Here is a 116,308-nt window from a genome sequence, read left to right on the forward strand (position 1 = left end):
CTGTTAAGAATGAAGTATCTGACATATAACACACTGCAATTTCCAAAACCAAACTCTTACGGGTTCCTACAAGGGTAAGTCATTAATCCCTGACACCTAAGAGATGGTATCTGCAGCCAAGTGGACAAAGGCTACCTGACAGCTGGGGAGCTGCGCGCTGGGGAGGCAAGTGGGGTCAGTCAAGTCATGCGCTGTGCAGCACCCTGAGGAGAGATATAAACTGACTATCACTAGAACAAAGTGGAAGCCTTTTGGGAAACCGGACCTTGGTGCACAAACAAGTGAGTCCTTGATAAACAAAACAGCTAAGTCAGTAAGTACTGAAGCCTGTAGCCCAACACAGTGACAATGGCCATAGACCATGGCTGTCTGACATATTAAAGAGAATACGGCAACTTGGGAATATCATTTATTTGTGGATGTTCTGTCCCACCCCATAGAGAAGCCAATCTCCACAGCATGGTGATCTTGACACAGAGCTCAGTAACAGACTTCACAGAAAGGAGGGGTCTTGAGGATAAGGAACGAAGAACAAGAAAGAAAACAAGGAGGAGGAGAAGCGAGGGTCAGAGGGGAGAAGTGTGGATTGCAGCTCCCTTCTCTGCTGGTCAGCTGGAGGCCGGAGTGCCTGCTGCCTCCAGACTTCTAGGCTCCCGATGCTGCAGCCACGGTTCTCTGCTCTTCTCCTGAGGAGGAAACGGAAAAGAGCTATCACAACTCCATTGGGGATGTGGGAGGGTGACGTGAGATGTGGCAGAGCAGGATTCTAACAAATTTGTTGCTTGCTTGTTTTAATATTTATTTTTATTTTATGTGTATGGGTGTTTTGCTTGCATATATGTGTGGGTACCATTTAAATGTCTGGTGTCAATGGAGGCCCGAAGAGGGCACTGGATCCCCTAGAAGTGGAGTTACAGATGGTTGTAAGTCTCTATGTGGGTACTGGTAATCTGGAAGTGGGTGTCATGTGCTCTAGAAGAACAGCCAGTGCTCTTAATCACTGGTCCAGGACTCCAATTCCTACGGGTTTGTGTTGTTGTTGCTGCTCTGCTACTGCTGCTGTTGCGGGGAGGGGGGCTTGGTCTCAAATATCCCAGACAGGCCCTGAACTCTACGTAGCCAAGGATGACTTTGAACTTCTGATCCTCCTCCTCCCAAGTGCTGAGACTACAGGCATGGGCCACTACACACTGATATATATGGTGCTGGCACCTAACCCACAGTTTTGTGAAAGCTAGCCAAGCACTCTACCAGCTGACGTATATCTCCAGCACCCCAAAATAATATTTTTAGAAATTAATTTTAGGATGAAAATAAAGGAATCAAGGAACACAAATGTAATCATAACTGCTACTAAAGTCTCTGACTAGTGAGGGAATGAAGCGGGGTGTGGAAGGGACGTCTGTGCACCCAGGTCTGAACCAGCTCCATCCACAGTAGCCAAGATGTGGAAGCAACCTAAGGGTCAGCTGTGGATGGATGGGTAAACAAAATGCGGTACGCATACAATGGAATATTGTTCATCCTTAAAAAGGAAGGCAGAACTGTCACAAGATATGACACGGTGAATTCTGAGGACGTTATGCTAGGACAAACACTGTGTGCTTCTACTTACATGAGGTATTCAGCTATCACAATCATGGACAGAAAGTTAAACGGTTGCCAGGGGTTGGAGGGAACAAATGAGGAAACCACTTAAAGGTACAGTTACAAGTTTTAGAAAATGAAAAGTTATGGATGATGGTAACGACAGTACAATGTCACATATGTATTTAATAAACCAAATCTTATACTTAAGATGGCCAAGATAATAAATTTTACATTGTTTATAGTTTTTCCTAACATACAAAATAGAACAAGTCAAAGGTTTAATGGCTCAAGCTCTCCTTGTACCCACAAGCATCTTGGCAGACATGGCACGACTGTGGACAACCATCAAAGGCAACATGGAGTTGGGAATTTGGAGGGGGCCACTCAGGACAATCAGCATCTGCCTCACTCTTGTTTTCTATTGCTGAGATGAAGACCATGACCAAAACTAACTTGGGTAGGAAAGGCTTGGCTTACTGGCTTGTTCCTCATGGCTTACTTGCCCTGCTTTCTTAAACACCCTTGGACCACCTGCCCACTTGCAGTGGGCCGGACCCTCCCACATCAATCATTAATCAAGAAAATGCCCCACAGGCCTGCCACAGACCAATCTCATAGATGCATTCCCGGCACTGAAGTTCCCTCTTCCCAGATAACTAAAGCTTGTACCGAGCTGACAAAACATGTACCAGCAGATCCTCCAAACTCCCACCCCACTCCCCACCCCCCACCCCCCAGGGACTGAGATGAAGCCCTTCTTTACCAACTTAGGAAGACATTCCATTTCTAGAGTTTTCCATACCCAGTTCAGGAGAAGTCAACCTGTCCGCAGGAGGCATAGTTCCCAAAGCTGTCCACTGTGAACCTCTGGGAGATGTGAATAGAATTGAGCTTCAGGGAACCAAAGTAGAAGTTCTCGAATGTCTGCAAAGGAAGAATTCAGAGGAGCTGGAAATGCGAATGCTCACTATCCCATCTGCCTTCAAACACGGCAATTCCAACCTTTCCCTGCATGTTTCTCTCCTCAGTGTTTATTCTGAATAATGATCCTAGAGAGGAGGGATGGGGGTGGAGTGAGAAGGAACAGCCGGCTCTTCTTCTCATTAATCCTGAAGTCTCCCCTGAGAAAATACACTAGAAAGGAGAGCTGCAAAGTCAGAGCCGAGATGGGTCTACTGAGCAGAGATGACCAAGAATTTGTAAAAAACATGCTGGGGATGCAATCAGACTCACAGGGCTTGGCAAAATGCTTTTGACTCAGTGACTAACCAAGACCCGTTAGTACTGAATTTTCTTAGGGCAACATAAAAGTCCACAGAGCACATTCCTCTACCTTGTCAACAGCTTTTACTAGGAGCACTGACAGCACAAGCAGAAGATGAAGCTCAGTGCTGCACACATGATGGGGACAACTCAGTAAGAGGCACTCAATACTCAAGCGCGCACTACCACCAGAGGAAGCTGGATGCTTATGAAGGCCCTTTAATTAGATGGGGATTCAGGCCAGCATCCTCCAGGAAATGTTCCATACTGCACTCTTCCATTCTGAGTGCTTTCAAGAGCATCAGGGGGAGGGAAGGACCTGACCTTGTGAAGATACATTCAGAAGGCGGAACCTGAAATGCCACTGGAATTCATCCCAGGGAACCGAGGAAGGGCAGCCAAAGAGGAGTCTGTGGCTGTACCACCCTGAACACACCCAATCTAATCTCAGAAGCTGAGCAAGGTCAGGCCTGGAAAGTCCTGGGATGTGAGGAGTATCTGACCTTCTGCCAGGAAGCAAGAATTGCTCTGTTTACAGTCAGAAATAACCCAAGAAATCCTCCCTTTCTCCCTATTTTTTTTTTTTTTTTTGGTTCTGGGGTTTGTAATCAGGATTTCTCTCTGCCTGTGCTCCACCTCCAAGCAACCTTTCAATGCAAGCACCTAAAAATGCTGAAAAGAATCTAAGGGTGGAAGGATGCTTGGCACTCTGGCAACTATCTCTTCACTGACTTTAAATCAGCTCCCACACCCATGAACTCCAGACATTGCCACCTTTCTTCTTCCTGCAATTAGTGACCTAGAAAGATGTTTGAGGTTCATTAAAAGCTAACTTTACATAGTCCAGTAAATATTGATTCTTCAACACGACATCAGTTTGACCCCAAAGATCTCTGTGGAGGCTGTAAGCTGCACTGTCTTGTCTTTCTGAAATGAGACCAGCTCTCTCCAGTGCTGACTACACAATTAACTCTGCTTCCTAGCTCAGGCAGCCTGTGCAAACCATATCCACTCTCCTTGAACAGAAATTCAGGCTGAAATAGTTATCTGCTAATCCCTTTGTCGAACATTAATTTGAAGTGAAAACCACATAAACAAGACTGACAGATTTACAGCTTTGCAAACTGAAGCACTCTGGGCACAGAAAATACATAATAACCAAGAGGCAAGAGGAGGGACAAAACAAAGCCAACAAGGGTGCTTACATCCTTACTGTGGAAGGACTGGTGGTCTTTGTGTCCTCTACCTCATCTGTGTCCACAGTCCCAAGTAAAGAAGGCATCGCAGCATGAAGCTGGAAGTGACCCACCTACGACTGTGCTTTTCCTCGTGCAGAACCCCCCAGAGACATGATCTGCCCAGGAGAATCCTCACTATATTCAGGTTGATGAATGCAAACAGTGAACATGGTGGTAATGAAGTCAGCTAGATGCGATTTCAGTGAAGTACTTAAGAAGATCAGGAGAAGAAGGAGCGGAAAGTCTTACACTTTATTAGGCCAGAGCAGGCTGGGAAGAAAAGGTTGCATTAACACCACTCATTGCACCAACCCATATGGGATAAATGATCACAACGGGCAGAGATTCAGTAAGACATACAAGCAAAAATGCCTTCTAAATTGCAAACTGTTACTGAGAATCAGGAGTCTCTTATGACGCTTCTAAAATCTCTCTACTCTGCATTTTACACTCATTTTTCTTTCTTAAGTTTCTGCCTTCTCTCACGCTTTTTGGTAACATCCCCTCAAAAGGATTTCCAACATAGAAATCTCTAGCTCAGGCTAACCTGTATAGCCTTTCCTACCTCCATGTTCCTGTTCTTTCTGAATGCTTGTAAGGACTTCGGAACAGATGACTCTGCAGCAATTTCTCAGTTATTTTACTCTTAGTCACTGTTATATTTTTAGCGAGAAGCCTTGCTGTTAGTCTATCAATTATTTCTAGTGACTCATCAGAATATAAGCCTTGTGGAAGGAGGAAATGAGCCACATTATATTCTGTAACAGTGTCTAGTAGTCTATAGGGGACCAACAAATATTTGATGGGCAAAATGACAACAAAAATTCAGGCTATAGATCTCTCCCTGTGCCTACAAGTTCACGGAGGGAGAAAAAGATGACATGTCATGTGTAGGCTGGAATTAATTTATATGTTACCATCAAGAAATCCCTGAAGAGGACTTAACAAAAATTGTATTACCTCTAATTAAGCTGGAAGTGGGAAGCATATCTCAATTCTAATTGGCTGTCAAGAAAGAACCTAGTTGGTAACGGAAACTTACAGACTGTCGGCTTTTGCTCTGTTTCTTGTCTACTGGAACTGGATTCTGCTCTTGGCTCAGTTCCTGACGTGGGGTATCACTCAGCACTGATGATGGACATTCTTATGCAGACACACATGGCAGGGCTCTGTCTCCCAAGTCTTAGGAGCCAGGAAGCAGATCAGAAGAAAGGAATGTGGAGGCTGTGGCTGTGATCTTACGCAAAGTCCCTGTCTTCTTTCCTCCAGATCTGAACATGTTTTCATGTGCATGTAGATATACATTCTCTACTTCAATGAAAACATCTACCTGAAGTCAGGATGCGGGGAATGCCTGTAATCCTAGTACTCAGGAGTCTGGGTCTGGAGGATTGAAAATTTGAGGCTAGCCTAGGCAACAGGGTGAGTTCCTGTCTGAACAACACAAATACAAAAATAATATATATAAAAGCAAAAACAAACAAACAAAAAACTCTACAGCAAATGTTAAATGTATGAGAGAACACACATTGTTATCTCTGAATCTACAACACACAACTCCAAAAGCATGTTTTTGAATAATGCTTCCCAGCTGGTGGCACATTCTGGAAGACCTGCTGCCAACAGGAGCCAGGGTCTGGCTGGCAGAACTGCTGAGCAGAGTGGGCCTTTGAAGGCTGCAGCCTAGCTTCTAGTTTTGGTCACTCAGCTTTCTGGTCTGTGATATGAAGACGCTCCACCCCACATTCCTACAGCCATAAATACCACCATGCTTGCACCAATATGGTGACTGTCACTCTCTGAAACTGCAGCCAACAAAAACCTTTCTGACCTTAAATGACCCTGTCAGATATTCTGGCCTCAGAAATGCAATGGTGCCTGAGGAAACACTGGGCTGTCAGTCTCAATGGAGGCAAAGTCACCTGGTGGAGACCAGAACATGTACAAGACAGGGTATGGGGCTCAGAGGCAGAAATCAGCATGGTGAGCAGGGCCAGGCAGTTAGATGATGGTAGGGGTCCTGAAAGTTACAGCAAGAAAATTAGGAGGGAAGACTAGGTTACAGAGGCCCTGGGGTCAGGTTCACAAGTTAGACTTCCTGCTAGCCAGAGGAAAGCACTGAGGAGGCTGTCAAAGTACTTCTCGGGGATATCAGCCCGGGAGCAGAAGGTCATCTCAGCTGAAACAGCAGCCATGGGAAGGCTGAAGCAGATGGGACGCAGCAGGGGGAGGGACAGAGAGACACTCTGGGTGTGGAGAAGATGCACGCGGAAATCAGAGCAGGCAGGCACAGGAGGGTGTCAGAGCATTGCTGAGAGGGAGCCACTTCTACCTGGCCTCCTCAGGCACCTGCACACTGCACACAGGCATACACGGGCATATTCTACACAGCCGTCTGTAACCGTGGCTATACCTCCAGCTATGTCGTGTCAGGTCCTTCTCAGTCTCCTGACGGTTGTGATTATGCATGAGACACCACACTGAAGCACAAGCATGTCACAATAAAAGGCCTCACAGTCATCCACTCTTTACCGAACTGTGAAGTCTTCACACATCAGGGAAACGACCCTTTGTCATGAATTACAAGTATGCCTTCGTAATTTGTTTATAAGAAGTTGTCACTTTTTTCTTTTGACTTTATGATGGTGCTCACTTATCAATTTAAATTTTTATGAGCTCACACTTATCATAACAAGAGACTTTTAAAAGAGTATCCTGACACCAATACGCTAAAAGATGAAGGTGAACATAACCTGCATTAGTAGTGACAACAATACCAACAAAGATGGCAAAAGCCAACACTTACTGAGCAGGTACTGTGACTGGATGATGCATCCTCACAACCCCAAGAAGTAGAAGCTACACTGAGCCCTCATCTTACTGTGAAGATGGAGGGAGGCTGTGGTCACTGGCACACTGAAGGTGGGGCTCAGGACAGGCCACCCCACAAACGGCACTAGACCATTACATTAAAGAAAGATGGGAACAGGACCATTTCTCTTGCCTTCTATGGCCCCTTTCCCCTGAAGTAGGCTCTAAGATACTCCCTGGAAGAGACTCTCTTCCTATGTCAGAGACAAAGAATATTCTTTGTGAAGATATGACACACATTGCAACTGCCCATGTTCAGAAGACCATGACTGCAGAAAGGAGAGGAAGCCCTGAGTGAATGTGTTGACATAGGCACAGCCATGTTAAGAACCCCACAGCCTCAGCTCAGAAGAAGGCAGAGTCTTCCTGGGGATTGTGAGTATTGACAGTGCACGCAGAAAATGTCTACTATGCCTTTCTCCCCCAACCCTTCCAATCCCAGATATTTATAGCCTAAAGACTACTCCCCTCCAAAGATCCCCTTAATCAAGCTACAACCATAAGCCCTGCCTCCTGTTTATCTGTATATGAACTCCTGTTCAGCTCTATATAATCAACATGCTGAGCTTCCTACATGTTGAGGCTTCTTCATCTGAGAGCGCAGCCCGTCCAGCCCCAGCTTTCTGTGTGTCTGCCTTTCTGTCTTTTGTTTCTTGTTTTTGAGACAGGGTCTCATGGTATAGCCCTAGCTGTCCTTCACTCTTTATGTAGAGCAGGCTGGCCTTGGACTCGCAGAGCCCCACCTGCCCCTGTCTCCCCAGAGCTGAGATTAAAGACATACCCCACTATCTATCTTTTCTTCATCCCTTGCCTTCAGTCAGAATCAAGTCCCACGGATTCACATCATGCTGCAATCACATCCTATTGCCAAGAGGAAGAGACTAAAAGTCCTCACTGTGCCCAGACAGACTTTATCATGTTCTGAGGGCAACTAGGGGACTGGTGGCCTGCTGGACTTGACCTGCACTTAACTGAGGACAGAGTTCTTGCCGTCTCTTTTCCCTTCGCCTGGCCCTGAGGATTTTGTACCAGTTACTGTTGTTATTCAGCCCTCTGGGTGTGCAAGCTCTTCGAGTTTCATATTTTCTGGGACTCCCATGATGTGTGCATGTAATAGACCTATGTGCTCTTTCCCCAGTAACCCAACTAATGTTAAGCATAATGATTAAACTCTTGAGAGGGGGGAAATTCTCTTTGTCCTCCATTATGTCTTTCCAGTTCACTGCTATCCCATCAAATTCTTTTTTTCTTTTCTTTTTCTTTTTTAGACAGAGTCTCTCTGTGTAGCTTTGTCCTGGAATTTACTCTGTAGACCAGGTTGACCTCAAACTCACAGAGATCCACCTGCCTCTGCTTCCCGAGTGCTGGGATTAAAGGTGTGCATCACCACTGTCCAGTCCTATCATACTCTTTTATACTCCAATTACATCTCTCCATGACCTTCTACTCTTTATCAAGCTTAAGAATATACTTCAAGCTGGGCGATGGTGGCGCACGCCTTTAATCCCAGCACTCGGGAGGCAGAGGCAGGCGGATCTCTGTGAGTTCGAGACCAGCCTGGTCTACAGAGCTAGTTCCAGGACAGGCTCCAAAGCCACAGAGAAACCCTGTCTCGAAAAAACCAAAAAAAAAAAAAAGAATATACTTCATTCTGGAGGCTCATGTGTTACATACGACTTAAATGGATGTGTGTGCTTCCCTCATTAATCTGCCTTTTGTTGAAGGCGTATCTACTCCCTCACATCTGTAACCTCCTGGTCCATAAGGGGTGTGTGTGTGGGGGGGGTGGATTTGTAAGTTGATCCTCCAATTCTCCCATTTTTGGTCAACAATCTGTCTCCCTCATTGCTGGATACAGTCCTTTTACTGGTTCTGAAATTCCCAGTCGAAATGGGTTCCAGTTTTGTAAGAGAACCTAGTGAGAGAGAAGAAATCTTTTCCTATCATGTGAGGGATAAAACTGAGATTCCCCTCAGGAAGGCTGACTCTAGAATTTGAGCCATTTAACCCCTCACTGTGGGCAGCTCCCTGAAGAAGAGGTCTCTTGAAGGCCGAGTCTAGCCGACAAAAGTCAATACATGGCTTGCACAGAAATCTCTTTCCCTGAACCTGGTTTATAGGTCAGGTGACTGGAGCTCAGCTGAAAAATTTAATTAGATTTTGGGTGAAAATAAGTACAAATCAATTAAATTGCTCTATTGAATTAGCTACCTAAGTGAAAAGGGGAGACAGAAGAAAAGCTTAAACTACAAGTTCAAAAACAGCAGAAAAAAAACAAAAACCAAAACCTCAATTTCTCTTTTGAATTTAAGGTAGAAGAGTATTTTGTTGTTTAGAAAATAATAGATCTCATGGGAAAATTTAAATCTAGTCAAAGAATGTCCTCCTCCTGTTTCCTAACAACTGCCCCTGGGACTCGGAAGCTCGGCATCTCTGTGCACTTTTCTGACACACACAGCCCTGCGCCTGTGAATCCGGAGTTTAAAAACTTACTGTAGAGGAACATAACAGACAGCTACGCAAAACTACTGATTATGTAGTAAGAACTGAAAATGGGATTTAAGACTGTCAGTGTTTGTGCTCTCCCTGGCCAACAAGAAGGAAGAACGAGGTAGTCTAAGGGGAGGATCTAACTCCTAAGTCTGAGGCATATGAAAACCGGGATGTACATTCTGCTATCCTGCACTGTGCACTCAAAGAAACTGAATTCTTGCAGGGCAACATGGCACGTGTGTCTAATCCCAGCACTTGGGAGACAGGCAGGTGAACATGTGTGAGTCTGAGGCCAGACTGGTCTATCTAGGGAGCTCTGGGTCAGCCAAGGCTAAGACCCTATCTAAAACGACACAAAAAAGGAAGGAAGGAGGGAAGGAAGGAAGGAAGGAAGGAAGGAAGGAAGGAAGGAAGGAAGGAAGGAAGGAAGGAAGGAAGGAAGAATCCTTTAATGTGTATTCATGTGCATGGGGACGCAGGTGTGTGAGTACATGTGCACATATATGTGCGTGAATATGCAGGCCAGAAGACAGTCTCTGCTTTGTTCCTCAGACAGCATCAGTTTTTCATTTTTTGAAACTGGTCTCACTAGGACCTTTGATTTGAAGACTAGGCTAGAATGACTGGCCAGAATGCCCCAGGGATCTACCTGTTGCTGCCTCCCCAGTACTGGGGTTGCAAGCACACTTTCTCATGCTTGGCGTTTTCGATGGGACTACACCCAGGACCTCATATATGCTAGATAAGCCACTCTACTACCGCACTAGACCACAATTCAATCATCTATTTTAAATTTCCATTACAAATGTAATGAAAGTAACCCAGAAAATTGAACTTTTCTGTTACCAAGTAAAGACGGAATTGAGAGCAACTGGAATGAAATGGTTTAAGATCAAAGCCAAGGACTCATGATGGGTATGGTAGCACATGCCTTTAATCCTAGCACTTGGGAGGAAGAAGCAAATGGATCTCTGTGAGGTCAAGACCAGCCTGGTCTACAGACTGAAGTCCAGGACAGTCAGGACTACGAAGCGAGACCCTATCTCAACACCCCCCCTCCAAAAAAAAAGTAAAGTGGAGTAGTGTTGGTACACACCTTTAATCCTAGCACTTGGGAGGCAGAGGCACATGGATCTCTGAATCCAATGCTAGCCTGGTCTACAGAGTGAGTTCCAGAACAGTCAGGGATACTACAGAGAAATCCTGTCTTGATAAAACGAAAATCAAACAAAACAAAAAGGGTTCCCCAAAAGAGAATTAAAAGTTAAAATTGAATCCAGTATCCCCTGATAGCCAGCATTCTCTCTCTCTCTCTCTCTCTCTCTCTCTCTCTCTCTCTCTCTCTCTCTCTCTCTCTCTCTCTCTCTCTCTCACACACACACACACACACACACACACACACACACACACACACACACACTTGTATTCCAGCACTAGGGAGAAGATGTAAGAGACTACATGTTTGAAATGAGTCTGGGCTACATATAGCCCTGTCTCAGAAAACAAACAAGCCCAACCAAGCATCCTGCTGCGCCCCCCCCCCCCCCCCCCCCGCCGCCGCCGCGCGCTCACATGGTCTGTGGAGTCCACCATGTTTAGTTGGTACATGTTTGTTTCCTCTGGAGAGCACAGAGGGAGTTATTGATTTCTGGTAACGTAGTGCTATACACTGAAGAAAAACAAATGGCAGGATTGAAGCGCTAACTGTGGTCATTTTTCCTGGCATTCATTCGTCTTGGACCTTCAACTCTTTCCTCTCAGCCTTGTGGCATACCCATCAAACACCAGAAAGAACTCCAGATGCAAAGAGCATGCAAAATGAGAGTGGAAATCTCAGAGTGGAGGAAGATGGAGAGGGAGCCTCTCACTTCTGTGACCTCAAGGTACAGAACTAAAGAAGGCCAGACCCCAGCAGAGAACAACAAACCTGCCAGGCTTCCTGTCTTCTTTGTCTCAGACAAAGCAGTGCTCATAGTCCTCAAAGATCCCTCTTTTGAAAACCAAGTTTATTTATGGGAGAGTGCGCTGGCTCAGCTGGTAGTGGCACCTGATGCTTAGAATCGACCACCTTGGTTCAATCCCTAGAACACAGAAAAGGGGAGGAGAGAATTGACTCCCCAGGAATGTCTCTGACCTCCACATGATCTATACACACACACATACAATGATAAATAAAAGGGTTTAATTTATTTACTATTAGTGTTGTGTGGGTGTGTGCTGGGCGGGTGAGAGGGCATGCTTGTACCAAAGCCATGTGTGGGTCAGTGGATAAGGATAACTCATGGGAGCCAGCTCTCTCCCATTGTGGGTTTCAGGGACTGAACATCAGGCTTTTGTGGCAAGTGCTTTTACTGGCTGGCCCAAAAATCCCTCTTCTAAGAAAACATACCTCTCATGCTGGACAGACTTAGATAACTTGACTTCAATAAGAGAAAATTCAGTTTTAAGTTCATAATGGAAATTTAAAGTGTGTGATGGGATTGAGGTTGTAACTTAGTGGTTGAACAGCTTACCTAGAATATGTGAGACTCTGGTTCAATCCCCAGCACCAAGGAAGGAAGAAAGGAAGAAGGAAGGAAGGAAAGGGAAGGGAAGGGAAGGGAAGGGAAGGGAAGGGAAGGGAAGGGAAGGGAAGGGAAGGAAAGGAAAGGGAGGAAGGAAGCAAAGAACGAAGGAACAAAAGAAGGAAGAAAGAAAGAGAGAAAGGCAGGCAGGCGGGCAGGCAACACACACCATATAAGGCCTACACAATTTAAGTAGTTCTTGGTACCCATACGTTAAGTTAACCTTTATGTTATACTTGGTGCAACTAGATGGTTGACAGTTAGATTGAGTGGGCAGTTAAGATTGTGCTGATCTCTCCCTAACAAAGGGTGCTGTCTCATCTTCACACGTGTTTAGACTTTGGAAGCCCATGGTGAAGGGGACATGCTAAGGAATACCAATGCATGCTAGTCTGAAGTTGCCCCAGTGTTTGTCTTTCATACTGTTTTACCAACTTCTATTTTTACACAATCGCCTTGTTTACAGATAAAAGTAACAGTAATGGTACTGTCTGATACTTAATGACAGCGCTTACCCACCCACCTCCCTACATGGGATGGCAGGTAAAAGGGCAACTGAAGACAGCCTGACCAGCACGGTGAGCTCCTTGGGAGGGTACTTCCAGGACAAAGCTTTGCTGTGGTTAAATAACACTGTTCATCTAAGGATCTAGAAGTCTTACAAATCCCAGCTCATTAACCCTTTAAACACTTGTTGTGATGAGAAACAGAGCTGAACTTAATTATTCTTACTTAAAAGATAAGAAACAGAGACGGGCTAGGACCACTAACTCTGAGATCAACTAACAGCTCCTAGTACCAGGCCTAGCATACTGGCCAGCAGAAGGCTGTGACCCTGAGGCAGTGTGCACGCTGTGGAGTAGATTAACAAATCTGTATCCAAGAATGCCAACCTGGGAGAAAATCCCACCTTTCGGCTATATGCATATGCTCACAGGCAAGCGTTCACTCATTTTGGGGCTGCTAGGGCTTGACTACAGAATGCCCTACAATACTTAGTCCTGAGCTGGTGGTGTCATTTTGGCAGGTCCTGGAAGCATCAGGAATATAGGGCCTAACAGGAAGACATTATTCGTGGTCCCTGGCCTCTTGCTTCATTCTGGTTCCTGCTCACCATGAAGTGAACATCTCAGTGACACGCCTCTGCTGCCATGATGCCTCACCATGGCCCAGAGTACAAAGCCAAGTACTGAACTGGGAACCAATGACATCACCATCAGAGTAATCATAAATTCCTCCCACAAGTTGTTTCTGTCAGGTACTGAACCGAAGTGATAATTAAAAAGCAAAAATCCCAACACCAAAAGTTGACATCGGAGAAGTGAAAGTCCTCTTCTGGAACTCACACTGTGGTTTGGAAACCTTTGGGACTGTTTGGGAGCCAAGTGGATTTGGAAGTGTTTGAAGAAGCAGGTACAAAAAGCTCAGAATGCTAGAAGCCCAGTATTATGGCTAATTCTGGTAGAAAAGTCAGCAGCCAAGGTTGAACTCAGGAGGTGTCAGACAGGAAGACCTTCAATAGGAACTGGAAGCCATTTGTGCTACATTCTGGCAAAGAACAACAACCTATGTCCTACAAGTTCATCAAAGGCTGAGTTTAAAAGCGGCAGGCTAACAAACCCAGCAGACATTTCAAGACAGTCTTGCATCCAGGTATGGCTGCTGGGTGCTTCTGACCAAGTTCATAGCCAGAATCAGAAGCGGAAAGAAGGGTCATTCATCACAGGGCAAGCCATATTCCCACACAGACACTCCTCTTCACCAAAAAAGAGAACATGGAAACTTCTTCAGGGTGGCGCTCAGTGATACAGAGTGCCTGGAGTGTTGGAGGCTGAGTGAGATCCCTTGCATGGAAAAATTCCTCGGAAGAGGACCTAGAAGGTTCTTAGGCAAACAAGGTCTTAATGCTTCCCCACCAATGAGCATAGGGCTAGTCTCTGTCACACATAACTACTTTTAAACAGAAAGGTATTTTATAAAGACACCCTATAGCTACGATAGGAAAAAAATGTTAAGTTACAGCTCCGAGTGCTGTGTGACTCAGTTTTCTGTTGCTGCGACACAAATCAACTTAAAGGCTGAAAGGCTTACTTGGCTCTTGGTCTCAGAGGTCTCGCAGCCTCAATGCGCTGAGCCTGTGGCAGCACACTGCACCTCATCTGATTGTGTGGCAGAGAAAATTTTACTCCATGGCATCCAGGAAGTGAAGGAAGTCAAGAAGGGACCAGGATCCCCAAATCCTTCTCTAAGCGTGCACCCCAATGACCCACTTCCTCTAAGTAGCCCCACCTCCTGAAGGCTCTATTTCCTCAATAGCACCACAGCTGAAAGACCAAGAATTTAACATATAGGAATGTGGGGGACATTCCAGACCCAAACTACAGGACACTCTGACTTACTATTACTCCCGGACAACAATCTCCATTAGATCGTTCCAGAAACAAATGAACGAGAGAACGAACAAACCCAGTTTCCTTGAAAGGGGAAAAAGAAAGTTTACTAGGAATCTTTACAGCTACTATCTGTCCACACGGAGCCACAATACTTCTCAAGACTGGAGCAGTAACATCTTCAGAATAAAAGGTCTTACTGTTGGCAAGGTTCTGTCATCTTTGAGTCATCTTCAAATACAGCCCTAACTCTGGGCATCCAGGCTACTTTTAATCTGAAACCCGACTGCAGTGATCAGCGGTGAGAGTCGATAACAACAGCTAATAATAGCCGATAAAAACAGGACGTGATGCTCTCACAGAAAGCCTGGGCACCTCAGCGCCAAGGAGCAAGGCCAAGGACATGGAAGAAGTGAATCCTAGCAGCAGGAGCCTCCATGAGCAAGTGCAAAAGGCTGTGTGCATGTTAGGGACGACCACACCCCTTCACCCTGTCAACATGCCCCTCCTGCTTTCTGTTCACCCAGGCAAACTACACCAAGGTGCTTCATGCCACTGACAGAATCCCCATCTCTACTGACAAGAAAGGCTTTCCTTGCAACAAGAGAAGAGGGACTTCCCTGTCATTCTGTTCCCCAGCCACCTGCAGGGCTCTGCTGGAATGTGCAAGAGGTTTGTTTATATATAGCCTGGCCCAGCCTAGGGAGGTGGCAAACAAGAGCGAGGGAGTGGAGACCATAAAACCTGCGAGTAATCGCTCAGGGTTGCACTTTTGGACGTCTGGCCTGCACCTCACTGCTGATGCAAGTATTATCAAGTTTAAGACTGCTGGTAAAGCCAAATGACCTATTAGAGAGTGAATTAAAACTGCTATATACAAACAGGATGCCAGACAGTTCTGCTGAGTACCTCAATATGCAAAATGCTAAGGGACTTCCCCTCCCTGAAGAGTGGGGGAGGAGGCAGAGACAGGAGGCTGTGCTGACAGGGCTGGAAAGCTGTGCTTGACTTCAGTGCAGGCCGCACATGGTGCCATTCGAGAACCAGCATCTGAGTGGGCCGATGGCAGCTCGATCTGTTGCCAAGTTTCCTTCCCAGAAAGCCCTGCCTTTAGGCATGGGTATTACTGCTTTACCACAGTAACCTGTCTGGTGGCTGCTGGCTGAGAGACTTCTCAGGCCTTAAGTCTACATACAACGTGCCAATCCCGAGGGTGGCTGCTCCCTCAGAGCCGACCCAGGTGATGTTCTGCAGATAGCTGCCCTGGGAAGAACTAGTGCTCCTTAAATTGTCACCACTCTCATTTTTTACTTCCTGTGTGGTCACCTTCCCGCAAACAGTACCTGTAGCTCACCGGTGCAGCAAGAGAAGGCCGACAGAAGGGAAGAGAGGTCAGCAGAAGAGAAGCCCTAGCTCTTGTCTCACAGGAGTTGGCAGCCTCAGTCATTTCTTAGTCTGGGGCTTTAGGGAGGTTAGGTATTCAAGCACTGACTGTTGGCTGTGTCAAACTGAGAAAAAGGAGATGAGAGAGGGGGAAAGAACTCAGACCCAGCCTACCTCCACTCCAACTTCTCCAACGAGGGGATAGTGTCCAAAAGTTAAAAGCAAATCAGATATCCTCAGGCAACAGAGCGTCTACATATGCACGAACAATAGCTGTCCAAATAATAGCTAGGCTAGGAACAGCTCCTCGCAAGATAGAAGGCAGACTGCCACATGCTATCAACTACGTTATTTTCACCTCGTTAGACAAGACAGAAGCCTCAGCCAGAGCCGCAGGAAACATGCCTTCAGTAGCATCACCCCTGCCTCACACATTGTGACACGCACTCATGTCTCCACGGTCCAGCTCAGACGGCCGCCTTCCCTCTGTGAAGGCGTGGCTGGATATCAGACAAGCAAAAGGCTTTTTGGAAGAAAGAACATTATCATGCCCAAGCATGCCTTGAGAGTTGAAAGCCATGACAATCTAAAAAACAGAGTAATTGGACTTCTGCTGGATTCCTAACCAGACTCTTTCTCCCTAGCTTTGAATTTCTGACAATAATGCTCAGCCCTGATTCTATATAGTTCGTGGCTGGGAGTCTGTCCTTTTTAAAGCCGTCACAGCCTCACAGTGCTACCCACTTCACCTGTTTTACTGTCAGCTCTCTAACATTTGGAACGATAATCAGATACCATCACCACAAGGCACCTACCCACCATTGCTTTCCTTCAGTCGAGAGTAGCGTGTGTGTGTGTGTGTGTGTGTGTGTGTGTGCGCGCGCGTGCGTGCGAGAGAGAGAGAGAGAGAGAGAGAGAGAGAGAGAGAGAGAGAGAGAGAGAAGGAGAGAGAGAAAGAGAGAGAGAGAGAGGGGTGTGTGATGGGATGTGTGTCTGTGTATGTGGTGATGTGGTATGCATGTGCATGTGTGTGCAGTGGGTGTGCATTTTAGGCTTGCAGGCCATGCCCAGGTGGAGTCCAGAGGTCAAAACTGGTTGTCATCTTTATCATTCTGTTTTCTCATTCCCCAGCACTATGAGTACAGGCACACACTACCATGCCCAGGTTTTATATGGGTGTTGAGAAATTGAACCCAGAGTCCTCCTACTAACACAGTGTGGTGGTTTGAAGAAAAAAATGTCCCCTAGTGGCTCATATATTTGAACACTTGGTACCCAGCTGAGGCACTATTCTGGTTAGGGAACTCTTAGGACATCTGGAACCTTGGTGTAAGAAGCACATCACTAGGCTTTGACAACTAGTAGTCTTGCCTCACTTCCAGCTTGCTCACTGTTTCCTGTGTGCACATGAAGTGTGACCAGCCGGCTTCCTACATGTATCCTCCACCACTATGGACTCCAGTCCTCCAGAACTGTGAGCCAAATAGACGTTCTTTTTTAAGTCTCTTCTGGACATGGCATTTCATCACAGCAGCAGGAGAGAACTAATAAACACAGCTAGCATCCAACCCACTGGGCCATCTCCCCAGTCTGTGCCCACATAGTAGTCTACTTCAAAGAGGATGTGTCCCACCATCGTCTCTGTGTCCGGATTTACATTCTGCTACAATGTCTCTCTCACATTGTAATTAAAACCACACAACTAATAACATTCAGTCATATAATAAGGAATGAAATTCTGGTACACGTCACATAGTGGATGAACCCCAAAACACACTCAATGAAATGAGCCACACAAAAGGACAAACCTGTAATTCCATCTATGAGGTACCTAGAATGGCCAGAATCATGCGAAAGGGAAGAAAGCAGGTTACCTGCAACTGCAAGGATGGGAATACATGGCTGCTGTCTACACAGTTTCAGCTTCTGGAAACAGTGGTCGGTTTCACAAACATGCCAGTTACACATATGCTGTTTATATTTTACAATGACTACAAAAACTACAGTGGAAGCTGAAGAGATGGCTCAGTGGGCAATGCTGTTTATGCTTGAGGACTGAGTTTGGATCCCCAGAACTTACATAAAGAAGCCAGATATGATAGGACACATCTGTAACCCCAGTGGTAGAGGAGGAAACAGGAGGATCCCTGTGGCTCATTGGCCAGCCAGTCTAGCAATTTGGTGAACTCTCAGTTTGGTAAAAGACCCTGTCTCAAAAAATGTTCTGCTCTTGCAGTGAACCAAGTTTTGGTTCCCAGCACCCACATGGTAGCTCATAACCATCTGTAACTCCAGTTCCAGGGAATCTGATGCCCTCTTCTGACCTCCACGGGTGTAGTGAGGAGGCGAGCAGGCCTGCTTTTTGAAGGAACAGCAGGCTGCGTTCCTGCCGCCCAGCTCCCAGCCTCCTGGCTAGCTTATGCCCAGAAATAACAACACACAAACTGTATTCATTTAAACACTGCCTGGCCCATTAGTTCTAGCCTCTTATTGGCTAACTCTCACATCTTTTTTTTTTACAGTTCTTACTTAGTTTTTATTCATAATCATAAACTTAACTCTGCAATCCAGCTAGACTTGAAGGGGAATGAGGAAAATATGGAACCCAAAGAACTTCAGTGACAGCAGAGATTACAGGGTACTCCAAGCAGATGGGGCTGGGGTGCTCTCCTAAGTTATAAAAGGAATGGTCTGGTGGGTAAGAAGCCCGCAAGTCAAAAGAATTAGAGTTGTCCACAGTCGGAAATGGTGATCTTCTTGCTGGTCTTGTCATTCCTGGACCCAAAACGCTCCATGGCTTCCACAATGTTCATGCCTTCTTTCACCTTCCCAAAGACCACATGTTTGCCATCCAGCCACTCAGTCTTGGTGGTGCAGATAAAAAACTGGGAACCGTTTGTGTTTGGTCCAGCATTTGCCATAGACAAGATGCCAGGACCTGTATGCTTCAGGATGAAGTTCTCATCCTCAAATTTTTCTCCGTAGATGGATCTGCCGCCAGTGCCATTATGGCATGTGAAGTCACCACCCTGGCACATGAATCCTGGAATAATCCTGTGAAAGGAAGAACCCTTATATCCAAATCCTTTCTCTCCAGTGCTCAGAGCATGAAAATTTTCTGCTGTCTTTGGAACTTTGCCTGCAAACAGCTCGAAGGAGATGCGGCCCAAGGGCTCGCCATCAGCCTCGATGTTGAAGAACACGGTGGGGTTGACCATGGCTGCAGCAAGCGGTGAGAGGGGACAGCGGCGTCTGCAAAGCCTAACTCTCACATCTTGATTAACCCATTTTTAATAATCTGTGTAGCACCACGAGATAGTGGCTTACCGGGAAAATTCTAACCTGCATCCATCTCAGAGAGGAGAGTTATGGCGTCTGACTCACTTCCTTTCTTCCCAGCATTCTGTCCTGTCTATTCCACCCACCTATGTTCTGACCTATCAGGCCAAGCAGTTTTCTTTATTAATTAACCAATGAAAGCAACAGATAGATAGAAGACACTCCTACATCACACGGGCATCAGGCACTTAGCGGGTACACATATGTATAGGTTTGCCATCCTCTGCCTCCTGAGTGCTAGGATTAAAGGCGTGCGCCACCACTGCCCAGCAAAATCTTTTTAAAAATAAATGAGGTGTAGCAGCTATCAAGTAAGATATTCAACATGAAATCTGACCTCCATATGCACATGTATCTACCCACCCACACAAGAATAAGTATGTATGTATACACAAACACTAACTACAATGATCTAAAGAGAGCCAAAACCAGACTCATTTCTTCAGCAAATAACACACAAAGGAAAATGAACAGATCCCTAGGCATGAATGCAGATGAGCATTTCCTCAGTAAGAACAGGTGCCCATTCAAAGAGCTCATGGGAATAAGCTCAGAGGACTGAATATTCATCCCCTTTCCTGGAATGCACCAAATAGGGACCCTGCTTAGCGCTGTACGCTTAGAAGACGTTCATGAAACATTACCACAGCAATGAGTCCAGGGACAGCAATGCCTACCTCTTGGTTTTGGTTTTGCACTTGCTGCCTTTGCCAAACTGTGGCCTATGTCCTGTTATTGTGGTAGCTAGACCCTACAAAACCTTGTCATCATCCCCCCGGGCCAAGAAAACACGGGGAAGGATTCCAACACCATTGCAAAGAGAAGTCACCAGTGACTGTGGAAAAGAGCCAAGGCAGGAGCAGCATCATGTGAGGAAAGACAGCCACAGAACAGTGAGGAGTATCTTTCCATCAAAAATCAGCTGCTGCTTGAATTTAGTTTCATTTCAATAACGGCTTCCCTCACTGACAGCTGCAGCTTCCGGCACCCTCATTAGTGTCTTCAGACTTCACTTTCCAGGCAACAGAACACACAGATTTAGAGTTTTTTTTGTTTTTTTTTTTTTTTGTGAAATGCTGTTGGATTTGGATGTTCCTCCTGTAAACAGCACACAGTAAGAGACCACACTGGAGTGCTTCAAGCTGCTATCCAGTTCTCCCTCAAGCACCTGTCAGGAGCCCTCAGACCCTCTAACATGAAGTGTACTTTTCGAGCATTGGGAAAAAGGCAACCCCCACCAATCATCCCCCACAGTCCTATTTTAATCATCAAGAATCGAGGTAGAGGGCCAGCAAGATGGCTCAGTGGGTAGACGCTTGCTGCCAAGCCCATGACCACGTTTATCATTAGCACAGCAAAGTAACCCCACCCGTAGCTTGACAAGTCACCCTGTCACAATCTCCTCCCCACACTCCACATTTTTCTGCTGTTTGTGCTAACGGTAAACGTGGCAGCCACTTGTAATTCCAGCACTCAGGAGGAAAGAAGGTGGGTTCAATCGCCAGTTTCCCAGTACCCTCCAAACAAACATGCTTACTAGAAATGAATCAAGTAAATGGAAATTCAATAGTACTCATTCACTGAATGTTTTTTATTAAATATTTATTAATTCATTACTATATCTTGAGGATCTGTTAAATATTCACATCAATAGCACTAATGAGGCAGAGGAAGTTCTCGCAAGTTTGAGGCCAGCAAACTGCAAGGTAAGATTCTGTTTTGTTTTTTAAAAAAGTGTGATATATCTAATAAATCAGAGTTGTACTGGGTGAGATGAAATATAATTAAACTAGGGGCTGCGAAGATAAGTTCATAAATTGCTTACCACACAAGCAGCGTCTGACTTCAGATCCCCAACACACACTCACACACGTGTACACACTAACAAATTTTTTAAAACCCAAAACCAGTTGTACAAAAGTTTTAACATACATTGTGAAGAACGACTGAGAAAGAGACCTGATATTGACCTCTGGCCTCCACACAAGCACACACACATACTTATGTACACACACACACACACACACACACACACACACACACACAGAGAGAGATAATTAACTAAACTCTAAATCCTAAGTCGGGATCAACAAACTTCTGTGAACGGCCAGATGGCCGCACACCCTTGGTCACAACAGTGCTACTGGTACACGTGACCGTGCTGTACTCCAGGACAGCTCTGCGAGGCCCACAGAAAGAGGCTCTGCTTTACAGTGCTGGAGACTGAGTCAAGGGCTCCCATATACAGCCGAGGGCTCTATCGCTGTGCCACACCCCTGCCCTCACAGGTTTGAGTTCCACATGATTTCCTCACATCCTTCAAGTCTTCCAATGTGTTCCACTTCCTGTTCTACACTGAAAACCACAGAGTCCATTCTTGGTCCAAGGACCCAACAACAGGTGGTGGGTCACACAGGGTCCTCAGACTCACTGCTGACTGCTGTCCCAAGTTCATGGCCCTAAGCACTTTTCAAAAGATGCACACGCTTGCAGACTTGCCCAAGCATAGAAAATTATTTTTCTTTCCATTTTTGGTTATTGAGGTAAGGTCTTCTTATGTAGCCCTAGTCAGCCTCTGGAGTGCTGAGATTACACACATATGTTTGCACGTGTACCTGAGCCATGATACATGTACGACATGGTGGCTAGAGGTCAACTGTGGAGCACGGTCTCCTCCCACCTTCTCTTGGGTTCTGGGGATTAAACTCAGGTCACCAGGCCTATACTACAAACGCTTTTCCTAAGGAGCCATATGCTGGCCCTGCTTCCATTTCTTAAAAGAAAATGAAATATATGAATGAAAGGTAGTGCTATCTTCTTGATAGCTCACTCTAATATGAGACACTTTGTTGCACAATTTGTTCATTGTTTTGTTGATATATAGTCTTGCTGTGTAGCTCAGGCTGGCTAAGAACTTTCAGTTGTCTTGCCTTGCCTCCCAAATGCTGGGATTGCGGACATGTTCTACCATACCTGGCCCTGGTTAATTTCTTCTGGCAATTCCTTTATTATTTTTTTTTAATTTCGGATTTTTGAGACAGGGTCTCACTATATAGCTTTGGCTGGCCTGGAGCTCACTATGTATCACTATGTAGACCAGGCTGGCCTTGAACTCACAGAGATCCAGCTACATCTGGGACTAAAGGTGAGCATCCCCATGCCGGAAGTACTTGTTTATTAAAGGTTCCCAGCTCCTGGATACATTCTAAGCTTTCCTTTTGCTTTTGTTTCTTTGAGTACAATCCAAAGTTGCCACTCTGCTGTGTCATGTCTTCATGAGTTGCTAGACATCTGGTTATTAGGAGTGGTTCCTTAATGCCTAGTTTGTATTGACGGCTTACTGGCCATGCTGGGGAGAAAAGTTCATTGAGAGAAGAGACGGTCCATTTTTCCAGACAGGAATTTCATTTGCTATTGCTGTAGATCTGGGGACACTACTGTCCAAAATCCCCTGACATGAGCTGAAGACCTCAAGGTCTCCATGTCTTCTTTTAGAACCAAATAACAAATTCATTACATTTTTTGCTTTGTATTTTAAGATGGTGCCTCACTATATAGCCCAGGCTAGCCTTGACCTCATGATATAGCCCAAGGGGACCTTAAACTGATACAATCTTCCTGCCTTAGTCTCTCAGCTGCTGAGATAGCAAGACCAGCTCAAATAATTTTTGCACTTTCTAAGGATCTTCGTTGCCAATTTTCACTCATTTTTTTTCCCTTTTGCTCCGATTTTCTTGATTTCTCTTCCAACCCCTGATGGAACATAGTGTATACGCTCTCTCTTTCTCTTTTTAATAACATCTTATTTTTATACACAAGAAAATCCTCCAGAGAGTCATTTCTCTCACGCCTAGGTCATGTGACTGTCATGTGGCTGCTTGAGATAGCACAGACAGAAGCTATTCCTAAGCAGGAGTGTGTCCAGTGAGTTGCATTTGGTGTAGAAGCGGGAAGAGCCTGCCGTGTGAGCTCCAAGTCCGACAGACGGGAACTCTGGAACTACTCAACAAAGGTAGGAAAGTTGTGAGTCACAACAGGGGCAACTATGGGGCCTTAGCATCGAAGATAGGAAACAACCACCAGCCAGGGAGAACCTTCAGAACTCATCAACACGTCCACTGCAGTTTCAAAGGGCATTTGCTTTATCACAGTGATCTTCCTTTTCCTAGCAGAATTTAGTCATTATGTGTGAAATCAATAATGACAATTTACAAAAAAAAAAAATAGATGACAGACGTGACATCTGCTTTGAGACTTTACTAAGATAAAAAATGTCACCTCCGAGGGGCTCGAGACACAGCTCAGGTTGTAGAGTTCTAGTCTAACTGGCAAACAGCTGTGCATTCCACCCCAGAACGTTACCAAGGGTAGGGGCGCACACCTGTAATCCCAGCACGTTACCAAGGGTAGGGGTGCACACCTTAATCACAGCACTTGGAAGGTGGAGGCCAGAGGATCTTGGCTACATACTGGAGTTTAAGGCCAGTCTGGTCTAAATCAAACTCTGTTTCGAAACAACAATGAAGTCACAGGCAGCAAAGATGATGCCATATGCAGCATGAATCTGGAGACTGTGACTTAGCCCAAGTGCAGCTGGCAGCTGCTCATCCTCCTCTACTGCAATGGATTTAGTGATTAGTCAAGGGTTAGTCAAGCTTTCAGAAAAGTTTGAGGTTTGAGGGGGAAAAAATTAAAAAGCCAAATAACAAAAAAAAAAAAAAAAACCAAAACAGTTTTCAGGGGCAGTAATACTAGAGCTGAGAATTCAATTGTACAAAACTATATAATAAATACAATTCTTCAAGTAGGAGAATATACTTTCTAGTGCTTTTTTGCAATCAACATTTTATGTATTTATGTTTATTTATGTGAGACAGGGTCTCACAAGCTGGCCTCACACTTGTTCATCCCGTCTCTGCCTCACAAGTGCTAAAATTACAGGCATGCCCCGCCACACCTGGCTCATAGGGTACCAGGGAGCAAATCTAGCAAGGTCAGGCAAGCATCTACCAACTGAGATATAGCTCTAGCCCTCAATAAACAATTTTCCCCCAGACAGGGTTTCTCCATGTGTCCCTGGCTGTCCTGTAGACCAGGCTGACCTCGAACTCACAGAGATCCACCTGTCTCTGCCTCCTGAATGCTGGGATTAAAGGTATATGTCACAGCACAGCAAACTTTTAAAAACAAAAAAAAAAAAAAAAAAAACTTGGAAACTTCTGGGTTTTGGTCCACCACCAAAGAGTTAAGCAGTCAACCTTCCATACTAAAGACAAGTAAGAGCCAGCAAGACAGCTCAGCAGATAATAAAAGTTCTTGCCTTGCGAGCCTGAAAACCCGAGTTCAACAGCTGGCTCCCAGTCAGTGAAGGAAACCAATTCTGGAAAGATGTCCATGGACTGCCACATGCACACCATGACTCATGTTACCTATACTCACCTTTCTCTCTCTGTCTCTCTCTCTCTCTGTCTCTCTCTCTCTGTCTCTCTCTCTCTCTCTGTCTGTCTGTCTCTCTCTGTCTCTGTCTGTCTGTCTCTCTCTCACACACACACAAATACACAAATAAGTAAAATTAACTAAAAACAAGTAGAACTCTCAATAGACCCAAAAGTCAGTAACTCTCCTTAGACCTACTATGGATGTGCGGTTGCAAAGAATTACAAACAATATCAAGGAGGAAAAGCTCAGGAAAATGAGCTGTAACTGACAGCCTGTTGGAGGTGCTGTGTGGAGTCTGAGAGCTGAAGAACAGGGGCAAACAATGCTGTGTGTGGTGGCTGGGGCACGATCAAGAGTTCAAGGTCAGCCTGAGCTACTTAGGGAGCTACTATCTCATAAAACACTGAAGCCCAGAACAAATGGACTTTACAGCTACCATACTTAATAGTGAGAAACGTGACGTTCTCCTGCTAAGTCAGGAACAAGGCAAAGATGTCCCTGTCACCCCTGCTTCTCAGACCCATACACAAAGTCTCAGCTAAGAAATAAGAGAGAAAATAAAAGAAATACATATTTGGAAGGAAGCAATATAACTGTCTTTTGTCACAGACGACATGATGGTCTAGGACCTAGACTCTAGGTAAAAAATCCAAAAGCTGGACATGGTAGTGCATGCCTCAACCCCAGCATTCAGGAGGCAGGTGAGTCCAACCTGGTCTACATAGCAAGCACAGTGGTGCCACACACCTTTAACCCTAGGACTCGGGAGACAGAGGCAGGCAGATTTCTGAATTCGAGGTCAGCCTGGTCTATACAATGAGATGTAGGACAGCTACATAGATCAGGTCTCAAAAAGAAAAAAAAAACCAAAACCTCTCTTAGACTTAGTAATAATCTATCAAGATAGAAGAGTAATAAACAAAACTCATTTTTATCAATGAACAATCAGAATTTGACATTAAAAATAGAGGCTGGAAACTGGGTGGCAGTGGTGGAAGTCTTTAATCCCAGCAGTTGGGAGGCAGAGGCAAGGGGATCTCTAGTTCCAGGCTAGCCAGGGCTACACAGAGAAACCCTGCCTTGAAAAAACAAAAAGGGGAGAAGTAGGGAAATGCGGCTGGAGAGATGGCTCATCAGTTAAGAGCTTGGCTATTCTTCCAGAAGACCGGGTTTCAATTCCCAGCAACTACATGGCACCTCGCAACCACCCATAATTCCAGTTCTGTGGGATTCAACACCCTCTTCTGGCTTCCCAGGGCACCAGGAATGCATGTAGTACACAGGCATACATGCTGAAAAAATATTCACAAAAATAAAATAAATATAAGTAAGTCTTTTTAAAGTTAAAAAATTAAAAGTGTAGCATCATCTATACTCATACCCTAAAAGGAAAGATATAAAACTAACAATGAAGTAATATCTTCCTGAGGAGAACCACAAAACTCTATTTAAAAAAAAATAAAACAACTAAAGAATTCATGAATACATCCAACTTAATCTATTGATTTAAAACAACCTCAATCAAACCCCCAGGATGGTGTGGGAGGTCATTCTATATATGTGTTGCTTTTATTGGTTAATAAATAAAGAACACTGCCTTGGCCTGTGATAGGGTGTTGGGGGTGGACAGGGATGGGAGACTATACTGAATGCTGGGAAAATGAAGGCACAGTCAGGAAGATGCCATGGAGCCGCCAGAGGAGAAAGACGCAAGCCACCAGCCAGAACCTTGCTGGTAGGCCACGAGCCTTGTGGAAAAATATAAAATAATGGAAATGGGTAAACTAAATATATAAGAGCTAGCTAGCAATACGCGTAAGCTATTAGCCAAGGAGTGATTTAATTAATATAGTTTATGTATGATTATTCAGGAGTTTGGGTGACCGGGAAATGAACAAGCAGCCTTCTACTACACCAGGAAAAAAAAATGATCCTATGGCTATCAACAGATTTTAAAGTTTATTTAGAAAGAAAAACAAAACAAAATAGCCAAATCAATACCAAAATCACTCAAAGGACTGATACTATCTAACCTTAAAACCTATTATAAAGGTAGAATAATAAGGCAGTGGGGTCTTGGGTGAAAAAAAAAAAGCAGTAAATGGACCAGCACATCTGGCATAGCTTGGTCCTGGAAACCTACCTGGGGCAATGAAGAAACAGAGGAAGGACAACACACAGACGCACCTACAGGAAAGCTGGGATGAGTGGGCTGTGGTTTATTACCTGCAGTGTGAGAAGAAAGGCTAGTCTCTACAGGGGAGTCTCTACAGGGGAGCAGGCTATGTTGTGGTCATCTGGGAAGCGGAAACAGTGGATGCTAGTTTTTTAATATACTGCCAACATCCATACACAGGAGGAAAGGTTTGCTGATTCCCAAGGGTCTGAGGCACTGGTCCTTGTTAATAATATACATTCACACTGGGTGGTGGTGGCGCACGCCTTTAATCCCAGCACTCGGGAAGCAGAGACAAGCAGATCTCTGTGAGCTCGAGACCAGCCTGGTTTACAGAGTGAATTCCAAGACAGACTCCAAAGCTACACAGAGAAACCCTGTCTCAAAAACAAACAACCCAAACAAACAACCAAGCTAACAAAATACACATTCACTCAGGCTTCAGCTCCACACATGGAATAGAACAGAGGACTCAGAAATAAACCCACATAAATACAATCAACTCACCTTTAATAAGGGAGCAACAGCAAAACCCTGTCTTGAAAACAAACAAACAAACAAACAAACAAACAGATAAGGGAATGACAGCCACAATACGGGGCAAAACTCAATTTGAGCAACCAGACATCCATCAGCAAGACAATTCCATCACAAATGAGTCAAAAGAGCTGAACAGAAACCACGAAAGAGGATATGCATGGCCAGGAAGTACCTGAAAAGATGTTCAACACTGTGTGGTGTAGCGAACTGAAAATTAAGATAACTGGGTACTGTTATGTTCCTGTCAGAAGGGCCAAACGCAGGCAGGCAAGAGGGCTTAGTGGGCAAAGGCACGAGCTGGGGAAGCCTGAGGGACACCTGGGTCCCACAGCAAATGAGAACTGACCCCTGGATGTTGCCAATGCCCTCCATATGTGCACTGTGATATATGCTTGCTCACTCGTGCGCTCTCTCTCTCTCTCCTCTCTCAATAAAATTTGAAAAGAAAAATATAAATAAAAAAAAGGAATGGGCTAAGTTCCAAACACTGAAAATACCAAATGTAACAAGGACACAGAATCACAGGAACTCTCAGTCACTGCTGTGGGAAAGCTCAATGGTACAGCCACCATGAAAGACAAATAGGTATTAAAAAAAAAAATTAAGCATACTCTTTCCACATGATCCAGCCACTGTGCTCTTTGCTATTTATCCAAACAAGATAAGAACTTAAATTCCCACCTGAACTAGCACACAGACACTCATAGCTTTATTTATAACTGCCAAAACTTGGAAGCAATCAAGAAGTCCTTCAGCAAGGTGACTGAGAAAAATGGGCACCCAAACAACAGCACCATTTAGTACTAAGAAATGCGCTCTGAGCCACAATGAGGCATGAATGAAGAAGGGCTGAGAGACGGCTGAGTGGTTGAGCACTACTTGCTCTTTCAGAGGAGCCGAATTTGATTTCCAACACCCACACGAGAGCTCACAACTGTCTGTAACTCCAGTTCCAGGCAAGACAATGCTCTTTTCTGACATCTGAGGGCACCAGGCATGCATATAGAACTCAGACATATATGCAGGGAAAATACTCATTCACAAAATTTTAAAAAATATGAAAAAGAAATGGCATGAAGGAAGCACATGAAAGCACCTTGCTGTGCGAAGCAAGCTAATCTGGGAAGGCTGTGATTTCTACTGCAGGATGGTCTGGAGATAGTCGGGGGGCTGGGGGGCCGAGGAATGAAAAGGAAGGACAGTGCCAGTGAAGCCTCTTTCCTGGAAATACTAAAAACTAAATTATGTCTATCCCCTCAAGACACACTAACCAAAGAGCCAGTCAGGGAGTGTGGCATGGTGGCATGTTCCACTTCCTGACTTGTCCAGTAGCTATACTGTTTCTATGATTCTGTCAAATAGTACATATATACTTTGCCCATGTACATTTTCAGGAAAAAAATTAGAACAAACTGTCTTTATGAAAAGCTCTCTAAGTAAAGCTGACTGACTACCTCATTGAAACACTCAGTCTGCAGTATGCACACACGGGTGAGCAGTCAGTCTGTGCCCTCAGTCTCTGAGCGGAGGGCCTTACAGACTGATTCCACTGCACCAGGATCCGTCCCAAGTCCCTCAAGCACAAGGCCATTTGCCTCACTGTCAGGGGCTGGCCACTGATGACCAATCATTTCCCTTAGTGCCTGCTACGTCTTCAGATTGGCCGTGTTTCTCCAGCTACACAGCACTCACAGCCAATGGCTACATGAACGGCATCTTTCCTGCTACCTCTTAGAAGAGGAAACTCTCAGGGAACATCAGCCTACTAATTTGGCCTGGGCCATTTTCACTAATGCATCTCCTTTTGGAGCTGTCAGCCTGCCATAAAAACACCATAATTGACTGTGTTTGCTCCTTTTCTGCTTTGAATAACACAGCAGAATAATCCTTTGTCAATCCCTCCTTCAAAGTCTTTCTTAGGGAAATCTTATTTTAACCATGAAAAACCAGACACTAGTCTATTACAGCTGCTTCAACTCTTACAAGAGCTGTACAAAAGAAAAAAGTGCCTTCTACCTCCAAAAGCCATTAGCGACTTTCTTCTTACTAATAAGACACCCAGAACACATACTATTTCACAGAACCAAAAGGACCAATTTCCTCCTGGAGCGGAGCAGTAATCGTCAGGCACTCATTAAATTACAGCAATGAGAGATGGCTTTTTCCTGATACGTTTCCTGATGAATAGCTGAGCAGCTTGGCTTTTCCCAAGGCTGCCTCCCACAGACACTCCAGATCCTGTCTGCACAGGTAAGCCTGGGCTCCTCAGTATCCAACACGGCAAACCTTTCTGTTTACTCCAGTCAGTGCCTCTTTAACTTTGGAGCCTGTCCTGGAACTAGCTCTTGTAGACCAGGCTGGCCTCGAACTTACAGAGATCCACCTGCCTCTGCCTCCCGAGTGCTGGGATTAAAGGCATTTTTAAAAAATATTAATCTTGAAATCCATGAGATAGCTCATTCCACAAAAGCACCTGCCACCAAGTCTGACTACCTGAGTCTGATCCCTGGGACCTACACGGTAGAAGGAAGGAATCAACTCACACAAGATGTCCTCTGGTCTCCACATGCTTGTGTGCATGTAATATAAAATCCAAAATAAGCCCATGCCTTTAATGCAGTACTTGGGAGGCAGAGGCAGGCTAATCTCCATTAGTTCAAGACCAGCCCGGACTACACATAGAGTTCCAAGCGAGTCAAGTTTACATAATGAGACCCCATCTCAAAAAACAAAAATTAAAAGAATAATTTCATCATTAAAATATAAAATCAACTGATTTTCTAAATATTTTCTTTCATTTCAAGGGCTTCAGAGAACATGGGTTCTCATATTCTAGTTGGCACAGCAGTTCCAAAAGGTAGCCTACCACAGTTACATAGGGTGTATTATGCTGAGGTTGTGACAATTACACCCACAGTTGCCTTGGTTTTAAAAGAGATTTAATTCCCTTGATTGACCCACAGATCAAAGATTCTATTTTCTGTAACTAATGATTAAGGAGAAAATAAGAGAAATTACAGATATTAGCAGATACTCTGCCCCCTGCTCAAAGGCACTTACTTTTCTTCAGCACCTCAGCCTACGATGTCATGTAGGAACTGTCCACTACCCTCTGACCCCTCAGAGGCAGGAGCTCCCAAGGGCAGGGACTGAATGCTACCTGCTGTCTCACCTTCATAGTCAAGAGTGTTTCTCTTAATGCTGGTATACTCAACACGGAAGTCTGATTGTTATTCTTATTCTGGTGCTGGCGCTTGAACACATACAGCATCAGGCTTACACTAAGCATGCATTCTACCACTTGAGCTATACCCCGAGCCCCAAAAATCTGGCTCTTAGTTACAGTTTTAGATCAGCTGGTGAACCTGCTGCCTTGCCATCTGTGAGTTTTACTCAGGCATTACTCTGATTCTGAGCAGATATAACCTCGAATATCTCATGAAGTCCACCTAAATACAGATTTCCCTTGCACAAAACTGCAGAACAATGATAAACCTGAGAGTTCTGAGTGTTCTGTGGATTCTAGTTTATACCATAAACCAAAATTCCTTTTGGCAAGTCTAACCACAGTGAGTCCTGTGTTAGAGATTCAAATGAGGAATGACACTAAATGGCCTCCAATCACTCACTCACTGGCCCCCTCTCTAAAACTGATGAGGCATGAATAAGGGTACTGTGGCAGAGTGGCACAAGTTAACACTAGAGGGCGCTACACTCGTATTAGTACAGGGGGTTCAGGTCAAGAAATCTCAAGAAAAACATCTCTCTCTTCCCAGGTTTAAGGTACTGGAGACAGAACCTGGGGCCGTGAGTGTGCTAGACAAGCATTCTACCACAGGAATGCACCACCACCCCTCACTAGAAGCTTCTCATTCATGATGTAGCTTTGCAGGCGAGAGACAAGCTGATGAATTCAGCTATGATTAGCATTACCATTCTTCTACAGGACTCAAATGTTTCTTTCCTCCATTTCTTTGGTTTGGGAATTTTCCATTCATTGCTCTTATTTGCTTCTTTGGTTTTTTGAGACAGGGTCTATGTAGCCCAGGCAGACCTCAGACTCACTATATGGGAATGGGCATTCTGAGGCCCTGAGGTTTCTCCCTTCATCTCATAAAAGGGGAAATTACAGGCTTAACCCACTTTGTTACTTTGCTTTTTGTTGTTGTTAGCTTGATTTATTTTTATTGTCATTGCTTTTTGAGACAGTTAGCCTTGGCTGTCCTGGAGCTAGCTCTGTAGACCAGGCTGGCCTTGAAATCATAGAGAACGTCCTACTTCTGCCTCCAGAGTACCAGGATTAAAGGCATGTACCACCACTTCCCACTGAAGTTTTTTCTTTTAAAAGAAGAATGGAGGATCCCAGCACTCGGGAGGCAGAGGCAGGCAGATCTCTGTGAGTTCGAGACCAGCCTGGTCTACAAGAGCTAGTTCCAGGACAGGCTCCAAAGCCACAGAGAAACCCTGCCTCGAAAAACCAAAAAAAAAAAAAAAGAAGAAGAAGAAGAAGAATGGAGGGCTGGAGAGATGGCTCAGTGGTTAAGAGCATTGTCTGCTCTTCCAAAGGTCCTGAGTTCAATTCCCAGCAACCACATGGTGGCTCACAACCATCTGTAAAGAGGTCTGGCGCCCTCTTCTGGCCTTCAGGCATACAGACAGAATATTGTATACATAATAAATAAATAAAAATAATAAATATGAAGAATGGAGAGAGCAATCTTTAGGAAAGGCTTAATGCCAACTTGGTATTCTCGGAATTAAAAGGAAACACAAACAGCCTATGATATAAGCCAATGAGAGGAGCATTTTGGGAAGAACCCTTGGGCTGCTCAGTCTGTCCAGGGGTAAGGTAAAGATATTAGAGAAAGGGGAAGAACCAGCACACTGAAGATGAAGCGGCTTTGACCACTGTTACACGCTATGGTGGCTGATCTCAACTACATCTGCAATCAACTAAAACCAAAGCAACCGGGGCACCAGTGAGGGGTTTTTCTTGACTGGCTCATCTGAGATGGGAATACCCACTGTAAATCCAGACCATTTAAAGTGATAAAACCCACCCTAAATCTGGGCCACAACTTCCTGAGTCAGACTATATAAAGAAATGGAGAAGGAAGTGCTGTTCTTTGCCTGCTTGCCCCTCACTCTTGATGGCAAGTTCATCCCTTCTCTACTGTCAGAGCCCACCTCTCTGGGGTTCCAGTGAAGACCAGCTGAGACGTTTGAGCTTTATAGACTTTCCATCAAGTGACAGCAAGCTGGACTAGCTGGACCACAGCCTGTAAGCAATTCTAATAAATGCCCCTTTTAATATACACATTCATTTTATCAATTCTGTTCCTCTAGAGAACCCTGACTAACACTCTAACTCTGGAAAACATTCTTGGCCATGAAATTGTATGAACTAAACCATCCATAACAAAGGAATCATTGAAAGCTGTTTCTCTTTGCCCAGAGGAACAATGGCATGCTAACCTAACAGAGCGACTATACAGATAGCGTGCAGGAGACAGAGAGCTGCAGGACAGAACTCCTTGCATTTCTATTTCCTGGGTTAATGTGATTCAGAAGAGCAGGGCTTAGCAGTTGGACACTGACTCTCTACTTTTAGGACACAGACGCTCCTGAGTAAAAATAGACAGACAGTAACCTTGGAGAGCAACTTTGTGAGTGAAGAGAAAAAATGTACTAGATCAAAACAAATTTTTTCACGTTTAAAAAAAAAATGCAAACTCAAACCTCTAGAGAATAAAGTAAAACTCACTAGCTTCAAATCCAGTATCAAAGTAGCTGGGAAATGTTACTTTCTTAAATCATGAATTTCAAGTACTCTAGAGGCACCAAGAGGAAGCGTGGATGGATGGATGGATGGATGGATGATGTATGGATCTCCCCCTACATCTCTCTCTCTCTCTGACATTAAAACATTTAGTCATCCTTTCAGGAAAAGTAGGAAAAGTGTTAAAAGGTGCATCTTGCTTCCTCCCTCACTTAGGTGTGACCAAAAGACTTCCATGGCACTATGCGCCATACTGACCTTTAAGATGTTTCGGCCATCAAATGATTCTCTTTCCTTGAAGATGTATTTGCCATCTGGTGTGTAGAGATTGTATCTGCCTTCAGCTGTAAATAATCCAAAGACAATATGAGAGGAACATGAGAAGTGTGTTTGTGCCCACCCCCTTGAGTATCCATAGGCCACAGGCCGACTAGGAAACTTCCACCTCCTGCTAGACGGCAGCACGAGGTGGGAGGAAAAGCAGCTAACATTCAAGAAATGAGGCTTCCTGGGCTGCAGACACCAACTCCTTCCCTTTATTTTCATTCATTCGGCATTCTCCAAGCCCTACCTGTATGCACTGGGCAACTAACGAGCTCTTCCTGAATCTCAGTTCTCCACCAATAAAGTCAGAGGTTGAGACGAAGTCACGCCAGACTTCTACAACTCCAAAATAAATGTCATGTGATTTTAATTACGTTAAAATACACAAAAGTTGGCATACAAACTATTCAAAGTTGAACGTGTCCAGGATTTGGGTATACTTAAGGACTATCTCCAAATGGGGTACCAATAAAGATATCCTTACATTCTACATGGGAAGGCAGCAAGCCCATGACCTTGGCCTAAACAAAAATGTGCTCTAGCTGACTAAGTTAATTTAGGCTGCATGTCCCAAAAGATGTCCTTAAAAGACAGCCAGAAGAATATCAAAGGAACAGAGACAGAAAAGAAAAAGTAACATATCTTTTCATGTCCTTTTCAAGTAAAAAATTCAATACAGAGAAGAGCACAAGGAAGAGAAAATTCAAAGGATCCTCAAGAATTATTTAAGTTTCAGATGCTTTCTGGCTGACAACTCATTCCTGCCTTCTCACAGACCTTTACAAGCATTTGGACTTCTACTGTCCAGTGTGCTCTCTCGTTGTCCAGGTCTGCAGAGTCCCAGGTCAGAACTGAAGGACTCATCCAGAGTTCTAATACCATGAATATAACAAATTTTAACTATGTGTGTGGGAACTCCGGACCTAGCTGGAATGAGAAGTGTTCTAAACAAGACTACAGCCTCAGGCAAACTCCACAGCTTAAAAAGCAAGTTCTGAAAGCCAGACTCAGTGGCATACACCTAGAAAGACAACCCCTGGGATATGGAAGCAGGAGATGAAGAGTTTAAGACCACCCCCTCAGGACAACAAGTTCTAGGCCAGCCTGGACCTGTGATCCTATCTCAAAAATACAATCAAAGTAAACACAAACAGCTTCCCTGCTAAGAAAAAAGAACACACACAGTTTGGAAAGAAATAAATCATTACTAAAAACAAAACAAAACAAAAATCTAACTATTAAAAAGTAGAAATTGTGGGTAGGGAAACAGCTCAGTCAGTAAAGTGCTTACCTTGCACCTGAGCTCAATCCCCAGCACCCATGGGGGGGAGGGGGACCGGCATAGTGGCACACTTACAACCTTAGCTAGAAGGAGGCAGAGACAGGAGGACCTCGAGCTCTTTGGACAGCCAGACCCCTTACTTAGTGAATTTCAGGCAAATGAGAGACCCTGTCTCAAGAAATAAGGTGAATGGTGCCGAGAGGTTGAGATTCTCCATTGTTTAAGTTAAATTTTCCTGGGCATCTGAAATCCTTCTTGGGGAGACATGCTAAGGATGCAGGACCTCATGCATACTAGGCACTGCACCCCAACCCTCATGACATATTTATGTTTGCAAAATCTGACAAGCCAATGTGATACAGAACTGAGTGCCATGCTAAGTAAGTATGCCCCTGCCACATCCACTGGGCTCATCAGAGCAAAAAGGCAGATCAGAGATTCAGAACGGCGGCTCATTTAAAGCTCTAGCTGATCTCAGAGACTCACCACTGGGGTCTTTCCTGAGGAGGGTGTTCATGACCGTGGCGTGCAGTTTCACACTGCTCCAATCCTTCACGATCAGTCCCAGTGCCTGGAAGCGCTCCAGCATGCGATCAACTAGTTCCTGCAGCCTGGAGAGATCGAGATACCGAAATCTTAGTGAACTCAATCCAGCCACCAACTGAACACATATACAGCTTGTTTGTTTGTGAGTCAGGTCTCACTGTGTAGCCCTGGCTAGCCTAGAACTCACTATGTGGACCAGACTGGCCTCAGATTCAAGAGATCAGTCTGCCTTTGAACAAAGGAAGAATCAGACAGGGAGGAAGCAAGGCACACCAGTCTCTTAAGGCACTGGGAGGGAAGGAAGGAGAAGGGCTAGTCTTCGGCAGGCCGCAAGAAGCAGGGCAGGCTTCTAAGAAGCCAGGAACTGAGGAACTAAAAGCATGCCACCCAAAACAGATAAATGTGCAGTCTCGGGGTTTAGTTGCTACTACTGGGTGGGAGTGGGGGAAGATGTGCCTCCATAATTGTTCTCTTAAACTCTTTCCTTTTTACAAAAATAACATGCGCATTAAGAAACAAGGAAAATGCAGAAAAGCATAAAAAGAAAAAAAGCCTCACAAACACTTCCGTGTCTATCTGTGGATGGTGAGGTGACACCATCAGACAAAGAAGAGAGACACCCTGGGCTACAGAGTAAGCCGCAAAGGGCCTTGGGTGACTCCCAGGGAGAAGAGGTAAGAGCTGGGACTGAAGTAGGGGACGAGGACAAAAAGCTGAGAGTCCTCAGTGCCTCTGGCTTTCAGCTAAATAAATGACCTACATGAGTATCCGATGTTTAGGGAGCATACACTATAAGCCACAAATTATTCAAGAAAATGCTACATCTAGAAAACTGAGTGGCACATGCTCTCCAGCATCACCTGACCACTTCTTTGACGGAAAGGATGGAGGACAAGAAACACAGACAGACATTTGACACAGACAAGGAATCAAGCTCATGTCCAGGAAAGGTACACAGGATTGCAGGACACAAGGTAGAAGTGTTAACTTGGTGTCAGGATGGAAGAACCTGAATACCAGACTGAGAGTTATTAATTCAAAGATTCGAGATGATAGGCAATTTTACTGCAGAGAGGCCCTATGGCACATAGTATTTCTGAGCATCTGGGCACACTGACATGACAGTGGGGATCTCAGGCCACCATATCAGAAGAGCTGCAGAAAAGGCTCAGTTGGCAGTACGCTGGGTTTAATGCCAACACCAACAAAACAAAACAAACAAACAAAACCACAACTAAATGTGGTAGTTTCTGCCTTTACTCCCAGCACTCAGGAAGTGGAGATAGGTAGGAGGTCAGAAGTTCAAGGCCAGCCCTGGACTATATGAGAACCTGGCTGAAAAAAGAACTGCAGGATAGTGTAATGCAATTCTATTTGTTTAAAATAATAGACACAGACAATGACTCTTGGCAATTTTTACTCTGGGAAGGAAAACAAAGGGTGGCAAGTTAATTTTTACTTAATTCATCTGTTTAAAAAAAAAAGAAAAGTTTGGCTGTGAAAGGAGAGGGCAACTTATACGCAGTGATACCGAGATGCGTAGTTTTAAATTTTAACCTCACAACCATTTGCCAATTCTCAATAACTAGACTATATCCACTTCTTTTTTGTTTTACTTTTATTTTAAAATTGCATTAATTTATTTAATTATAAACATGAACATACACAGGTGTGAGTTCAGAGAATAACTCGAGAAGCTGGTTCTCTTTTTTCCCCACATAGATCTTAGGAATCAAACTCAGGTCCTTCAGTTGGTGGCAGGACCTAGAACCCACAGCGTAGCTGAGAATGACCTTGAATTCCACCTTGGCCTTCCTCCTGCATGCAGTTACTACAGAATGCACCATGGTGCCCAGCAAATCCTTTCAAGCATGTATTTGGACACTGTTTTTAAATCTGACAGGAATATTACAGATTTTCTAGTCTGAGTTCACTGCTGTATTCCGATATAAACTAGCTTAGTCATCTCTCTACCCTCCACTCTAAGAGAAATGCCAAATCAAGCAGATTTTACTTTTTGCATCCAATTATTGATTCCCACTGCCACTGCTCTAATTTGGGCCATCTTGCTTCTCCCAGACTATTTTAATGGCTTCAAACACCCTGCTACTGCTCCTACTGTAACGGCCCTTAAGTATCCTGCTCCTATTCCTATTATAATGGCTCCTGCTCCTGGCTCTCCCTTTCAGTTATGCAGTAAATGACCGACTTGTTTTAAATTCATACAGAACCACATGTGACAATGTGGCATCTATAAAGAATACTGTCTGTACATGACTGATGTGGGATGCCCTTCTGTATGCTGAGAATATATCTTATTACCATTGGTTAATAAAGAAGCTGAATTGGCCAATAGTCAGACAGAATAGAGCCAGGTGGGAAATCCAAGCAGAAAGACAGGGAGAATGGCGGAGTCAGGGAAATGCCAGCAGCCACCAGGGGAACAAGATGTGAGGTAACAAGCCACAAGCCTCATGTAAAATATAGAATAATAGTAATGGATTAATTTAAGTTGTAAGAGCTATTTAATAATAAGCCTGAGCTAATAGGCCAAATAGTTTACAATTAATATTAAACCTCAGAGTGGTTATTTTGGAACTGGAGGGTGGGAGAGAAAGCTCTAGTTACACAAGACCCACACAAGACCCAGTCAGTCCCATTCTAGCTTAAAGGGTAAGGTTTCAGGAGTCCCAACCCTAACTGAGGAGCCTTGGACAGCTGATGGCCACTAGGGAAGGAAGAGTCAGAGTTCTTTAAGAGTATAGCTAACAATAGGTTGACCATGGTTCAGTGGATGGCCCTACACCCAGGAGTCTATGGGCAGCATAAACTGGACTATTGGGTTATTTTTAAGAAAAGGGGTGGCAGAGAGAAGGCTCAGTAGTTAAGAGCACTGGCTGCTTTTTCAGAGGACCCAGGTTCAATTTCCAGCTCCTACATGGAGACATACAACCATCTCTAACTCCAGTTTTATGGGCTCTGACTCTTTCTTCAGGTATCTGAGGGCACCAGGCACACATGTAGTATATAGACAAACATGCAGGCAAAACACCCACATGCATTAGTTATAAAAAAAAAAATTTAAGCATTTAAAAAGTGCACATGAAGTAGAGGGAGGGGAGTACCTGGAAGGAATAAAGGGGAGAAATGGGGGATGGATATGATCCAAATACACTGTACAAAATTCTCAAAGGACTAATAATAAAATTTTTTAAGGTTTATTTATTTATTATCTATACAGTGTTCTTCCTGCATGTATGCCTACAGGCCAGAAGAGGGCACCAGATCTTATTACAGATGGTTGTGAGTCACCATGTGGTTGCTGGGAATTGAACTCAGGACCTTTGGAAGAGCAGCCAGTGCTCTTAACCGATGAGCCATCTCTCCAGCCCCATAATAAAAATGTTTTTAAATGCTATCTGTGGTGGTTTGAATAGGAGTTGCTCCCATAGACTCACAGATTTCAATGTTTGTCATTAGGGAAGGGCACTACTTGATGGAGGAAGTCTGTCACTGGTGGGCTTGAGGTTTCAGAAGTCCACGCCAGGCCCAGCGGCTCTGTCTTCCTGCTGCCATCTGATCTGGATGTTGAACTCTCAGCTACCATGCTCACTGTGTGCTGCCATGCTCCCCATGAGGATAGTGGACTAAACCTCTGAAAATCTAAGCAAACTCCAATTAAATGCTTTCCTTTACGAGAGCTGCTGTGGTCATGGTGTCTCTTCACAGCGACAGAACACGGATTAAGACAATATCTATTATTGAATACACAAGTATTTTACAGTTTACGATTTCCTACAAAAAGCTCTTGGACATGTTTTGTCACATATTCCTAATTATCTTATAATTTGTTGAATAATGAGTACACAGTTTTTTAACTTTTAAATGATGTTTTCTGTTGGCTAACAACTGCAATTATTACATTGACTTTATACAAAAATAAAACAAACAAACAAAAATCTCACTATGTAGCCCTAACCAGCCCAAGGACTCCTTAATATGCTTAAGTTTCAGTGAGAGACCCTGTCTCAAAAGTTAATTAATTAATTAATGAGTAGAGAACAATAGAGAAAGAAACCCTCTGTGCAAGTGCGGACACACACACACACTTTACTTCTGTATCAATTAGATTAGAAACCCTCTGTGCAAGTGAGGACACACACACACACTTTATTTCTGTATCAATTAGATTAGAAACCCTCTGTGCAAGTGCGGACACACACAAACACTTTACTTCTGTATCAATTAGATTAGAAACCCTCTATGCAAGTGCGGACACACACAAACACTTTACTTCTGTATCAATTAGATTAGAAACCCTCTGTGCAAGTGCGGACACACACACACACACACACTTTACTTCTGTATCAATAAGCACAGCCCTCCAAACTTCCTTGCACGAAGGAGACATTCCAGAAAGTTTATAAGTTGACTTAAACAAGAGCTTTAGAATACATATGTCTCTTTAAAAGTGTACATTTGGGAAGGGGGAATTTATAAATCCTGAAATAACACACTCGCTCTTATTGTGATGAGAAATAGACAATGAAAGGTCAATATTGAGCAGTAAAAGAAATGGGAATGACTCAAAAACGTTGTCGATTGATCATGTCAGTGAACTCAATGACAGTTCACCTTCAATTCACAACGCTTTGACAAAGGAAGTGCACCAAACGTGTAAGAACCGGCTTTGTGGGGAAGTTATGATGAACTGGCCTCTGAGACCTGAGCTCTCCATTAGTGAGCGGACAGATCGAATGTGAGAACTGCTTCAAAAGAAATTCAGTTCAATGGGACTTATTTCTTCCATTCTTAAACCTGTTATCCTCTGCGCGTGAAGACCTACAGCACTCAGGGTCTCAGCAGCAGGACAAAGGGCAAACACCAGGGAAAACACTCAAGGCTCTCAGTAACTCCATCATCCTTTCTTAGCTCTTCTCTGCTGCTCTCTGAGCCACCAAGAACACAGTAAACCAAACTGTCTCTGTCACGTGTGCTTAAAACAGAGCTGAAGCACAGATGAGGAAATTTTCATTACTGTGTAGAATCACACATTATAATCTCAAGTAATTCTCCATCTGCCTCCTTGTTACCTGTGTGCCTACCAGTCAGCATAGATTTGTCTCACAGCAGTGAGCTGCAAGTGTGTGTCTGCACACCAGCCTCTACTCCGTACAAATATTGCAAAGAGCACACGAAGGAAATATGAGCATATGTGTGTAGCGCTGGGGACCAAACCCACGCCTCGAGCATATTACGTGTGAGCTGTGCCACAGTTCCACCCTGGCCTGACACATTAATGCTAACCAAAACTTAAATATACTTTCCCCAGAAAGGATGGTCTTGAGTGACAAGTCTGAAGAGATAAGAATCTAGACTACAGATTCTCCCAGTGGGTGTATTCTGTGAAGTCAGTCCTGAGACATTGGGAGGGGGTCATGACATCAAAACTATTTTTTAAATTTAATTTTTTTTAAATCCTTTTTTTTTATTATGTATACAATATTCTGTCTGTGTGTATGTCTGCAGGCCAGAAGAGGACACCAGACCTCATTACAGATGGCTGTGAGCCACCATGTGGTTGCTGGGAATTGAACTCAGGACCTTTGGAAGAGCAGGCAGTGCTCTTAACCACTGAGCCATCTCTCCAGCCCCTAATTTTCTTTTTTATTTATTTTCGAGATAGGGTTTCTCTGTAGCTTTTGGTTCCTGTCCTGGAACTAGCTCTTCTAGACCAGGCTGGTCTCGAACTCACAGAGATCCACTTGCCTCTGCCTCCCGAGTGCTGGGATTAAAGGCGTGTGCCACCACTGCCCGGCTTTAAATTTAATTTTTATCAGTGTGGGGAGTTGTGTGTGGCACACATGTGGCGGTCACCTGACAACTCTCTCTGAAGTCATCCTCCTTCCACCTTTACATGAACTCAGGTTGCCAGGCTTAAACATCAAGCACCTGGACCAACCGAGCCACTGGGCTGCCCTCAAGACCAGTCTTTTTTTTTAATATTTATTTATTTATTATGTATACAATATTCTGTCTGTGTGTGTGCCTGCAGGCCAGAAGAGGGCACCAGACCTCATTATAGATGGTTGTGAGCCACCATGTAGTTACTGGGAATTGAACTCAGGACCTTTGCTCTTAACCGCTGAGCCATCTCTCCAGCCCTCAAGACCAGTCTTGAAGCACTAGCTGGAGCACAGCTGTGGCGGAACATATGCCGAGCATGGCATACAGCATACGCTGCTGTTTTTACCAGATGACGTTTGTAATCATGGTGCAAAAGCAGTGGTGTAGCCCAGAACAGACACATGACCCTAAAATCCTAGCACTTAGCAGGCTGAGGCAGGAGGATTGAAAGCTGAGAGCCAGCCTGGGCTAAGCAGTGAACTACTGTCTCTAACTAGTGAAGAAAGCAACAGCATGTAGAACTGCTGCCCCCTCAGCCGGGGACGGTGGTGGCATCTGAGTGGAACCAGTAACAGTCTTCATTAAACATTTGAAAACCGCCAACTCAGCTATCCTTGATGAAGCAGAAAATGATAAAGCTTTATTGCCTGCTCCTTGAGCACACAGCCTTTTAAAACACTTGTCGTGAAATTGACATTACGTATGAAGCACTTGGCCTGCACACCTAAGCAGACAGCTGTCTGGAAGAACTGGGCACTACGCCAGTTTCTGTTTACTTGCAAGAACACTTAAGAGAACAGTGACAGGCAAATTGTGGCTGATCAGACTTGGCCATGTGGTAGATATTTCCTTTTTATTTTATCTTTTCTGTTATTGCTTTTGTCTTCTGAGACAGGACCTCATTATGTATGCTTGCCTGTCCTGGAACTCACTATGTAGACCAGGCTGGCCTCAAAATCTCAAAGATCTGCCTGCCTCTGCCTCCTGAGTGTTAGGATTATGGAAGTGTGTCACCACAACTGACTTTGGAGGTATTAGTCTTTACAAAGAACTTACAGGAAAACAACTGTCAGCACTTTCTGCCAGAAACAAGATTTACGTTTTCAGACGAAAGGTAGAAATTTTAAGAATGTATAGATAGCAGCTATCATGGGCTTCACGACTTCACAGGGCTTAAATATTTTGATAACATTGGCAGTGGCATTAGCACATATTTTAAAAACAGTAGCATAATAAAATGTAACAGCCTTTAGAAGACTTTTATAATTCAACAAAATACTACTCAAAAGGAGGTAGAATTTTTATTTGTTTTGCTAAGACAAAGTTTCATGTAGCCCACGCTAACCTAACATTCACAAAATAAAAATATTAAAAAGATGACTCCGTGAGTAGAGGAGCCTGTTGTTGGCTGCCACGCCTGAACCCCTTGGGTTTGATCCCTGGGACCCACACAGTAGACAGAGAGAACTGACTCCTGCAAACCCTATCTCAAAAAAACAAACAAAAATGCTAACAACAGTACTTGGTATGTGTTAACATCATCCAAATATCAGAGACTGGTTACTGTTTTAATTTTTATGATTAATACAGCTACAACCCTCTTAGAAATTCTCCACTTATAATTCAGGCTATTTCTTTTATCTTTCTTTTTTTAAAGTATTTTTTACATTTATTTAGGGGGGGACATGTGTGTGGAGGTCAGAGAACGAATTTGCAGGAGTCAGTTCCAGGCTGGCCTCGAACTCAGAAATCCAATTGTCTCTGCCTCCCAAGTGCTGGAATTACAGGCCTGTGTCATCATGACTGTCTTGTTCTTAACATTTTATGTAGTTTAATCTTAATAATCCCATGACAGTAAGATTTTTTTATCCCCATTTTTGTCTTGGTATTCACCAAATCACTATCACATCACCTGGGAAACCCATTCTACAAACCTTCCTTCCTGCCTCCTGATACACTGAAAAACACACAATCCATTTCCATTTAAAAAATTGGCTGATATAATCAACATCCACTATTCAAAGAGTCTTTTAGGTGAACAATCTGACACTTCTTCCCACAACCAACTCTTCTCTAATGTGTTAGCGTACTTGCTTTAATGAACAAAGAGCCAGGCATGTTGGTATACACACGTAATCCTGGTACTTGGAAGGCTGAGACAGAAAGGTTATGAGTTTGAGATGATGCCCTGAAAGCCTAGAAGGCCTCCAAACTTTTAGAAGCTTCTTAATTTAAATATGTACACATTAAAAATTTACCTGTTGGAGCCATCTTTCATGTGGACTTTGGCATAAAGAACATCCACCATACCAGGATCATCGTTCATGTACTCAATCCCCTCCATCTCTACTTCTAGGGGTTTGCCACCAGTAATGTCGCTGCCAAAGAAGACAACATTAGATTTTCACAGCTGTGTAAGCAAAAAAGACTGCAGTGTTGTGAACAATGGTTAATATGCATAGTCAAACAGCACAAGAACAGACCTGTGGGTTCTAGCTGTCCTTCTAATTTCGAGTTACTAAATGTTCAATGCCCTCAACTGCAAAATACAGGAGAGTGTTTTCAGCACCACACCATGTTCCAGTTCTCACTGACAAGCTCTAAGACAGAGCCAAGGGATGACATGATTGCAACAACATCCTACTGTGCTGGCCCTTCTCTCTTCATTATTTCTACAAGAGGCGTGTGCTCACTAGATGTGCACACCAATAACACTCCTCAGGACCACCTGTCCACATGATGAAAAGCCTCCACACTCACCTGTGCTAGCAGGTCCCTTTCTAGGCAATGGCAGTACAGTCAATCATAGCTGCTGAACCAAGTCACTGTTTGGGGGTTTTATTTTTAGGTGTTTGTTTGGTGTGTGTGTTTAAAGCAATGCTTGAGAAATGTTTAAGAAAGAGTTTTAGTATAGAGTGAGGCACAGGCATTAAAGGAGAAAGGGAGAAAGAGGGGCAGGCAGGCCTAGAAAACAATCGCATATCATGTTTATATCTGGGTTGGTTTTTTTTTTTTTTTTTTTTTTTTGGTTTTTCGAGACAGGGTTTCTCTGTAGCTTTGGAAGCTCTCTTCTGGAACTTGCTCTGTAGACCAGGCTGACCTCAAACTCACAGAGATCTGATGTGGGATTCCCCTCTGTATGCTGTGATTACCATTGATTGAGAAAGAAACTGCTTTGGACCTATAGCAGGGCAGAACAGAGGTAGGTGGGGAAAACTAAACTGAGTTCTGGGAGAATGAAGGCAGAGTCAGAGAGACGCCATGTAGCCCCACTGAAGACAGATGCTGGAATCTTTACCCGGTAAGCCACAGCCTCGTGGCAATACACAGATTAATGGAGATAGGCTAGTTTAAGATGTAAGAGTTAGCCAGAAATACACTTAAGTTATTGGACAAAGAGTATTGCAAATAATATAGTTTCTTTGTGATTATTTTGGGGCTGAGCAGCCAGGAACAAACAACAGTTCTCCTACAACAGAGATCCACCTGCCTCTGCCTCCCGAGTGCTGGGATTAAAGGTGTGTGTCACCACTGCCCGGCTTCAATCCCTTAATCTTAAAGGTGGATGATGACTGAAGATCTGTTCTCCACAGATTCTCTCCTGCTGAGCTGGGATGCAGACCCTGCCTCTCCAGGAACTTAAGAGTCTCAACTTGTTTGACCTAAGGGAGCATGAGAAGGTCCAGCTTTGGAAACTGAAAAACTGTCATTTAATGGAAACCAGAATATTCCCACTATTGTGTTTTCATCCCAGATCCCTCTCACAGACATATACGTCACCTAGAAAGAGCTTCCTGCCCATGGAAAGCCAGGAAAGCTCCACTCACTATATAGTGTTCCCTAAGTATCATATGGCTAGGCCCCATCTCTCTCCTTTTATATCTCTAGCCTTAAATAAAACATGTTATCTCTAGTCAACACCGAATAAATACCCCACCCTCTGGAGAAAGCTGCTCTGGACAACGCTGGGAGGAATGTAGTCATGAGCTCTTCTGGGCTCTGTTGGGAGCCCTGAGACCTGCTCCTTAAGTCTGCTTTGCACCTTAACTCTCCATGGTAAACTACTTGACTGTCAAGCTACTTCACAACTTCCTCCGTTTGCTGCTTACAAGCTCCACATGTTATGATTATCAAGCTGGATTTAGCTGGGATGACCTTCCTCCTTCAGGAGTTTATCCAAGTGTCCCCACCAAGGCCTCCAGCACTCAGAAGATCCTTAGGTGGGAACTTTCCTACAGAATTACCTTCCAAGTGAGAGATGTTAGAGATCAGAAGAGTTACCACCACTGGGGTACTCTTTACACCTGCCAGACAGGCAGACTAGGTTGGTGGTACAGTCTCTGCAAAGACTGGGAGGCTGGAGGAGGCCAGCATGAGGTGCAGTCTCTGCAGAGACTGGGTGTCTAGACAGAGGAGGCCAGCATGGGGCACTGAGCACAGCTGAGATGCCACCTTCACCCATGTGCCAGGCTGCAGGCTGTGGACAGGATGGGCTTGCAGCCATGCTCCAAGCACCATGAGATCATCCTAAATAAGAAGGTAGCTTGTACAGGCAAGAAAAGATGGTGAGCTGAGACTATACCCAACCACCCAACCAACATTTATGGCCCTGCTTAGAAGTCTCCCTGGGGGCAGTGCTTAAGATAAAGTAGAACATTTCAAAACATTCCAGCTCACAGTAAGCCTGAAACCTAATCAGATATAGTATGTCTCCATTCCAAGTACTGATCAGGAAATTCAGTACTGATTAGGAATATGAAGGTGGCCATTCTATTCTGTCCAAGTACATGCAAGACAATTTGTTTCAACAATCAACTTTATACTAACTGCACCACACACACTATTTTTTTAGGAGATACGGTTTCAATGGGCAGAGAAAGAACGCACTTTTAATCCCAGCAGTTAAGAGGCAAAGGTAGGCAGATTTCTCAGAGTTACATGGTGAGACCCTATCTCAAAAACAAAAACATAAAGAGAAAGGGTATTATCAAGTTGCCCAGGCTGACCCAATTTCTGGACTAAAACAATCTTCTTGCTTTAATCTTCCAGTTGGAACCAGAAGTATATGCTGTTCCTAGTTTTCCTTATGCTTTTAAAATTAACCCTGGTGAGTTGGTTTAGCAGGTGTACATGCAAGTCTAATGTCTTCAGTTTGATCCCTGGAACTCATGTAAAAAAAGCCAGATGCACTGGCCTACATCTGTAATCCCAGCATTCTTATGGCAAGATGGGAGAGGGAGCAGGAGAATCACCCAAAAGCTCCACTCACTGGCCCTGGCCTGAAGTACTGGCATAGCAGAAGCAACCCCAATAAGACTCCTGAAAGCTGCCATCTGACCTCCACAAGCATGCCATGGGACACAAACCCCCATAGTCTCTCTCTCTCTCTCTCTCTCTCTCTCTCTCTCTCTCTCTCTCTCTCTCTCTCTCTCTCTCACACATACACACACACACACACACACACACACACACACAGTCATAAACAATAAAAAAGCTGAAAAAAATTAAAACTAACCCTGCATAGCTAGATCAGCACTACCATGTTTTAACTAGGTTATATTTAATGCCACATGTAAGAGCCACGTGGACCTTTTTACCCCGTGCAGAGTTTGTTAGATATGCTGCTCATCATCATTATATTAATATTGACATGATTAAGTTTGCATGGACTGGGAACCCAAATTCTCTCCTAAAACCTATCACACTGTGTTTTGTTGTCTTGTGAGACAGCTCACAAGAGTATGTGGCTCTGGATGCAGTCCACGCTGTCTTAGGAGTATGTAGCTCAGGCTGGCTTGAACCTGAGGCAAACTTAATCTCCCAAGAACCGACATTACAGGCGTGAGTCACTATGCAGACTGTTCTACTGGTTTTTATCAGATAATAACTAAGTTTCTCCCTCTCACTGTCTTTTCCTTGGTGCTGAGGACTTGAAATCCTTGGAATGAGATGGGGTACCAAGAACAAGAGCTAGATCAATGCAACAGGCTCCCAAGCTTACTTATGAGCAGAAATGGAAGCACCTGCAAACTACCCACAGATTTATCAAGAAAGAGATTAAAGAGCTTAAAAGAAAAATCCAATGGCTTGCCTGATAAATGTCTTTGTCTTGGTAGCTTAAAGGTGACCTCAGGTGCAATAATTAGAAATTAGCATCTGTCCACAGCTCAGTTCTCTTCCCCAGCCCTGCCCCTCTTAGGTTTACTTGTTGAAGCCCTCGTCTGTGAGGGACTCTCAGGCTTCAGGAGACAGACGCTGGCACTGACGAGGGGCCACTGCTCTGTTTCTGTCCTACATCCCACAGAGAAAAGTCACAAGGGACACATTTGAGCATCAACGTTTCCTCAGCATTGAATAATTCATTCAAAATCTACTGAGTTGAGTTGCATGAGCCTTAAGTTTAAGAATTTCAACATATCTGGGTTCAGGGTAGACAGCACCCTTTAGTGTCAAAGGACCTCCAGATCTCAACTCCCCACATCCTTCAAATACCCACACAGCACTACATTTTTATCAAATCCCAAAATAATTCAAGTTTGTTTTAATATTCCAACTTGAAATGTCAGCACATTAAGCTATGGCACAGTCTACACGGGTCCTCTTAGTTCCACTGTTTCCCTTTGCACATCTTAATCCGGGATCTTTACAGCAGAGCAGGCCCGGGTTAGAAATTCCATTACACACTGGCACACTTCCTAAGGGTACCACTGCCTTTTTTTTTTTTTACCACTTTTTCTGAGGGCAAAAGGTAAACCTAAGTGAAAAGCAAAAGACAATTTCCTCACCAGAGTTGAATACGATTTTTTGAAGTGACATCTCATCATTAGGGGAAACACTCTAGACACCTGACCCTCATCTGACACCGCAGAAGTAAGCCTGCACTGTAGATGTTTTAAACAAGCACACACAGCACAGAGGGGCAGGAGAAGAGGGCTGGGAGTACAGGGGAGGGGAGCTTGCTTTATTTGACTTGCTGGTCTCCAATCTTCCCAGCTTTTTGAAAAGAGCATCTTCAAACATCTTTCTGCATGCACTGCAGATTTCTGGCAGGGCAACTTTGCCCTATTTCAAAAGCTTTGCTGAATTTGAAAAACTACAATTACCATTTCCATCCTGTCATGTCGGAGTCTTAGAACTATTAGGATTGTTCTTTATTCCCGGTGCACACTTCTGACAGGCTTCTAGGCTCCGATTTGAACTAAATACACAAAAGGGATGAACTCGGCTAGGTCTGCCCATAGCTTAGGATTAAACCTCAGCGATGAAAACCTGTGACCCGATTTTCTTAAGGCAAGAAGAACAAATACTTAGCTACATAATATTTTATCTAACTCTAATATTTTTTTTCTTCTTAGCAGGATTATCCCACTGGCAGCCAGGAAAATGTAGATACTTTCAGTTTAGTTTAGCAAAAAGAGAATTGAGAATATAATGAAGAGTAAGACCGTTAAATATTTTTTTACAAAGAAAACTGCATCTATCTAATGATGAACACCAAACTATTTTGAGTTTTAAGTAAGATTTAAAAAAAAACAAAAAAACAGAAAAGGCAAAGGATGTCTGTGAGTTCAAGGCCAGCCTGTTCTACATAGTGAGTTCAGGTTAGCCAGGGCTACATAGTGAGGCCCTGTTTCAAATAAATAAATAAATAAGAAGAAGGAAACAGATAACTGGCCCCTGGACAAAGCAATGTAGAGACTTATATATAACACAGAGAAAACCTTCAGATCTTTTTGCCCTATTCTGCCCAGTGAGTCAGGTGACCCATTTCCTTTTTTTGGGACAGGGTTTCTCTATGTAGTTCTGGCTGTCTGGAACTCACTCTTAGATGTTGGCCTCAAATTCAGAAATCTGCCTGCCTCTGCCTCCAGAGGTGTACGCCACCACGCCCAGCTTAGGTGACCCATTTCTACAGAGCCATGTTAGAGTAGCACGGCACCTGTACATAATAAGGGGATTTTTAAATAAAGATTTTGTGTGTGTGTGTGTGTGTGTGTGTGTGTGTGTGTGTAGAGGAAGCCCTGAGTAAATGAAGTCCTGAGTAAGTGTGTGCTATTGACATGTCAGGGACCCCAGTGTTTCAATGTCATGGTTGAAAAGCCTTCCCTGGGCGAGGCTCAGAGGGATGCTAAGCCTTCTTTTGGTCTGAATGCTGTGTGTAGAAAAGGACTACCGGGCCCCCCCCCAGATGTTTATGGTCTGAAGACTGCTTCCTTATAGAGACTGCTCCTACCAAGACAGGCTAAACCTGCTTCCTTGTTAAGTTGTACACAATAGCCCTGCCTTCTTGTTTATTGGTATGTAATAATCCCTCTTCAGCTGTACGCAATACCTCGCCATTTAACTACATATAATGAATGTGCTGAGCTTCAAGGTACTATGGCTTCTCCACCAGGGAGCCCAGCCCACACAATCCCAGTTTTTCTGTATGCATGGATGTCTTATTGTCTATCATTTCTTCATTTCCTCTTCATTCCCGGGCAGGGTTCCCAGATCAAAGCTGTGCAAAGGTTCAGGACCTATCTCCCTGGAATTCTCTAAAATCTAGTGAGTGAGTTAGTTTCCTAATTTCTCTTTATCCATCTTAAGGAAAAAGAGAGAAAGGATACTTTTGGGTCCTGACTTCAAGATGACAAAACACAGAAGAAACAATGGCTGTGCCAAAACACGTCATAGCCATCTCCTCGCAATGCATGCTCAAGGGCATTAAGAACTTCCTGATTCAGAACACTGTCGCGGCCACTGCATCAGGACACTTCCAAAGCAAGTGTCTCCCATGCTTTTGTGCTTCTCTATGCCAAGCTGTATTACTCTGTGAGCTGTGCTATTCGTAGCAAGGTGGTCAGGGATTGATCTCACAAAGCCTGGAAGGACAGAATGCCCAACCTCAACTTAGACCTGCTGGTGCTACCTCACCACCCCCACAAACCCCACGAAAAGAGCTGGCTTCAAAGGGGAGGAGAAAAACATCTGAGAAAGATAGAGACTATAAAGAGAGAGGAGAGGAGGCTCTTTGAAGTGATGCTTCAATGTTAGATATATGTGTAAATTAAATTTTTACAGTAAAAAAAATAAGTAACAACTCAGCCTGGCCTGAGAGAGTCCCTGAGTTGATTTTTTTGGGGGGGTGGGGGGGGGTCTTATTATGTAACTCTTGCTGGCCTAGAACTTGCTATATACTTGCTATATAAACCAGGCTAATCTCAAACCTCACCTCCCGAGTGCTGGGATGAAAGGAGTACACCACCAAGCCTGGCTTGATATTCTTATTGACTAAAATAAAAAATATTTACTTCTTTATTGTTTTTACTTTTTTGTTTGAGGGGAGTAGGACTGTTTGATTGTTCAAGACAAGGTCTCATGAAGCCCACACTTTCTTTCAACTAGCTTATGTAGTCAGGGATAACCTTGAACTCCTTATACCCATCTCCATCCCCAAATCTTGACCTCACAGACGTATGCCACCATACCACATTAGGCTGACCTTTGCATTCCTGAGGTAGAGTCTTGTGAGTGAGGTGGGCTCAGATTCAGGGTTTTCTGCCTGGGCCTCCTGGAACTACATGTGTACATCATCACAGTCGCCTTCCTCTTCTTATTCTAACTTTAGCCAGGTGCAGTGGTGACGCCTATAATCCCAGTACTCAGGAAGCTAAGGCTGGACTTGCTTGAGCCTCAGAGTCTGAGACTATCCTAGGCAACATAAAATCCCAGCTACTCAAGAGGCTGAGGCAGGCGACTGAGGTAATACAGTAAGACCATATTATTTAAGTAAATAAAAGAAGACATGGAGGAAGAGGAGGAGAGGGAGAAGAAACGGGAAAGGGGGGAGAAGGGAGGAGGGGAACATTACATCCTTTCCTAAGGGATGCTGCAGTTCTGTCTGAGCAACTCTGATAGGCCCTCTAAAAGAACCAGGTCCCACTATCTTTCATGTCTTGGTTAAGGGGCTTGATAATAGGGAACCAATCTGATTAGAGATGGATTCGATCAAGTCGGAGGCCTTAGAAGCCAACTGCTTGTCCTACTGTGGTCACAGACAGAGGTGACAACTGAAGGTCAGAGAAGTGCAGCATTAGAATTAATGTGGGAAAGGAGCCATAAGCACTACAAAGGATTACAGCTCTGCCCAGACTGACTTCAGTCCAGTGAAACCATATATGTCTCCTGACAGACCAGTGAGATGGCTCAGCAGATAAAGGTACTGACAGCCAAGTCTGAACCTGAGTTTGATCCCTGGAACTGCATGGCAGAAGGAAAGAACTGACTTCTGCAAGCTGTCCTCAGACATCCACATGTGTGTCATGGCATGTGTATATATTCTCCTTATAAATAAACAAATGAATAAACAAACAACAAAATTCCCAGGTCATCCAGCTCTCTCATCTAAAAACAAGTCTGTGGTACTGAAGACCCCAGCCTAGGCTGCCCTCCCTCCCCTTTCCTGACCCACAAATGGCAAGCCACAATGGTAGTGTGTTGTCTGAAGCCACTGAAGTTGTAGTAAAATGCTACTCTGGATCACACAATGGGCTATTCTACTTAAGAACAAAATTTGCCTATCAATTAGTACAATTTAAAAACTCTAAATGCACGCTTTAAGTCAATTTTCAAACTTTCAGTTGATAGTCCAATGTTAAGTACTACAAATGAACGAGTCAGCGCTGGAGAGATGACTCAGCAGTTAAGAACACTGTGCTTGCAGAGGACCAAGCTTTGTCTCCTGGCACCTCCATGGTGGCTCACAATCATCTGTCACTCCAGGTCCAGGGTCTCTGATACCTTCTGACTTCTGTAGGTACTAGGCACATACAAAGTGCACATACGTACATGTAAGCAAAACACTCACACCCATAAAACAGACAGATCTCACATGCACTTTAACAAGTGAGTCACGATTTGATTCCCATGTCACCTAGCACCCTCATCTGAAAACAAGCCTGTGATAAGGAAGACCCCAGCATGGCTGCCTCCCTCCCGTGGCTGCCCTTACGTACTTGATGAACTCCTCTTTACAACGCTGCAGGATCTCACACGTCTGCTGGATCTCTTGCTCACTTAAAAGCACCAACATTCCAATAGTTAGATGAAGCTTTTTTGGATTCTGAAAAATGGAGCTGTCAACCCCACGATCCTGTTGTTAGCAGAAGAGAAACAAGAAATTTAGCTCATATTGAACCAAATGGCAAGAATAATCATGGCAAAGCCAGTGTGGTAGAGCGCCCTTTAATCCCAGCATTCAGGAGATGTGTAAGCAGGTGGATCTCTGTACTACAAGACAGCCTGGTCTACATAGGAAGTTCTGGGCCAGCTAGAGTTACATAGAGACTCATCTAAAAAACAAACAAAAATATATAACCAGGGTAAGTGGGTTTAACCTGTAATCTCAGCATTGAGAAGGCTGAGGCAGGAGGATCACTGCAAATGCTAGGACAGACTGACTACATAGTGAAACATATCTCAAAAAGAATGGCTGGAGAGATGGCTTAGTGGTTAACAACACCTGGCTGCTCCTCCAGAAGACCCAGTTTCAATCCCCAGCATACACAACTTGTTCACACCAGCTATAACTCCAGTCCCAGGGGATCTAATACCCTCTTCTGGTCTCCATGGGCAATGAACACATGTGATACACAGCTATACATGCAGGCAAAACACCCATATATATAAATAAGTAAATAAAATGTTCAAATATATAGTAGTATATATACATTCATATATATTCCTATATAATCACATATACACAAGCTAGGCATGGGGAGGCAGAAACAGGCAGATCTCAATGAGTTCAAGGCCAACCTGGTCTACATAGCAAATGCCAGGTCAGCCAAGGCTATAGAGTGAGACTGTCTCAAAACACAAAACAAAACCCAGAAATAAGTGGCATAAATATAAATGAGAACATGAAAATAAACCTATATACACAGGGAATGTCTACAGACAGGAAGAGCAAAGGTGGAGCCTAATCATATTAACTTAAAATGGCTCAGTGACTTACACATAAAGTTAAGCCACAAGCAGGGCAGTGGGTGTGCACATCTTTAATCCCAGCACTCAGGAGGCAGAGGCAGGCTGATCTCTGCAAGTTTGAGGCCAGCCTGGTCTACATAGTGAGCCCCAAGACAGGTCCCAAAGTTACAGAGAAACCCTGTCTCAAAAAACCAAAAAAGTTAAGCCATAAATCTTTGAGAGGATAAATAAAATGAATTTCCTATGACCCCAAGTTTGGCAATGGGTGCTTAGATATGACAGTAAAAACATAAACAAAGAAACAGGTAAACAGAACTTAATCAAATCACCAATTTACTGCATTAGTAGTAAGGAAGAGAAAGAAAGACAAGCGTGGTGGTGCACCTGTAACCCAGTGCTGAGGAGGCTAAGGCAAGAGGATCATGAGTTCAAAGCCAACCTAGGCTACACAGCGAGGCAAAAGAAGCAACGAAAGAAACAAAGGGGAGATGGAGAGAAAAGGAGAGGAGAAGGAAATAACAGAAAGAAGAGAGGGAAGAGGAGAGAAGGAGAAGCAAAGGGAGAAGAGGGGAAAGGAGGGGAAAAAGGGGAAAGAAGAGAGGCAGAGAGGGAGGGGGGGGAGATAAGAAGAAAAGAGAGGCAGAGGAAGGAGGGGAGGAGAGAAGAGGGAGAGGGGAGCAAAGGAGAAGAGAAAGTGGAAGAAAGAGGAGAGTTTATAGAATGGGAGAGATATCTGCATTATTTGTTAAAGATAAAAATATCTAAAATAGGGGCTGGGTAGATGACTCAGAGGTTAAGAGCACAGCCTGTTCTTCCAGTGGTCCTGAGTCCAATTCTCAGCAACCACAAGGTGGCTCACAACCATTTATAATGAGATCTGGCACTCTCTTCTGGTGACATACATGCAGACAGAACACTGTATATGAGACAAATAAATCTTTTTTAAAAATCTAAAATATATAACTCTTGAAATAAAAAAAAGTACAATCTATAAAATAGAGAAGACCGTTAGATAGTGGTGGCATACACCTTCAATTCCAGCACTCAGAAGGCAAAGGCAGGCAGGATCTCTGAATTCAAAGCCAGTCTGGTCTACAGAGCAAATTCCAGAACAGCCAAGGTTACAGAGAAACTCTGTCTCAAAACAAAACAAAACAAAACATAAAAACAACAAGTTAAAAAAATAAGAGACGATTTAGATGGGTGTCTTCCCAAAGAGCTGTAATAACAATACACAAAGATCTTCACCATCATTAATAATTTAGGTAAATGAAGAGCGAGCCACAATGAGGTACTGACTCTCAAAATAATGGAGAAGTAAAAAAAAAAAAAAAAAAGATACTGACAAGGTTGCCAGAAATTGCAACCTCAGACAATGTCAGGAAAGTAAAATAGTTCAGTTCAGCCACTGTTAAAAGCATGCTGCAAAGTTAAAGACAGAATTACCATGTAACCAACACTTCTACTCCCAGGTACATGCCCAAGAAAATGAAAAAGGACCCAATCAGAAACATTCCTAAAAGTGCCACTCACATAGCCAAGAGATGAAACTAGCCCAAATGTGTAAGAACAAATAAACGATAAACAAGCTATGGCAGCCCACCTGGAGAAGCAAGTAGCAGTGTAAACAGAAGCGAAGTGCCAACACGCTGCAATATGGATAAGCTCGGGAAACACGGTGTTGATTAGAGAAACCAAGGGCCATACAGTTTATTAGTCCATTTATATGAAGTGTTCAGAGTATGGAGAACAGAATAAAATTAGAGGCTGCTGGGAATAAGGGTGATAGGGAGATTTTCTTTTGGAAGAATAAAATGTTATAAAGCAATATACTGCTGATAGTTGTGCATTGTCAGTATAGTTAACACTACTGAACTGTTCCCTTTAAAATGGTTAATTTGATGGGATTAAGACAGGGATTTTGAGAAGGCTTTTGCTACAAAGCACTGACTCTTCACTTGGCCCTGGCACATGTCTAGTTAGGGGTTAAAGCAGGACAAACAACCCACAGCTCTGGTTCATGCTGCACCTGTTTCCTGTATGCTTGAAAATTTTGGGTCAGATTCTCGCTCAATTCTGCATGTTAATCACTTAAGAAATGTTCATCCAAAGCTGGTAATCCTCCTCTACTCTGGCTGAAGCCACCAAGATAAGAGGAACAAAAGTATTTTTCAGAGTCGCTGAGACAATTGCAGATCCCTGCAATGGTGAAGTCTCCAGGCAAAGCCCTAAACCTGCCAGAACAGTGACACACACAGATCACTCCAAGACGAGTGAGAATAGTCATCTCAGGGAAATAAAATTGCCTGCCCAAGCAATAAAACTTCCCAGAGTCCAGGAGCCTGAGAGAACCAGACACGGTTTGGCCAAGACTGTTTAGTTATGCACACCTCACGCCCTACCTAAGTTCTTCCCCTGAAACCTGTGAAGCTGAGGCTCCTGTTGGCACCTGCAAAGGCGGGCTGAGGAGGCTTGAGCCCCGTCTTCCCATGTAGTTACAGTGGATAAACTCTTTTTTGGCCTTTCATCATTACATTTTCTAGAGTGGCAGGACACAACTTGTTGGGACTCCCAGAAGCCAGGCCTCTATAGCTGAAATCTCCTATGTTATGGGATTTTCACATATTGTGTAGGGACTTGGAGGCCACACTTGGTAGTAGGGCCCAAGCAGGTGGTCCTGGTTGTAATCACTTGTACCCTAAAGAAATAAACAGTAGCCCAATAGAACAACAATAAGCAGGAAAAAGAGAATGCAATGTTCTAAAGCTTTTTGTGGATGTATGTGTCTGAGTTCATGTGCACTGAATGTACACAGGTATCTGCACAGAGCAGAGGGTATTAGATTCCAGGGAACTGGAGTTGGAAAGATGTTGGATCCCTTAAGCTCAAGTTACAAGTGGTTGTGCACCATCTGATGTGAGTGCAGGGAACTGAACCCTGGGCTTTTGCATAAACAGTGCATTTTTAGTCACTGAGCCATCTCTCCAGCCCTAGCACACAATATTTTAAATGTAGGTTTAAGAAGGTCGAGGACACCAGAACACAGCCCACAGACATCAGCTAAACAGGAGCTCATAGGGACGCACAGAGACTGAGGCAGCGATCATGGTCTGTGCTAGGTCCTCTGAATACATGCGACAGCTGTTTTGCTTGGGGTTTTGTGGAACTCTTAACAGTGGGAGTGGGGCTGACTCTGACTCTTTTGCTTGCTCTCAGGACCCTTTTCCTCCTATTGGGTTGCCTTGCCCAGCCTTAATGAGGGTTGTCTTATTGCATCTTGCTATGCCATGTTCGGCTGACATACCTGGGAGGCTTGCTCTTTTCTGAAGGAAAACAGAGGAGCAGTGGGATGGGACTGAGAGGAGGAGAGGGAGGAATGCTGTGGTCAGGATGTATTATATGAGAGAAGAATACATAAAAAGAAAACTAAAGAATATTTTTTAAGCTAGGTGTGGTGGCACTTGTCTTTAATTCCTGAACTGGGGAGGTGAAGACAGAAAGATGAGGAGTTCAAGCCAGCCCAAGCTAAATGACATCCTTTTCCAAATATAAGAATATCTCTTTTTGGTCTGCCATCAACTTTGTCAATTTCATGGCAACTGATTCTCTTCTGAGCTCCCCAAAGAATAACTTACCCCGTGGCCTTCCCTCTGAAATAAGACTCTATAAATTGTAGTGGGCATACAATGGGTGTGGTGAGGCACAGCGCAACCGTAGAGCTTGGAAAGCTCAAGTAGGATGATTTTGAGTTTGGGGCCAACCTTCATTATGTGGTATCTCTAATCAGTATGGACTAGAGAATGAGACCCTGCCTTGAACAAGATAAAGCAAAGCCTATAGGGCTTTTTCTGTCTTAGCAGATACTGCAACATATCCAGATACAGACTTTGCATTAAACTAAATTCTGAGGGTTGAACATGAGGCTCAGTGGTACAGCGCTTGCTGAGCAAAGCTCTAGATTCCTCCCCAGAACTGCAAGCAAATAAGCTCTGCCAAGCACCAGGACGAGTAAACAGTGAGTGTGGGGGCAGCATGCGCCACATCCAGGCAGTCACCCGTCACTGGCTTTGGCTCTACACACTTCTTCATACCTCCACCTCTGGGAAACACGTAAGACCAATATGCTTTCTGAGTTCTGAGCCCTTTTTTAATTAAAGCACAACTCACTTCACATACAATTGGCTACCTTACCATGTAAAATTTGGTTCTATTTAGCATATTCATGTTGTGTAACCAATAGGCTCTCCATACTTTCAATACCTTTTCATCTCCTCAAAACACTCCATATACATTAAGCAACCACTTCCTGTCCTTGAAGGTAAGCTCTAATGTGACTTCTGTCTCTTTGGATTTGCTTATGGACTTATCTAGTCTGCATAAAGCTCATAAAATAAATCATTCAAGGGCTGGAGAGATGGCTCAGCGGTTAAGAGCATTACCTGCTCTTCCAAAGGTCCTGAGTTCAATTCCCAGCAACCACATTGTGGCTCACAACCATCTACAGTGAGGTCTGGTGCCCTCTTCTGGCCTGTAGGCATATAAGCAATCAGAATACTGTGTACATAATAAATAAATAAATAAACAAACAAACAAACAAACAAATATCTTTTTAAAAAAGAAGTCATTCAAAAGAAAACTTCATTTAGCATAATGTCTTCAAAGCTGACCATATCCAGTGTATCATAAAGGCAATTTATACCACTAACTATAGGTAATTGTCATATTTCACTAACCTTATTCTGTAAATGAAAAACAAAAAAATGAAACTCTCTTCTACGTAGGAGCCCAGCATGAGGAATTCTAGCTTTGAATTTTAAGATCCATAATTGGATCCCTCACCTAATAAGGCACCCAAAAGAAACACATTTACCACACACAGCTTGTACCCAGTTCTTGGTTTGCTAGCACACACTGCCTCATTTTTGCCTTGGAAACAGTAGTTAATAGATTACCCATTTTCTAGGTGTTAATGGAGCCTGAGCTATTTTTGTATCTGATGAAGGAGTTTTATTATTCTACCCATCAACCTGAATTGCCTCATTTAATTTAAGGAGGTGATTCTAAGGAACAAACAGCTTTAAAAGAGGGTGTGGTGACATTGCCTGCAGAGCTAGCACTCACTGGAGATGCTGAGGCAAGAGGGCTGTGAGTTTAAGGTCAGCCTGGGCTTCACAGTAAAAATGTCTCAAAGTAAAAGCAACAATCATCTCTAAACTGTCAAGGAAGGCTAAGTGCAGGACACGCCATGCCAAGTGTTTTAACCCAGAGAGACACCTGCTATATTAGGAAAGGCATGTGATGCTCCCTTCGTGACTGCAGTGTGCACAACTCCACCACAAATATAATTGGGACTCTCCCTAGTAACAAGTCAGGCATTTCCTACAAACATTTGCAACCAACCCCAATTTCAAGGGAGAAAGAAACAGGAGGATCGCTGAGATTTACTTTTAGCCTAGCAAAGAATCAAGTGCCAGGTTCAGAAAAAGATCCTGTTTCAGGCCGGGAAGTGGTGGCGCACTCCTTTAATCCCAGCAATTGGGAGGCAGAGGCAGGCAGATCTCAGTGAGTTCAACACTGGCCTGGCCTACAAAGCAAATTCCAGGTCTATTACACAGAGACATCCTGTCTTGGAAAACCAGAAAGAAAAGAAAAAAAGGTCCCGTTCAGAGACACAGATCCTGTTCAGAGGCATAGGCAGAGAGGATGCAAAGGGACACCCAACACCCTCTTTAGGACTCCACATGAATACACGTGCACACACAGAAACAGACACGTATATATTCACCAATAAATAAAAATGAATCTTCAAAAACCTTAGAGAAGCATCCCATTGGGTAGACAAAAGGCAGATACTATGTGCACCTACACAAACACACAAACCCACTCCCAAACAGACAATGGCGTGCAATTGCACTCATTAAAATAAGAGGAGCAGTATGAAGACACGAGAACCACCCCTGACCACCCGGCACCCCCCACATTCAGGGCGTACATCCCACCACTGTCATGCTATGACCAAAAGAAACGTCAAAGAGGATGCTAGAGGAGAGAAGCCAGGGCAATGACAATCTGCAAAGTTGTCTGTAAACCTGCTCCCCAAACCAGAACCAAGCCTGGAATATCCTGCAAAGAAATGGAGCAGAAAGCCAGAGGGAAAGGGGGAAAAGCAGATGCTAGCAAGATGTGAACAGCCCTACTGACAATGGAGATGAAAAAGCAGACCAGGCACAGGAGGATAAAAATGTCAGAAAACTAATAGTGTGTGCATGTGTGTGTGCGTGCGTGCGTGTGTGTGTATGTGTGTACACATCTGACTATTTTTATCAAGTGTTATAAAAATGCATAATTTTGTTTTACTTTTTTTTTAAAGCTATGTTGATAGCACATGTAACATTTAGTTATATTTAGGGGGAAGGAGCATGTGTCACTAACAGAATGCTTCCCAGCTGGATTGATACTGAGAAAACATCTTTCCGTTGGCTTTCAGACTCCTCTTGGCTCCTTGTCCCTGATAAATGAAGCCACCTAAGCAGAAACCTTGTGGGAAGGGAAAATTCAAACTTTATGCCCTCCCATCCATCCCCACTCCTTTAAAACAAGAAACCCTGTGGTGGTTTAAATAGGAACGGTCCCCACAGACTTATGTGTTTGAATACTTGGCCCATAGGGAGTAGCACTACTAGGAGATGTGGCCTTGTTAGAGGAAGTGTGTCACTGTGGAGACAGGCTTTGAGGTCTCATGTACGCTCAAGCCATGCCCAGTGTGGGCACAGCTGCTTCTGCTGCCTGAGGATCAAGATGTAGAAATCTTAGCTTCTTCTTCAGCACCATGTCTGCCTACACACTGCCATGAAGATAATGGACTAAACCTCTGAAGTGTAAGCCAGACCCAACTAAATGACGTCCTTGTAAGAGTTGCCACGGTCATGGTGTCTCTTCACAGCAATAGAAACCCTAACTAAGACAACCACATTGGGACCTGATCACCCAGAACTGCCAGTATGTTGGGTGATCTGAACTTGGCAGTGACATCATTGAGGAGGTGTCTCTGAAAGGAACAGTGGTTCCTTTCCCAGACCTTTGGACTTCAGGGTAGTAGTTTTACTCTCACCACCTCTTAACTGAAAGCCACAATCAGCTCATGAAAAACTATTAAACAACATCATTAATGAAACTGTCAACTGTCCCTCTAACTCTCCCTATTCAGATCAGAGCATCAGATAATAAAGTAAGATCACAGATTTTAGCCAGTGGTTCTCTGATTTTGATAGTCCATACTGTATAGACTGATGACATGACCACTCCGTGGTATAGTTAGGGGAAGGGCTTCATTGTAGATATGAGAGAGAGAACAGCCAGAGGCATCTGGAAGAGTCCAGAGCAGAGAAAGTAGTAGACTGAACATGACCAGCAGGTTGGACCTGGCCAGTGCTATCTGTGAGAGAGGGGAGCATAGCAGGGGCAGAGATTAGAGAAAACATAGTCAGAGAAGCAGGAGCAGGGCACAGAGGGCAGCCAACATTATCAAGAATAGCAGGATAATAAGAAGAATGCGGAGCTAGGGGCTGGGAATCCTGTGATCTGGAAGGAGTTTAGGGTAGAGGCGGAAGTGAGAAGGGCAGGATACAAGCATGGATTTGAAATGTGTAACAGGTACTTGTGATGTTGAGGGAGTCTGGAGAGCAGTGTGGGTTTTGGTGGTGTTGATACTTGCCACAGGCAGTCATATGTCCCTCCTTCTGGTAGATAAGAACCAGTTTCGCAAGTTGCTGAGGAATGCTGACTTTTATCTAATGGACAGAAATCCCCCTAGAGTTCAGGTTGAGCTCACTGAACTATCTTTTCAAGTTTCAGGAACGGGAGTTTCCTTTTAACCTAAACACACACATGAAGAAGTTTCAAGTTTGACAGCTGTACACTGTAAACCACTGTCTGTCCATTCCTGAGTGATTTAAATACCCTGGTTGCATATGGAAAGTCAAACACAATTTGACTTGGGGAAGAAAGGGGTGGAGGGAGGCAGAAACTGATGTAAGAGAGTTGGCTTCTGGAGAAAGGGAACTGAAGAGGAGGTGGTGGCTCTAGCAAGGGGAGGGTCAGGCCTCTGCAACAGGGCAGCAACAAATAGCCTGCCCTCCAGCCGTCTCACCTTTCTCCAGTCTCCTCCCTGGCAGGAGCAACACCCATTCCAGCAACACAGGGCATCACTATTGTGCTTAAAACAAAGGGGAAAGTTAAAACTGTGAGGTCAGGGGCACTGAGGAAGATAAGTAAGATTTATATATGGGTAGAGACCCAAGCTAAACAGATAAAAAAAAAAAAACTGGGCTCTGAAAAAAACAAAGCCGGCCTCAGTGGGCTCTAAGCCAGCTCCCACCATGCCCTATCCACCCGCAAAGGAGCATACAAATGCACCAGTATCCTTCCACTTCCCCCAGGAAATGGCCCAGCTTTATGAGCAGGTTCACCTTTTCACATATCCCTGCATCTAGTTGTAGCTGACTATAATGGCAGCTTCTAAAACAGGCCATTCCAGGACTAAGGAGGATACTATATGCAGCCACTGGTAATGGAAATTTGTTTCTGCCTACTAGCCTGCTAAAAATAAAACCTGCCTGACGATCACTCTACTGGTACCTGGTATGAATTTTTCTCCTTCAAGAGCTCAAGAGCCAAGACTTTTGCCAAACTGGGATGGAAGGGAATCCAAGAGGAGGTATAGTCTCCCTGCCCACAAAAGCACCAGCCGTCTGGCAGTCACATGTCGCCCCAGGGTCTTGGCAGAGTTCAGGGTTGGAGGCTCTTCCCTGGGGAAGCTTCTGTCCATCCATACATTTCATTCCATTTCTTCCATCTTTGGGGAGGGGGGCACTCAGGCAGCAGCTCTGCGCCGGGGACAGGGGAGGGCACCTACGGTTGTTTGTAGTATCATTGCAAGTATCTCTCAGTGATGTTCATGGGTGATCCCCAGGCCCCATCCCTGTGTCAGACTAGTTTCCATGGAGATAGGATACTGAGTCCCTTGAGACTAGAACTGCCAGCATGAGAATCCTTCAATCACACATAGCATCTGCCCAGGTTGGCAGCAGAGCCACTGATGCCCTGTATTTCCATTCCATTCTGGCTATACCAGCATGTCTTACAGAATCTCAGGTCATTAATGACAAACAGATTTTGTCATTATAAACTGAGAAAAACAAATGCCAATTAAAACTATACTGAATACTTCCTCTCACCCATCAAGTGACAGTTCAAAAGCCCAACCACACAAGTGTAGGACAGGCTGTGGGGACGTGAGTGCTTCCACGGTGCGAGTGAAACGCAAACGCCCTATAACCCAGCACTTGGGGGCAAAGACAGCAGGATCAAGAGTTCAGTGGCAGCCTGGATGCCCAGGCTTGAAAAGGTGGGGGGGGGGTCAAGGTTTTAGACTGAAATGTATCAGCCCCACCCAGTCCACCCCCATCCTTGTGTCAAGATGTTCACTCCCAGTGGAACTGTGTTTAGAGAAGGGGCCTTGAAGCAGAGAAAATGAACTCACGTCACTGGGTGGAGTTCAAATCCAATACAGCTGGTATCCTTATACAAGAAAGGAAAATAAGGAAGACACAGAGAGAAAGTCATCTGCCATCTTAGTAAGACATTGCGCCAGGCTCAGCTCTGCTCGCACCTGGGTTTTCATCGTACAGATTCCACAGCTGTGAGAAAAGAAAGCTCTCTGTCTGCGTCTGCTGTACCCTGTGACACTGGCCCAAGCAGAACAATACACCCAGGGATTCTAGTCCTGGAAATGGATACTTAAAACATAGTTTTTGCTTGTTTGGGTGGTTTTGGTTTTGGTTTATTGAGAAAGGGTTTCTCTGTGTAAACAGTCCCGGCATTGCTAGACCAGGCTGGCCTTGAACTCAGAGATCCACCTGCCTCTGCCTCTCAAGTGCTGGGATTACAGGTGTGTGCCACCACACCTGGCATGATTCTTTATATAGTTTTGACTTTTGGAAGTATCTTGATGGCATACATATTAAAAAAAAGAAATTAACGAGAATTTAAAAGGGAAAAGAACTAAAGCTGAAGATGAATGAAAGGGGCCAGGGGTGCACCCTAGTATAATGTATCCTTAACATGCACCAAACTGTAGCTTGTCTCACAACAACAACACATACTGGGGTGGGGGAAAATGAATACAAGTTCGCACCAACTAAAAAATACATATCTGGTTTTTTCTATTACACTTTTGGGTGGGGTTGAGGGAAGATTTACAAATTCTGAATACTTTTTCTCTTATCTTTTTTGAGGCAGGGCTTCAAGACAGTCCAGGCTGCCTGAGACTACGCAGCCCAGCGTTCAGTAGTATTGTTGTCGTCATCCCACATACCCCAGCCCAGCCTCCCCCGCTCAAGCCCACAAGGATGGGCAAAACTACCAGGGGCTGATACCTCTGAAAAAACCAAAAGAAACCCTCCCCTTCCTGTTCATTTTTAAAAATTTTACTTATTATTTAAGTTATTACAGTCTCTCTGTGTATGTATATACATACATGCACACATGTTCAAGCCACAGCACACATGTGGAGGGGTCAGAGGGCAACCTCTGGGAAAACAGCTGTTTCCTTCCACCATGGGGGTTCCAGGGCTTGAACTCGATTTGGCAGACTTGACAGCAAGTGCCCTGACCCACTGAGCCATCTCAACAGCCCCATTACATTGTTTTCATCAAATACTGTGTCATGGCAACAAAAGCCAACCGACTAACCTCACCTTCCCCTCTAAGAGACCACCCCTTTATCAGCTCAGGTTTACTTGCTAAGGAAACACTGACTACTGGAAACTAAATAGATGAAGTGAAGAAAACATAGAACAATGGAATATCTCAAGGTTACACGAACCCAAGTCTTTAGGGGATTTTGAGTCATGAGGTCATCCTGTCTTTAACTCTACTGGAAATCCATAAAGACTTACTAGTAAGTCTTTTAATGAGCAGAGAAACATCAAATTTTACCCTGCTTAACACTGTCATCTACCAAAATAAATATACAAATAAATTAAAATAACCAAACCATATTTTTACAGAATTGTCCAAATTAAATATAAGATCAAACAACCTTAAAGACAGTGGTATAAATCTCGAGGGCCATTGCTTCTCTTTGCTCGGAATATATACTCCTACCTAAAGTCTGTTCATTGAAACAAATCAAGACCAACATCAAGTCCTTTACTCCAGGGCTTAATTACGCCGGGCTCTGCTCCAAGTCTGCCATTATTTGGAGCTGGAACTGTTCTGCTCCATTAGGTTGGCCACCCAGGCTGGCGCCTGACAATTCTAATGGTATTGACCTTCCACCCAAGAGAGGCAGGCAGAGGGTGAAGTAACAGGAATTTCCTGGGGCAGTTTTGTCTGGATGACAATATGGCAAAGTCACATCTCTGAGCCTCAGTTTCTTTATGTATTAAGCAGAGTCTCACAAAGCAAATCTAAAGCAGCCTTCTGTTAAGGCTGAGTCGGGTTCAGAGCCCCAGGCCACAGCCTTAACTCTGCCCGCAGCTGCTGCTGTAGTTTACCACTGGCCGTCACACCATCGTCACCAACTTCACTTTATCTTTTAGATCCTAGGAACTGACTTTAAGCTAGGCAACTGTTCAACCACTGAACTATATCCCCGGGCCTTTTTTTATTTTGAGGCAGAATCTTGCTAAGTTACTCAGGCTGTCCTTCAGTCCACACACAGTCCTGCTAGGCCGTGCACTTGCCACCATCCTGCCTCAGCGTTGCAAGTCATTCAGACAACAGGTGCGCAGATCACACCTCAGGCCCATCTCATTTTTCGTCTAGCACTCCAGGAAATGCTGGCAATGTAACTCTCAAGCTGGCAAGCTTGGGGGAAAGGCCTGAAAAGGGTACAATGGATTAGCCCCGCCCCTCCATGGGGCATTCTTTCTTAACATTCAAATCACACAAGCCATTCCCCAGGTGCATCCAGGAGAGAGCCAGCAAGCAGGCAGGAAGCCTCTCTTGGGCCTGCAAGGCCATGCTCATTACAAGATGACTAAGAAATGAACTCAGGAGAATCTGAACACTGTTCTACCTTGACAGTAGATGCTGATTGTCAGGAACAAAAGCAAATCATCAAATCACACATGTCCACCATGTGCTAGCAGCTCCAGGAGTTACAAAGGCTTGTGCCTTGGTCCACAATATCGTCTCAGGTTCTAACTCTACCCTGTTAGCAACCCACTGTTGCCAGACAAGTCATGTCACCTTCCTAAGCTTCAGCTTCCCCTTCTATAAAATAGGAGAGATCGCCTACCTTACCGCTAAGTCAAAGGTCCTATACCTTATTTCACACGGAACCCATAACTAAGAACCTGCTAAGAAATCAGGCATCTGTGAAGGCCTCACCAATTCACTTCCTGGTGCTCTGTGCAAATGAAAAGGGAAACATGGAGGCTGTCCTTCTGCTCACAGGTATTATTCTATGGCAAAATCCCATCGAAGCACTTCTGGGCAAACGATAGAAACTTCACTAACATGTGAAGATATCCAAATAAGGCGGAGTGATGAGTGTTTGGCTCTGCAACCAGACAAACCAGACTCAGGTTCTAACTCTGCCCGCTATCAGCAGCGTGGCACCGAGGTGCTCTGAAACCAGACGACACCTCCGTCTCAGGTCATTTATATGGAGTCTCTGGCACACAGCAGCATGGAACAAACACAGGCTGCCTTCTGCGTCCTACACGAGTGGGAAACACTACACAAGCCATCTACGTCCTCTGTTCTAGCAGCGCTGGGAGCTAAATGAGGCTCTGCTGAGTCATTCCCTTTATTCCTCTAGAGCGTTCGGGAAAAATGACTTTCATTTGAGAGCCTCTATGTGTTATTAATGAAATAACCTTGTTAAGTCGTATACACTGATTCTTCTGGCTTATAAATTCTCTCTATTCAGACACAATGAAAAAGTAAAGCAATTCTTATAATGAAAGAACAGCCAAGCAGCAGCCTTCATGTGGCCTTTCCTGTGCACTGTTTAGATTTTCTCCCGCTACAGAGAAGAGCCCTTCCTCACTTAGCTTCTGTGAGAGCCATTACGACAAGCTTATGTTCCTCAGGGCTTAACTGTGTCTCCAAAAGCTGCTTACAAGCACTGGTGAGCAATGATTCTAGAGCCAACACCAATTCCCAAAGTCAGACACTGATGAGGAGTGACAGGGCAGCTGGTCAAGGGCAGATCTCAGCTTCTGCTTTGCTTCTCCTCCCATACACTCCCTTCAGCAGAGCCAGGGAGCACTAGGCCACCGAACTACACTCCCAGCCCCTTAGTAGCCACCTGAGGCCACTCTTTCCCTCACCTCTACCCTTTTAACCACAGAACTAGCGCAAGTCCTATTTGCTGTATTAATTTGATAAGGCACCACCTGACACGCAGCACTATCTACAAGCCGTAGTTCGCTCTAAAATGAAGGCATTTACTCGTCCCATCAACACTGTGACTCCAGTACTATCTCCACTTTGGAGAAAGCCTATGAAACATCGCTGGAATAGATCCACACATGCTGGAAACCCTAGCTTCCTTCAAGAGCCTGTATTAACAGGTTCCTGACTGGTACTGAACTCTTAGTTCTCACGGCATCCTCCATACCACCTTCACAATTATTTTTCTACGATGCCAAATGCACCACACTAGTTCTTTACAGGAGAAATACAAACTAAGATGCTTCAGAACCTGAAAGCTACTTATCTTCCCTTTGGACCCTACATCATTCCTGCCTACGCACTTTCCAGTCTCAAGAAACTCTTCATCCTCCCCTTACACCTCAAAAGGGCCAAATCTTCTCCAGATTGGCCTGGCAGAAACCCCGCCCTCCCTTCAAAATTCTGTGTCACTGACCTTAGCAAGCCTTCTCTGATTGCTACAGAATGCCCCTTTGGATGCCCACTAAAAGTCTATTTCCCCCCAGTAGGGTGTGGGATCTTTAAGAGCAGAGTCCACTATTACTATGAAATGCAGATTTACAATGTGGTGTGTCTATAGTGCACGCGGTAAGCATTTAATAGAGTCTATGAACTGAAACACAGCTTCACAACTGCCGCCCTCTGTCCAAACTGTGACATATGTGACAGCTGCAAGGACCTCTCTTTCCCACTTTCCTAAGCAACATCTTCTTATAGACGGACATCATCATTCTAAATCATCTCATAAAATAACTGCGAATTTTCCAACCTCCCTAATATATAAAGAATTCTAAATTATATGTTAAAGTTTTCATATATAATTTTCTTCTTCAGTGAATAACCCTACTAGAAAAAAATAATAACCCTAACTGGGGGAGTAGTAGGAGAACCCAGACACAAGAGCCATTTCAGCCCAACGGCAGCTTCAAACAGTATGAAAATCGTGTCTCGGGAGCTATAAGTGACTCAGGTTATCTAGGCAGCCTGAAAACTCCCTGGTTGCTGCAGGCAGATCTATAAGCCTTCAGAATGCTCCACCACACACAGTCTGAATTACTGTTTTTCATTACTGATGTGCTTTCTACCAGACCCTGCTGTGAGATAAAGTGGAATTACAGCGGCATCACTAGCTACCAATGACTGAGAGACACACAGGGTTGTAATATACTTCTTCAACTTCCAGACAGTAAGACATTTACGAATCATAATGTGAGCAAGGAAAGACTGAAAAAATAAGGTGCCGTTTACCTGCAGATCACAGAGATGAAAAATGCCTTATCGATGTCTGTGAGCAGCTAAATCCCACATTAAAAACTCGGGCTTAGGGAGCGGAAGTACAGGGACCATGGCAATAATGTCTATAGTCAAAATAACATTTCTTATATAACTGAGAGTACAAAGGAGGTAATTTCAGGAAACACTCTGCTAAAAGTAAATTTCACTTCCTTGGAGAGTGAAGGGTGAGGTCAAGGACAAGCATGCCATCAAACAAAGAGACAGAAGAGGCCACTTATTTTAAAGGAAGTAGTTCAAGGAAGGGTGATGAAAGGACAGAAAGAGGCTTCTCAAGCTCAGAATGGTAGCACACGCCTATTATTCCAGGACTCAGGAGGTGGAGTCAGGAGGAACAGGAGTTCATGATTATCCTCAGCTGTGTATCAAGCTCAAACCCAGCCTGAGCTTCATGAGAACCTTAGTATGAATATATTTGGTAACAGATCCTCTGCTGAGATATTAAGGCAAAAATGAAGTCATATGGATGGGCTCCCACCTGCTATCTGAGCCCACGAGAGAGAAAATCAGGACCAAGAAGCACAAAGGGTGAGGACGCCAGAAGACGGCCATCTACAAACCCAAGAGATTGGTTTTGAAGAAGTCGATCCCACCAACTTATTTAGTTCAGATTTCCATGCTCCAGTTCTAGAGAAATGAATTGGTGTTGTGTAAGCCCTCCAGGCTTTAGTGCTTTGTTCTTGTAGTCCTCCACAATAATACAATGTCAACAAACAAAAATCAATTATCCCTATAATAGTGACAAACTGAAACAAAAAGAAAACTGTAATTTTCAAAAAGGCTACTTTTTGAAATGCCATCACAAACAGGAAAAAATAAGGATAATTTTAATATAAATAGAAAACTAATGTCAGACATGTTAGTTCACACCTTCAATCTAAGCACCTGGGAGGCTGAAGCAGAGGATCACTTTAAATTAGAGGCTAATCTAAGATATATAATGGGTTTATATAATCTGCAGAGTAAGACCCTATCAAAAAGCCATTTTCCTATGTCTTAAACAACGGGATGCCTATACCATCCCACCACACCTTTTTCCCCAGGTAAGAGTCTCATCATTGAGCCCTGGCTGGCCTGTAACTTACCACATAGATCAGGTTGGCCTTAAGCTGAGAGATCCACCTGCCTCGGGCTCCCTAGGGCAGGGATTAAAGATGTGGATACCACACTACTGATTCCACCCCGACCCCTTTTAATGACAATGAAACTCTATCAGAGATTTCAGGTGAGCTTAAGAGGAACCAAAATAAATCACAGGTCTGCAGGTCGTTTAGCCTCTGAGGAGACGCTGTTACCTGAGTGAACGAGTACAAGGTCCTCAAGGCTCCTCGGACAGAATTCACCTGACCTGGGATCACACGTGCAGACTGCCACTAGAAAATGACTGCATTCTAACGCCAGAATGGAAAGCACCAGAAAGCCTCTCCCACATAACGGGGATGATAGTCCCTCACTTATTTCCTCTTTTATGCTGTGCTCTTCCCCTGCTGCTCTCAGAGAATGGTTTAAAAGCAGGAAGGCGGCTATGTCGGTATGAAGTCTCCCTGAAAGCAGGACGGAAGTAATTCAGGCTGATTAAAGCCAGCATGATGCTCATAGCAGACAATCTCATTCTGGTAGAATTAAAGTGATCTTTCCAGTATTTGCTCCCTATCAGCCTATGCCAGTAGCCAAAAAAAAAAAAGCAAGAAGATGAAAAGGTGTGCAGACACACACAGACAGACTAGTCCCAATGCACTTGTCTCACGGCAGGCAGGCATAACACTGAAAACAACTCGGACTGAGCTTCAGTTACATTTGTATTTACAAAACATAGAATTTCAAAACTGACCAAACTCGCTGCCAGTAAAAATTGATGCTTGGGCACTTTGTGTTTCTGGATTTGCTTCTTTTGTGTCTTGTACTGCCAGGCCAACTCAGTGTCCTGCCTTTGAACCACATCTCTCAGGTCAGTGCGTTTGAACTTCTAGCCCATCTTCCATTTACAGGCAAAAAGAAATCACCTTGCTTTGAAATGTTAAATGAAAACTATGCTCTAACACATATGTGAGTGTTTGACATACACATAAACCTTGTTTAAGCCCTTAAAGCCAATTTTGTCATTAACAAAGAGTTGGATAATCTCTATGATGTCCAGGTTGTCCCTCACAGTTGTAAAGTGTGAATCTATTCACCCTCATAGTCTCATTGTTAAGTAATCAATTTTATAATTCTCAACACTGATGCACAAAGCACCTGATGTCCAATACTCTATACACACATATCTATCTCACCACACTTTAGTGCCCTGAATCCAGCTTTAACGGGACATGCCTGGGAGTGGTGGCACACACCTATTGTGATCCAGCACTTACAAGGCAGGAGACTTAAGGGGCCAAAGCCAGCCTATGCTATACATGAGACCATCTAAAAAGCCAAAATAAGGGGACTGATGGTGCTGGAGAGATGGCACAGAAGTTAAGAGCACTGGCTGCTCTTCCAAAGGATCCAGGTTTGATCTGAAGCATCCAGAAGGCAGTTCACAACCCTCCGTATCCCCAGTTCTAGGGAATCCAATGCTCTCTTCTGGCCTTTGCAGGTACCAGATTCATATATGGTATATACACATACATGTAGACAAAACACCCATACACATAAAATAATATAAAATTTTAAATAAATAAATGGATTAGGAGAGAAGGCCCAGTAGTTAAAAGAGAATTTCTGGCATTCAAAGGCACAAGTAAATACACGGTGCATACACATGTTCTCACTCTCCCCTTCCCTCCCTTTCTTCCTCTCTCTCACACATACACTAAATAAATCTTTTTGAAAAATAACATAAAACAATAAACAGGGCAGCAGAAGCAAAAGGAAAGGGGAAAAAGAGGAAAGGTAGGAAGGGAGAAGGGCGGAATAAAGAAAAGATTTTGTCAGGCATGGTGGTATCTGCCTGTGAGCCCCACAAAATGACACCTGCCTGTGAGCCCCGCATAGTGGCACCTGCCTGTGAGCCCCGCATGGTGGAACCTGTCTGTGAGCCCCGCATGGTGGAACCTGTCTGTGAGCCCCGCATAGTGGCACCTGCCTGTGAGCCCCGCATGGTGGAACCTGTCTGTGAGCCCCGCATAGTGGCACCTGCCTGTGAGCCCCGCATGGTGGAACCTGTCTGTGAGCCCCGCATGGTGGAACCTGTCTGTGAGCCCCGCATAGTGGCACCTGCCTGTGAGCCCCGCATGGTGGAACCTGTCTGTGAGCCCCGCATAGTGGCACCTGCCTGTGAGCCCCGCATGGTGGAACCTAACTGTGACTAGGCATGGTGGTACAGGTGGTACACGCCTGTGATCCCGTCATGGTGGTACAGGTGGTACACGCCTGTGAGCCCTTCATGGTGGTACAGGTGGTACACGCCTGTTAGCCCGTCATGGTGGTACAGGTGGTACACGCCTGTTAGCCCGTCATGGTGGTACAGGTGGTACACGCCTGTTAGCCCGTCATGGTGGTACAGGTGGTACACGCCTGTGAGCCCGTCATGGTGGTACAGGTGGTACACGCCTGTGAGCCCGTCATGGTGGTACAGATGGTACACGCCTGTGAGCCCGTCATGGTGGTACAGGTGGTACACGCCTGTGAGCCCGTCATGGTGGTACAGGTGGTACACGCCTGTGAGCCCGTCATGGTGGTACAGGTGGTACACGCCTGTGAGCCCGTCATGGTGGTACAGGTGGTACACGCCTGTGAGCCCGTCATGGTGGTACAGGTGGTACAAGCCTGTTAGCCCAGCATTTGAGAAGCAAAGGCAGAACAATCAAAGCCCAACCTCAGTTGCATGTTGAACTCAAGGTCAGGCCTAAGCTAAATGAGATCCTGTCTTAGAAAACTAGAAATACATTTTTTAAAAAGAGCTTAAAAAGCTGGGCATGGAAGCACATGCTTTTGAATCCCAGTACTTAGAGGTAGATCTCTGTGAGTTTGAGGCCAGTCTGGTCTACATGAGTTGCAGGACAGCCAGAGCTAGACAGAAAAACTCTGTCTCGGGGGGGGGGGGGGGGGGGGGACTTAGAAAAAAACATTTATACTATCAAAACTGCCTTCACCTAATCTGTTCTGTTTTCCAGAGAGCGTCTCACGTTTCCCAGGCTGGACCATAGTCTCTGTGCACCTGCGAATAACCTGGGCCCTTACATCCTAATGCCAGGATTGCAGGCATACACTGTATCCTGTTGATATAGTATCGGGCCCTGACCCCAAGGCTTCCAGCATGCTAGGCAAGCACAATACCATCTGAGCAACAACCCCCACACCATCTGATCTTAACTCTAAATGACACAACTTTAACCTAGCCAACAGGAAATATGGAAGCGCAGCTAACACTCATTAAATATTCACCATGGCCCAGGCACCATGCTGCTCTTTCACTCACTCCACTCTTCCTACAGCGCTCCCAACCAGGCCGTTAGACTCGTTCATTTGCACAAGTGTAAGCAAGGACTCCAGAATCAGAGCAGCCCGCCTCTCTGAAACTACGGACACTAACCACAGTTGCATTTTATCTTCCCCTCCCTTTTTTTTGTTTTGTTTTGTTTTGTTTTTCGAGACAGGGTTCTCTGTGTAACAGTCCTGGCTGGCTTGGAGCTTGATTTGCAGACCAGGTTGGCCTCAAACTCACTAAGCTCCACCGCCCTCCGTCTTCCAAGTGCTGGGATCAAAGGTGTGTGCCACTACCGCCAGGCCCAGATGTTTTTATTACTCTCTTCATTACACAATTAAGAAAACATAGCATGGACATCCATATAAAAAGGGAGCAGCCTGGAGAGGTAGCTCAGTGGTTAAGAGACTGCTGACCTTGCAGAGCAGCCAGGTTTGGTTACAGAACCCACATGATGACTAACAACTGTCTTCAACTCCAGTTCTAGGGAATGCCCTCTTCTGACCTCTACAGGCACTTCAGGAACATGGCACACAGACCAACACATAAAATAAATATAAATAAATCTTTAAAAAAATAATTTGCCTTCGTTTAGTGGGTGGGGGTAGGCAATAAAATGAAAATCGGGGCCTTGCACATACAAGGCAAACCCTTAGTACCTAGTTACAGCTACAGCCCAGCTTCACACCTTATACAAAAATTAATTGAACTAAATAGCTAAAAATAAAAAAGCAAACAAATAAAACCATATAAAATCTTTAAAAAGACACAAGTAGTTTCACATTTTACAACTATGTGAAAAGTCATTAACTGTGATATCGGAAGATCTACAATACAAAAAAATTATAAACTGGACCATCAAAATATATTTATTCCATAAAAAACAATTGATAATAGAATAAAAAGACAAACTCCATACTGGGAGAAAACATCTGCAAATCATACATTCTTAAAAGGACTAGCATCCAGGATGAAAAAGAAGCAAGTGTGTGTATGTGTGTTTATACAACAGTTTTAAAAAAAGATAATTTTTCTTTTTCTTTTTTTGAGACACAGTCTCACTACAAAGCCCTAGATAGCCTGCAACTTGCTATTAGACCAGGCTGGCCTCGAACCCAGAGATGCACCACCTGTCTCTGCCTTCTGAATGGTGCATGTCACTACACTCAGCAACAATCCAGTTTTAAAGACTTCTAAAAATCTCTTATTTTATTATATGCGTATCTGGGTGTAGAAGTTAGCTTGATTTGGGAAATATCATCTGGGTATGTATATTATGTATATGTGCAGCACAAGTATACAGGTGCCCTGAGAGGTCAGAACAGGTGTCAGATCCCCTGGCACTGCAGTTACAGATGATTGTGAGTCACCATGTGAATGTGGGGACCTGAATCCGGGTTCTCTGTAAGAGTTCCAAGTGCTTTTATTAACTTCTGAGCCATCTTTCTAGTCCTGAAAACAACCAATTTTAAAATGGGCAAAAACATGAAAAGGTAACTCACCAAAGAAAATATAACAATGAGCGAAAACACAAAGTTGAGTATAATTAAATATCATTGAGTCATTAGAGAAATGGAAATTAAAACTATATTGAAACGCTACCCCATAACTATTAAAATGGCTAAAAGATAGTGAAAAGAGGGCTGGGAATATAGCTCAGCAGTAGAGTGCTTACATAAGACCCCATGTTTCCCAGCACCACAAAGTAAGAAAACAGCGGCAATACAAATGCTGACACAGACACAGAACAACTAGAATTACCATATGTGGCGTGTGGAGATGCAAACTGGCACAGGCACCCTAAGAACTGCTTGGCAATCTCCAAATTAAAAAAAAAAAATTATTAGGAGAAGGGGAAGAATGTGTGTGTGTGTGTGTGTGTAGTGTGGGTCCGATGAGGGGTGTATGAGTGTGTGCAGTATGTGGGTCTGGTGAGGGGTATGTGAGTATGTCTGGTGAGGGATGTGTGTGTGTATAGTGTGGGTCTGATGAGGGGTGTATGAGTGTGTGCAGTGTGTGTGTCTGGTGAGGGATGTGTGTGTGCAGTGTGGGTCTGGTGAGGGGTGTATGAGTGTGTGCAGTGTGTGGGTCTGGTGAGGGATGTGTGTGTGCAGTGTGTGGGTCTGGTGAGGGATGTGTGTGTGCAGTGTGTGGGTCTGATGAGGGGTGTATGAGTGTGTGCAGTGTGTGGGTCTGGTGAGGGATGTGTGTGTGCAGTGTGTGGGTCTGGTGAGGGATGTGTGTGTGCAGTGTGTGGGTCTGATGAGGGGTGTATGAGTGTGTGCAGTGTGTGTGTCTGGTGAGGGATGTGTGTGTGCAGTGTGTGTGTCTGGTGAGGGATGTGTGTGTGCAGTGTGGGTCTGGTGAGGGGTGTATGAGTGTGTGCAGTGTGTGTGTCTGGTGAGGGATGTGTGTGTGCAGTGTGTGTGTCTGGTGAGGGATGTGTGTGTGCAGTGTGGGTCTGGTGAGGGGTGTATGAATGTGTGCAGTGTGTGTGTCTGGTGAGGGATGTGTGTGTGCAGTGTGTGTGTCTGGTGAGGGATGTGTGTGTGCAGTGTGGGTCTGGTGAGGGGTGTATGAATGTGTGCAGTGTGTGTGTCTGGTGAGGGATGTGTGTGTGCAGTGTGGGTCTGGTGAGGGGTATGTGAGTATGTCTGGTGAGGGGTGTATGTGCACAGTGTGTGGGTCTGATGAGGGGTGTATGAGTGTGTGCAGTGTGTGGGTCTGGTGAGGGGTGTGTGTGCACAGTGTGTGGATGTGTGTCTGGTGAGGGGTGTGTGAGTGTGTATGTGACTTTGAGTAGGTGGGGCATGTGTGCAAGCCACAGCACTCATGCGGGGGTGAAAAGACAATTCTGTGAACGCAGTTTGCTCCTCCCAGTTCACATGGGCTCCAGAAACCAAACTGAGGTTGTCGGCATGCACAGCAAACACTTTACCGGCTGAGCCATCTCACTAGTCCTGGTAACATTTTTTTTGTTGTTTTGGTTTTGGTTTTGGTTTTTCTAGACAGGATTTCTCTGTAGCTTTGGAGCATGTCCTGGAACTAGCTCTTGTAGACCAGGATGGCCTAGAACACACAGAGATCCACCTGTCTCTGCCTCCTGAGTGCTGGGATTAAAGGCAGGCACCACCACCACCCGGCCCTGGTAACATTTTTATAAAGTTAAACATATGACTACAACACATACTAGGAATCTCCCTCCTGGGTATTTATTGTAAGAAAATGAAAACTTATGTGTATATAAAAACTACTACAAAATTGTCCATAGCATTCCATTCATAATTGCCAGAAACTGGAAAAGTCCAAAGGACGTGCAGTAACAAACAGACAAGTAAAGAAAACTGTACCGCACCCATGAAGCAGAACCCAGCTCAGGAAAAATGAGAAGTGGACTATAAATATATACTACAGTGATATTTTACTATAAAGCACAAATAATCTGAAGATTGGAGCGCAAAGCCAACCACACTAGTCAGCCGTACAGGCCAGGCAGTGGTGGCCACACCTTTAATCCCAGCAGCCACACTAGCTAGCCATAGAGGCAGGAGGGTGATGGTGCATGCCTTTAATCCCAGCACTAGAGAGGAACATAAAGCGGGATGAGACAGGGACTCGACCTCTTTCATTCTGAAGATTTTGTTGAGGTAAAAGCTCTCTAGTGGTTGACTGCTTTGCTTTTCTGATTTTCTTTTTATTACTCATGCTACAATACACAGCATGGGCGAAGCTCAAACATTACCCTAAGTGAAAGAGGCCTGTGCAAACAGCCCATCAGTGTGAGTCCATGAATATGACATGCCCAGAAGAGGCCTGTGCAAACAGCCCATCATTGTGAGTCCATGAATATGACATGCCCAGAAGAGGCCTGTGCAAACAGCCTATCAGTGTGAGTCCATGAATATGACATGCCCAGGAAGACAGAAATGAACACCGCTAGGATGGGAAGGGCAGCTCTGAAAGGGCTGCCTGCAGTCATGAGCCTGCTCTAGATCTGAACAGTGATGACAGTCACAGGAACCTGCATTTTAGAGACCAGAGCTCCAAAATAAACAATTTAAGCTCCAAAGCTAATTTCACTGTAAGATAGTTCTGAGTATAATTATAATTTTTAATCCTTCCATCCTGACAAACTACGTAAAGAACATTTTAAACTTGGAACTTTTAAGTAGACAATCTACGTTAAAAAAAAAAATCTCTCAAGAACAAAAGAAAGAAAAAAAACTATACTGGATGGTGGTGGCACACACCTTTAATTCCAGCACTTGGAAGGCAGGGGCAAGCAGATCTCTGAATTCGAGGCCAGCCTGGTCTACAAACCAAGTTCCAGGATAACCAGAGCTGTTACACAGAGAAACCCTGTCTTGAAAACTAAAACCAAACAAACAAAAATCTCTCAAGCTCAGAAAACAGAAAGAAGGAGAGGAAGATTCAAAGAGCTAAAGGTCCAGGGGCTGGAAAGATAGCTCAGCAATTAAGAGCATTAGCTACACTTGCAGAAGATTCAAGTTCAGTTCTAAGCACCCACATGGTGGCTAGCGATATCAAATAATAACTCCAGTCCCTAGGGATCCATCCTCCTCCTCTGGCCTCCACAGGCACTGCACACGTGGTACACTTACATACAGGCAAAACCCTCATACACATAAAATTAGAAATAGATAAATCTTTCAAAAGAAAAGAGACAAAAAGGTCCAGAGGCAAACAGCATCTCTGAACATCGATAGCTAATCACTCATTAGCCCACAGCAGCTAAGGCTGCCTGCAAAAGACCTGCACAAGGTCAAGCAGGGAACAGTCCAACAAAGAGGAAGCTTAGAGGTTAATGACTGCTGATGGCTGCCGGGGGAGGGAGAGTCAGTTTTCTTTAGGGGGTATGGTCCATTCTTATCTGCCCTCCTGCAACCCACCACACCCTGTTTAGTGCGTGTGCGTAGGCCCCACGCCACAGCACACATGTGGAAGACAGAGGACTACTGTGCTAGTAAGTCATCTCATTCCATCATTTAACCAAGCATTTGACTATGAGTTTGTCAGGCTGGTTTATCATGCACCTTTCCCCCACCCTCTCCCTCACCAGCCTCTGGGAGATGTTTCAGAAAACTTGGTTGAGAGAATTAATGCTATAGTGAGTGTTAGGCTGCACCATCTGGTGTATGGAACACATTCGGTATCTCTTTAAGCTTCTTTATAGCTGTGCTTATACCTTGCCCTGACAAAGCTATTTGAAATGTGACCTATATGCAGAACCTGCAAGTGCTTAAGAGACAAGCGACCTGAAAATACTACAACCTAACAAAGCCCTTCCTGCACAGCATCACACTCCATCACACGGCCTGGGTGTCCTCTGGAGCACACTCTATAAAGAAGAGGCTGGAAGCGGAACTTCTGCCTCTTTTATCCCTCCCTATGACAAAAACAACACAGAAGAACATCTAGGATTGGCAAAAGCAGGGAAACCACCTAAAGAAAATTTTGCTTTCGAATACATAAATTCCTTGAAGATGATTTGGATAACTACATGAAAAGACTCAAATACACACACTCCTTTTCCACTTCTAAGAATTCAAGTAAGAAACAAATCAAACTACTCACATCAGAGTCATTACGATAATGAAAAACAGGAAAATAGAGACTGTGTTAGATGGAATACTAAGTAGCATTCAAAAAACTAAGTTATCTGAGCCAAGTATGATGTCACATCTTTGTCATCTCAACTGCACAACAGGCTGAAGCAGGAGACTGCAAGTTTCAGAAGAGCCTGGCCTGGGCAACAGAGACAAAGCCCCTATCATAGAAGAAAGGAAGGACATGGGGGAAGGCAGAGAAAACAGAAAACATCATTTGAAATATGTTATGTCACTTTAGCCTTGACTGTTGTCATTTCATATTTGATCTCCAAAGAACAGTAGAAAATTTGAGGGCTTTGTCCAATGACAACATGTATAGACTGCTGTTCCAAACAAAGCAGAATATAAAATCACACATACACCAACGTGGCTTGGTTTTTTTATTTGTTTTTTTTTTTTGGACAGGGTCTTGCTCTTTAGCTTAGCCAGCCTCAAACTCAAGCTCCTCCCACTCTCAGCCTCCTGAGTGCTATGGGATCTGTAATTGCTTCATGACCTTTATTCCTTTTGTTTTCTAACTCTGCTTTTGCTTTTGTTTTTTAAAAAGTCTCACTACTGGGGGCTGGACAGATTGCTCAGCAGTTAAGAGCTCTGGCTGCTCTTCCAGAGGTCCTGGTTCAATTCCCAGCTGCAATATGGTGGCTCATAACCATCTATAATGAGATCTGGTGCCCTCTTCTGGCCTGGAGACAGAACACTGTGTACATAATAAGTAAATCTTTTTTTTTAAAAAAAGGGGGGAAGGCAGAGTCAGGCGGATCTCTGTGAGTTCAAGGCCAGCTGGTCTACAAGAGCTAGATCCAGGACTGGATCCATAGCTACAGAGAAATTCTGTCTTGAAAAACCGGAAAAAAAAAGTGCTGTGGGAACTCCTGTGTTGTAATAATAAATGACTATTTATCCTAGACTGACCTTGAACTCTAGATTCTCTTGCCTCAGCCTGGAATGCTCAGATTTCAAGCGTGCACCACCATGCCTGGCTAAAGTTTATTCATCTGTTATCCTAGTCACAAGAATTTCACTGTTACTACCGGGCGGTGGTGGTGCATGCCTTTAATCCCAGCACTCGAGAGGCAGAGGAAGGTAGATCTCTGAGGCTGGCATGGTCTACAAGAGCTAGTTCCAGGACAGGCTCCAAAACTATAGAGAGACCCTGTCTCAAAAAAACAAACAAGGGCTGGAGAGATGGCTCAGTGGTTAAGAGCACTGCCTGCTCTTCCAAAGGTCCTGAGTTCAATTCCCAGCAACCACATGGTGGCTCACAACCATCTGTAAAGAGGTCTGGCGCCCTCTTCTGGCCTTCAGGCATACAGACAGAATATTGTATACATAATAAAATAACTAAATAAATATTTTAAAAAAACAAACAAACAAAAATTCACTGTTATATAACCATTATGGAGGCAGATTTATTTTCTTTTTTTATGTGTATAAGTGTGTGGGTACTACATGTATACCTGTTGCCCACAGAGGTCAGAAGAGGACATTACATCCCCTGGAACTGGAGTTATTGGATATCAAAGGTACTCTTCACCTTTGAGTCATCTCTCCAGCCCTACAATTCTATACACCAATTTGTCTTTACCACACAACTGCCTAGAGGCAGAAGATCAGAAGATAATGGTACTTCCTTCATCCTGCCACCCAAAAGGCACGGTGGTATGGAACACTGTACACACAGGAACAGCCTTCTCTGCAGGCATGATGGTACACATCTGCAATTCTAGCACCTGGGAAGTGCTGGCAGAAAGAATCAGAGTTCAAAGTCATCCTCAGCTGCATAGCAATCCAATCCCAGAAGATCCCATGTCCTTTTCTGGCCTCTTCAGACACCAAGCAACACATGGCACACAGACTACATGTAGGCAAAACTCGTGTATACACAAAATAACTGGAAATTAAAAAGACTAAAGGACTGGGGAGATGGCTCAGTAGGTAAAGTGCTTACTGCACAAGCAAGAGGATCCAGTTTCAGATTCCCAGCACCCACATAAAAGCTAGGTGCTGTGGCAGATATCTATATCTTCAGTATGGGGGGGTGGGTGCAGCGACAGAAGAATCCCAGGGGCTAGCTGACCAGCCAGCACTGCCAAATGGCAAGCTGTAGGTTCAATGACAGACCATGTCTCAAAATAGAAGGTGGAGAACAGGAGAGAGGGAAGACATCTACCTCTACATGGGTGGGTAGACCACACACACACATGCATGCACACACACATACACACACACACACATACATAAATAAATAAATAGACAGACAGACAGACAAACAGACAAAGAAAGATAAATCTTTAGAGCAATGCTCCACATCTTATATCAAAACCTATGGGGAGGTATGTCTATATTCCTGTTTGAATTATGAACCATTTCGTGCTGTTTAAGAAAATTTGATTTTGTTTTCTACTTACCATGGAGCACTTCTCCAGTACTTCCTCCTGGAACTTTAGAAATCTTTCCTGCACTTCAACTTCATTGAGGAAAAAAGACAGGAAGTGAGTGAAGGGCTGCTTCCTTCTAAACGTGTCCAGAAGAACGTCAATCCGAGTTCGGGCTGAAATCACGCCATTTCGATGCTGACCAGTAATCACTGCAAGCAAAGGAAAGAAAACATTAAGAGGCTAAAGAACCCACAAGTGCTTGACAGGTAGACGTCATCTGATATTACTATCTCTAGGGATCACCAAGGCGAAGAAAACTGCTAGTGAAATCGATGTCAACAGAATAAATTTGAAAATAAAGTATCTGGGGGTGGGAAGGTGGGAAGGTCAGAAAAGGGCTTACAGCACAAACACTAAGACCTGAGTTTGGCTCCCAGATGTGGAGAGCACATCTGTAACTCCAGTGTTTAGGGGGTGGAAACAGACAGACCCTAGGGCTCGTTGGCCAGGGTTTAGCCAAATCAGCAAGTTCCAGGATCAGTGAGAGACCCTATCTCTAAAATAAACACACAGATAAATAATTAAGATGGAAATCAACTGAGAAAGAAAGACACTTAATAACAACCTCTGGTTTCCACATGCAGAGATGCATGCATACCTAAAGGAACGTGTGAACAACACGCACACACATGAACACCCTCACTTCTCTGTCTCTCTGTCTCTGTCTCTCTGTCTCTCTCTCTCTCTTGCTCAAGTATCTGAGCCAGGACTGCAACCCAAGCATTTGGGAGATAGTGACGTAAGGATCAGGAGTTCAAGGCCAGCCTCACCTACATAATGAATTTAAGGCCAGTCTGGGTACCCTGACTAAAAAGAGAGGGGGTTGGGGAGTGATCAGTGAGATGGTTCAATGGATAAAGGCACTTACTGTTGTCAAGCCTGACAACCTAAGTTCAATCCCCAGAACCCACCTACTGGAAGGAGAGAACCAACTCCTGTACAATGTCCTCTGACCTCCATACATGTGTCATGGCACTATGTACCCACACACAGACACACACACACACACACACACACTAAATAAATATAATTTAAAAAATGTGAAGGCTGGGTGTGTTTCTGCACATCTGTAAAAGATAAATAAGTAAGAAGAACTAAGCGTGCCGTGTGGTGGAGGTGCATGCCTTTAATCCCAGCACTCAGGAGGCAGAGACAGGCAGATCTTTGCGAGTTTGAGGCCAGCCTGGTCTACAGAGTGAGCTCCAGGACAGGCTCCAAAGCTATATAGAGACCGTCTCAAAAAAGCAAAAACAGGGGCTGGAGAGATGGCTCAGAGGTTAAGAGCACTGTCTGCTCTTCCAAAGATCATGAGTTCAATTCCCAGCAACCACATGGTGGCTCACAACCATCTATAATGGGATCTGGCACCCTCTTCTGGCCTGCAGACACACCTGCAAACAGAATACTGTATACATAATAAATAAAATCTAAAAAAAAAAAAGCAAAAACAAAACAAAAAACAAACAAACAAAAAAAACTAAGTGCAAACATAAATGATGTCTAAGTCTCACCAATTTCTCCTTCTTGTCCGGGTTTAGGAATGTTAATAGATGTTTTCGTCTCCATTTCTATTTTCTTCTTGGTATCCCCTCTCTTTCCAACTATGTGCCTATAATATGAAAAAAAAAATACGTTTAAGTTGCATACAGCCAGAGACACTCCCTAAGAGAAAGACACTTCAATAAAAGTGCAGTATTAGTAGAGAAAAGTGTAAGTCACCAGGCTTCACAGAGCAAGCTCTCTTCACTCACAGGCAAAGGGGATCACTGACTCAGTGTGTAAACAGAAGACCCATGGCAGCAGGCAGGCAGGGCACTATCTGACAGCAGTGGCTAAGAGCTCACTTGTCCACAAATACAAGGCAGAGTGTAAGTCAGACTGGGCCTGATGTGGATTTTGAAATCCCAAAGCCCACACCCAGTGACATACCTCCTCAACAAGGTCACACCTCCTAATCCTTCCTAAACAATCCACTGACTGAGATCCAGACATTCAAATACAGGAGTCTGTGGGGACTATTCTCATTCAAAACACCACAAAGGGTAAAGGGCTTGGAAAAGAGACAGGAATACCATTCAGATAGTCTGTAGAACACAGAAGAGCCATGCTTGGTGAGATCTGGAATCAGAATTCAGGAGGCTGAGGAAGGAAGATCACTAGTTCAAGACTAGCCTGTGATACACACACACACACACACACACACACACACACACACACACACACGGGGGGTGGGGGGTAAGGGAAGAAAAAAGGAAAAACAGGAAGTAAACATGTAACCCTAAATTAAGCATAGCACAATTGTTGTTTAAGAGATTTCACCACAAATATATAATATTATATTATTGCTATACATATTATACGCTGCATGTGTTTGTGAATGGCCAGGTTCTGAGATACTGACAATCTGATGACTCACAGCAACCAGAGTGGAGACAACTTTCAACACTCCCCTGCAAATGAGACTAACTCATCACAACCCTACCATTCCCTCCCAGCTTCAGCCATCTACTACCGACTAATCTCCCAGCAGGTATGTGGTGCACACCTGTAATCTCAGCAGTTGGGAAACTGAAGCAGGCAGACTGCAAGTTCCAGGTCGGGGGAAGAAGAAAGGAAAGAAAGAAAAGGGTAGGGGCTCAGGGGGAGACTTCTCAGCCAGTGGTATCTACTAATTAGGACTAATTAGGACCAACATCTAATCTAGTACCCATATGTTCATCAGGAATACAAGAACTTAGGAGTCTACAGAATTCAAAAGTCCATCATCAGAATTAGACATTTAAGGAATTTTACATACATCAGCAGTAGACCTATGTACACGAACACATGTTACACTCATTTTGTTTTTCAGGAAGCTGAGTCACGTCATTCTGAAATCATATCTCCTAGGAGAAAATGTCATCAGAGCCTAGGAACAGAGTAAGTAAGCTGTCAGGGTTAGCTTTGGCTTCCCATTGGCTACATTCAAAGAGAATTTTATCCACAGTAGGTATTTCAGAATGTTCTCAAGGATGAAACTATTAGCCTTCAAACGCATTTGAGTTCATATTTGTAGCTCTCCTCCCTGAGTGAACCTAACTCATCCAGTATAACAAAAAACAGCAAGGACTCATGGACTTTTTAGACCACTTGATCTTCCGAGGCACTGAGCTTCTGACAACATTCTATTAGTGGTTAACGTGGGGGAGACCATGAGAGAGCATGCACATAAGCACATGCGGAAGTCACCACAGAGTGCATAAGCAATTCACAACAGTGATCCTCGAAAAAGCATGGCAGTCTTGGCAGGCACTGGAGATTAACAGAACAGACAAATCCCTGCCTTCTAGAAGCGTCCCATACAAACACAGACTATGATAAACACCACAAACCACACGCAGAGGCATTATAAAAACATACAACAGGATAATCAGTGATTGGTAGGGATGGCTGGGATCAAAGCAAGCTTCTCTAGGAAGGAGAATATAACCAGGTGAGAAAGAGAAAAAGACGGAGGCAAAGGGCATAGCACACACATGAACTCAAAGGATGAAAAAAAACCACAGCACATATGAGGAACTAAAAATACCAGGTGGGTGTTCGAACCTTAAGAACAAGGCAGAGAAAGACCTAAAGCAAAAGGAAAAGAAAACAAAATGCAGAATCAGCTAAGGCATATTCATGACTTTGGCCACTGCTTTAATGAACCAGAATTCCATCTGACAGTTTTTTAAATGTATTACTAGTGTGTCATGTGTATACATAGCACATATGTGGGGTCGCCCACCACAGTACGTTGCATGGAGATCAGAGAAGAACTTTGTGAGGTTGGTTACCACCTTCCATCTCTACAAAGGTTCCAGGGATGAAACTCAGGTTGCCAGGCTTGCACGGTGAGTGCCCTTACCTGCTGAGCCATCTCGCAAGCCCCCACAGGTGGATTTTAAGCAGAAGTGGTAAAATAATCAGATTTTCCTTTGAAAAAGATCATTCCAGGCCAGGCAGTGGTGGCGCACACCTTTAATCCCAGCACTTGGGAGGCAGAGGCAGGTGGATCTGTGTGAGTTCGAGACCAGCCTGGTCTACAAGAGCTAGTTCCAGGACAGGCTCCAAAACCACAGAGAAACCCTGTCTCGAAAAACCAAAAAAAAAAAAAAAAAAAAAAGATCATTCCAAGCCAAGTGAGGTGATGGACATCTGTCATCTCAGTAAATGAAAGGCTGAGGCAGGAGTTCCATGACAGCCTTAACAATAAAGCACGACCATGTCTCAAAAAAGAAAAAAAGGGAGGGAAATGGGAGGCGGTGGCGGGGAAGAGACAGAAATCTTTAATAAATAAATAAATTTAAAAAAGAAAAAGAAAAAAAATTAAAGGGGAGGTGGGGAGCTGGAGAAAATTGCTCAGTGGTTAAAGGCTAAGAACTCCAGTTCCAGGGAATACAGTGACCTCTTGTGGCCTCCACAGGCACTGCATACACATGGTGAACAGACATACATGCAGGCAAGACAACAACTCACATAAAAACAAATCTCAAAAACATGGTTTTAAATTGTTCCACCTTCAATGTGAAGGACTACGCAGAGAGCTGGAGTGTGGAGAGACTGTTGCAGTTATTTTAAGAACTCCACAGGATGGGCTGGAGAAATGGCTCAGTGGTTAAGAGCATTGCCTGCTCTTCCAAAGGTCTTAAGTTCAATTCCCAGTAACCACATGGTGGCTCACAACCATCTGTAATGAGGTCTGGTGCCCTCTTCTGGCCTGCAGACATACACAAAGACAGAACATTGTATACATAATAAATAAATAAATATTTTTAAAAAAAAGATGGAAATGACTTTAAAAAAAAAAAAAGAACTCCACAGGAGCACTTGCAGCTCTTGCAGAGGACCCAGGTTCAGTTGCGAGAATCCACACCATGTGGCTCACCACTACCTATTAACTCCAGTTCCAGAGGATTCAACAAATTCCTCTATGTTCCTTGGGCACCAGACACATAGGCAGTGTACATACATACATGTAAACATTCACACAGACATATTAGATAAATATTTCTTTAAAAAAAAAAAGAAATCCACAGGATAAAAGAGGTAGCCGTGAAGATAAACGGTAGGTCCAAAGGACATTTAAAAGTGAAAGTCAACAGGATGTGGCAATAGACAGAGAATGATTAGATTAATCTGTAATCAGTCCTCTGACATTTCAGGACTCAAAATACTAAACTCTTTCATCATCAGGAATCAAGCAGCACAGTAAGTGTGAAAGACTCAAGAGCTGGCTTCCTGCTGGGTTCCCTGAAAGTACTGTCCCCTGAAGCTGATAGGAACTCACTCACTTGTAGAGCAGGCTAGGGGCACTGACAGTGGCCCGGAATCCTTGAGGGGTCTGCTCCACCTCATAGGCATCACAGGGCTCATCAGAATATTCCATGGAGTCTGCAAAGAAACCATAACATCTCTGAATGCTGCCGCTCAACGGAAAGCAGCCTCCTCCCCTCTGCCAATCACTCTCAGGGTTTAAGACAAGAACAGGTGCAAGGAGCAGCTTGACTACTGCTTTAGTGTCCCCCTCATCCGCTCATAGAAGAAATAAAGAATAAAAACAACATGGTGGCTATTGTAAATTCTTCATCTCAGAACCTTGGGAAGGCAGTACATACATATCAATATTTAGCTGTTTCCTCTTAGAGAGCAAGATGCTGACTGGGCAGTGGTTGTGCACTCCTTTAATCCCAGCACTCGGGAGGCAGATGCAGGGGGATCTCTGTGAGTTCGAGGCCAGCCTGGTCTACAAGAGCTAGTTCCAGGACAGGCTCCAAAGCTACAGAGAAACCCTGTCTCGAAAAAAACAAGCAAACAAAAAAAAAAAGAGTCAGGATGCCTGAACAACATGTTTTACTATTATTCTATTCAGATGAAGTTCACATAATATAAACTCAGCCTTTTAAAATCTAATACTTTTTAGTATTAGAGCACAGAATTACTTTAATAAATTATTAATAAATAAGGATGATACTAAGAGAATTTATTCCTTAAAACCTCAACATAGAGAAAAGAGAGGCCAGGCCTTATGCCTGAAGGAGTTCCAGGCTGAGGCCGGGAGGCTGAGGCAGGAAGAGTATCAGCCTGAGTTATATAGTAAGGATATTGAGAGAGACACACACAAAGAGTAAGAATGAAAAAGAGGAGCCCAAGGCTCAAGGTTGACAACACACTGTAAGAAAGATCACAGGGAAAGTGACCCCCAAAGTTAAGGTACGGTAGAAACCCTTAGGAACCAAAAAGGGGCAACTGCAAAGAACTGAAAGGCTCTAAACCTAACCACATGGCCATTGCCCTGAAAATGTTTATAACCCACCTCAACTATTTATTTCTACTTACAAGGTTACCATATGTAAAATAAAGTTAGTTGGGTCTCTGGGACTGTTAATGCATGACTACCAGGAAGAAAGAAAATAACAACAGTTAACATTATCTGACTCTGAACTAAGCCTGCACACGTTTATTTCAATTACTTATATTCTTAGCTACCTTTAATCCCAGCACTCAGGAGGCAGAGGCAGGGAAATCTCTATTAGTTCAATGCCAGCCTGTTCTGCAGTGATTCCATGACAGCCAGAGCGACAGGATAAAGAAACTCTATCTCAAAAAAAAAAAAAAGCAAAACAAAACAAAAAATGATGGGCCATGGTGGTGCACACCTTTAATCTCAGCACTCAGGAGGCAGAGGCAGGTGGATCTCTGAGTTTACAGAGTTCCAGGACAGCCAGGGATACACAGAGAAACCCTGTCTCAAAAATAATTCATTCATTTATTCATTCATTTGGTCATTCATTTATTCATTCACTCATTCATATTCTTTCACAGGTAAAGAGATTTAATTTTGACCCAGAATATTTTTCTTTTTTCGAGGCAGGGTTTCTCTGTGGTTTTGGAGCCTGTCCTGGAACTAGCTCTTGTAGACCAGGCTGGTCTCGAACTCACAGAGATCCGCCTGCCTCTGCCTCCCGAGTGCTGGGATTAAAGGCGTGCGCCACCACCGCCCGGCTTTGACCCAGAATATTAAAAGTTAGTAGTAATAACTAACTGCAATTTCTTCACACAGGGGCTCTGCAGCTAGGAGCCCTTAATGCTCTTGCAAATGACCTGAGTTCAGTTCCCAGCACCCCACACTGGGCAGCTCACAACCACCTGTAACTCCAGCTCCAGGAGATCCAGCACCCTCTTCAGGCTTCTTTGGATACTCATGATCATATCTACGTAAGTGCACGCATGCACACGTGCACACACACACACACACCCCTCTAAAAATAATGAGTAAAATTACTCCTCATCGCATTAAAGCCTCTGTACAAGATGAAATATGTCTTGGCTTAGGAAATGCAACCAAGAACGGCTCACTTGAGAGGGGCTTTGTCAGGGTCACCGGACAGCAGGAAACAAAGAACTGCCCTACAGTACAAGAACATTTACTTCTCATCTGGCCTAAGAGCAACGAGGGTTACCTTGATAGAAACCCTCATCTTCTTCATGGTGATAGTTCTTTTCCTGGATGGGATTCTTCCTGTAATTCCGTCCATCGAGTGTTATAATCTGTGGGCGGAGAACATCCATGACACTTTCTCCAAAGGATGCTCTAGTAAAGTCCTGAAAAAGACAAACCATCTTTTTACCTTTTTTTTTTTATTAGAAATAAAAGCTTATGTGGGTAAGATGACTGAACAGGTAATGGCACTTGCTCCCAAGGCTGAAGAAGAAAACTTGACTCCTACAGGCTGTCCTCTGAACATGCAGCCAGGAAGCACAGGCGCAGACAAAATAAATAAATGGAATAAAATAATTAAGCCGGGCGGTGGTGGTACATGCCTTTAATCCCAGCACTCGGGAGGCAGAGACAGGCGGATCTCTGTGAGTTCAAGGGCAGCCTGGTTAACAAGACCTAGTTCCAGAACAGGCTCCAAAGCTACACAGACAAACCGTGTCTCAAAAAAACAAACAAACAAAAAACATTAAATTAAAAGCCTCCATTATATGGACCATTATGTATGCCTGAATGGACATAACTGGGCAGTAATTTATAGCACATCCTATGAAGAATATTGTTGCTTTTCATTGGCCTGCCGCTGCATGTAAACTCTTATAAGGCAAGGACTGCATTTCCTATCATTTATTACATCCCCGACTCACTCTAGACAGTGATTTGTAATCAGCCCTCCAATAAGAGGCATTAGTAGTATACAACCTGCCAATGACTTTGAGAGAACATAGGTATCTGATTACTTGAACCTAAAGGTGAGTGCAGTCTTGACATCTACCTAACCATAGGCAAAGTGCTTCGTTCTTCCTATCCAACATAATAACAAAATGAGGAGCCATTCAAACAATATCCACGGAAGAGTGCTAAGTTTGTGTAAAGGCGCTAGAAATGCCTAACAATCAGATGTAATTTCCCTATCAAAGTACAACTCAAATATGATTTAACACAGTCTCAGACCAACACATCAGTTAGAAGGAACAGTTTATGGAGGTCGCTGCCCTACCAAGTGCTGCATCATTTCCTGAGAAAAGCAAAACGCCTAGTCACCACTTGAGTCAATAGTTGGGAAATAAAGGCCCCTTATGAAGTAGCGGTGGTTAAGTCCAACCCATGTTCCCATCACAGATGGCTGGGTCTTCAAGCCCATGTACTTAAAAGTGCCAAAGAAAACATTGCAAGCCCAACCCTCTGCCAAGTCGCTAATCGGGAGCCGCCAGCCCAGAACCAAGGCGAGGGGTTGTGCTTTTGAGAACACAGAACGTCAACGTTCACGAGAGGATGCAATTATGACACCCTGGTGGGCTATTCCTTTAGCCTGCCCTCCCCATCTAGGAACAAAAGTAGTAGCCTTTGGACAGGAAAGTTGGGGCCCTGAGAGCGAGGTGGCTGTGGTGCACACTCATCTACCTTTCCTGCGCAGCTCCGGGCAGAGAGACTGCGCACAAGGACGGAAACCGACTAGCCAGCCCTGTGTCTTGGAGACTGGGAGGAGAGGCATATATGTCTTCGTGTAACTATCGTGGGAGAAGTGGAAGTTCTAAACTATAAGAGAAAACAAAGAACCCCTATGCCAGAGGCAGGTACCAGAAAACACCGCAACAGCAAGATAACCAGAACCCCCGAGAAGGTGACAGGGTGGGAGTGACCCGGAAGTGTTCCCCGAAAGCTCGCTCCCCGCCCAGCTCCGGCCACGCCCTCGGTGCGCACGCGCGATAGCCTCGACACCACCCCACCACCACCACCTCCCCACCCCCGGAACAGGGGCGGGCGCACACAGAGCGGGCGGGCGGGCATGCGCACGCCACCGCCTACGTCGTAGTGAACGAAGCTGCGCTGCTTGGTCCAGAGGGCGGGGCTTTCAGTCAAAGTACACAAGCTACTCAGGTAAGTAGCCAAGGCTTCCAGAACCTTCGGTGGTTCGATGGGGCGTTGAGCCTACGATCCTACCTGCCAGGACTAACAGAGGGTGGAAGGAGACCTTGGAGGCTCTCTCGCGCCGGGCGTGTGCAAAGCACTGTCCTCCGACTGAGCATGCGCGCGGAGGGTTGGCGCCTGCGCAGTGGGGCGGCCGCGAGCCGCCGCCCCCCCCCCCCCCCCCCCCCCCCCCCCCGCTTCCTCCCGAGTTGCTGGGTGGGAAGCGCGCCTTGGGTGGAGTCAGCGTAACCGGGACTAGTGTGCTGACTCTTCCCCCTCCCGGTTCTTCTTTTCACCCAGAGATGCAACATCTATTTGTTTTAGGTGATAACCCGTCTGTTGAGGTGGAACACACAGGAAGGATCTGTGGGTCCAACAACAACGGTTGTCATAATTAGCCTTCGTACTGGATCCGATCGACTTAAGTATCTGGTTTGTTCTAAGACTTAATTTTAACAAAACTTTGTTTTGTTTTGTTTTGTTTGCTTTTAAGAAAATAAGCATAGGGGGCTGGAGAGATGGCTCAGCGGTCAAGAGCATTGCCTGCTCTTCCAAAGGTCCTGAGTTCAATTCCCAGCAACCACGTGGTGGCTCACAAGCATCTGAAATGAGATCTGATGCCCTCTTCTGGCCTGCAGGCAGACACACATACAGAATATTGTATACATAATAAATAAATAAAATATTTTTAAAGAAAAGAAAAGCATAAAGTAATTTATGAGTGCAAGGTCATTTCTGTCTTAAACAAAGTAAGTATTTAACCGAGCCATATTGTGTCCCACAAATGTTCCTTTTCCTCTGAGCTGTTCTGCTGTCAGCAGCCCCAAGTTCCAGGATGCTCAATTATCAGCATTCAGCAAACTCTACTGAGTGTTTCTTATGGGCCTGACAACCTCCTGGGAAGCAAAGTTGTATACTCCGCACAGTGAAAACAACCAGAACGGACTGACCTTTGTGACTTCTACCATCTCCGTCCCCTGCAGTCTCTACTGAGCTGCCAGCTCCTGTTTTATGATTTCTAAATCATTCATTTGTCCAGGAAACATTGTGATAAGGGATTTATACGATGCCTCAAGGATACATAAGCGGTTTGTGTCCTGCTTTCCAACTTGACAAGATCCTTTCCACTGCCTTCCACATACTAAGCAAATGCTCTGCCACTGAACTGTATGTCTCCAGTCCCAAGATCACAGACAAGATTTTTACATGTGTGTGTGCCCATGCATGCAGAGCCTTGAAGCTTATGTCTGATGTCTTCTTCCATAGCTTTCATAACTTCCCTGAACCCAGAATGGGTCCATTCCCAGTAATCTAGCTACCCGTCCTGCTATTGGGAGTTGCTTATCTTTAACTCCCCAGTGCTGGGGTTACAGGCAGCTCCCACACCTGCAAATCTGGTAAGTGAGGTCTGGGAATCCCCAACTCCTCCAGTGCAAGCACTTTCTCCATGGAGCCATCTTCGCAGACCCAGTGCAGAACAAGATGAGAAGTGAGCGTGCCGACTGAGGGTGTAGCCCAGAGGTAAAATGTGTGAGGTGCATAACAGATAAGGCTGTCAGCCTTCCCAGCAGACAGACCCTTCCCTTCCAGGAGTCTCAACATAGCTATGTCAAAGAGAATCTGAAATACTTGGCTCTGCCTCAGGAAAAGTAGGTATGATAGTGCATGCCTTAATTCCAACACTCAGTAGGCCAACCCTACAGAGTCTGGGCTACAAAGCAATAGTCTAAAAAAAATTAATTAATTAATTAATTTAAAAAAGCAGGTGCCAGTGTCTATTACTGGTTTTTTTTTTTTTTTTTTTTTGAGACAGGGTTTCTCTGTGGTTTTGGAGCCTGTCCTGGAACTAGCTTTTGTAGACCAGGCTGGTCTCAAACTCACAGAGATCCGCCTGCCTCTGCCTCCCGAGTGCTGGGATTAAAGGCGTGCGCCACCACCGCCCGGCACTATTACTGGTTTTTGTTTCTTCTTAAGATACTGTTTTTCCTAAGCCTGAAGCTGTTCTAGTTGCTTTGCCTGTATTGATCTAACCTTCTTAACACTTCTATAAGGTAGACACTATTATTGATTCCATTTTACAGGTGAGGCGTCTAAGGAAGAAAAAAGTCAACTGATTTGATTTGTCCAGTCACACAGCAGATAGCAAAGCCAAGATTGGTTGGTTGGTTGGTTGGTTTTGTTTTTTCAAGACAGGGTTTCTTCTGTGTATCTTTGGCTGTCCCTGGAACTTACTCAGTAGACCAGGCTGTCCCCTATCTCACAGTGATCTGCCTGCCTCTGCCTACCGTAGTGCTGGGATTAAAGGCATGAGCCACCATACCCAGTGGCAGCCAGTTTTTTAATAGCTTATTATTTAATGATTTATTTACTTTTATTTGCATGTGTATCTGTGTGTGGGGTGTGTGTGTGTGTGTGACCGTGACCAAGGAGGCTAGAAGACAGCAGATCACCCAGAGCTGGGGTTGCAGGTGAATGTGAGCCACCAAACTCCAGTCCCCTGAAGAGCAGCAAGCACTCTTCACCTCTGAGCCAACTCTTCCGCCCCCACAGTCATCCCTCAATCGCTGTGCTAGCTTGTTCTCGTGCACAACAGCATATCAGCAAGCCATTGCTTCAGATATTAGGTGACCTTTAGGAAGTCAGTGGTTCCTGTGAGCTGTGTGAGCATGCTATGAACATGCTTAAATGAGTGGCTACTTAAAATGACACTAATCACTTAGTTCATCCCTATGCTCAGCATGTAGAGTCTAGGGTTTGTTGTTAGCTTAACTCCTGATGGCATTCAGAACTAGAGACTGGAGTTGTAGCTCAGGGTGGAACCTGTGGAACATTCACAGGACCTGACTCCTCCTTCAGCACCAGCAAGAGAAGAAACAAACAAAAAACCTTAACAAATCTTTAGAACCAGGGATCTTACTTGTGTGTCTCTGCGTCTCAGCAGAAGACAGCTTATTTAAAGTTAACCTTGCACTGATTTCGAGCTCTTTTTTTTCACCCCGACTGTTTTTTTTATATGGAGCAATAGTAGTTTGGAGAATTGGGAAGAAAATAGGACGAAAGGAAGTTCCTTTGATGACCTTCAGTTACAGACTCACTGTGGCTAGCCTTTGAAGTTAGCTGGCCACTGCTTGGGTGCTCTGTCAGGCAGCTGATCTCAAAATACAAAACACAAAGCATTCACAACTAAATGGAACATTATCAGGGTGGAAGTTGAAGAGATCAGAGTTTAAAATCTTAATTGAGAAAAATAAACAATTCTCAGGGGTTTCTGCTCTGAGCTGGGGGGGAGAAGTAAATCCAGAGCTGCTCTCTGGGGAAGAGACTGAATGGTCTACGTGCTTTATTTGATCCCACCAGAAATCCAGTTAGAGATTTGGACCCAGTACATCAATACTTAAGTCTCTTTTAAGGAACACTTAAAACTTTACCAGGCTCTGTTTTGAGCCAGTATGATGCAAAGGAGCAGTTAGAAATCCCACACAAAAGATTGCTTGCCCTGATGCATATGAGTGCAATTCAGAAAGTAACCCAAGAGCAAAATTAAAAGTATCATTACTGAGCTGGGCATGGTGGCCATGCCTTTGATACCAGCACTGAGAAGCAGGCAGAATTCTGTGAGTTTGAGGCCAACCTAGACTACATAGCAAGTTCTAGGACAGGACAGCCAGGGCTACATAGTGAGAGCCTATTTAAAAACAAAACTTTCTTTAAAAACTTAGAAAGCTATTAATGAGTTTGCCTTTATAATAGTCTATTTCGTTATTCCATGTCAGTGTTCATTAGTGCAACCTATGGGTAACCGTATGTCAGAACTAGAAAGCAAGCTCTGCTTCTCTGACAACCACGTGTCACTGCCACGTCCTTGGGAGACAGCAAGCAGCACCATCTCAGACGTCTTTACAGTTTTCCTCAGAAGGAAGCCTGATGCTCTGGACAGAAAGGGTTTACAGGAACGTAGCAATCTCTAGTATTTTTCTGTTTTGTTTTGTTTTTAAAAAATGAGTTTTGACTTTTTAAGCATTCTCACTTGAAACTATGATGGAAGTGTGCCCCCCCCCCCCCCCCACTGAGCTCTGCTTCCCAGGTCTGCCAGAACTTGGGGAGAGCTTGAGTGAAAGCCATTCAGCAAAATTTTCTCTGACTGTAACAGAGGGGAGCTGTTTTCATTGGGGCTTTTGTTTGTCTGCTTTGTATTTCACTTGTTTGTTGGGTTTTTTGTTTGGTTTATTTGTTGTTTTAGTTTTTAGTTTGGTTTTTTTTGAGGGATCCAATGTATCCCAGACGGACCTGGAACCAAAGGTGAACATGAACTTCTGCACCTCTACCTCTCAGTGCTAGAATTTTACTTCTTTCCCTCCATGGCTTGTTTATATGGTGCTAGGAACTGAGTCCAAGGCTTCCTGCATACTAGGCAAGCACGCTGCTAACTGAAAAACATCCCCAACCCTGGAAAATTCATTTTAAAGATCATTTTTAAGCCAGACAAGGTAGCACATGGCTGTAATCCCAGCGCTTGGGACACTGACAAAGTGGCGTGGCCTTGAGTTTCATTCAGGGCAGACCAAGCTACACAGTTAGTTCAGACTTTCTTTATAAATAAATAGTTAAAACCTATGTGATGTGAAAATAAGCCATTGTCTGTTCTTATTGAAACAGATTCCTGGCTATGTAGTCCCCTGCCTCAGCCTCCTGAAAATCTGGAACTTTCCATATTGGTGCATATCACTGCTACCATGTAAAGTCATTTGTTCACTGTAGTACTAGAATCCATTATCCGGTGAAAGACCACAAGCCACATGGTTTTACTGAAATTGTATTTAGCATTTAAAAGTGGACATATAGCTCTTCAGTTACGGTAATAGCCACATGAGCCTCACGGCCGCCTTATTAAACAGAACTAGACTATCAGAACATTTTCATGTGACAGAAACTTCTAGATGGCATAAACAAAATGGTAGTAACCATTTAAAATTTACAGTAGCCAGGCCATAGCAGCACACACTTTTAATCCCAAACACTTGGGAAGCAGAGGAAGGTGGATCTCTGAGTTCGAGGCCATTCTGGTCTACAGAGCTAGTTCAGTACAGCCAAGACTACACAAAGAAACCCTGTCACCCAAAACAACAACAACAATGTGTGTGTGTGTAATGACTTCATATGCTTCTGAGATCATGTTCTTGTTCTGAAATTTTGTAGGAAGTCAGCACTGGAATCTGGGTTTTCAGATATGATGGCACAGGACTAAGCCCAAAGATACTCAGTTCATAAAGAGCTGTGATTTCTGAGATCCGTTCCTCAATTATTTTGTTCCAGTTTTTGGTCGCCATCAAGTGTTAGATTTAGACATTGCATTTAGGTGAACCGGTTAACAGTTTCTCAATGAAAGTGCCAATATGTATTTCCTAACCGATTCCCTTCCTTGGGAACAGAACACAATGTTATTTTGGACTCTTATTTGGAAAACTTGATAAGTGAACTTCTTGGTATGGCTTAGTGAGGATGTACCCAAGACAAACTGTCCTGTGGAGCAGGAATATTTATCCTTGGGTCCATTTCTGCCTTGGCACTGACATATCGCCCTTCATAACTCATTAATCATCCACCCTCAATTCCAAATGGTACAACTTGCTAATGGGAAAAACTAGGACTCTTTTTTTTTTAAATTTTTTTTTTTTTGTGGGGAGGGGAATTCTTTTTTGGACATGGTTTCTCTGTATAACAGTCTGTATATCCTGGAACTTGGTTTGTAGACCAGGCTGGCCTCAAACTCACAGAGATCTGATGTAGGCACCTGCCTCTGCCTCCTGAGTGCTGGGATTAAAGGCATGACCCACCAGACCCAGCTTGACAAGCTATTCTTAAACATGTTTTTACTTCAAAACCTAAGTGACATTATTAAAAAAAAACAACTATATTCAGAGAGAGGATGGGGAAAGCTGGCCGTACTGGGCTAGGATGAAATATAGTCAACCTGACTTTTATACACCTTCCGGTTGCTGTTTTCTTTTTCCTCTAGTGAAGAGAGAATTCTGCTGGAGGGAATGGCTGCCTCCTCATCCTCGTCGTCAGCTGGTGGGGTCAGTGGGAGCTCTGTCACTGGTTCTGGCTTCAGCGTTTCAGACCTTGCCCCGCCACGGAAAGCTCTGTTCACCTACCCTAAAGGAGCCGGAGAGATGTTAGAAGGTGAGCTCACGCTGTGTTTGCTGAGCACTCAGCTGCAGACCTTCAGTGCATGTGAAGTGTAAAGCAGCGGGGTGCGGGGCTCAAGCCCTTGAGTGACTCGACCAGGTTTGGCACTGGTGCCAGGAGCCCTCTCCATGCCCAGCTCCAGGTTGCCTTGTTGTGGCACCTGTTCGATGTGTTTTCTTTTTAGTGAGTATCTACAGATAGATTAACCCCTCCAGACAGGCCCGAAGGGAAATAAAAGACAACACATATACCTCTGTGAAGGTGACTCTTGCGGCCAGCCCATGGAAGGACATCACTGTGTGACTGCGTGGTTTTTATAGCACTGGAGACAGATTTGCAACCACCATCTTATCACACACTTGCAGACTGCCTGGCTAGAAATAGGTCACAGGCAGTGGTCATAAAACAGTGCTGGCGACCAGAATCCATCAGGTTCATGTTAAGCTAGACTGGTAATTCATTGAAGGAGCATCAAACTCACAAGAGACACTTACTTAAAATGAGCATGTCTTGCTTGGCAGGTTAATCTCTGAATTCTAGGCCAGTCTTGTCTACAGAGTGAATTCATAGGCCAACCAGGACTGTACAACGAGACCCTTTTTCTTTTCCAAAAAGATAAAATGCATGTGTCTGGATTCTCCCTAGAGATCCTCAATTAGACTAGAACAGGAATCTTTGGTTTTTGACCAGGGTCCAAGGCCTTCTCACGAGGGAGTCTTCCCATCCTTGAAAAACATTGAAAAACACTGGCAAATGCTTTTACACTTGAGTCGAACATTTTTGTGTTAAATTATAAAATGGTCTTTTTTAATTTAAATCTTGCATGGTTTGCATGGATATATTTTAAAACAATTAGAAGATGTCTCTGAGAAAGGTGCATACTATATTTGGGCCTGGTTTTGGTGGGGTGATCATTTATATTTATATCAGATACTTTAAAACAAACAGTTTCAGGTTAAACAGTGCCAAACACCATAACTGGTTTTTTTCCTGTAGTGTTGGAGATTGAACCCAGTGACCTCATGCATGATAGGCAAGCATTCTTTGCCCCAGCTGCATGTCTAGCAAGCCACGACAAACAGAAGAATCATTTGTGATAGAAAAACAGGCCTAGCACCATAAGGCTCTGGGGTAGATTGCTTGTGATTGGTAGTGAAGCAGCCAGCCATGTGTGATCTGGGAGGTGGTGGATCAGGCATGCGCACTTCGGCCCTTGCCTTTTGTTGCCTCCATTTGTGTTAATACTCGCCAGGTCTGACTGGAAGTAGAGGCTTTGTCTCCACACGGAAAGTAAATCTCAACTTTAACTATCTGTAGCAGAGATGTGTCAAGAAAGTTTCCCACAGAACAAACGACAAGTTGAAGGCACTTAAGTTGCTTAGTGAGCTTTATAGAGCAGAAGAGAATCATTGTCTAACACTGCTTCAAGGAAAAGTCATGAAGCTAGTCCTAGCTGGCGTTCTGGGAGGTTTCTGTCCGACCGTTTTCACTGCCTCGTGGGGAGTTAATTGGGGTCTGTGGTAGAATAGATATATTAGATTTAAGTGCACAGTTGTGGCCCTCCTGCATCCCAGTCATCTTAAAAACTGCTTATACTTAAAGACAGACTAGAAAACAACTGACTCGGCCAAACCAAGGATCTGACATACCATTTAATATTGAAAATAGAGAAAAGGACTGGTGAACCATTTCACCACGTATGCCACCACACCTGACCACCCGGGTTTAATCCCTGGGTCTCATGGTGGAAGGAGGGGACTGACTCCCAAAAGTTGTCTACTGACCACTCCACAACTTCCAATACATGAATGAATGAATGAATGAATGAGTGAATGAATGAATGAATGAATGAATAAATGAATAAATGTCAAATTATAAAAATTGAAAAGTCCACCATTACCCCACAGTATATGCTGGGATGTGATTCTGTTTTACCTCCCCTCTCATGAATGCCACTCCTCTGTTCCACACATGCCTCATCTCCATGGATACTGAGGTCAACAGGTGCTCGGGTCTCTTCCGGGAAATGGCATGGTATTTACATATGACTGTGCATATCCTTCCCTGTAGCACTCCTAAATGTGCGTTGACAATGGTGTCAGATTTGGAGGTGACACTGTTGTACAGTGAATATGCATGCATCAAACCATTTTTTTCTTCGTTCTTGTGTTTATTTTTGAGTCTCGTGTAGTCCAGACTGACCTCTATCTCCTTGAACTCCTTATCCTCCCCCTGCTTCCCAAGTGCTGAGATTACAGGTCTATATTACCATGTTGGGGACTAAACTCAAGGCGCAGTGCCTGCTAGATAAGGTACCTTACCAACCCATTCTTCATACGTCAGTGTCATGGAAGAGGAAAGTGGAAACAAGCTATAGTGATGGATTCAGGTAATCCCAACACTCAGGAGGCTGAGACAGAAGAATGGCTGTGAGTTCAGTGATAGCCTGTGCTACCTAGAGACTTCCATACCAGCCTGGGCAATGAGTGGGACTTTCTAAAACGAAAGGGAACAGAGCAAGGTTAGCTTTGAGAGTGAGGAACAAAAGCTTTAGGAGTCAAGGTTGGGTGTGTGTCAGAATCCCAACAGGTTCAACTTGATGTTGCCTGCTCCTAAGTCTAGGATAGTAAATCCAAACAACCTGTAGTTAACCTCTCACATTAACTTCTTGGTGCATCTGCTGTCTGCTAACAGCAGTACGAAGCAAGCTTTAACAGTCTCCTACCCTCCGCTGAGATTGTTCTCACCCAGTTATTAGTGAGCAAATGAGAGGCTGCCTTCCAGCCCAGAAGTGGCTGTGTTTGAGGAACCTCACTGGTCGCTGGTTTATAAATCACCCGGGATTATCTCATTTCCTACTGTGAAGTAATACCCTTCAAATGAATTTCCGTAGCCTTGAATTTAATGGAATTAGTGTTAGATGTGGGCTCTTTACTGAACTTTTTCACCCTGATGCACTGCTGCCCAGTGTTTTGATTACGGTTGTAAATAGAAAGCAGGTCACCTGGCTGACTCCGCTGGAGAAATCCCAACCTTTAGATCGGTAGATGTTACATCAGATAGGGTGTGGCTTAAGAAGCAGTGGACTTTGTAGTTAACACAAAGCTACACGTCCGTGCGCGGGATGCATTCTCTCTCAGGCCTGAAGTATGGGTACCCAGGCACCTTTTTGGAAAATGTGCTTCTGTATTTTTGCCTTGGACCTCATCACCAAGAAAGATAGGCCAGTGTGATAATTTATGCATTTTATCCTAGTGGGAGGCAGCACTTCCAGGAGCTTTCCCACGGGCCACTTGATCCTTACAGCCCACTTCCCACAGTTCAGGATCACACCACCTGGGAGGCCAGCTCTGCTTCTCTATGCTTTGCTCTTTGCAAAGTAAACCCTGAGTTGTCCTTGAGCTCTTAAGAAGGATGCCAGTGTGTGTGTGTGTGTGTTGTTTACCTGCAAGAACATCATAAACTGGGCTGGAGAGATGGCTCAGCAGTTAAGAGCACTGGCTGCTCTTCCAGAGGTCCTGAGTTCAATTCCCAGCACCCACATGGTGGCTCACAACCATCTGTAATGAGATCTGGCGCCCTCTTCTGGCCTGCAGGCATACATGGAGGCAAAATGTTGTATACATAATAAGTAAATCTAAAAAAAAAAAAAGAACATCATAAGCTGCTTCGTTGGTGCCAAGCTCACGCAGCTCCCTTCCCTGGGTGGAATTTGGAGTTATCCACTGCTCTCTGCTCTTACAGATACGCATCATGATGTCATCAGCTTGTCTAGATCTTTACACCAGTCAGAAGCAAGGGGTGCAGCTGAGCAGCAGCTAGTACACCTGGCATGAAAGCAGTGTTCTAGGCTTGACCCCAGTACCTACCATGAGAAAGAAAGATGAGAAGCCAGGAATGGGAAAGAAACGTGAACTTACAGACTGCTCAACCTAAGAGTGATTTCGATCTCTCTCTCTCTCCTCTTCCGTTGATTTGAAGTTAATAGACAGGAAGCCTTTTTTGGTTGTGTGTTCACACCATTCAGATAGTCAGTAGCTGTGCTTTTCCCTTTGACTACCAGGATTTGGAAAGAAAGGTTTGCGTGAAACTCAGCGGGAGGCCAGAATGTGTTGGTAGCTCCCTGTCGCTAAATCCCCGTGACACACCAATCCCCTGCTGATGAGTGAGTGCTGACATCTAGCAGTGCTAGTGTGAACTGCTACCTTGAGAGAGACAGCTGTGTCCTCTCTTTCCGTTTGTTTGAGAACTTTGCTAATGAACCACCTGTCCCGGGGATTTTGCTGCCCTTTAAAACATGGAATTTTCCTACGTGAATTGTGAGTCTTTGGGGATGTGTTTTGCTGGATCAGCCTTTGCACTGACGAGTGTCAGGTTTCCCAATCACCCTCTGAGTATCACAACAACTGAGCTAGCCACCTTCTTGTTGGCAGGTCTTGGCACCAGCTCAGTGCTAAGGTCTGGGCTTGCACCATTCCCTTATCGTCATTCAAATTGCATGCTTGGTTCAGTCGGAAAGTCAGGGCTACAATTTGTGTTTATAGGATGAAGTTTCCCAGCAGGGTTTTGTGATGGTCATGGTGATACAATTTGATATATTAAAAGCCGACAGCTGTTTTCCCCTTGGCTCTGTTTTTTTAGAATAAAAGTGATTGGAGTTTTGTCGTAAGTCACACAAGTACCACATAGCTGGGTGTGTCAGCTGCCTTGTTTGCCTGCTGTTCAGGTCAGGAAGGGGGCAATGGTGACCGGGACATCAGGCTAAGGTTTCTTGTTTTTGTTTTTGTAACACTATTTTTGAACTCTCAAACAAATAGGACTATTTTAATATCCTAGCCATAGAAGAGCAGCCTTTGAGGAGCAGCGTTCTAAAGGACCCCTCTGCTCACACCAGAGACGTCTTAGATCTCAGCTGTAGAAACGGGAGAATGGGCAGGCTCGCTTGCTTTTCCAGAATTTATTAAAGCTAACGCCTGTGCCGTTTCTCTTGTAGACGGCTCTGAGAGGTTCCTCTGTGAGTCGGTGTTTAGCTATCAGGTGGCGTCCACGCTTAAACAGGTGAAGCATGGTAAGTGCATGAGCTGCCGTCCTTCCTACAAATGCGTGTTCATGGGAAGTGCATGAGCTGCCGTCCTTCCTACAAATGCGTGTTCATGGGAAGTGCATGAGCTGCCGTCCTTCCTACAAATGCGTGTTCATGGGAAGTGCATGAGCTGCCGTCCTTCCTACAAATGCGTGTTCATGGGAAGTGCATGAGCTGCCGTCCTTCCTACAAATGCGTGTTCATGGGAAGTGCATGAGCTGCCGTCCTTCCTACAAATGCGTGTTCATGGGAAGTGCATGAGCTGCCGTCCTTCCTACAAATGCGTGTTCATGGGAAGCAAGGGGCACACGTTCTGAAAGGTCACTGTGCTGTGACAGAAGCCACAAACTGTTTAAATGACTTTCTGAATTGAACACTCTTAAGATCTTGTCCAGATTAAAAACCCCCATGGAGGTTTGAAGTCCTGGTTCAGTTCTTTCAGGAGTCGCTGCTTCCTGCTCCTCTGTTCCTTTACCTACCCTTTGTGAGACCCCTTACTGCTTACTGCCCTGGTGTCCGTGAAGCACCCGCCCTGTCCACGCTCTGAGCCCTCGGTGACACGTACACTTCACCAAGTCTCCATCATGGATCAGGAACCATGTCCCCTCCTGCCCGTTCCTCCTAGGAGAAACCCATGGGAGCTTCTAAATGAATCCCTGTGGCTTGGAGAGCAGGGACCTGTTTATACTATGTTTTTGTTTTTAGGTGTCTCCTGAGTGCTGGGGTTACAGACATAGCCGCCAAGTCTACCTCCATTTTTTAGAATCTAGCGTATACTGAGAGTGTGATGAGGGGCAATGTCCTTTTCCAGTGCTAGGGCTCAGACGAGCGTGACACTTGCTGGCCATGTGCTCCACCACTGGGGCTCAACCAGCCTCTAAAAGTGGGGTTTTGTTTTGTTTGCTGCTGTTGGTTTTTTGTTGATGTTAATTTTGATTTTTTTTTTTTTCTGAGACGGGGTTCTGTGTGTGTATCCCTGGCTGTCCTGGAACTCATTCTGTAGACCAGGCTGACCTTGAACTCAGATCTGCCTGCCTCTGCCTCTCGAGTGCTGGGATTAAAGGCATGTGCCACCACCACCCAGCTGTATTTTTTCCTTTATTATTTTTATTATTATTATTTTCTCACTCTAGAACTCACTATGTAGCCCAGGCTGGCCTAGAACTCTGAGCAATTCTTCTACCTCCACTTCCCAAGTACTTGAACCAGCACTCCTTGCTTCTTGCTACTTTTAATCTTCTCTCTTTCCCGCCCTCCCCATCTCTGTGTGTGTATCTCCCTTTACTGTATCTGTTTCTCTGTCTCCCCTCACCCCCGTCTCTGTATGTGTTTATGTCTGTCTGTCTTTCTCTTACATGTGTGGGTTTTTTTTACTTTTTTAAATGAAGACAGGGAGAGTTTATTAAGGAATTTGAGAGTCTTGCTACAGGGAGCTACTTTCATACAGAAATAGAACCCTGCTTTCTTTTGGGGGGAATGGACAGGAAACATTAAGATACAGATTTAAGCATAGAGATTTCTAGAAAGAGAGACCCTTAGGAAAAGGAGAGTATATACCCAGGAGAGTCACACCTGTATTTCTTAATAATTGCATTTAAAATTATTTTAATATAAAAAGCTTCCCAGACTCAGAGAAAGGACAGATTTGTCAAGGAAAGGGTTGAGCCTGAAGGGAGATAAAGGGATGGAGGACCTTGATGGATTAACACAGCAGGAGAAAATAGAAAAACATTCAGATAAGGGGCTGGAGAGATGCCTCAGCAATTAAGAGCACTGGCTGTTCTTCCAGTGGTCCTGGGTTTCATTCCCAGGACCTACGTGGTGCCTGGCAAGCATCTGTAACTTTAGTTCCAGGGGATATGACACCTTCTCCTGGCTTCTTAGACACATACACATATACACATAAATAATAAAACATAATGAGAATGAGTGGATTCAGGAAGACACCCAATACCAACCTCTGACCACTAGGTGCCTGACACACATGCACACACGTGTATGCACACACATCAAGGGCAGTACTCACGGAAGCTGATGCAGCTCAGTGGTAGCACTCGACCCCAGGTTCAGTCTCCACCACTGCAAGCAAAGGGGAGAAACAGTGCAGATGAATGGAGAATGGCTGGAAGTGTTCCTGGTCTTCAGACCTACATAAAGTCAGACCCCATTACCAAATGTCAAGTGGGAAAGCCCAGCCACAAGTTCTAGACCAGGGGTCACGTTTGTGAGTGGTGACAATCTCATGGGAAATGCCCTGTTGTTTTCTGCCCCTTCTGACTCTTTACAGATCAGCAAGTTGCTCGGATGGAAAAACTGGCTGGCTTGGTGGAAGAGCTGGAAGCTGATGAGTGGCGGTTTAAACCCATCGAGCAGCTGCTGGGGTTCACGCCCTCTTCGGGTTGATGTCGCCTGCATGGTCGCTCCTAGGGCACAGCCACCCAGAGATTCACAGCTGTACTATGAGCTGCATGTCTGAATTCACATCCTAACTTGGTTCCTCTGTTTCTATTATCAGGCCACAAATGCTCATGTGAGATGTTACTGAGAAGTCTTTCACATGTTTGCTTCTGAAAGTATTGGGAGGCAAGTGCAGGAGGATCTCTGTGAGTTCGAGGCTAGCCTGATCCACATAAAGTTCCAGGACAGCCAGGGCTACATAGAGAGACCCTGTCTCAAAAATAAAAAAAGTAGCCGGGCGGTGGTGGCACATGCCTTTAATCCCATCACTCAGGAGGCAGAGGCAGGCGGATCTCTGAGTTCGAGGCCAGCCAGGTCTACAAGAGCTAGTTCCAGGACAGGCTCCAAAAGCTACAGAGAAACCCTGTCTCAAAAATAAATAAATAAATAAATAAAATAAAAGTAAAAAATAAAGTATTGTGGATCAGATTAAGGCAGTCCTCTTAGGGAAACAGGAGGGTTGGGATTTCAGAGATAGTGATACAAGTCTCCCAAGCCAGACACATGCCAGAGTTCGCCAACTGATGGCATGTGTCCTGTCATTCATAGAGCACCTGGAAGCTTTCTCCAGTCAAACCCAAGGTCAGGATCCGTAGTCTGACGGATCATGGCCCAAACATTTCTTATCACAGATGAGTATGATTTCAGCTCAGGGTCTATCCAGATGGGGGATTTTAATGTGTTCTTTCTCCCTCTATTCTTAGACATTTAAATGTTACAGATTATTTTTCTCGCCTCTTATGATATGCTAAATGGTGCTACCCCACCCCATCCCTGCACCCTAAAATTGTTTTTTGAATTTTGCAGTACTTGAAAAAATAAAGTGACCTAATTCCTTTTAGATCCAGAAATCTTTAGTCCAACTCATTGGGGATAGTCTGAAGCCAATGAATCTGTAAGAGTTCCAGATTGGCACACTTGCCCTTTCAAAGTCCGAGGGATTTGGGACAGAGAAAGAGGTCAGATTACTTTCTTGTTAGAATCTAAAGTCATTTCTCTTAAGTAAACAGTAGATTTGCTTTGCTTCCAAGCTGTTTGCTGATACAGTGTCCACACTTCTGCCGCCTCAGTAGGTAGGATTGATTCTTCCGTTTGTTTGGATCCTTGTCTTGCTCTCTAATGAGGCTGGCCTCAAACTCATAGCAGTCCCCCTGCCTCAGCCTACTAAATGTTAGGATTACCCTCCTCTCTTCACTAGGTTTTTACCCTATGGTAGAGGAAAAACCTGGAAGATAAAGAGGTTGCTTTTATGCCTAATCATGGGACCCCACACTTGACAATTAGGCGGATTACTATTTTACATACAGATTTGCCCTAGCCAGCGTTTACCTTTCTGCTCATCAATTAATAATTTGCACCTGATCTGCTTAGAGTTGCTAAATTATAAATAAATTTAATCCTAGCAGCAATTGGCCTTAATCTCGGGAGTTCAAAACATTTAACACACACTCCCTGACAGGGAGGAGGAGTTGACCTTGGTAGCTGCTGAGCTCCAAGGAGGTGGAGTTAGAGGAAGTGCTCAGAGTCTGTAGCTCTGGCAGAAGACAGTCTTGTAAGTTGGGATGGAGGGACACTGATGGATTACGGAGTCCACTGTTCTTGTCTGAAGCAGTCCAGAGCTTGAGAAGTGCCAGCCCACAGCCCTTGGGTCAGATTTCAGCGAGTCTAGAAGCTGTCGCCCTCATTTCAGATGTGAAACTGCAGCACTGACTCGCCTGCCTTTACCCTCTGGCGTTTGGACTTGACACAGTTTTTACAGTGTTTAAGGAGGGTGTTTCTTGATGTGACCCTGGACGTTAAAGAGAAGCCAGGCTTGGTAGCACACAATTTAGCACCTGGGAGGAAGCAGGAGGATTAGGATTTCATAGCCAGCCTGGGCTACGTGAGACCCTAAAGAGAAGCTAGAGGGGGTAGAGAATGGAAGAGGGAGCAGAGAGAGATGATGAGATATTGAGGAGACCTGGACTGACCAGGTCTTCATTCATGAATTTTTGGTGCGACTCATCCAGCTGCATCTCCAGCCCTGCCAACAGAACCCTGCCTACTTCCTGAAGGTGTTCTGTGTCTCTGCACCTTTCTGTTGGCCATTGTCTCTCGCCCACAGTTCTGCTGTGCTTTGGGTTAGAACTGGACTGTCTGCCTCTTCTCTCGTGTGTGCACTTACTGCGTGCCAGTCACTAGCGGCCCTTAGTTACCCTGTCTCTGCACGCAAACTGTATGATAGATACCCTCCAGCACACACCATGAAGAGGACCTTGGAGCCCAGAGCAAGTCAAACACTTCAGATCCAGTCTGCCAGCCCCCAAAGCTGAGACTGTTTAAAACATCCTACTGTATTCCGGTGACCCCAGCCCTAAACCTTGTACAATGAAAATATCAGGGGCTGGGACAGTGGCTCAGCCAGTAAAGTGTCTGACAAGCACAAGGGACTAAGTGTGATCTCCAGAACCCACATAAAAGCCAGGCATGGCAGCTCACACTCAGGACCCAGCACTGAGGAGACAGAACTAGGCGGATCCTTCAGCCTTGCTGGCAACCAGTCTAATTTAATTGTTTGATTTTGTTTGTTGAGACAGGGTCTTGTGTCCCCAGGTTAGTTCTGAACTCAAGCCTCATATAACCCAGGCTAGTCTTGGGCTCCTGATTCCCTTCCCCCTACTTCCAAAGTAGAATTGGCAGGTATATGCTACCAAGCCAACAAGAGCTTTCCATTTTTAACTCTGCATTTAATTACTTAGTATCAATGCTAAAGTTCAGGGTTTAGGACTAGAGAGATGGCTCTGTGGTTTAGAGCACTTGTTGCTCGTACAGAAACCTGGGTTCCATTCCCAACACCAACATTGTGGCTCACAACCGTCTGTAACTCCGATTCCAGGGGATCCAATGATTACCTTCTTCTGACCTCTTCAGGCATCAGGCACAGATGTGGTACACATACATGCAGGTAAAACATTCATACACATAAAATTAATCCTTAGTAATAATAATAGTGAAGTGCAGGTTTTAGAGTAGGGGTTTGTTGGATATATTGTCTTGCCCAAATTGACCCCAAACTTCTGGGTTTAAGTGGCCTTCCTCTTTCAGCCTCCCAGGTAGCTGGTGCTACAGATATGTACAACCACACAAGCCAGAGGCCCAGAGTTTCCCATGATGCATGTTAGAGTATTTGGATTTTTTGTTTGTGTTTTGTTGTATTGTGGTATATGTGTGCAGCCATGTGTGCATGTGTGTGAAGACCAGAGGCTGATAGCAGGAGTCTTCCTCAACCACCCTCCACCTTCCTTTTTGAGACAGGATCCGCCTGCCTCCCCTGCACTGGGATTACAGACACAACTATGTACCTAGCTTTTTATATAGGTCCGGAGGCCGTCTGATCCTCATGCTTACATGGGAAGCATTTTACTGAATAAGCCACCTATACACACACCTTTTTTTGTTTTGTTTTTGACACAGGATCTCTTGTGGCTGATGTTGACTTTGAACCCCTCCCCTGGCCTCCTCCTGTTCCTGAGTGTTCAGGGAACAGGCACATGCCCCCAGGTCTGACTCAAGTTGTCGCTTCCGCCCGTCAGTGCCCCGGGCTCTACGCCAGCTTCTAAAGCAAGGAGCTTTCTTTGCCCATTTGTGCGCAGCTGTGGCCTCTCCTTCCTCACATGGTTGAAGCCCCATCCTCTGTTCCAAGCCTGGCAGAAACTCTAGGCTTTAGAGCTGAAAGCCTTTAGCTCTGTAGAGGAGGAGCTGGAACCAGGAGAACTGCCATGTTGAGGGAAGACTTGGTGCTCCAGGCAGACCTGAGGGACCTTGGCCTCAGGCAAAAGTGCCTGCCTCTCTGTGTTCTTTTGCCAAAGCACCTAATTGTGCCTAAATATCTTGACAGGCCTATTTATAATTGCCTGAAGTGCCACACGGGAGATAAGCCTTAAGTGACAGATACTTGAGAGTTAAATCTTGGGCTGCAGGCAGAGCATAAATAACACCAGATTTTTTTCCTGTTTTCCCAAAGCGGAGAGTGGGAAGGAGATGGTTCCAGGGGAAGAGGAGAAGGTAGAGGGAGCTGGCTGGAGCTTGGTGCTTTGCACACTGACCTGCTGTGCGTCCCTTATTAGTACCTGGGGCAGGGGGTTCTTACAGCTAGGAGAGGTGAGTTCACCTTCCTTACAAAACAAGAATCTGCTGTGACTTCTGGGTCTTCGGTGCCTAGGAACTGCATGGCACATAAGGAAAAATCTAACAGGGCTGGAGATTTGGTCAGTGGTAGAGCACTTACCTAGCATGCACGCAGCCCTGGAGTCCATGGCAAATACTGCAAATATATACGTGTTTAATGGATCTTTTTTGTTTTCAAGTGCTGGAGTTCGTTTTAGTTACTTCTCTTGACCCGGTGACGAAATACCTGACAGATTTCATTAAGTCAGGAGGGGTTTATTTCAGCTCATGGTATGTTTAGGGGACATTGACACAGGGAAGGCACAGGCTAGACCTGGTTTCTGGCTTTGGGAGTATAGAACAGCTGCCAGTTACGCAGCTCCAACCAAAAAGCTAAGAGCCAGACTTTTGGAAGCCAAGCAAGCCAGGCCTTGTGTTCAAAGGATTCTCCAACCTTCCAAAACAGCACCACCAGCTAGGGACCATGAGTTCAAACACAGGAGCCTGTGAGGGACATTTCACATGGAGACCATAACAGGATTGAGCTCAGGGCCTCACCTTTGCTAGTCAAGTGCTCTTCACTAAGCTACAGCCTGAAGCATTTCTGTAGTCTAAAAAACTACTAGCAATTTCCAGTGCCAAATCTACAGTGGGGCACTCAGAAGCTACGTGGCAGAGGCCAGACTACCCTAGACTCAGCCCAGAGCACTTCCTCTCCTCTGCTGCACTGATGGTCTAAACTGTGGAACAAACAGAAACCTCAGATTAGCTGTGCAGCACATGATGCCATCAGGGTGATGAATGACGGCCAGGGGTGCTGGTGGCTTCCTGCCCACCTGCAAATGGCACGGCAGTGCCATGTGTCAGCATCCACAAGCCAGTCTCTGCTCCACACGTTAATTTTCCAGTCTGTCCAGTCCCCCTAGGAGCTGCTTTCCCAAGCCAGCGTGTATCACTGTTCTGACACGCTGTCCAGAGCAGGTGCTGAAGCAAGTAGGTTATTGCCTCCAGAAGGGAGGGAGCCCCACCACGCACACTGGGCACTAACTGCATGTGTAGCATGTGGTGGTCTGTTGGCTGTTGGGCCGTGTTGCAGGGGAAGGCATAATCATCAGCCCTAGGCAGTCAGTGGAATCAGCATGCACAACAAAGGAACTTAATTAGAAAGTTTGGGGTGCTGTACAATACTACAGCAAAGAGGAGTGATCCAGCGGGGTCACAGAGGTGTTCCAGAAGGTTAGGTCAAGACCTGGAGAAAACGCAGGTAGGGAAGAGAAAGAACTTCCTAGGTTGAGGGAATTAAATGTGTACAGAGCCCTGCGGTGAACTCTGACCTTGCCTTGACATCTCTGCCTCACCTCAGAGACCATGGGAGTGACTGGGGGGCCGGGGGGGGGGGGGGAGTACCAAGATCTGGTTCTGGTGCAGAGAACCATGGTAAACAACTGGTAGCGGGAGGATCCCGGAGAAGTGGTTTTGGGAGTCAGAGAAATGGCTGCGGCTTGAGCTGAAGATACAGAGACAGGAGGGTGGATTTCATCGGGGGGGGGGGCTGCTCAAGAGTTCCTTCTAAGGGACCTCGTGGAATTTGCCAAATTCAGGGCAGAAAGCCAGCTTTCTTGTGTCAGGTCCTACTATTCATTAAGATAAGGGTTCGAAGACAGGAACAGCTCACAGAGGGAGAATAGGCTGTATATCAGATTCTAGATTCAACAGTCTAGAGGTGAGGAGTGCAACTCAGTGGCCAAATTGCTTGCCTGGTATGCATGCATGGGGGCCTGGGTTTCACACCCGGCACCTTCGGAAAAACAATGGCAGGATACAGATGGAACTGTCCAGAGAGAGAGCCCGTGAGTGAGCAGAAAATCGTACCCAGAAGGCTTCCCTAGGAGCTGCCAACATGTACAGGCAGAGGGAGTGCCAGGAAAGCAACTGGCAGGGAGTTACCAGAGAGACGGCAGAAGCAGGGAGGTGGTACCACAAGGGAGGCAGCAGAACCTCAGGCAAGTGAGCTTAGGGATGGAGGCCTCAGCTTGCTGACCTTGTCTTTAGCTCAGCCACATCAGCAGTCAGGGAAGTAGTACCAGCTCAGCAGGGACGGGGAGAAGGATGGGCAAAGCCCAGGCTTCCTTAAAGTCCTTCTGTGAGAAGAACAAGCACAGAAGCACAAAGGTGAAAGAAGGGGCGACTAAAGGTGAGGCGTCTGAGAAAGTGCAGAAACCGTTGGAGAGGGAGGGGAAAGGATGTTGCTGGTGGTGACATGGGTAACCTTGGAGGTGAGGTGACAGGAAGTTGAGGGAGGTCCTATCTGAAGGCTCCTGTTCTTAGCTCAAGGCAAGTCAGTCTCTTGCCTGCTGCACGAGACAGGAGGAAGTGGGATCCGTGGCGTGAGGAATCTTCCCGGGCTCAGAAGGATTGCTGGAGCAACTAAGTCCACAGACCGACTGCCCAACACAATCTTGGGGGAAGTACATAAGCAGTTCCCACAGCTTGGCAGTGGGAAAGGAGAAAATAGCTGGTGGTAGAGGTTTTGCATGGTAAGGGCAAGGGCTTAAGCAAATTGCTGTCCTAGGCTAGAGAGAGAGGGAAGTGAAAACAGAAAACCACTGAGGGCATGTATGGCTGGCGTTGGCAATGTGCAGAAGGCAGAGATCAAAAGCAGGGCTGGGGCAGAGTGCTCACCCAGCAAGTGCAACACCTTGGGTTACAACACAGCTCCATGAGAACCATTCACCATGGGGCCACCACTCCTAGGCCTGCCTGTGCCTCAGAGTCAAGCCGAGTTCAAGTACAGGCTGCTGTGCTGGGGCTATCTCTTAGGAGAACACTTGTCTGGGATGTTCAAAGTCCTGGGTTCCATCCCCAGTATCAAACAAACCAGGTGTAGTGGTGCACATTTGTCCAACTCTACGGACACAGAAATAGGAGGATCAGAAGTTCAAGGTTCTGGCTGAAGAGATGACTCAGTGGTTAAGATCACGTAAGGGGTTAGGTTGAATCCCTAGCACCCACACGGTAATTCACAGACATCTGCAGCTCCAGCTTCCAGAGGACTCTAGCTGCCCTCTTCTGGCCTCTGCAGATATACATGCAAAGACAGTGCACTCATGAATACATTTTCTTAAAATTTAAGTACACCATCATCCTCAGCTACATAGCAAGGTTTGACAATGGCCTGGGCCGCATAACACCCTGCTTAAAAATAAGTAAATAATAAAGCTGGAAAGATGGCTCACAGGATAAAGCCCTTGCCATACAAACCTAAGGAGCTGGTCCACCTGAACCCATGTGGATTTTTTTTTTTTTTTTTTTTGGTTTTTCGAGACAGGGTTTCTCTGTGGCTTTGGAGCCTGTCCTGGAACTAGCTCTGTAGACCAGGCTAGTCTCGAACTCACAGAGATCCCCCTGCCTCTGCCTCCCGAGTGCTGGGATTAAAGGCATGTGCCACCACTGCCCGGCAACCCATGTGGATTTAAATGTCAGGTAGGCATGGTGATCTGCCTGGGATTACCCATACTCAAGACAGACAGGTCCCTGGGCAAGGTAGCTAGCAAAATCAGCAAGCTCTGACTTCCGTTGAAAGACACTGCCTCAATGAATAAAGGAAAACATCCAACATCTTCACCCAGCGTGTGCACACAAATGAACATACATAGAGGAACACTACATAAACACTACAGCCTCCTTTTTCCTGGTCCTCAATAACCTTCAGGCTCAAGTGTGATTCTTTTATGGTCATATTTGGAAGCCATTTGGAACAAAGGAACAGTAAGCCCAGAGAATATTCAGTGTGATAGCTGTGGGCCTGGCCTAGTCCAAGAGGCTGCAGAAGTCAAGAGGGCCAGGAGGTGGGTGGGAATGAGGAGGGTGGCGAAGACAGTTTCCTAGTGATGATGATAAGCCCAGGCTGAGAAAGATGCACCAGTTAACCCAGCAGAGGGGAAGGTGCCAAACCAGTGTTCCAAGCCCAGGGAACAGCATGTGCAAAATCAGGGCCACATCTGTGGGACTCCCAGTCACTTGGTGTAGCTAGAACACACACCATGTAAACAGGGGAGTGGTGCGGTGTCTCAGAAGGAAGCAAGAAACACATCGTTGGGAGCCTCTTTCCCTGTGCCCTGCTTTCCACCAAAAGAGCCAAGGGATGCCTGCAAAAGAGTCTCCCTCCCTCCCATAAAGGCTGGGGAAGCAGGCTCCGGGGGTACCTCTGGTGTCATCTGTGCAGCCCACAAGGAAGGGAGCCGTACTGTTTTTTTGCTCACACTGGAACTTGGCACCGCGGCTCTGAGTTATTTATTTGCTTTAGGGGAAAGGCGTAAGTCCTGAGCTGGGAGAGAATTACTGACGGGCCCTCCCTTCCGGGCTCCCAGCCAAGAAGCAGGATAAGAGGCAGCCCAGAGCGATCACATCCAGAGGAGTGTGCCGATTTGGGGGGGGGGAGTTGTTTTCCCCCCAGACTGCCTCTCCTCCTCCCTTCCTGGGGCCCTGAAAGCCTCAATCGACTCCCAGGCCATCTCTCCCTCATTCTCTGAAGTCTCTGGACATGCACTGGAACATAAGCCACACAAACCTAAACATTTAATTTGTTCAGCAGACCCCCAAGGTCACACCGGGGCTGACTGAGTCTCAGAATACCCACTCGGCCCTCAGCCTCAAAAACAGAGTCCATCTGGAACATCCCACAAAATCAGGGGTGCTCAAACAAGTAGCAGCTGAAAGACAACCCAGGACACTCCCATCCCTGTCTTGTGTCACTCCCTAGAGGGGACAACAGGACACTCGACCCTGTGGCCCCATTCACAGAACACATTTTGGCAGCATACTTGGAGATGGGAATTCAGCCCCTATGGGAGGGAGCATCAGGACTGCAGGGGATACAGCCTCCGGAGACCCCAGACTCTGAGGAAACACAGGACGGTCTCCATGCCATAAATTACTCCACATGGAGGAGGGGAAGAGCTGCAGCTTACAGCCTGAAATTATAAACTGACCTCCCAGGAGTCAGGGCCCATCAAGACCCTGCCAGTGACAGGTGCTAGCACTAGGCTAACAGCCACACCGGGCTTTAACCCCAGAGGTCTGTAGTTCTGACTTAGTCTAGAAAGTCAAGTCAGCCATGAGCACAAAAGAGTGTCTTACCCAAGGACAGAGAAGTAACTTGCCCACTGTCACTTTTCCTAAACCTGTTGACTCTGGCCAAAATGAGCTTCCCTCAGAGTCCTGCTCTGGCAAGTGCCAACTGGGGACTTTGAGATTTAAACACTACTGAGGTGGGAAGGAAGAGACTTCAGTAACAAAGACCGGAGCCATTAGGAGGGCCTGGGTTCAAAACCATGCCTGTATTTTAGCATAGCGTCTGGGGTAGTGGTGTTGGGTGCCAGTGCCACTCAAGCTCTGGGAACGCTAAGGACAGACACTGTGGTTCACATAGAAAGGCGTGACTGCATGTGAGGCACTGTGCCAGGGACTTCCCACACATGTCATTTGCTCCCTGAGAATGGGGTAAAAGAAAGGCCATGTGGTTGGGAGGAAGCCACCAAAGTATGGCAGGGATAGCCAGGAAGAGTCATGGCCTAGGAACCAGAAGGGAAGGCTGGGGCTACTGTAATGTGTCACAGACAGACCCGCTTACACAACCAATTTAAGTCACAATTCTGGAGGCCCAAAGCTCACAATTTGTGTGTGTCAGTAAGGACTCTTGTGAGGATGAGGGAAGGCTCTGCTCTAGAATGGTCCATGTGGCTTGTAGATGTCTCCATGACCTCCAGAGACTCACTTAAACCAGCTTGGCCTCAGATTTGATTTGTAATTGATGACCCTGTGGTCCTTCCTGCCACCAACCTCCTGAGCCACACCCATCTTATGCAATGCTCAGCATTCTGCACGCTAGGCTAGCACTCTACCAGCTAAGCCACATCCCAGTGCCCCTCTAGGCTTCCCTGGGGGGGGGCTCTTTCCAGAGCACACCCCCCCTTCCTTTAGAGAGTAGGCTTTTTGTATTTGTTTACCTTTGGCAAGATCTAACTGCAAAGCTGCTCAACCCTTAAGTGCTGAGACTAGGGCTTACACAGTGAATTCTGAAAAGCTGTGATTCAGCACCTTGCAGGCCTATCCAACCCAAGTCTCCTTAAGTCAGAACAAGTATCACACACATTTGCCCGTGTGTGTATAAATATGTATGAGGCATGCATGTGAAGGTCCGAAGACAACTTGAAGGAGTTTTCTCCTTCATGTGTATGCAAGGGACTGAGCTCAAATCATCAGGCTTGCCAACAAACACCCTTACCTGGTAAGATACCTTCCTGGCCCTCAGCTGGCCTTAAATGAGGGTGTGGAAGCCTTGCTTGAGAAAGTGACAGATATGAGTCACCCAGCAAGGTGGAAAAAACGAAGAACCTGTGTCTATTGCGGTGAGCTTTGGGTGGGTTTCTCCAAGGGCAGCAGTGGCTTGCTTGCTTCCAGGAGCTTCCACAAGGCATGCAAGGCATGCATCTGTCGTACCGGACTATCCTCCTCCGAGCCAGACGGGCCCCCTCTTCACGAGCTCAGCTGGGCCCACTTGCAAAAGATCCTCACAGCTGGCTTTGTTGACTGCTGACCTCGCCAAGAGGTGGGGATCGTCATGCGACTCTCACCTGAGTCCAGTCATCTGTGTGCAATTCTGACCTAATTGCACGTGACCTCTGGGTCTCTCAGGAGGGGGCTCCATCTGTACTGTCACGGAAAGCCATCATGCATGCTGTGTGAGGACCTTGTGGTGTTGACACTTTAGGGTCACCCAAGAACATGCCTGTAACCCCCTCACCATGCTTTCTAATAGGCACACTGGTCCCCAGGGAGAACCGGAGTAGGATCAAATGTGTGTCAGTGAGACCTTATGAAGACATGACTTAGTAGTGTTCCTGTTGTGTGTGTGTGCACGTCCCTCTTTCCCCCAGGAGAAAATTCTCACAACAGCATCCCAAAAACGTAGGCAAGCCTGGAAAGCACCTTGTCAGATCCCTTTACAGGACGGGAGTGAGGACCCACAGAGACTCATTTGCCGGCCAGGAGTTGAGTAGACTAAAGGGCCAGAGCAGAAGGACACTATGAAAAGAGTTTTCTGGAGGAGCCGTGTCCTCTTTCCAGGGGCTGAGCCCCTGTTTAAGAAGCAAGATGTTGGTCTGGAGAGATGGCTCAGTGGTTAAGAGCATTGCCTGCTCTTCCAAAGGTCCTGAGTTCAATTCCCAGCAACCACATGGTGGCTCACAACCATCTGTAAAGAGGTCTGGTGCCCTCTTCTGGCCTTCAGGCATACAGACAGAATATTGTATACATAATAAATAAATAAATATTTAAAAAAAGAAGCAAGATGTTTGGGAACCTGGGGGCGGGGGGCTGGAGAGATGGCTCAGCCGTGAGGAGTACTTACTATTCTTATAAAGGGCCTGGTTTTGGTTCCCAGCACCCACGTGGTGGCTCATAACCATCTGTAATTTCAACTCTAGGGGATCTGATGTCCTCTTCTGACCTTTACTTGTACCAGGCATGTGCTGTCTATGCAAACAGACATGCAGGTAAAATACTCATACACATAAAATATAAATAAATAAAATGTATATTTAAAAGAAGCCAAACTGGGCAGTGGTGGTGTCCGTCTTTAATTCCAGCATTCAGGAGGCAGAGGTAGGTGAATTTCTGGGAGTCTGAGGCCACCATGGTCTACAGGGCGAGTTCTAGGATAGTGAAGGTTACAAAGCAACAACCTGTTTCAAAAAAAGAAGAAGAAGAGGAGAAGGAAGAGGAAGAAGAGGAGGAAAAAGAAAAAGAAGCCACCAGAAGTGAGACTTCAGATATGACTCGGTTGGTAGACTGTTTAGTTATGCACAGAGTCCTGGGTTCACTCCCCAGCACTGAGGAAAAGTGGGTATGGCAGCGTATACATGTAACTCCAGCACTCTGCAGGGAAAGGTAGGAAGATCAGGTTCTCAAGGTTATCCTCAACCACATAACAGGTTTAAGGCCAGCCTGGGCTGTGAGATCCTGTCTTAAATAATGGAGAAGTAGCAAGTGTAGCCTGTCACACAGCTCTGAGCCTTACCTGTGACCTGCCCCGCCCCCAGCAGCACAGTTAGCCAGCACTTGTTTGGCATTTGCTGGGCTCTCTTTTGTTATTGCGGCCCTGAAGGCCAATGAGTGGCCATGTTTGGAGAAGTCACTAAGAAAACACTAGAACAAGTAGCATAGGTTATAAAGCCGTGCTTTTGTGGCCAAAACTACACACATAGCCAGGTGTAGGCTCACAGCTATTATAACAGTACACAGGGGAGGCCAGCCCATTCAGGCCCCCTAGGAATCCTGTCTCAAAAAGCTCAACACACAGACACAGAGGCAAAAATTCAGGTTGAATATAACACCCAGGGTGTGGGGGCCACCAGACCACAAACTGAGTTAGCAGGCTGCAGGGGAAGAGGAAAAAGTTCACCTTGTCCTTCTCTGTACCAGGCCTGCTGGTTTTGCAGACGTTAGCTGTATTTTTTTTTTTCATTCAATAAAAATAGCTCTATGGGACAACATATTATAGCATTGGTGGAAATAAAAACTAGCAACCACATCACAGGGCGTTCTGCTGCAAACGTGGCCCCAGCTCCCCAGGCTGATTTATGTTGCAACGGTGGCCACCTTCCCTGGTCCCAGGTGGGGCCTGGTCGTGGGGAG

At 45.0% G+C, this 116,308-nt stretch overlaps 2 protein-coding genes, 1 long non-coding RNA gene and 1 pseudogene across 12 annotated transcripts; 1 reads left to right on the top strand and 3 right to left on the bottom strand.

Annotated features, from left to right (window-relative positions):
* Positions 1 to 396: 396 nt before the first annotated feature.
* On the bottom strand, positions 397 to 89,891 carry Ascc1 (activating signal cointegrator 1 complex subunit 1). Of its 8 annotated transcripts, none has more exons than XM_075980196.1 (12): positions 89,770 to 89,890; positions 87,791 to 87,932; positions 85,622 to 85,721; positions 83,895 to 83,918; positions 81,821 to 81,918; positions 80,280 to 80,458; positions 52,122 to 52,258; positions 43,383 to 43,502; positions 35,158 to 35,282; positions 33,324 to 33,409; positions 2,393 to 2,514; positions 397 to 686 (listed from the first exon to the last, which is right to left on the bottom strand). In XM_075980196.1, exons 2-11 carry the CDS (start codon positions 87,897 to 87,899, stop codon positions 2,398 to 2,400), a joined length of 1,095 nt encoding a protein of 364 aa, XP_075836311.1. In that variant the 5' UTR covers positions 87,900 to 87,932; positions 89,770 to 89,890; the 3' UTR covers positions 397 to 686; positions 2,393 to 2,397. The 8 variants fall into 8 exon arrangements, with proteins under 8 accessions (XP_075836311.1, XP_075836317.1, XP_075836313.1 ...); XM_075980202.1 differs by lacking the exon at positions 89,770 to 89,890 and adding an exon at positions 89,407 to 89,514; XM_075980198.1 differs by lacking the exon at positions 89,770 to 89,890 and adding an exon at positions 89,230 to 89,389.
* LOC142853676 (peptidyl-prolyl cis-trans isomerase A pseudogene) lies at positions 18,301 to 19,041 on the bottom strand (annotated as a pseudogene).
* On the top strand, positions 89,558 to 104,306 carry Anapc16 (anaphase promoting complex subunit 16). 3 transcript variants are annotated; one of them, XM_075980208.1, is made up of 5 exons: positions 89,563 to 89,706; positions 90,037 to 90,168; positions 95,753 to 95,919; positions 100,919 to 100,993; positions 103,296 to 104,306. In XM_075980208.1, the coding sequence occupies exons 3-5, from the start codon at positions 95,778 to 95,780 to the stop codon at positions 103,409 to 103,411; spliced, it is 333 nt and encodes a 110-aa protein (XP_075836323.1). In that variant the 5' UTR covers positions 89,563 to 89,706; positions 90,037 to 90,168; positions 95,753 to 95,777; the 3' UTR covers positions 103,412 to 104,306. The 3 variants fall into 3 exon arrangements, with proteins under 3 accessions (XP_075836320.1, XP_075836323.1, XP_075836321.1); XM_075980206.1 differs by having other exon boundaries at positions 90,061 to 90,168; XM_075980205.1 differs by lacking the exon at positions 90,037 to 90,168 and having other exon boundaries at positions 89,558 to 89,706.
* LOC142854522 (uncharacterized) lies at positions 96,182 to 110,071 on the bottom strand. Its single transcript, XR_012911340.1, has 4 exons — positions 109,653 to 110,071; positions 103,035 to 103,087; positions 96,420 to 96,650; positions 96,182 to 96,299 (listed from the first exon to the last, which is right to left on the bottom strand). It is a non-coding gene; the product is annotated as an uncharacterized LOC142854522 (long non-coding RNA).
* Positions 110,072 to 116,308: the final 6,237 nt, after the last annotated feature.

Source organism: Microtus pennsylvanicus, chromosome 7 (assembly GCF_037038515.1).
Source record: "Microtus pennsylvanicus isolate mMicPen1 chromosome 7, mMicPen1.hap1, whole genome shotgun sequence".
Lineage (NCBI taxonomy): Eukaryota > Metazoa > Chordata > Mammalia > Rodentia > Cricetidae > Microtus > Microtus pennsylvanicus.

What these genes read in the sequence shown, in the direction of transcription:
- Ascc1 (XM_075980196.1), bottom strand. Translation starts at nt 87,899, where the DNA reads ATGGATGTTCTCCGCCCACAGATTATAACACTCGATGGACGGAATTAC. An exon ending in AGATGAGGGTTTCTATCAAG is followed by an intron (nt 85,722 to 87,790) that starts GTAACCCTCGTT and finishes GTTTCTTTGCAG; the next exon opens with ACTCCATGGAATATTCTGAT. An exon ending in ATGGCCGAAACATCTTAAAG is followed by an intron (nt 2,515 to 33,323) that starts GTCAGTATGGCG and finishes CTTCCTTTGCAG; the next exon opens with ACATTCGAGAACTTCTACTT.
- Anapc16 (XM_075980205.1), top strand. Translation starts at nt 95,778, where the DNA reads ATGGCTGCCTCCTCATCCTCGTCGTCAGCTGGTGGGGTCAGTGGGAGC. An exon ending in AGCCGGAGAGATGTTAGAAG is followed by an intron (nt 95,920 to 100,918) that starts GTGAGCTCACGC and finishes TTTCTCTTGTAG; the next exon opens with ACGGCTCTGAGAGGTTCCTC. An exon ending in GCTTAAACAGGTGAAGCATG is followed by an intron (nt 100,994 to 103,295) that starts GTAAGTGCATGA and finishes GACTCTTTACAG; the next exon opens with ATCAGCAAGTTGCTCGGATG.